The sequence below is a fragment of the Rattus rattus genome, chromosome 9, assembly GCF_011064425.1.
Source record: "Rattus rattus isolate New Zealand chromosome 9, Rrattus_CSIRO_v1, whole genome shotgun sequence".
NCBI lineage: Eukaryota > Metazoa > Chordata > Mammalia > Rodentia > Muridae > Rattus > Rattus rattus.
This window is the reverse complement of record NC_046162.1, coordinates 95459615-95603793: the sequence shown is the minus strand read 5'-3', so window position 1 is coordinate 95603793 and position 144179 is coordinate 95459615. Positions and strand designations below refer to the sequence as shown.

Genomic DNA, 144179 nt, shown 5'->3' with positions numbered 1-144179 from the left:
GGTGGTATCATGAGTGCCTAGCAACTGTGGGGCTCCGGGTTCAACCCCTATTGTGAGAAGTAGAACTATGTTTTACTTCACTTTCTCAATGAAGAAGTCACATTCTACGTGCTCAGTATCCACATGTGGTTGGAGGCTGGGCTACTGTGTTGGGCTGCTATGTAACAGAAGACGTTCATCACCACAGTAAGTTCTATTGGACAGAGGGTCCCAGGAAAAGTCGCTGCTCCGGGAGTCATGGTTAAGACTATGTCAGCATTGCTAGTAATTGCACAGAATCTCAAAAAAAAAAAAAAAAAAATCCACTCGCTCACTCAGATGCACACTGGTGATGACACTGTGGTGGATGTTTGCCTGATGTGATGTTGGGTGTGAAGGAAGAACTTTGAAGTCAGGCTGCAAACTCTGGAGGAAGCTTTCTGAAGAGATGAAGGATAACTAAGTTTTGTCCAATTGGGAATTTGTCAAGCGACAGTGTCTAGGGGAAAGGCGCTCTAGCTGGGGTATTCTGGTTTGCGCTCTGCTGTTCTGATAAAAACACCTACCAAAAGCAACTCCAGAAAGAAAGGGTTTACGATAACATGTCCCAATTGCAGCCCATCATTGATGGAAGTCAGCTCGGAAAATGGAACAGGAGCAGAGGCAGGAACCATAGAGGAAACTGCTCACACACTCACTCTCCATGGCTTACTCTTTCTTGATTTATTTATTTTTTTATGTGTAGGGGTTTTGCCCACGTTTGTCTATGTAGACATACATGCAGTACCTGTGGAGGCCAGAAGAGGGCCTCAGATTTCCTGGAACTGGCGTTACAACAGACGATTGTGAGGTGCTGGGAATTGAACCCAAGTCCTTTGAAAGAGCAGCCAGCACTCTTAATAACTGAGCTATCTCTCCAGCCCTCAGCTTACTTTCTTACACAACCCAGAACCACCCACCCAACACTACCACATCAACCATTAATGGAGAAAATACCCCGGAGACCAGCCAATATGTCGATCTATTGGAGGCGATTTCTCCGGTGAGGTTCCCCCTCTTCTCTGATGCCTCCAGTTTGTGTCACAAGAATTAACCAACACGTGGAGGTAATAACTTATGCAGAGTGTCTTAAGGTAGTGGGTCTCTTGTTTAGAAACTGAAGACTGAGTATAGCTAGAACTAAAGAGAGAGGAGACTACGGAGAGCTGAGGAATCGAAACACAAAACCTGAAAGATTCAGGAACTGCCTTCATTTCACGGAATAGAGGAAGTTCCGTGTGAGAAACAGAAGAATGGGCCAAGAGGCTAGCTCAGTCAGTGAAGCACTTGCCAGCGTGGGACTTGAGTTGAACCCCCAGCACCCATGTTAAAAGCTACTAGGTGTGGCACTGGCCACACTTGTAATCCCAGAGGTGGAGACAGGCAGATGCCTTGGTTTGCTGGCTAACCAGCCTAGCCTACTCTGCCAGTCCTATGCCCCAGTGAGAGGTCCTATCTCAAAAACCAGGGTAGATGGCTCCTGAGGAACACTACCACATGAGAGGCTGTCTTCTGCCTCCACACGAGTGTACACAGGTGCCCACACCTATGTGTTCACACCCACCCAACACACCCACCCCAAAAGAAAAGAAAAACAGGATAAAGCACGTCAGTATTATTGTGTTGATCAGGTATAAAGGGGGTCCTGACTGGGCTCTGAAAAATCCTTCATGTGTGAAGCTCTGAGAGGGTAAGGTTAGAAGTGGGGTAGGGTGGGAGGCACCTAATATCTTCAATTAAATAAGCAACTCCCACTCTTACAAAATACTCACCTACGATCATGGAGAGAGAAATGTTATCGAAGTGTAGAAAAGTTGGACTGAAGACAAAAAGAAAAGAAGGGCACATATCAGGAGGTATGAATTATCTGGAGCGATTGGATCTTCAGGGAAAACAATAATTAGATTCCATTGGAGACCACAGGTCTTTGTTTCCCTTCAGGAATGCTGTTGGACTGGCTTTGCTTGGCTGCTAGCGCCAGGGTTTTAATTCATCTCTTGTCCGAGGAGTGGATTCTATCTGGAGCAAACGATCCAGAGCAATAATCTGATGTTGCTGGGACAAAAAATGAAACTGTCACTAAATACATCGCACAGGGGAGGGTGGCTCCGCCCCACCCTTCCCAGAGCTCGGCCTTGGGCTGTTTTCCCATTCAATTCCTAGTTTTCACTCCTACCTTGTTTTTCTTATTTTTCTCTCTTCTTTGTCCCAAGAAAGAATAATTCATCATATAGAAATGAAACTGAGGGTGTTCACAACTTAAATCAGAGAGAGTTGGGGAGAGGGAGAGGGGGAAAAGGAGGGGGAGGAGGAAGGAGAGAAAGAGGGAAAGGGAGGAGGGGAGGAGGAAGGAGAGGGAGAGGGGGAGGAGAAGGGAGAGGGGGAAGAGGAAAGGGAGAGGAGGAGGGGAAGGGAGAGGGGAGAGAGGGGGGAGAGAGAGAGAGAGAGAGAGAGAGGAGTTGGCATGCATCTCAGTTTGAAAGGGAAGGAAAAAAATAAGTTTCTCTTTTTAGGACAAAAATGTCTTTAGTAAAACCCTTTAATAAAAAATATCTTGGGGCTGGAGAGACGGCTCAGCAGTTAAGAGCACTGGCTGCTCTTCCGGAAGTCCTGAGTTCAAGTCTCAGCAACCACATGGTGGCTCCCAACCATCTGTAATGGGGTCCAATGCCTGAAGACAGCTACTGTGTACTTGCATACACAAAATAAATAAATCTCAAAAGAAAAATCTTGGAGATGTGGCTCAGTAGTTACTGACTGCCCATCAAGGGGGAGTCCCTGAGTTGGAGGCGAGGTGGGAGGAGACCTGATTTCTTCAGTTTAATAAGAAATACAGCATCTAGGGAGCTGACCTGACCATGGCTCACGTCTGTAATTCCACCACTCACGAACTGAAGTGGGAGAATTCCAGGTGTGAGGTCAGTCAGTCAGGGTTACAGAGAAAAGGTCTGTTTCACAAAACAATATCAAAAGAAAATAAGCATAGGGATCGAGAAAGAAGCCAATATTTGAAATCATCTCAACTTGGCTCTGCCATTTAGAGGCGTGTACAGTTACTTAATCAATGAGCAGGTTTCTTCTAAAAAGGGATGTTCCTATTTAAATGCAAGATATCATGAGTGAAATGATTCCAGTGCCAACTTTGTCACGGGCCTTGCTCAGTCTTTGGTCATTTAATCCCCATTAACAACCCTAAGTTCCCCGTTTCACAGCCGAGAAAATATAAGCAGAGAGGACGATGACGTTCAGATCATCACACAGCGTTGGGGGAGAAAATGGCTGACTTCAGAGACTAAGAACTCAAACCCTCCAACCTGAAGATCAAAAGACAGTGTAAGTGGACAAACCTGGAGAAAAAAGGTTCCTTAGGCTGGCTGATTCAAATAATGAGCCCAGAGGTTTGCAAAGTCCTGAGTGTTGCATGCCCTTTCTCAGCCTGCCACAAAGCAAGTGTCTGAATGGCTTGGGTTTTCTGATGCTCTGACAGACGAACGGCAGTCACATCCTTATCATGAAGGTTTTCTCGTGCATGTTGGTAGTTAAGTTCTCCTGTTCATCCAATGTAGGTGGAAAACAATGGAGGTGACACAACATTCAAGCAAGGGACACACGGCAGAAGCATCAGTATGTTGATTAACCTCTGTGGGATCAAAAGGCACCATCCCCACCTTCTGAGTGATCAAGAGAAACTGTAAATCTAGCAGAAATCCAAAGTTGGCAATAAACCAGTAAATATTTTCTTAAATACAACTTACGTCTCCAATCGGAACAAAGTCCTTCAGACAGATGATGTCCGTGTGAGCCAAGTTTTGTTATCAAACCATTTTATGAAGTCTCATAACTATAAAATCATTGCAAGAACTCAAGGTTATGGTGCCTCAGCACCGACAAAGTTTATGTCCTCTTTGATGGAATTGTTTAATGATATCCTTCAGCTGCGTGTCAGATCACAAGTAACAGCTGGAGAGAAATGTCCTGTTTGGGATTAAAAAAACTTGCTTCGAAAGGAACAGTTTGCAGAAATGACATACAAGGTGGCAAAGCATCCAAGAGTCATTATTGTTAAATAGAAGCTTTTTAAATCGTGCAATGTGAGGGCTCATGGGATTGTACCGAGAATACGCCTAAACGATTCCTCCATTTTGAATCTATGCGAGACGACTGATTTCATGTGGTCAAGCCAGAATGAGCATCCGGTTTTTCATAGCAGCTGCTCATATACGTCAAGGATGTCTGTCTGGCAGTCACAGCTTTCCCACGAGTGGTGTTGGCTGTGTGTGGCAGTGCGGCGGAGTCTGGCTACTTGCTTCAGCACCCAACCTAACCAAAGTTCCGAGAGAAGCTGTGCCTTCCCCAAAGACAAGATTCCAAAGTCAATGGGCAGAAGCCAGTTTTCCATCACTGTGACTGAATAGGTGAGACGTCAACTCAGTAAGAGAAAGGTTTCATTTCCCCTCACAGTTCAGGGCTTTCGGTTTATGGCTGTTGCGTCCGGTTGCATTAGTTCTGGGGTCGCACCACCAGGAACTTGTAGTGGAGCCAAGGCTCTCTACCACAATGGCTAAAAAGCCAGAGTCCCATAATTCCCTTTGAGGACACACCCTCCCTAAACTAAGACCGCCCACTAGAGGCCACAACTTAAAGGTCCCACCACCTCACAGTAGCCTGAGAGGATGGATCAAACTCCGGTGCTAGGCAAAGACTCCCGAGAACTACACTCCCTTTACATCCCCTATACAGCAGTCCTCAAACCGAAGATTCATTCTCAGTTCTTGAGCTACTTATACTTTGAGAGACATGAAGGGAGTCAGAATCTTCCAGGGGCATGGTCCCCGCCTGGCTCACTTCAGGCTCCCAATTTTCAGAGTGAGTAGACCAAGCCTGGTCACTGGAGCTTTAAATCATTCTGTCTCCTCGCTTCTCTCCCCGCCCCCTCCCACGGCCCCCTCCATCTAATCTCCATCTGTCTGCATCTGTTTTCTATTTGATGTTAAACGCATGTGTGTATGTTCTGTGACACAGGAAGTACCTTACAGATGTTCATTCTTGGTGTAAGAGGCAGATGTGAACTGAAGTTTCTGAAGAAGCTTCCTCTAAATTAAAACAAACAAACAAAAACCCTGCAGTCTGGCTTAGAACAGATGAAATGCTGTAGATTGGGATCCAAAATTCTGTTGATCCTATTATAGACCTTGTAACAACCTAACAAGACCGAATGGAAATAACCTGTGTCTGAAGTCAATTTTTTTTTTTTAACCTCCCGTCTCCATTCTTCCTGTCAAATTGCCAACGAGCTGAGTGTCCTGTAAAACCAAGAATAATTGTGGTCCTTATTTATGGCCCAAAGGCAGAGTGACGGAAAGGAGTGGCTCTCTTTCCTGGCTGTGTGGCCTTGGACAGATCACTTCACCTTTCTGAACTTTAGTATCTCCAATCATAAATCACAAACAATGGCATCATTACTACCCGAGTGGCTACATGAGTCAAAGAGACGGGTGTAAAATATTTTATAAATCACAAGGTACATGAAAATGTAAGAGAATGTCTTTCCTAATATACTAAAACAGTCTAACATTTGCCGAGAGCATCAGAAGAAATAAAGGCATAAATAAATAAATGAAGTCCTAAGTTTCCACAGCAACACTTTAGGAATCTGTTGGCAGTGGCTCAGAGCCCCACTCCCATCTCAGCCGTAAACACATATGTAGAAAGGGCTCTGAGAGCAACATGTTTCACAGCACCATGGAGGTGCAAACAACCCAGGCTGCAAGTTATTTGTTGTGCGCCCACCTTGATGCTGCCGAGATAATTCTCCCATGAAGATTACCTAAGTCCTGGGACATCTGTGATTAATGGAGAATGTGCGTTCTCTGTAGTCCCTGGCACGAACTTGAGTAGAATTTGAATTTTCCTTTCTCGTGAAGACAAATGGCTTGATTTTATTTGGCCCACACTATGGCTGCCCCATTCCCTCTAAGATGCGTTCCTAATGGATATAAGTCTAGTCACAGGGATAAGCACGATTTTGTGGCAGACTGGCCAGCATTTTCTGTGACTCAGAGTCCATAGACGGGGGAAGGAATAGGGATTAATAAAACTGTCCTTGGGTTGGCAAGATGGCTCAAAGGGTCAGGAACCATGCCACCACGCCAAATGACTTTTGTTTGATCCCTGGGACCGGCATGGAGGAAGGGGAGGATTCCTGACACAAACAGGCCACTCCCAACACAAATAAATAACCATCCGTACACAAATACATAAATAAATAAATCTAAAAATTAAAGAGAAACGTGCCTTAAAGTTAAACATCATTTTATTAAAGCATTATTTTATAAACTGTTTTGATAAGCATCATTGCTGGGTTCGGGTTCTCACACATACCAGGTAAGTGCTCTACCGTGGAGCTACCCAAATGCTCTTGAGTTCTTGTTGTGATAAAAATACCTGCATTAGTCAGAAGTTAAATCAGGTAGCAATAACAACAGCAAGAGCAAAATTCATTCTAACCTGATGGCTTAACACATAGCTCTATCTCTCATTTACTCGTGAATAGGAAGCTCTGGTCCACGGGGTTATTCCAACACCAACATGGCAGGTGTCCTCACATCTCTTCCCAGCTACCATGTCTGGGAACAACAAAAAAAGAAACCCTTTCTGCTTTGCTTTGTCCGGAAGTGACACTACTCACTCATTCTATCTATCTATCTATCTATCTATCTATCTATCTATCTATCTATCTATCTATCTATTATCTATCTATCTATCTATCTATTATCTATCTATCTATCTATCTATCTATCGTGTGTGTGTGTGTGTGTGTGTGTGTGTGTGTGTGTGTGTGTACTGAGATTGAATCAGGGCCTCTTCACATTGGGCCAGTCATGACTACTTCACAAGGTTGTCTATAAGATCAGAAAATAATTCAGATCAAGTCCCCAGCTCAGTATAGTGTAACTATCAGTCCTTGATACACTTTAGTGTGGTGAATTCCTGTACTTGGTGTGGGAGCTTTGCCACAGAATCTCACTTGAATCCAGGAAAGCCCAAGTCAACGCCAGGTTAGGACCTATCTGTCAGAAATGGCCTTTGTTGGCATGAGAGGACTCATCTACTCCCACGCTGCTAAGGATCAAAGCAAACAAATAAACAACAGCAAAAAAAAGTAAACTAGGAGACTTTTAGACATACAAATACAAATTTCAGATTTTTTTTTTTTTTTTTTTTTTCCGAGCTGGGACCGAACCCAGGGCCTTGCGCTTGCTAGGGCAAGCGCCTACCACTGAGCTAAATCCCCAACCCCAAATTTCAGATTTCTTCTGAAGAATTAATTCTGTCTCCAGTGGTCAAAATTAGCACCTTATAGACAGATGAGCTTTCAGAGGATGGCAACGACCCCTATCACTCCTCCCTGTTGTCCATCTAGCCTGCTTTACTGAGCCATCGGCTTGACCCTTGTAAGAATGCGACTGCCATTGGCACACAAAGCAGTCAGACCTAATGGGAGTGACTGAAGGGGAAAGGCTGACAGGGAGGTCAGGCCACCTTCAACTATTCAGCCAAACACCAAGGAGTATATTGAGGTTTTTTTTTTAACAGCTTCTTTTATTTTAAACTTTTTTTAATTCTGTGAGAATTTCAACTTTTGTCATATTGTTTTCTATCACCCAATACTGTTCCTTTTGGGTTTCCGTTGTTATTTGACACAGGCCCACATGTAGCCCAGGTTTATTTACTATGTAGCAGGAGTTGACCTTGAACTCCTAATCCTCCTGCCTTCATCTCCTAAGGTCTGGATTATAGGCATTGGCTACCACACCTGTTTATATTGTTAGTCTCTAAAAGCTTGCACAGGTTAAATAAAGTATCATTTTCTTGGCTTTTAGGTGGAACTATATTGACTGGGTAACTGAATTATCCGAATGCAAATTCAGACTAGCAAGTGTTATTGATAAATCTTTCTAAAATTAAGGAGATAGATTATGGGGACTGGAGAGATGGCTCAGGGGTTAAGAGCACTGACTGCTCTTCCAGAGGTCCTGAGTTCAAATTCCCAGCAACCACATGGTGGCTCACAACCATGTGTAATGAGATCTGATGGCCTCTTCTGGTGTGTCTGAAGATAGCTACAGTGTGTGTATATAAATAAAGTAAATTTTAAAAATCTTTAAAAAGAAAAGAAGATATATTGCTATAATAAGTGTGGCTCACAACTCCAGCTCCAAGGGAATGCAGTGCCTTCATCTGACCTCCCCGGGCACTGCACACACGCACACACACGCGCACACACACACACACACACACAATTAAAAATTTTAAAAAACTTAAAAGAATGAAGTTCAGAAAGAATAAAAATAAGAATACAATTAATGGCAAGGCTGGGAAAGGAGTGACCATCACTGCCCTTTTTCACTGGAACTTGATCTCAAGTCAAAACTTGATGTGCGCGAGTTAGGAGCTCAGTTACCTCTGAGTAGGGAGGAAACATGCTGGGGGAGAGGCATTGAATGGAGTCTGCTTCGAGGCTCGCATCGATGGTAATAGGAGAGAGACCTCGTATTACTACGTATTCTCTTCAGCGAAAGGCAATGTCTCTGAATGCAACGTCCGTTTATGATACTGCTGCTCATGTGAACTCCGTGCGTGGTCTTTGTGCCAGCGTACAAGGCCACTGAATTATACATGGGTGAAGAAACTCTCTCCTGATGACCTGCAATTCTCAAGGATCGTTATATATTCTAGAACATAGTATGATTCATAATTTTGCTAGGTGGGGCAAAGGCATTGCCTTTCAGTCCTTGTCAGCTCTTTCCTACATTCACGGGAAGAATGTGGGGATCAGAATTAGCAAAATAATGTAAACCCCAGCCTCCTTGTTTTCCAAATGTCCAGAGGGAGGGGAAAGGGCTGCCCCAGACAGTGCAGCCAAGACCAGAACCAGGTTCCCTGATGCTACCTCCATTCCCATAAATACATTTTCTGCTCTTTTTTTTTTTTTTTTCCTTTTAAATCAAACTACCTCAACCCACTGTTGCCCGGGACCTGTTTTGTCTTCATACGTTCTAGGCTTCTACCTAGTGGTCTAAGCATCCGATTTATCCACACTCCTACTTTGTCCTTATAGTGTGTTACCAGGGCTTCCAGATTCTGCTTGGAGAAATCCTACACGAAGCCCGATCATCTTTCCACCCACCTATCCCCTCTCCCCCACTCCACTTTCTAGCATTCGGAAGAGGGGAGAGGCTGAGTCCTCTTGTCTAGGATGTAAATAGCACCAGATTTAACTCTAAGTGCTTAAAAACACCACGAAAAAGCCAGAAAAGAAATCTCTTTCAAGTTAGAGGTGGATTGTCGTGGAGATCCTAAAGATGTTTTTGGGCAGTGCTGTCTCTTGCTCGATTTATCTCAGTTGTAGGAGAGAGAGAAGCATACATTCTTATGACGGAAAAAAACAAATCAGGAAGAGAAACCTAGAAGTGGAGGGAGTCAACGCTGAACAGTAAGGGCGCTGCAATTAGAGGTTGCTCCGTGCGGCGTGAGTACGTGCTGACTCATCAGGAATACAGCTAGAGCTATGCAAAGGTCTCCGGGAAGACGCAAAGAATACCAGTAGGAGACACCATCCAGCTACCCAGTCCCAGTCTGTGCCCTTTGCCCTGTCCGCACCACACATCGGCTTTATGACACCGTCAGCTGTGTGGAGATAAGAAAAATAAGGACATACGCTAAAATCTTCATGATACAAAATTTATTCCACCTGGAGGACTGTCTTACACTCTGAGATTAGGTCTTCCCTCCTTTAGTCCCAAAACATTGATGGGATGACATCGAATGCAGGGGACAGTTTATATCTCTACGTGCTCCCTGGCAACTTAGGACTGTCATCGTTCTATGTTGGTCACTGCTTCCATTCTTAGCTACTGCACTGATTTAGAACATCCAAATATCAGTTAATCTCCTGTGTAGAAAACTATGAGTCGAATAGTGGGTGGTTACCGTTCTATTAGGAATGAATTGAAATTAATCAACATACTTCAGGAGAGGGCTTCCTGAAATCTTTCTATTTTGAACCCGTGCCCCTATCATAGTTCAATAAGTAGATCAAATTAGTCATAACAACTGCCTAGTAATTAACTAAATACTCCTTCGTAACCTCTGACAATTTAACAGGAGTGAATTTAAAAATAGCAATAGATACAGATGGCATTGTACAAATCGAGAAGGTCCTGATGCGAAACTCTTCACGTTAGGTGGCAGCTCGGCTTTTATTTTATTTTTTATTTATCTGAAACGAATTAAGAAATTAATTCAAATAATGATTGTGGCAATAAGAAGTTCCAAACAAACCCATCCTCTCCAGCAAACAGGCCTCTGTCTGCTCTACACGACCCACTTGCCATGCGCAGGCTAAAGGGATGCAGGTAGAGGATGAGGAGCGGAGGGAGACAGCGTAGCAGTGCCGTCGACCAGGACAAGCTCTTTTAGTTGCTTGTGTGGCAATGCAGTTGCCTAAGCCCTGGCTAAACCTGCTCAGAGAATAGGCAGAAAGTCCCAAGGTGTTCCCTGCCCTGAGCAACCTTCCCAACTCTCCCTCTAATGTGGAGACAGGTTTTTCTCCATTCTGCGTTCTCTGATCCCATCGCTTCCGCCTCCCATCGCTGAAGAAGAATGCCTGGGACGGCACTCGGGCACCCGCTGTGGCTCATGGCTTACAAAACTGCTCTATCATCCCCCACTCCCAGCCCCTACCACTGTCTCTGCCAGAGCACTTACAGAGCTGTTTCTGAATTCCGGCCACTCTCTTTCACGCAGAGCTGAAAGGCAAACACGAAGTACATGTGAGTTTGTCTCCTTTTCTAAGATCAGGAATGAGCATTTTGAATGCATCTATGTGGCATTGGGTGCTGTGGAACGACAATGCAGCCTCTGTGTGGGCTCAGCTCTCTTTTCTTTTGATCATGTGGATGGATTTTTTTTTTAAGATTTTTTTTTTTATATGAGTACACTGTTGGTATCTTCAAACACATCAGAAGAGAGCATCGGATCCCATTACAGATGGTTGTGAGCCACCATGTGGTTGCTGGGAATTGAACTCAGGACCTCTGGAAGAGCAGCCAGTGCTCTTAACCACTGAGCCACCTCTCCAGCTCATGTGAATAGATCTTTATTGAACTCCGGGAAGATATAATTCTTGATCAGAATGTTTCTAGGACTCACAGGTGTGTGTGTGTGTGTGTGTGTGTGTGTGTGTGTGTGTGTGTGTGTGGTGGTGGTGGAGTGTCATGCCTTAGTACATGTGTGGAGGACAGACAACAACTTGCAGGTGTCCATTTTTTCCTTATATGGGCTCCAGGAATTGAACTCAGGCCAGCAGACTTGGCCACAGGTGCCCTTACCTACTAAACAATCTTCTCTGTCCAGTGTGTTCTTTTCTTCCTCTCTCTCTCTCTCTCTCTCTGTCTCTCTCTCTCTTCCCCTCTCTCTCCCTCTCTCTCTCTCTCTTCCCCCCTCTCCCTCCCTCCTTTCCCTTTCTCTCTCCTTTCTCCTTCCTCTCCTTCCATTCTTTCTTTCTTTGGGAAAAGGGTTTGGACTGCAATAGAGGGTGGGGTGAGATTCTTCTTGGGAAGCACTGTCGCCCCAAATCAGATCTAGTTACTATTGCGTGGAGAATGCAGCTCTCTGGCTGATGAGTTCAGCCTAGAGCACTCTGGCTCTCTTTAGAGGTTTTCTGCCATATGTGCCCTCTTTGGCCCCAGTGATCTCACAGAGCCGAATGTGGGCCATTAGCCTAAGCATACACATGTTCTGAAACACAGTAAACAATGATGTCAACCATTGGACAAGTCCAACTCCAGCCCACAGCAGTAGAGCATGTGACTGTATCCAAGAGCAGGGCAGGCAGACGTCTGTTCCTCCCTGTGTTTATTTATTGCACCGAGGGTGCCATAGCAACAATAAAAGGGAAAGTTATTGATGGGGTTTTTTGTTTTTCAAACAAGATTTGACTATGCAGCCCTGATTGGACTTAAACTTAAGATCTTCCTGCTTCTATCTCCCCAGCACTGGGAAGACAAGTGGGCACTGCCTTACCTGGCAGGAGAGATTTACAAGGAAGAAAAACCAACTCTAAAGCTCCCATATTTCCACTCAAGCTTTGTCCATTTGTACCTCTCCTCTTTGTAAAGCTACACACAGAGTGAATGCTAGAGCCTTGTACGCACAAGGCATGCACTGAGCACAGCGCCGATCTCTTACATGACTTTTACCCCAATAGCTCAGAATATCTAGGTACCTTCATTATTCTTTTCCTCCTAGAAAGCAGTGCAAAAGCCAGCGTCAGGAAGACCACAACACAAGCAGCAATGATGGGCTCTATCGGTATGACAGGAACTTTGTCTGTAGAGGACGGCAAACACAGGGAGAGCAGCCAACTTCTAGTTGCTGTGTTTCTAATATGAACCATGCACATGCACTTTGCATATCTCACCCTTTTAATTGAATCCTCCAAACAACCCTAAAAGATGAGGCATAATGGAGGTCTGTGACAGATTAGGCTACTTATCCAAAATAAAATCACAGAATTAATAATGGCAGATACTGACTTTGAACCCATCCCTTTGTGAAAGGAGTTTCTGAAATTTGAATACCTCAGCCAGAGTGACTGCTCAGGCCATTTTATGCTTTCTTTATTATATATTCCCCACCCCTCCACCTCCAGACAGGGTTTCTCTGTGTAGCCCTTGCTGTCCTAGAACTCACTCTGTAGATCAGGCTGGCCCCAAACTCACAGACTATCTAAAGGCATGCGCCAGCACTGCCCAGAACTAGCTGGCTTGTTTGCCATTCTCTCCTCACCCAACCCCCCTTTCTTGCCACACAGAAAGCAACAGCAAATTGAAGTCAATGCCTTCTCAAAAGCACAAAGGTTTTCAGGAGGAATCTCAGAAGTAGGAAGAGAGGGAAGGGGGCTGGGAGAGCGTGAAGACAAAGGTGGAGAGGACTCCCCAAACTAAGAGAGACCAGAGACATGGGTGGGCCCAAGGAGCAGCACTGTACTATGTTAATGCCTCAGCCAGGTAAGACACTTAGAGCCTTAGCTCTCAACCTTCCAATGCTGTGACCCTTTAATACAGTTCCTCATGTTGTGGTGACCCCCAACCATAAAGTTATTTTGTTGTGCTTTGTAACTGTAATTGTATTACCATTATGAATCTTAATATAACTATGTGATGGGGTCGTGACCCACAGGTAGAAGCACTGCTTTACAGAGTGACTGCAGTGTCTGTAAGGAAGTAGGACTCCAGTCTTCCTGTCTTTGGCAAAGAGTTCCACCAGGACAGCGAGGGGAACTGCAACAACTGTGATGGCTTGGACATGAAGCCCACTCGCCTACATCCTGGAGCCCACGACACGAAGTTTATTTGTTTGCCCTCTATGTCTTTATTTGTGTGTCGGTGTGTGTGGTGGTCAGGTGCCACAGGACACATGAGGAAGTCAGAGGACAGCTGTGGGAGTTGGTTCTCTCCTACCACGTGGGAACCAAGGACAGAACTTAGATTGTCTGTCTGGCTTGGCAACAAATAACCACTGAGCTATCTTGCTGGCCCAACCAATTGTCTTTTAAAAATCTTTTCTTCCAATCATTTCTTTTGGCTCCAGCTCGGGACAATTGGGGTGGGTGGGGTAAGTAAATACATTAAACAGGCTCTTGCTTTTTTGTGTGTGGGGGGTGCTAGGGATAGAACCCAGGGCCTAGACACCAAGCAGAAATTCTACCACTGAGTTACACCCTGGCTCCAAAGCATCCTTCGCTTCTGCCCACTCTTAGGGGTTCCCCATCCAAATTATTCTCATGAAGGTGTGAGTGGTGACAACCATTCCATAGAGGTATGACTGAGGAGCCTTCTTAGAAAGTTCTGGCTTTGTATTAATTAACTCCACGATCTACTGAGGTCAGTACCTTCCTGGAGACCTCTCTACTTAAACACCAAGGAAATTTATCAGAACCGAGAGGAAGCAAAGGCCAGATGATTAGGAGGAGAAATCAGATTGCAGTCACAGATTGGAATATCTTTGATTGCAGTCACAGATTGGAATATCTTTTAGTGAGCGGAAAGCCAGGAAGACACACGTGACAGCTTACCTTCTACAAATCAAGCTAAAATACACTTACTGACCTACTGGCTTACTTTGCATTCCACGCTCCTGTTGGGAGACTCGTATAACCTCCTGCATGCTTTCCCTCGGTGTTCCTATCTGTGACCAGACTCGATGTCCCCTTCCCCAGGCCATTATAATAAAATAATTTCTAACATGTGGGCTGAATCTTAAGCTGGCCAAGCGCTTCCTGTCGTTTCCAGCTTTTCAAAGCCTTTCAGAAACTACCCCCACGGAGCTGTGAAGCTGGGGGAGCCTGTGGAAAATTTGGCATCAGGTGCCACTGAGCGCCAGCAGCAGGCCCCGTGTGCTGTAAAGGCAAGCTGACGGCTTGGGAAGTAACAGCAAAAAAGAAAGAAGAAAACAGCCTGGCTTGGCGGATCTCCACCCAAAACAACTTTCTGCCCACCTAAAAGGCAGTTTGCTGACTGCCACACAAGCTGTGTGATTTTTAGAAAATGTGCTTAGAGAGCTATTATGCTTTTTCCCCCCTAACCAAGAGAAATGCTATACGCACCCAGTCCCCAAGTATGGCCTCATTGCTAATTAAGATGGCACTCCATGAGGTTTACCCCACCAGTTTTTTTTTTTATAAAGGCTGTGGGGAAGGTTTTAAAAAGCCATAAACTTCGAGGTAGTGTTCCTTTCATTGCGTCTGCCCTTTGGACACAGGGTTTTTATGTTTTTTGGGTTTTTTTTTAGGTTTTTGTTTTTGCTTTTTCAAGCCCTGAGGCATACTGGTTTTGCTCCATAGGACAAATTAATGGACAGCTCAGTCACCACAGTGACAGGGCAGTCAACCAAGAGCCACCTTCCCTCTCCACCGGGCGCTGAGTTTGTATCCCAGGCTCCCGAGTGTGGAGGGGAAGTAAGGCCATGCTCTGGTGACAGCAGTGCCGACAAGCAGGCAGGAGGTTGGTTCGGTTCCTGGGAATGGCAAGAGTGGCAGTGAGTGAGCTTAGTGAGTAATGTTCCACGGGATGCGGGAGCCTCAGCTTGTCTGGCTGCTCCTGACGGAAGGTGTATGAAGGAGAGGTGTGCCTCTGCTCTGCCGCTTCAAGCGTTCCCATTTCCTCTTTGTCTGAGCAAAGACTCCAAGGAGACGCACGCATAGGGTGCACATACAGACATTTAGGCAAACCCTCATCCACATAAAGCAAAATGAAGAAATCTTTAGAAAGGAAAAGAAATCTAAGGAGAACACTCCACACCTCCCTGGTTCTCCACTATCACAGAATGAAAAGCTTGAGTGGAGAGCATAGAATGTCAAGGGAGAAGTGTCTTTTCCACACCCTCTGCTGATCGGACAACAGGGTTCAAGAGTTAGGAGTGATTGCAGAGTGTTTTTTTTAAATCTAAATGTTTTTCTCTTGTACGTTTCTGAATTCTCTTCTGTGGTAGGCTGTGAACTCACGGCTAGTTCCTGCGTACATCAGTGCTGGTGGAAATCTGTAGAAGCCTCTTCCCCCCCAAAAAACTAAACCAGAATTGCTTCTGTATTGGTGCAAGATCTTTGCTCAAAGCCAGTGGTCTATATGGAGTAGCCATGATTCTTCTAACCTCTTTCTCTCTCTCTCTTTCTGAAGACAGGGTCTCACTGTGTTACCCTGGCTAGTCTAGAACTTGCTTTATAGACCAGGCTAGTCTTGAACTCACAGAGATCAGCCTGCCTCTACCTCTCAAGTACTGTGATTAAAAGTGTAGGTCTACCATGCCTGGGTTAGAAAAATAATTTTTTTTCCTTTTAAAAGCAGACACTCTACCACTGAGATATCCCAGCCCTTTGCAGTGCCCAGGATCAAACACAAGACCCCCTGCATACAAGGAAAGCATCCTCTGTGTAGAGCCCTAGCCCCAGCCTCCAGCTCTTCCTAATGCTTGTTTGTTTGTTTTCTAAGACATGGTCTCACTAAGTTACCCAGGCAGGACTTGAACTCCCAATCTTCCTACGCTAGCCTTCTGTATTGCTGAGATTAAAGGCCTGCAGCACCAAGTCTGACTCAGATAGAATGCCTAAAGAAAACACTCTTAGATGGGGATAATTTCCCAACGGAAATCTTGGCTCTAAATCATTATAGTCCTCATCGTTGGTTGTCACCGATGACTTTTATGGAGCCTGTCTACTGACTACTGCATCACGCTAAGCAATTACTTGAAAAGAGTTACCTTTAACAACCAGGTGGAAGTCCATGGTCTCTGTTTTCAGAGATGAGCTAGCAATACAGTTGTAGGTCCCGTTGTCAGACTTCTTGACTCTGGTGATTGACAACTGAAAAGACTCCCTTGTCTGTTGGATTTGGTGACGGTCTTTCTCTAAAACCAAGGCGCTGTTGTTTCTGTACCACAGCATTTGCGCTTGGGGGTTGGACTTCACGTTGCAAACCAACCTTACATCGCTGCCTTCCTCCACGGTTTGGAAGCCATTTCCACTTAAAAGAGGAGGAACTGTAAGACTCAAGCATTCAAGATTCGTTAGAAACACGCAGTAGTTAGTCCATTGTCAGCAATTCAAGCTCTTCCTTCCATCTCTCTTAGATAAAAAAAGTTCTACTGTTTGCTATGTACATAGCTAGAAACTGCTCTCCTAGAGATCCTGAGTTCAATTCCCATTCCCCCCACGGCATCTCACAATTGTCTCTAACTCTAGTTACAAGGAGTGTGATGTCTTCTCCTGGCTTCTGTGGGTACCTGGCACACACGTAGTGTACAAATATGCATGTGGCTAAAACACACACACACACACACACATACACATATAATAAAATAACTTAAATTAAAATGCTTTTCCTTAAAAAAGATATACTCGAAGCTGTATATGACGAGGAACATGATATAGATATAATAATAGTTGGGGTGGTGACACACTCCTTTCATCCAAGCCCTTAGGAGGTAGAGGCAGGTGGATCTCTATGAGTTTTAGACCAGCCTGGTCTACACAGTAGGACTGTTTCAAAAACAGTTCTTGTTTTCTGAGCCATGTAATAATTTAGTTTGTACAAGGGTTGACTAAAACAGCACAGTGCTAAAGATATGCGTGAGAGTAAGTTAGCACTAACTCCTTATCTGTCATCTACTGTGACTCTTAAACAGCTACTAACCTGTTGAAGTTTCCGGTTCCTCATCTAAACGAACAAACAAAAACTTGGATAATAAGACTTTTCTGTGAAAATTAAGATAATCTGTGTAAAGAAGTGAATCTGCTGTGATGCTAAACACCATTACAAACATCGTGCCAACTAACTACCATTACAACTGTCCTGCTAACTAGCATTACAACTGTCCTGCTAACTAATCACCATTACAACTGTCCTGCTAACTAACTAGCATTACAACTGTCCTGCTAACTACCATTACAAGTGTCCTGCTAACTAACTAGCATTACAAATGCCGTGCTACTAACTAGCATTACAAGTGTCCTGCTGACTAACCACCATTACAACTGTCCTGCTAACTAGCATTACAACTGTCCTGCTAACTAACCACCATTACAACTGTCCTGCTAACTAACTACCATTACAACTGGTCTGCTAACTACCATTACAACTGTCCTGCTAACTAACTACCATTACAACTGTCCTGCTAACTACCATTACAACTGTCCTGCTAACTAACTACCATTACAACTGTCCTGCTAACTAACCACCATTACAACTGTCCTGCTAACTAGCACTACAACTGTCCTGCTAACTAACTACCATTACAAGTGTCCTGCTAACTAACTACCATTACAAATGCCCTGCTAACTAACCACTATTACAAACATCGTGCCAACTAACTACCATTACAAGTGTCCTGCTAACTAACTACCATTACAAGTGTCCTGCTAACTAACTACCATTACAACTGTCCTGCTAACTACCATTAGAAATGTGGTGGTGATTTGGAAAGCTATGCACACCCTCAAGCTTGGCTTTTTGTCTGGCTGCATTTGCCAAGGCGACATATTTACATTGGCTCAGTGGCCCTCTTACAAAGAATGCTGTGCTTCAGGAAGCCATCCAACTGTGGTAACCCTTGCCTCTATTGGAGGCCTAATGTGTCCTCATGCCTCTAATACAGGGAGAGCAGCTGGAGCTCATGGGTAGTCAGACACATACAGCCTCACCAAACGATTCCAACCCTCACGTCTGTCCATCAAGCCCTTCTCACATCTAGAAGGAGAAATGACCAAGCCAGTTTTCTGTTCTTGTCTATGCCCCTTGTATTTACTGGCAGAGGCACAGGAAATTAATAAAATGGTTAAAGTGTGGGCAGTAAGGAAGGAGGTAGACCTGAAGAAGGAAGGAAAAGAGGCTTATATCATCTGTATATGAAATAATTAGCCCCTGAGTAGGCTGTGTTATTTATATCTTTCTCAGAAGAATGACATTTTGTCGCTTTTGGCTTTAAATTCTGTATCCACATCCAACAAGAATGCTATGTAGTATTCAAGATACACAGGAAGCAGCTGGAACAGAAAACAGAATTGCCAAGTACAACAGTTCCATTTGTGAACTGTCCCTTTTAACCAGTTAATGTTAATGATTGTTTAAGCAAGTCCTCTATGCAGGAGCATTGTCCCTTTAAGAAAGTCAGTACATCTCAAGTAAAGCTAAAACATCCTTTTTGACGTCCAGCATAGTCACTTCTGTAATCCCTGCCGTTTTGTTAGTGTTGCTGCCTTTGAGATAAAGTCTTGCTGTGTAGCCCAGGCTGGCCTGTAACTGACAATCCTGCCTCAGGCTCCACATCAGTGCTAGAATTATATAGCCTTGTACACCCAGGCCTTGCTGCTGATATGAATTAATGAGGAAATAGAAACATAGTTAAAAGGCAAGTATTTCACAGAGAAGTATTAAAAATCCTCTTTTTTTTTTAGTTCAAGAAATGAATAGGCTAGACACAGTGACTGCCCTTGACAGACTGAATCAGAACAATCACTGGAGCCCATAAGTATGAAACTAGCCTGGGCAATATTGTGAACCCATAAGTAATGAAGCTAGCCTGGGCAATATTGTGAACCCATAAGTAATGAAGCTAGCCTGGGCAATATTGTGAACCCATAAGTAATGAAGCTAGCCTGGGCAATATTGTGAGCCCATAAGTAATGAAGCTAGCCTGGGCAATATTGTGAACCCATAAGTAATGAAGCTAGCCTGGGCAACATTGTGAGCCCATAAGTAATGAAGCTAGCCTGGGCAATATTGAGAGCCCATATGTGGGAGGGTGGGCATAGAGTTTCAAATGCAGACATCCAAGATTGATTGTCAATTTCCCCTTCACTCACAAGTAACATTGAGCACCACTGTAATGGACACCGTCTGATCACGCTGTAGCTTGCAGGTAAAGCTGACTCCATTGTCGCTTTCGTTGATGGGAGAGACACAGACAGAACTGGTGTTGATTTTGTTTCCATTTTTCAAATCTACTCTTCCAGCTTCTCTGTACCAGAGAAGTTCTTCATCTCTGGTGTGGTTTTGAACAGCACATTCCAGAGATGCTTGGATACCATAGTAAGTGTCCAGGATATAGTTCTCAGTTCTACCATTCACAGTCAAAACAGAACCTGAGGATATAGGAAAAAACTATTAAGATGGGCAGATACCTAACCAAGATGTCCATCAACAGGGGATTGGTTAAATGAATTATGGTACATCAAGGCAACAGTATACACTCTCAACAATTAAAAGCAATTTTAATCAATCTGTATGGTTTTACAAGGAGACAGATACACAATGTATTTTGTTTATTTGTTTGGTGACTTGTTCTCAAACTGAAGATACTCCTGCCTCAGTTTGCCAAGTGCTGGGATGAGAGCTCTCAGGTATGACACAATGTATTATTAGCTAAATACTAAAAATTGTGGTCGCCAAATTTTGCTCCATGTTGAAATCACCCGGAGATCTTTTACATCTTGGTGTGAGACTCATTCCCAGACCATGTGTTTGATTGACAGGAAGGTAACCTAGGCATTGGGGCATTTGAACCCTAGGTGGTTCAAGTGTTCATTAAAGTTTGACCACCGAGTTAGAAACTGAGTGTAAAATGATCTCAGAGTAATCTGATGGAAAAATATATGGGATGTCCAAGAAGAAAAGTCTTGGGAAAATATCAAATATTTAATGTATAGAGTAGAACTGGTAGATATAGATCAAAAGTGGAGAGATACCAAACTTGATATTGATATGCTTGCTTTGAGGGAGATGAGTAGAGAAGTAAAGCAAAGACTTGAAAAAGACTAGCAAAATGGAAAAATATTTAAAACATAAGTCCAAAGGTAGAATATAAATTCCATCTCTATTAATTATCACAAGCATCAAAATTGAATATGTATATGGGCAAAAACTGACTTAAAATACCTTTCTTGCTAGATAATAGGTATATGGACACATTTGTTTTTGCGTTTCATTAAAAATGGACAGTATAGTGGAATTTAAAAATGTTTAAATAGGGCTGGAGAGATGGCTCAGTTGTTAAGAGCACTGTCTGCTCTTCCAGAGGTCCTGAGTTCAAATCCCAGTAACCACATAGTGGCTCACAACCATCTGTAATGAGATCTGATGCCTGCCCTCTTCTGGTGTGGTGGTGGTGAAGAAAGCAACATACATAAATAAATGAATAAATGAATGAATAAATCTTTAAAAAAATTTTAAAAAATGTTTAAATGGCTATGATCCATGAGGTAGACAAGGTTTTGTGGGATGTGTAATTAGGATGCTGTTTGTTTTTTGAGGCAGGGTCTCACTATATAGCCCTAGTTGTCCTGGAGTTAGACCAAGCTGGCCTCTAAGTCACTGAGATGCTCTTGCCTTTGCCTCCTGAGTGCTGGGATTGGAGACATTCACCACCATGTTTTGCATGTTTTTGTTTTTGTGTTTTACTCCTATTTTTAGAGGGTCTTTTTTTCACTGCATAATAATAAATGTCTGAATTCCAGCTTTTATTTTCCTGGTTCAGAAGCAGGTAACAAAAGTCAGAGGTGCAGCTGCAGCCAGGCCATCCTCCAAAAGATGCATTAATATGGCCTTTCATATGACTTCAGTGTGACAGTGCCTGAAACTGTACACACTCGTGTGAGAGCCAGAGGAGGGCTTCAGGTGTCTTCCTCTGTTCTTTGTGCATTGTGGACTTGAGGCAAAGTCTCACATCGTACCAGAAGCTATCTGTCTTAGCTCTGCTGGCCTGTAAGCTCTCAGGCCCCATTGGTCTCCACTCCCCAGCGCTGGGGCCACAAGCACACATAGCCATGCCCAGCTTTTACAATGCACACTGAAAGTGTAAATTCTCCTTCTTGCAGAGCAAGCATCCTTTCAGCTCAGTCCCCTTGCTTTGTTTCCTGGTGTTTCCGATTGATCATGGAGCCTTTGAGCTAATTAAGCATTCGCTCTCCTGTCAAGCCACACCTCTAGCCTTTTGCTTAATTTGTTTTTATCATGAGTAAGTATTTTAAAACCTGAGAGAGGAGAGAAGCTACTTCGAGGTAGGGATACAGATAAAAATGTGGACAATATTTTCCTGTAAGTGACATGTTCAAATAAACAGAAGATTATCTCATTTGAAAGTGGTACTGAAATACATTTAAAAGTGTGAAAATTCTGGCTACAGTTCTAGAAGAATAGCATACTCCATCCTGTCTTATACAATCTGAGCCATAAAAAGGATCCCCCCCACCACTTTTAAAAATGTTCTCTCATTCTTATAACTTGAACCATTGTACTGGGTAGACATTCCAAATTACAACTTAAGGTTGTTCCAACATCCATAGGTCGTTATTTTACTTTACTTAATTTTTAATCTAAAAGGTCATAGAGAATATTAACTTACTTGTCCTTCCCTGTGGCAAAGATAAAACCAGTAAGAGAAGCTGGCTTGCTGTCAGGGACCGGATGATCTTCCACACCATGTTTAATGAATGCAGGTTGGATCTTCTGGAGGCAAAGAATGCAGTTGGTTCTGTACTTTGCTCTACGATGGGTTTATGGACTTTCTTCCTATTAGACTTGTAAAATAAAGTCCCAAGGGAGTCACCCCAGCTGTAACGGTACACTCCTAGTTTTTAATTAAACAAATCTGAATAAATTCTTTTAGTTTTTAACTTTTTCTTATGGTGATGAAAAAAACTATAATAATACAGACATAGATGTCAGGTGACTACAGAGAGGGAAAAAAAATCTTCCCTAGGGGGAAAGATATGTAAACTGTTACTTTAACAGAAAGATAAATCAATTCTCCATTTTCAGGTGGTCCTAACTGAGCGAAGTCATTCTTTCTAAGAGTCTCACTTGGGTCATATTTGGAAAGTTGTTTTCCAATCAGAGAATTCTTTTAAAATGTTGATCTTATGAGCTTGAGCGTCTCACCAGCTCGTATGTCTGTGTACCACTTGTGAGCCTGGAACCCAAGGAGGCAGAGCAAAGTATTGGATCTCCTGGGAACTAGAGTTACATATGGTTGTTAGCTGCAGTGTAGGAGATGAGGATTGAACTCAGGTCCTCTGCAATAGCAGCACGTGCTTTTGAACACTAAGACATCTGTCCAGCCCGTCATGGATGGTTCTTGAGATTACTACAGATTCAAAGGTGTCCACTTGCTGCAAACATGGCCTCTTGTCTTAATATTCCCTCCCCTTGGTCACATGTAGACTATCAAGAATAAATAAACAAGGCCTCTCTTTTTCCTTCTGCACACTTCTGCTTCATCCTCTTGAGATATCCCAGGTATGTCTGGGGAAAGCATGCACACATTATTTCCCTTACAGATAACTCTATTGTGCCTCAAGTGTGCAAAGTCCCAGGTTTGATGATCAGAACTACAGACAGACAGACAGACAGACAGGTGTAGAGTACTACTACTGTTACTGCTGCTGCTGCTGCTGCTGCTACTACTACTACTACTACTACTACTACTACTACTACTACTACTACATATATGGCAGAAACATCTATGGAATAACTTCTAGACACTTTATAAACTTCACATATATTTAATCAACCACAACTAAGTCTGACGATCATTTCTGTTTTCTTTGAGACAGTCTTTCTGGATAGCCCTAGTGGGGGCTACACAGGAATTTATGACTCTCCTAGCTCAGGTCCTAAGTGCTGGGATGACTGAATATGTTCTACCATGCTTTATCACAGTCAACCTCTGGACACAAGACTGCAATTTTTCCCAGCACATTTGCACAAACCCAGCAAACACTAGGGTCAGTATTCCAACCCAAGACTGCCAAGACCACACTCACAACTATCCTTCTGCCTAAATTAATATCCATTCCATTCAAAAGATGCTTCTATTCTTTTCTAGCCCCTGACCCCTCCATTTGCCCTAGCAACTTGGTATTTTGTCCCTTACCAGGAATAGTAGCTGTTAAAAGAGGAAACATACATCTGACTAATTTGGGGCTCCTCTACTCCTCCCTCACCCTAGGCTTGTCCTGACAGGACCAAATGTGCTTCCTACCAGGAAGGCCTCTACCAATCTTTTAATAAGATGCAATTGTTATTAGCGTGAACATTTTGCAATTGAAATATTCTTGTCCAAAATATTGCTATGACTCTATTGTAAGAGTGAGGACCTCAGGACCAGTGAGATGGCTCAGAAGTAAAAGTGCTTGCTATTGTAAGCCTAACATCCTGAGTTCAATCCCCAGATCCCATGTAAGAGAGAACATTAATCTTAAAGTTGTCCTCTGACCTCCACGTGTGTGTGGTGGCTTGTGTACGCTCACTAACCCACACACTAATTAATAAATGTGATGATTTCAGAACCGATCATTCATGGATTTTCTTAGTAGGTAGGGGAGAGGGCACCGCTGTAGCATGCAGGAGGTCCTGGGTTCAATTCCGAATGCTACAAGGATACAAGGAGGGTTAGAAAGGATAGCCCTCCAAGAACGGTAAAACAGTAACTTTCCACAAGCACAGTTTAACACAGGTCCTGAATAAAACTCAAGAAAGACTGGGCTGTGGTGGTGCACACCTTTGATCCCAGCCCTCAGGAGACAGAGGCAGGTGGATCTATGTAAATTTGACGCCAACCTGGTCTACAGAGTGAGTTCTAGGATAACCAGGAGCTTCGGAGCTACACAGAGAAACCCTGTTTCAAACAAAACAAAACAAAACAAAACAAGCAAACAAACAAACAAAAAAACCCAAACAAAACAAAAAACTGGAGAGTGTGAGGCTACACGCTGCCCTGCAGAGGGAAGAACCAACGGTCTTTTGCTTTCCAAGACACCAGAGTTCCCAAATAAAGTCCCCTCTCTAGCCACTTACCTGCTGAGCTCTGAGCAGGTGACTTCCTCAGCTAGCTCTCCCTCTGCCCCGGAACCCTGAATTATGTCCCAGTTACAATCCTTTATAATGCTTGAATTTGAACACTTTATGACGATAGGGTCAAGTAACTGAGATAAATTGGGTTCAAAGTCTGTCTCCCTTTCTGGATTCTTAGAGAAGACAGTAATTGGGAAGGACATCTTCAGACGATCTAAGCCTTCTGTGTACCTAGGTTACTAGGCGGGGCCGGATATTACTAACTCGGGTGTATCGTTCCAGGGAAACCTGAGCTCGTGCAAAAATCCACAGCACATCTCAGCCAACACTGTCCCTCTTGACCGAGATGACAGCCCAACAGCTCCCCGTGACAGGACAAGTCCGGGGAGAGGCTTGAGTTCACAATCCGTGACATCTGAAGATTTCTCATAACTTAATTATTGAAAAATTTTACCACCAGTAGCCTGAGCCCAGTGCTGAAGCCACGGCAAGCAACACGAGGTAGTTTTAGCTCCTTGAGGTTCTCGTTCATTGGGAAACCAGAGCAGGATACTTCCACAAACTTATTTTATTGATAAAAACACAAGTTACTCAACGGGTAAAGCATTCGCTAGCGAGATCTGCGTTGAGATCTCCAGGCCCCACATAAAACCCTGATGAGGCAACTGAAATCCCAGCAGTCCTACAGTGAGAGGGGAGGCTGAGATGGGGAAGGGGAGGAAAGAATCCCCAGAAGGCCACTTGCCAGCTAACTTGATGTACAAGAGACTTTGCGTCAATCAGGGTAGGAGATGAGGACCAACACACACGGTTATCTATCCTCTGACTTCCACATAAGCGTGGGTGAGCGCGTGTGCAGTATACACACTCTTGCATGCACACGCCACCCAACACATTTTCTAGTATTGTTACTAATGGACATTTTATGCGCCAAGAGCTATTGTTTCCGTTCATTAAAAAGTAGAAGAATATTTATGACTATCTATACTTTACCCCCCCCAACACACACACTTTTTTTCTGTTGCTAGAGATCAAACCCAGAGTCTTTTTTTTTTTTTTTTCCGGAGCTGGGGACTGAACCCAGGGCCTTGCGCTTGCTAGGCGAGCGCTCTACCACTGAGCTAAATCCCCAACCCCCCAAACCCAGAGTCTTATGCATGCCAAGAAAGCACTGTACCACTGAGGGACACTCCTACATGTCTCCATTTTTGTTTTGTGTTTTTATTATTTTATTTTTAGGCAAGGGCTCATATAGCCTAAGCTGGCTTTGAACTCACTGTGTAGCCAAGGCCAGTTATTACTCCTGCTCCTCCTGCCTTCACTCCCAAGGGTTAGGACTACAAGTATGTGCCACCGCACTTGGCACTGTTCATATATTTTCACACATTGGGTAACCTTAGCAGAGATCTATTTCTTTCTGTCTATGTGACTTTAAAAAGTTGTCTAACCCCTAGGAACCTTTGGTTCTTCAGGAACAATAGAAATAATCATAGTGCCCTCCCTACAGAGTCATGGTGAGGATTAAGTGAAATGGAGCATGTTAAGCTGCTATACAGTAGGCTTTTCATAAGCCATAATTATTACTGTTATGAAGATAGGCTGGTCTAGCATTGTTCAAGTGAGGATCATCATTAAGAACAAATGGCTCCTGTTGGCCAACAGGTGCAATGCTCCCACCCCAAGCAGCCTTGGGGTTTCCTTCTCAGTGGGTACCAGAGCCCCATGTCTTCCATTATTTGAAAATGAATTTAGCAGGGCTGGAGAGACGGCTCATCGGTTAAGAGTGCTTGCTGCTCCTGCAGAGGATCAGGGATTGGTTCCCAGCATCCAGGTCAGGCAGCTCACAGCCTATACCACCAGCTGCAAGGGATCTGATGCCCTCTCCTGGCCTCCACGGGTACCTGCACACACCCACCTAGAGACGCGATTTACTTTTAAGAACGAATTTTGAAAAGGACTGATGCCTTGGGCCTGGGTCCCTCCAAAGTAGATCTTAAGATGCAAACAGTTCACCTAACAACCATCTCAGGAAGCTTCGGGAGTAAGAAGAGGTCAAGGAAGAACACTACCAAAGGGCATGCTATCTGAGCAAGTGACTACTACTGTGGCTCCTGGGATGAGTTCTTTGCAATACTCAGTCAGTTCGTGCATGGCAAGAAGCTTGAGCGATTAGCCAACAGTCCGGTGTCTTTCCACCTTTGGCTGAGCGCCAATGACTCCCCAACACTTCCGGTAGAGACACACAGGACGTTGCTTGCTCTCTGGAAACTGTAGGTAATTCCTATGTAGGCCACGAGGATATGGGTAGGGCACTGACTGCAATTTCTACACCTAGGTATTAGATGATATTAGGAAACAATGTGGAAGACTGCCCCAATTCTCAAGAGATAACTTCAAACTAAATATAGGGGTTAAGTGTCATGATGATTACAACTTTCAAATGAGTCAGCGAAACAGGGCTGGGGACCTGGCTCAGTGGGAGAGTTTGCATTTGCCGTGTTCGGGGCTTTGGGTGCAATCTCCAGTCACACAAAAGACAAATCAACGGACAGAACAACATAGCAAATGTTAGCTGATGTTTACTGCATTCAGCTAAGGGCTTTAATGATCTTCACTGGGCTATTCTTTCTGTGTATGTTTGAATACTGAGATGTTGACACACATATTAAGCAAGTATTTGTTGAATACCTATTGTGTACTAAGTATTGAGAACACTCGTTCCATCCAAACCAATTATGATGGCTCTGTCCTGAATTAGGGAAAGATGCCTTCTGAGTCACTATGGAAAACTCTGTGGAAAAAGTAACTCAACAAACCCCAGGCCTCACAACATTAAGCGGGTACCCTGAGGGGGATGCTCAGAGGAGCAAGACAGCTCCCAAGGTAGGAGTTAAAAGTAAGGACTCTTACTTTTAACTTTAACCCAACTGCAAGGTGGAAATGACTCTAGTCATTCTAGAAAAACTAATAAGGAAGCCTATGAGCCCCATGGAGGGACTTTGGGCAATGAGAAAAGATTTCTAACAAGAATGTGCTTGCATGGTAGTCCCCCATTTAGAAGCGATGGGATTGCCCCAAATCATATAAATTACTGAAACAGTCCCCTCTCTTGGAACTGAGGGATATGGAAAATCATCTTCCCATTAGCAGTTAAATCCAGCAGTTGACCTAAGACTTAGGAGTATGGCTGGCTGGATATTAGTAGAGTTTGGGACTTGGGTAGCAGAATACTCTTTTTGCATGCACAGGACCCTGGATTTCATCACAAGTGTGTGTGTGTGCGCACACACACACACACACACACACACACACACACACACACACAATTTGTTACTCCACAACTTTCACACATAGCTTGGGCCCAGAGGAGGAGCAGCCTTAGTCTGTAAGTTCTCAGAATAGTGACCCATCTGCTCCACATTCCCAAGACCCAAGCCTTTCTGGAAAGGTTCCAGAGAAGGAGAGTAAAGGACCAGGAAGTTGTGGCTTTCTGATTAAGACAAGCATGAGAATTATGGGGTTGGAGTGGGCAGAAGTACGGCTTATCGGTATTAAAGTGTGCACTTAGCACATACGCACACATCACCCACCCATCACACACACGCACACACACACACGCACACACACACACACACTCACACACACACATCACCCGCCCCTCACACACACACACACACACACACACACACACACACACACACACACACACACACACACACACACACACACACACACACACACACACACACACACACACACACACACACACACACACACACACACACACACACACACACACACACACTCACACACACACACTCACACACACACACTCACACACACACACTCACACACACACACACACTCACACTCAGGAACATATCTAGGCACCATTCCTTCACCAGCGCTGAAGAGACGCAGGAGTCTTTCTTTTAAGGAGCCTCTCAGGTGGCTGAGATCCAGCCGCTTAGTGGCTTTCGAATCTGGAGAGCCATGGACTATGGAACTAGGGCTGGACCACGGAGATGAAGTAAAAACTCTTATCAGAGGGAAGGCTCTGGCATTGCACATCCGCCACTCAAGAGGCACGCGCTGGAGGAGGGAAGGAAGAGACAGCAGGATATCCATTTCCTCACACGTTAGGGGTGCCTGTTAGGTGCCCGGCCCATGAAGAGACAATGTACCTTGGGCTGCACTGTATGTACTCTATGTTGCAACACAGCCACAGGCCAGGAGGGCTGCCCAGACATGTCACTGGGAATGCCACCGAAGACTGTAGAGTAACAGAAAAGTGAGGACTCTGGCTGTCACACCCTAGTGATTTTGGAGCAGCATTTGGACCACTGCAGGCACCCAATGTGTTGCTTCTTCCTCCCAGAATCCACCAGTACCCGCTAAACTGCTTTAAGTGATTCACAGGAATGATGTAGACCTATAATCCCTGCTGCTTGAGGCTGAGGCAGGAGAATTGCAAGTTTAAGGCTGGCATGGTGGGTTCAAGGCCATCCTTGAGTGCTTAGGCAACTTAGCAAATCTCTGTCTGAAAACAAAAGTAAGGGCTGACTGAGATGCAAGTCAACAGGAGAGGGTTTGCCTGGCACGAGGCCCTGGTTCAACCCCTGTTTAAAAAGAAAAGTCATGGGGCCTCTGGAATTTCCAGCTTAAGCAACTTCCCATTCCCTGTTATTAGAATTGCTCATCACCAAAAACGTTAGCCCTGGAATCAAGACCTGAACTGCCACAGAGCTGCAGCCCAGCGGTGTTAGAGAATATGCTTAGCCTCTGGGAGGCCCTTGGTTCGTGCCCTAGGACCAATAACAAACAACAGCAAAATCATAAGGCAGAGACTTGAGGCTAGAGGGATGCTCAGCTTTTAAGAGCATTTGTCGCTCTTTTAGAAGACTGGGGTTCAGTGCATAGCACCCACGTAGTGGCTTATAATTGTCTGTAATTTCAGTTCTAATGAACCCAGTGCCATCTTTTGGCGTCTCTGAGGACCAGGCATGTACATGATGCACATACATACGTGAAAGCAAAACACTCATACACATAAAATAAAAGTAAATAAATCTTTAAGACCCGCCCCCTCAATCCCTGTCTCAGGTTTCCAGATTTAGCAAGTAAAAATATAAAACACCCCACCCAACTGAATTTAAATTTTAGGTAACTAATATTTTATAAATGTAGATATGCCCAGTACAATGATTAATGGGGTAGTTCATGAGAAAGTCAACACTAGGTATATATAAACCAATACTTAAAAAAAAAAGAAATATTCAAGTTAATAAAAAAAAAAAATCATTGTTTCTCCAAAATGCAAAATGTAGCTAGGCTTCTTTTTTTTTTTTTTTGTTCTTTTTTTTGGTGCTGGGGACCGAACCCAGGGCCTAGCGCTTCCTAGGCAAGCGCTCTACCACTGAACTAAATCCCCAACCCCGTAGCTAGGCTTTTTTTTTTTTTTTTTTTTTTTCCCGGAGCTGGGGGCCGAACCCAGGGCCTTGCGGTTGCTAGGCAAGCGCTCTAACACTGAGCTAAATCCCCAACCCGTAGCTAGGCTTCTTAATGTGACTTCTTGAGCCCAGAGCTCTTTTGCTGCCAAATCTGTATGGTGTGTGTGTGTGTGTGTGTGTGTGTGTGTGTGTGTGTATGTGTGTGTGTCTTCCGCTTTCTGTGGGTATGTGTGTTGGGGGTTGGCCTGGTTCTGCTATGTATTCAGATGCTAAATACTGGTGTGTGTGTGTGTGTGTGTGTGTGTGTGTGTGTGTGTGTGTGTGTGTGTTACACTGTGGTGTGATGTGGTGTGTACATTTTCCTAGGGAGATGGTTTTTTATCCTGGGATGAACAGACTTAGATGTCATCTAACCTTCCAGTCTACCAATACCATAACCAAAATCAGTTCTGCCGCCCATCTGTCCTATCGCTTTCTTCCTTTTTCCTTCTGTACATTTGAATCTGAAGTGCGGCTGAGAACTGACTTTAACTGGGTACCTATCGCTTGCTGACCCTTTCCTTCCACACGCTCTTTCATTCAGTCTTTGCCTCCATTTAAAAGGCAACCATGGTAGTTAACCATTTCACAAGTGAGGCTACTAGGCTTAACGGGCGGTGGGTTGAAGATGACAAAGCTAAGAAAGGGTGTGGCTCGGTGGCAGATCGATCACTCCCATAGCGTGCATAAAGTCCTGGGTTTTATCTCCAGTGTAAGAACAAACACAAAGCAAGACCAAACCAGGAAACAAAATCACTGGTAACCAGGAACACAATGTAAATGTTCCCGAGATGCATGTGCCCTGGCCCAAAAGTCTCCTTCCAGGGCATAGCACAGGAGTAAGGGTGCCAGCCTGGTTTTATCTTTTTCCTCTGCATGTGTGTCTGTGATATATGCTTGTGTGCATGCACATGTATGTACATGTGTGGAGACTGTATATCAATATCTGGTATCTTCCTCTGTCATGAGTCACTTGTCATTTTGTTTTGTTTTTAAGATAAGTTCTCCCTATGTAGCCTAGAACTCACTGTGCAGACTAGGCTGACCTCTAACTCATAAAGACCCACATGTGTCTTTTCCCCAGGACTAGGGAGACCAAGCTTTACCCTGGTTGTTTTTTTTTTTTGTTTGTTTGTTTTGTTTTTGTTTTTGTTTTTTGTTGTTGTTTTTTTGTTTTGTTTTGATTCTGTTTGTTTGTTTGGAGTTACCATTTCTCACTGAATCTGAAGCTCACAATTTTGACTAAATTAGCTGGTCAAAGAGCCCCCAGATATACCTATCTCCCCACCCCACCCACCCCTTGGGTAACAGGTGCTCTCTGACACATCTGGGTTTGACATGGGCACTGGAATCTCTACTTAGGTCCTCACAGTTGTGTATGAAGCACTTCACCCACTGATGCATCTCCCTGGCCCCTTTATCTTATCGTTTTCACAGGATCTCATTATGTCACTCAGACTGGCCTCAAACTCCAAACCTGCTCTGGCCTCCACACTCTTCCTTCATTTGAGGAAGCAGTTAAGAGCCAAAGTAGGTGACCTTTGCGAATGACCACTAGAGGTCACTTCGCACCCACAGTGGTTCTGGAGCTAGGGTTGAGCTCCTCCCAGGCCTGTTACTGTTCTGATCAATCTGGGAAGGGATGAGTGGGGAAGGAGATGGGGAAGGGAAGCTGGGGGAACGGGGATTGGGGTGGGGTGGGGGCTTGGATACAGAAAGAGCAATGCAGAATGAAGTGAGTCCCTTAGGAGAGGACAACACTGTCTATTACCAGTATGGATGACTAAAATGGGAAGAGAGTTCTAAGACTTCCTCATCCAAAAGGGGAGAGGAGGTGGTGGTGGCACCCCCAAAGAAGACGGTCCACCAACTGCCTCACCTGAAAAATTCACTTGCCTTCTCAGGGGTCTGCCTAGTGGAAGCCAATAGAGCTTCAGCTCCAGGCACCGTCATGTGCACAGGCCTCTTCCAAAGGTCATTAATCACTAAATGTGTGGAATCTGGTACTCTTCCTTAAAAGGGCCTCTCCATATAAGCATCAAGCCCTTTGGGTCCTGACTTTAGCCCCCACTGGCTCCAGTACAGAAGGTTTAAAGGAAGAGGAAAAGGAGGTCAGGGGTTCCAAAGGAAAGTACCCGCCCCCAGATTACGAGGGAGGGGCTTCCTGTAAGAGTGGGAGGGTTCATTCAAGGGCCAAAGACCCCAGAAGCTACTTAAATCCCAAAAGGAGGAGGGGTGAGCTATGGGGCCATTAGAGGTGAGGGAGTCCTCCTCCTGCTGGTCTGAAGGTTCCTGTGGCTGGCAGAAGTTTGCCTCAATCTTTACAGAGAGGCCTGCCGCATCCTGTTAGCTGCTTTCTGAATAAACAAAAGTCTTGCCAACCATTGTGCTGAGTTGGAAAGAAGGAGAAAAAAAAAACCTCCAGAAGGAAAGTTATAGAATCCCTGAGCTGTGAACTTTGCAAAGGGATAAATGATAAAGGTACCAGGAAGCCACCTGCTCGCAGTTCTGGAATACCTGCTGTATCTAGCAGTCCTGGGTTAGCCTCCACTCACCTTTCCCAACACCTGCGGTCACAAACAGCCCCAAATCCCATCCCATGGGATTTGAGATCTGAATTCAAGAGCTTGGCTGCCTTGCCAATAATTTCCTTTTAGAGTGTGGTATACTGTGTAGTGGGCAAAGTGGACCTGGTTTGGTGAGGAGTTTACGGGGAGAGGAGAAGCGACAGCATTCCCACACGACAGCTCAAATACCCTGCAGCTGAGACACCGCCTCACTTGATCCGGGGTCTCCCTGAACCAAGGAGAGAGTGAAAGAGAAAAGGGGAGCTCCAAAGAGGAGAGGGTAAGGGGTTTATAAAAGCTAGCCCAGAGTCCACTAACTGGTCAGCCAGCTTTGGAGACTCCATCCATCCTGACAGGATGCTACTGCTTCCCTAAACACGTCTCACCTCTCCTGCATCTCTACTTCCTTTGTCCCTGGGCCTTCGTCACTTTGTTCACCTCTGGAGAGACCTAGGAGACCTGGCAAGCCAGCCATGGCCATCCGTACAGTTCCATAACAAGATACACAGCTCTGTTTGGGAGATGTAATGGTTTTGGGATCAAAGCTCAAGCAATACGCACAAGGCTAGGTGCAGATGACTTGAGGAACCTAGGGGTTCTCTGGCTTTTAAATGAACCACAGTACTGGAACCCAACTGGTCCCAGCAGTTGACAGGCACTGCTGAGAACCGCCTGCTTCTCTCACAGCCCCACACCCGGTGACTTCAATCTGGTACTTGAAATTGGCCAAAGCGAAAGGATTTTTATAATTGAAACTGGCAACTGCTGCAAATCCAGGCCCTCCTCTCCAGAACTGTTAGACATTTACCAGAGGATCATTGTGCCACCCCTAGCACACATACCACCCAAACTGCCAGCAGTCTCCGTATTTGTCTATTCATGGGCACACAAGAGCGCCTGCATGTGTTCTCCATTACAGGCAGCAATCTTCCTTCTTCCGTTATGCAGGCATTGGAAGTATTTTCCTAGTTACTACATCCCGACCCCAGACAGTTTTCTAATTTCTTTCTTTTATAGTCCATAATTGCTCTTGTATCTTCCTTTTGGAGGCCCTCCTTGCCCTGGGGACGATGTGCCCTACGTGTGAAATCTGCTGTGGCAATAATCCAGTCAGGAGAGCAAATTACCTCGTCTTTCCATAAGTGAGTGATATAGAGACCAACAGCCCAATATCGTTCAAATGAAAGCCGGGTCATGATTTGCTGTCTGGGCTCCTTTGCCATGGTAGAGACTGTGCCATTGGCTTCATCCCTGATTGGCATATCATCTACCAAGCTCCACCCCCGTGCCCTGACCAGTATTCTTCCAAAGAGCTCGAAGTCCTTGCAGCGTACCCACAATGAACATCCTGTTCCTCTAGGACACGGAGGAATTTTTTGCATGAGCGTCTTTGTGTCAGATGGAGAGAAACAAAGAGAAGTCACTTGATCTGCTCAGGCCAGCCCCAGTGATGGATATCCCAGCATGAAGACCATTAGCTGCAAGATATAGCCTGGGAAAATACAGGAGGAAATGGCTACCCACATGCCCACTTCCTGCCAAGTACTCTTATAATACACAATTTGAGGTATTCATGGTAGAGTACTTGACTAGCATGTGCAAATCCCTAAGCTCAGTCACCAGGGGGATGGGGTGGCAGTGCTGGCTGTATTTGGAGGTTTAGACAAGAGCACCTATGTTCAAGGCCAGCCTGAGTAACATAGTGACGCCCTGTCTCAGTAAACTAGAAAAAAAAAAATCCCACCATACAGCTCAAAAAAACAGTCAATGATTTAACATTTTAAAACTTAGTCAAGTTGCACAGCAGGACTTCTCAGGAAAAACAACCCCTGCCACGCTTCTGACCAAGGCTCCCTCTTCTAAACCCGTCCCCCAAAGCATCTCTTTGTAAGACTCCTCACTTTGCTCTGGCTGTCACTATCTTCGAAGTGGAGTACTAGTGAGTATGGTCGCTTCGCTTGGTTTCTGTGGTGTACTTATGTCTAGAACAGTGGTTGGCACATGGTAAATATCTGTGGAAACCACACTCTCCCCTCCCTTCTGTGCTGGGGTTTGAACCCAGCGCTCTAAGTTATGCTTCCAACCCTAATTGCTTTTAGATTCACTCATTGGCCTCCTGTTATGTGAGATCCCATAGAGAAACCACATTCCCTTCTTAGGTCCCCAACTGCTTCAAGGTTCTGCCAAGGCGTATTCGTTCTCTGTGATGCTGTTTATACCTTTGTTTCTTCTTCCACAACTACAGATGATATCTCTGGAGTCTTACATTAAGATTTTTTATTTCTGAGCCAATCCGCCTGATAGGAGGGCCCACACTCTTCCACTCTGCACTGAACATCCCACAGGGATCACCTCTGGGCCAGAGTTCCTCTGCATAGTTAGAGGAGACATTTTACAGCAACGGCCAGTAGGAGTGGATTGTGGACTAGAGCCATTCTTGGGCTGACACCTCTCAAGAAAGAGCAGATGGAAGACAATGGACAGAGCCCTTGACAGTTTATTAAATTAAGGTCGAGTGTTAGTGTTGGCACTGTAGTTCGGTGGTAGACCATTTCCCTAGCATCATGGGGTCCTAGGTTCAGTTCTCAGCACTGCATTAAGCTCAGAGGCATCTGGAAAGTGTATATACCCTCAGCCCAGGGCCTGGATACGCAGCTTAGCAGTAGAGCATTGGCCTAGCATGTAGGTCATTGGTTTGTTTGTTTGAAAGGGTCAAGAAGATAGATCAGAGATACCTGCCACCAAGCCTGATGACCTGAGTTTGGTGTCCGGGATCTACACAGTAGAAGTTAAGAACAAACTTCTCTGACCCCTATTTCCCCACACGACACATGCTTTTAAAAGCTCAGACTTTTGCTAACAGTCTCCTCTTACCCAAAGTGATTTCCTACCTTTTTCACAAACCAGAACTTGCACCTTAAAATGAAAATTCTTTGGACCTAAGAGACTGGTCGGCACCTCGTGTTTATCTCTGCTATTGTTAAACCCTGCAAATGCCATCTACGTGTGTCCTTGGCATGCCATGAAAAGGAGGGTGGAAGGCCAACATAACCCTGGCATAAGCCGAATGTGGGTTACACCAGAGTCCTGTCTCGGTGGATCAGAGGAGAAAAGAAATCAGGCAGGGCCTTTGTTTTCCAAGAGCCTCTGGCCAGCACTGCATGCACAAAACAAACACTGTGCCTTAATACAGACTTCTTGTTTGTATTCTTTCTCCACCTACTTCCAGAAGTAGAAAAGCATCCCTTGTGTTTTATCTGTATTTCCTCATCCCTGGCCCCTCCCGCTCTTTATTCTTAAAGGTACACACTCTGTGGATCTCAGGCCTTTGGCCTTAGGCAGTACTCAGGAGAGAAACAGCCTCCTAAGGGGCTCCATACACCAAAACTCTGAGAACTAGCCCTTGCCCTGCATTTGACCCAACCTCATCCAAGGGCTCTCTAATGGGCCCAAACTTCATAAAAACCGTGCTGGAAGGTATTAACTCCTCTCCCCCCCCACACACATACACACACTTACTAAACCTCTAGATTACATTCCTAACACTAGCTCCCAAGGTCTGTTCCCCTAGTGGGGAATTTCCTTGTGTCTGACTAAAACTCCAAGGTCCAGTAATCAAAATTCATACTTTGGCTCCACTGGCTAACAGGTCCAATCAGGACTTACCAACTCATCCTAACACAGACTTCCCCCTTTTTCCTCCTTAAAAACCCACTCCTGCAGAAACACCTCCTGCTGTCTTTGTCAGATCCAGAGGCAGACACCCACCCCACCTGCCCACCTAGGATAATAAATATCCTTTGTGCTGAGAATTTCAATGGGTTTTTATTCATTGCCAGTGGGACCCTGTCGACGTTTGCTGTGCCTTTTGTGCAGCATGTGGGGACAATACAGCCACTAGAAGAACACTGTAGGAAGCAGTAGGGCTGCTCAGGCTATGACCTTGCTAGATGTGAAGTGAATACATTTAGCATTTGGAGTGAAACAAAGAAAGCCAGACCATTAATTACTATTATATTTCACTGGGTTATAATACAAAAAAAAATCTAGAAGTGGTTTTAGAGACGCAACTTCATTTTCTATTGCATACTTAACAAGTCTAAAGAAGATAGTCCAGGGCTGACATGGCAACTTGGTCCCTGGCGTGGGAAGGAGGAACAGTAGGGTAAGATCTGACCCACTAATGAGTCACACCACACGACTAGTTTCCGTCTGTGTCTGTGCTACAGCACTACTTGGGGGAGGGGAGGATTTATTTGACTTTCTTTGCTGGATCACAGTCTGTCACTGAGGGAGAGCAGGGCAGGAACTTGAAGCAGAAACAATAGACGGGTGCTGCTTACTGGCTAGCTCTCACAGATTGTGCTTAACTAGCTTTCTGGGGATGGTGCTGCCCACAGTGGGCTAAACCCTCCTGCATCAACTAATAACTAAGACAAGCCCTACAGATGTGCCCACAGGTCTGTCTGATCCAGACAATTGCTCAGTTGAGACTGTCAGGACGCTAGGCTGCGTCAAGCTGACCAAATAAACCAGGTCATGTTGTGTTTGACACTTTCAGTATCAGATATATTTTTTAAATGATAGATTTATGGGGTTGGGGATTTAGCTCAGCGGTAGAGCACTTGCCTAGCAAGCGCAAGGCCCTGGGTTCAGTCCCCAGCTCCGAAAAAAAAAAAAAGATAGATTTATTTATTTATTTATTTATTTATTTATTTATTTATTTATATGAGTACACTGTTGCCATCTTCAGACACACCAGAAGAGGGCACCAGATTCCTGTTGCACATGGTTGTGAGCCACCATGTGGTTGCTAGGAATTGAACTCAGGACCTCTGGAAGAGCAGTGAGTGCTCTTAACCACTGAGCCATCTCTCTAGCCCCAGGTATATTTTTATGCACTTACTCATTTGTGGGACCAGGGGAGCCATGGAGCTGTGGGAAGCAGGCTGCGAGCAAGAGTAGGATTGAGGTGTGTCCAAATCCCAGAAATCTTGTCCTGAGATCAGCAGGAATAGCATCATCTGCATGTCCCACATACATACATCCATGCCCCCACCATTGACCCATCAGAGGAGGTCATGTAGCCTGGTCACCAAGTTCAACTCCCTTCCCCCTTATAGAGTCAAGTCTAGCAGCACTTGGGATTCCTCCTTATGCATCCCTAACACCCTGGCCTGGACCAATGATATACACTCACCACCCAAAGGTTAAATTAAAGTCCAATTAAAGGAGCTACTCAGTGAAGCCTGTCTCCTGAGACGTCTGCTTCACATCGAGCTCACTCGCTGCCTGTGGTCTCCATCACACCTGCCCCTCACCCTTGGCCAAATAAGTTTTGCTATAACCTATTTGTAATTGTTTTTGTCTATTCTTGTCATCTCGTAAGGTTTGTTTACTCATCAGGCCTAAAATAACAGGTTCCGGTCGTGCCAGATGTGAAGAAGGCAAAGCTTGAAAATACCCACCCAGAGTAGAGAAATACAAATTGTTACTAAGAGTATCAGTGATGGCCCTCGAGAGATGGCTCATTGGCTAAGAGCAATGACTGCTCCCTCAGAGAACTTGGGTTCCATTCCCAGCACCCTCATGGCAGCTGAAAACCATCGTAAGGCCAGTCCCAGGGAGGCTAATGCCCTCTTCTGGCCTCCACAGGCACTGCACACACATGGTGCACAGACGTGCAGGTGAGTAAAACACTCATGCATAAAAATTTAAAGGGAACGCCAATGATTGTTGTGTGTAGTAGTGCATATTTTTAGTCCTAGCACTCAGGAAACAAGGGCAGGTGGATCTCTGTGAGTTCAAGGCCCAACTGGTCAACGTAGTTAGTTCAAGGACAGCCAAGGCTTCAAAATGAGATCCCATCTCAAACAAAAGGCAAACCAAAAACAGATGAAAACAAGTGAAGTAGAGGCATGGAACCCATCGGGTCTAGAGGATCCCGGTCCAGCAGGGAGTGAATGCAGAGGCAGTGGGGGGAGGGGGGAGGCCTCCAGGGATCCTAGTGTGGCAACTCTTTTAGACAAAAGCCTTCTCTGATGATCTTCAATGAAACAGCTCTGTGAGATGATCTCAGCTTGTGCACATACCTTTATTCGGGGTGAATCGGGGAGGCTATATGAACTCTGGAGAGTGGGAAGAGGTTCTTCTTAGGGTGAAGCTTCATTGGCTGAGGGTTAAGGTTCTGGGGATACCTCATTTGCATGCAGAGGCATCCAGGAAGTTGAACCTGGAATCTCACCAAGGATTACAGGACATTCCTCAGGGAGAAGATTAGGGTAGGGCTCTCCAAAGCAGGCAGAGAAAAGGAAGACCTCCTCGCTATGAAAATGGAGTCCTCCATTTTGTGCCTTGCTCAGGAAAGCTGTCCTGACACGGTAGACCTTAGCAATGAGCTGCAACATGCCTCCATAAACACCCAGACAAGGTGTGGAAAACTTCCGAGTGGCTGACCAACATGGAGATTCTGAGGGTGGAGAGGGTATGGAGGCTCTGCCTCCCGTCCTCTGTGTTTACCCCCATTTAATGTGATGGTATTTAGCAGGAGCCCTTGGTTTCTTCATTTTTGTGTTGTTTTGTGTGCTGGGGATTGACCTCAGGCCTTTGTCATGCTAGGCCAGCACTGTACCACTGAGTGATCCCAGCAGCCTCGCTAACATTCTTCACGGGTGCCCTATTATTTACTTATGTGCACACACATGTTTGTCAGGTGCCCTATTATTTACTTATGTGCACATGCATGTTTGTCAGGTACCCTATTATTTACTTATGTGCACACACATGTTTGTGTGTGTGCCCGAATGGTCAGAGAGGACAACTGGCTGGAGTTAGTTCTGTCCTTCTACTACGTGAGTCCTTAGGATTGAACTCGGCCTGTGTGTCTGGGCAGAAAGTGCCTTACCTCACTGACCCACCTCAACGACCCCTTCATTTTTATTTGTATGCATTTTTTGCTTTAAATGTTTATTTTTATTAGCTTTAAATTATGTGGACATGTGTGCATGTGTGTATGGGTATGCGCGTGCGAGTACAGGGACACTTGGAGGCCAGGGTTCCCTGGAGCTAGAGTTACAGGTGGTTGCAAGCTGCCTCGTGGGTGCTGAGAATCAAACCCTAGTCCTCTGCAAGAGCAGCGAGTGCTTTTAACCACCGAGGCATCGCCCCACCTCTATTCATTTGTTCTTGAGGCAGACTCTCATTCTGTAACCCAGACTGGCATGGACCTTATGTAGTCCAAGTCAACTTCCAGCTCATGGCAGTGTGCCTACCTCCCAAGCGCTGGGATCCTGAATGTTTGCCAATATATCAAGGTGTCTGATAGGTACTTTTGCAATGAACCAGTGATCCTAAATGTTCCCCTGAGTTCTATGAGCCGCTCCAGCAGACTAGCAGAAGCTGAGAGCAGGGTTGTAGGAACCCTGGTTTAAAGCCTGTAAGTCAGAAGGTCTAAGGAAACAGCCTGGGGCACAGCTAGGTGCTGAACTGTGGGGAGGATGGGAGGCCATTGACTGACTGTGGGGTTGGACCGGAGTCAGGACACGACAGAACCAGAGGATAACTGTTGCAGGCAGGATTGCTTGCTTAGAGTCTGTGGGAGAAAACCCCAACATTTGGTCACAAAAGTCTCTCTTCCGGTGGTTGTTGTGTAAGAGCAGAGGAACTGGGCTTGTTTACTCTTGTACGTTGTTCCATGCCTTCACACTGTGTGCTGTTAAACTTATGCAACCGCTTAGCCCATCACAAAAGACTTCTGTTTGCTCTCTCGTCACCCGTTAACCTGTCAGCTATGTAGACAGACACATGCCGTTCTAACAGTGGGCTGATTTGCAGTCTTGTCTGAGTGATGTTCTGACGGTTTCTGTGTCTACTGAGTCCATTAGATAGAAAAACTCGGGGTTGGGGATTTAGCGCAGGGGTGGAGCGCTTGCCTAGGAAGCGCAAGGCCCGGGGTTCGGTCCCCAGCTAAAAAAAAAAAAAAAGAAAAAGGAAAAACTCATCAATTTGGAAAGCAAGATCTTGTTCTAGGAGGAAAAAAAGCATTGCAACACTAGACTAGTCCCTGTGATTTGTTTGAAAATGACAGTAAAACAAAAGTAAAATGAACCAAAAGAAACTAAAACAATAAAAGCCGTGAGTGGCATCTGGGGGTATAGCTCAGTAGAAAAACAAGTGCTTAAGATCATGTGGGACCCGAGTTCTATCCCCAGCACAAAGAAAAATAAATAAGAAACAGGGGAAAAGAAAGAGATGGGTAGCTTTATGTTTGTATATAAATTAAGACTTATTTATTATTATATTTATATGAGTACATTGTCACTGTCTTCAGACACACCAGAAGAGGGCATCAGATCCCATTACAGATGGTTGTGAGCCACCATGTGGTTGCTGGGAATTGAACGCAGGACCTCTGGAAGAGCAGTCAGTGCTCTTAACCTCTGAGCCATCTCTCCAACCCATGTTCATATATAAATGAAAAATCTAACAATACAGCCAGGAATAGGAATGAGTAAATTTTGAACACAATGTGTCTGTCAGTATTCTCCAGAAAAATAGAATGAATATAGAACCAATACACTTGATCTACGTACCTGTCTGTCCATCATGAGACTTCTAGGGCTTGGCCTCAAAAGGCCAAGGAGTCCCCACCATCTGCCACCTGCAAGCTGAAGCCCAGGAAAACCAGGGCTGTCACTCGCTCTGAGTCCAAAGGCCGGAAAAACAGAGGAGTTTGGGTACAGACAAGGAGAAGGCAGATGTTACAGCTCAAACAGAAAACGTGCTCTCTCAGGGCTGTCTTGTTCCCGCAGTGGGTTGGATAATAGTCACCTGAGCTTCCAGGGACAGGCTGTTAGTAGCTCTTCTTAGCTTGGTCTACTGATTGAAGCTGGCTGACCAACTCGTGGTTGGATGCGGTTTGTCAAGAGATGTGCAAAGAGATAAGAAGAAGAACTTAGATATCTGGACATTGAAGATTAAACTTGTCCCCAGGGAAGTCGATGCCCCTAATCAGCAGGGGGTAGTCTGAGGAAATTGTCCCCTCTGTCCTTTTTTCTCTCCCACCTAATGGTTAGGGGGTTAGAAGAATGGGAGAAGAGGGGTGGAGAAAGGTGGAAGAAAAAGGAACCCACAAGGTAGCCAAGTGGCTAAGAGACTCACCTGCCTGGCTTCTGGGACTAAGGGCATGTGCCACACAGCCCAGCTGACAGGATTTTAAGGGAAGAGGCGCGGGCAAGGTGCTAGAACAGAACTTGGGTCCTCTGGAAGCCATATGTACTCAACCATTGAGCTCTCCACAGCCCCTATTATCGTCTGCCCTTCCAACCCCCCAACACTAGGTAGGAGAAAAAGGTTAGAGGGGAAAGGGGGTAGTCTTTAGACTACTTCCTACTGATTAGGGGGATCGGGTTCCTTGGGGCAAGTCCAATCTCTTGTCAGAGTATCTCCAATCAGCAATCTGGCAACCGGAAAAGCAGCAACAGGAACCAGCAAATGCTCGCAACAGTGGGGAGAACAACATGTGAAGCAGCGGCTGCCCCCAGTCCTCTCATAGCTCTCAAATTTCTACCTCTCAAAGGTCTCCAGAATTCCAAATATAAACGATTGGCAACTGGCAAAAATCACGCCCTTCCTAGAGCACAAGACGGTCATAGTTAGCGGCTTTGGGCAATCTGAAGCAGTCCAATATCCCAGACCTGGGATTAAAACAAAAACATATTCACATATTATAACTGGGTTTTTAAAGAAACCAAAATTCTCACTACAGAGACGTAAAAAGCTGCTGGTGTCATTTTGATAGGAATTGCACTGGCTAGATAGAAATCTGGGGTTGTGACATCCTAACACTATGTAGTCATCTGATCCATGAGCTCAGGAAGCCTTTCTGTTTATTTGGTTGCCAGTTCAACGAAGTCTCATAGCTTTTCAACATAAACATCTTGTACTGCTTTTATTAAATGTATTCCTAAACATCTTATTTGTTTTGATGTCATTGTGAATGGCATGTTTTATTTCATTTTCCAATTATACGCGACGAGAGCACAGAAATACATTGAAGCCAAGTGTGGTGGCAAAGGCCCATAATCCTGTGGGGCACGTAGACAGTGTCACCAGATGGGCATAAGAACTGGTGAGGTGGAGTGTGCCCAAACTCCAGGAATCTCAGAGATCTGAGATGGCAGGAGTGGGGCTGCTCCCTCCCTGCCTCTGATGCCTGCAACCAAGATCCCCAACTGAGGTGACCACAGGCTCAGTCCCAGTGGCACAGCCGCTGGAATGCATCTCCATGCTAATGAGGCATCTCAATAGCCTTAGCCTTCAGTCAACGGCCTTCCCTTCCTGGTTATTCTCAAGCCCTTCCCCAAAATTATACAATCCCTGGTTCACCCCGAATAAAGCATATACATCCAATTCCACCTCCACCCCCAAATAAGGCAACATGAAAAAGCAAAGATCATCTCAGGGAGCTGCTTCATTAGAGATCACCCCAGGGAAAGCCTTCACCTAAAAAGAGCCACAACACTAAGACTCCTGAAGAAGACCTCTCTTCTCCCGCCCTCTTGCACTTGGCTCCCAACCTAACCAGAATCCTGCCCATCCTGGACTCTGCTTTCCCCTTTCTGGCCTGGCGAGCGGTGGCTCTGAGAGAGACTTATTCTATGAGTTCTGTTACTCTAAGAACCCTGACTGTATACCTGGACATGTTCTTTCCCGTTATTGTACTATTTTGGTTTTTTTTTTTTTTATCAAAGATTAACAATTAAAAAAAGAAAATCTTTCCAATCCACTCCAGTTTGGATCAGAGGTTGGAACCGTTACAGATACAAAATGAATTGATCGTACTACCACGGATTGAAAACTCAGCCCACGGAACCATTATTCTGACACAATGTATCTTTCTCTTCCTAGAAGCTGCTCTCATTAAGTATAGAAGAAAAGCCCGTGAAAACGTCCCACATTCAGCTACGGGAAGACTGAAAACCAGTGAGGCCTCCCTTCCAGAAGAGAAATAGGTCATTCTACTTGCCTAATGCATTTAGTAAGTGCACTTCTGGCTGTCCTGTATCTAGATTCTAATGTGCGTGCCTTTAATTTGGCACTAGCTTCCCCAGCAATAGCTCTTGCAACTGGGGCTTCTCAGAAGACAGGAAATGAAGCAACCTGAGCTTGAGGCAGCCTGAAGGCTCATCTGTGGCAGGCTGGTGGCAAGGTAGCTTGAAAGGTTGATGAGGGGGCTGGGGATGTGGCTTAGCGGGTAGAGTGCTTGTCTAGCATGTACAGGCCTTGGGTTTGATGCCTTGCACCACAAAAAAGACGATGAAAACAAGTGTGAAATCAAATGAATTTAAAAGTTGGTTCCAACATTCAACCATGAAACTCCGAACATCCGCACGGTGACTAAACTTTGCGTGCTTCCAAGTAGCAGCAAGGACAAGGTGACTTGACGTGACAAGCTGAGGTGGTCTAGGAGGTCTCAGGTTCTATATGTACAATCAATCTTCTATATCCTGGAAGTTGTTTTGAAATGCTTTCTGAAATTATAACAAATCTCCATGCTGGCACACCTAAAATTAGGCATAAGGAAAGCAAGACAATTAATGTGATATACCTTGCATTTCTATATATGTGTATCAGAGGACCTTAGATATATTTAACGTCGTTTCCCTCCACCCCCCGGTAGTTATCTGTAATATCAAGGAGAAAAAAGTATCTGGTGGGTTAAAACATTTTTTTTTTAACTTAGAAAGAATCTCATTTATCTCTGGCTGGACTCGAACTCACTGTGAAGTAGAGGATGATCTTGAACTTTGGATCCTCCTGCCTTAGCCTCTGGTGCTGGGGTTAGAGGTCCGTGCCACCACACACCTGCTTCATGCAGGAAAGCAGTCTACTGAGTTTCCTTTTCAGACCAAAGCGTACTTTTAAAATTGGTCACATAGTTTAAGAAAAACAGATAATAAACAGCAGAAACTTACAAAAAAAAAATGCAGTGATAGAGATTGGATCCAGGGCCTCATACAGTTCGTAATAACAAAACAAACCTCTTTTTATGTTGCTTTTCAAGACTTCCTCTCCACCGTGCTCCAACTGTCTTGCTCCAGCCCAGGATATGTTCCCATGGGATTCCATCCTGCCCAGGCTCTGACGACACCACCTTCATGTATGGACACTCTCCTGTCCGACCACGAAGACTCTGGCACTCCCCTGGGCCACGGTCACTGCTTCACGCCTCCTCCCCCTTTCCTCCCCGTCGCACCCCTCCAATGCACGGGTGGGGACGGGCTCTGGAACCTCCCAGGCTGAGCCATTCCACTGAATGACTGTCTCCTTTCTCTCCTTAGGTTCTAAGGCTCCATTCTGAGCCACATCACCTCACAGAAATCCACCTCAGTTTGCTCAGCAGATCATCTTTCTTGTGTGACTATATGGGGCCCAATTCGTGTTATAACAAACTATAGTTGTTTTGTCTTATTTCTAGGCTTACATGGTTTGAGATTTCATGATGGGCTATATTTTCTGTATCCTTTAGTTTCATCCTGGGATTGCTTCCTTAGCTAGACTTCAAAAAGTGTTTCAGTATAAACTTATACATGTTTGAAAGTGATTTTTTTTTAAATGGGGTTAGAAAGATGGCTCAGTGGTTAAAAGCACTGACTGCTCTTCCAGAGGTCCTGAGTTCAATTCCCAGCAACCATATGGTGGCTCAGAACCATCTGTAATGGAATCCGATGCCCTTTTCTGGTGTGTCTGAAAACAGCTATAGTGTGATCATTAAATAAATAAATAAATAAATAAATAAATATATTTTTTTAAAAAGTGTGTGTGTGTGTGTGTGTGTGTGTGTGTGTGTGTGTGTGTGTGTGTGTACAGATTCACATGTACCCCTAGAGGTCGATGCTAGATGTCTTCATTTTACTTCTTGATCTCATTGAAGTGTATATCCCTGATTTGGCTAGATTGGATCTTCCTGTCTCTGCCTCCACAGTGCTGGAATCATAGGCACGTGTTGTGTCTGACTTTTTACCGTGTTTTGTTTGCCTTTATGCATGAGTAGAAATTTAGCTGGTATAGACTGTTGGATCATACTAATTTCTCTTTTAAATAGTAAACATCACTCTGTTGTGCTCTGGCGTGGACCTAGACTGTGATTTAGGTTGGAGCCCGGCTTCATAGGAGCAGTTGTTCCTATTACAAGTGACCGATCTTTTCTGCCTATAGCCCTCTAGGATTAGTTACTTAGCTGTGTGATTCAGTCACCTCCTATCTGTGACTGTCAAATTCTAGTAGCTATAAGGATAATTATTAGCACAGGAATGGTCCGGGAGTGAATGTATTTTATCCCCTTTGTTAGTTCAGGTCTTGGGTAATAAAAACCTTGTGGATGATTTTTATTTCGTAAGTATGTGCGAGTGTGTGTAAAACATGATGAAGCAGGCTGAGATGAAGATGGCCGTCGTACAGTATCAGCCCCCGAGTCAAACTGCTCCTGTTTGGGAGTTTCAGTTGGGTCTTCTCTCAAAACACCACCTTAGCTGAGCTTGTTGACTCTTTACCTTCCCCCATAAGAGAGGTCAGTTTGGGTCATGAAACCCTCACCAGAGTATCCAGCTGCCCCCTTAACCAGCTGTATGCAATTCTGCCCCAGTTCTGTACGCAGAATGTGGTGTTGGGGGACAGGTTAGAGGACACAGGAGGACCGGACTGGGGGAGGTGGCTCCATCTAGGCACCTATGGGAATGCCATTTTTCCCGCCAGTTAGAGACTTTCTATTGTGGCCTTTTGGGGGTGGAGCACCCACCGTAACTTCTCACTCATTGTTCTGTAAGTAAGCCCAATAATTACTCCTTGGTTCCACACAGTGAACTTCGGGTTTGTCAGTAGAACCTTAGGCAGAGGGCTGGATGCTTCTTCTGTCTCCCTGTGGGAAGGAATTTGAGCAACACTTGGCATGTAGCTGGCAGGATCCAACAAAACTGAAGATGAGTTTGGGGAGGACATCAGTGTCCCTGATGTGGGAAATGAGACAAACAACTAAAGTGATACTGTGTGAAGAGGCGTGGTAATGTTGAGGACATTTTGACATGGTAGGTAGTCTATCCCTATAGGGCTTGTAGGAGTAGTGGCAGGGGTCTAAAAAGTGCAGGGGACAGTGAGGCATTAAGTAAGGGACGATATAGGGGCATAGGGCTGATGTCCTCAGTTTTGGCCTCAGACTTAGCAGGTAATTGGAGAAAAGGTAGGGAGAAATGAAGGCATTGGTCTGCTATTTTTCATGCTAAGGGGGCCAATAAGGGAAGGACCCCAAAGGAGTCTGTTCTGGGACCACAAAGCATGGAATCCTCGGGAAAAGTCAGATAGCAATGAAAAAGGGAGAATAACCCACAGTGACAGAGACGTGCCTCAGGCCTGACCTTTAACACAGAGAAAAGCATCTCTGGGGCTCTTACCAATAGTCAGGTGAGGATCCTGGAACCAGAGCTGCTGGAGCAAAGGAAAGGCACCTCCTTGGGCACCAGGAATGCATGTGGCGAACAGATATATACACTGACCAAAACGCTCATATACATAAAATAGTTTTTAAAAAATCTAAAAAGAAAAGTTTAGCTGGGTGGTGGTGGAACACACCTTTAATCCCAGCACTCGGGAGGCAGAGGCAGGCAGATTTCTGAGTTCAAGGCCAGTCTGGTCTACAGAGCAAGTTTCAGGAGAGCCAGGGCTACACAAAGAAATCCTGTCTCTACAAAAGCTATGTTAGATCTCGCTGATGTTTGACTTCTGTATCTTTTTAGTTTCAAATTCTGTGATCACTTGACACTGGCTTGGAACAGATGACAAAGGACTTTCAGAGTGTTAGGTTATCTTCATAACCCATTGATCTGCCCGTCCTCTGTACAGAGGTTTTGCTACAGAGATAGCCTGCTGCTAACCTTTCAGGGCGCCTAATGACTGTTGACCTTCCCTTGTGGGAGGAGGAATGGGGTCAAATGTCATGGGACCCTCAGCTGAGAAACAGTGAAATAGAAGCCCATTCCTTAGCTTGATGTGTGGCCAGTTGTCAACGCTTTTTCCTCTTTTTACTACAACCCATGGGACTTGTTTGTTCTCTGGCATTACCCTAATCCAGCCTCTTCTTGCTGTGGACATGGAACGCTGCTGCTCATGTAGTGTCTGGTCCCCATCCTCCTGTCCTCATCCTTCTACCTTCTCTGTTCTCTCATATATATAGACCCAGAGCTGTTCTGTGGCTGGAGTCTTCAAACCCTCCCGGAAGCACACTGTGTCCATATAACTGCTTGAGCATAAGTCTCTAGCATATTTATATACTTCGTAGTCATGTGCCTGGATGACTAAACATATATATTATAAAAATAGGGGCTGGAGAGATGGCTCAGTGGTTAAGAGCACTGACTGCTCTTCCAGAGGTCCTGAGTTCAATCCCCAGCAACCACATGGTGGCTCACAACCATCTGTAATGGGATCTTATGCCGTTTTCTGGTGTGTCTGAAGACAATGAGAGTGTACTCATGTATATAAAATAAATAAATCTTTAAAAAAATAGATACAAATATATAAATATGAAATTAAAAGGAAATAAAAAGTGAACTCCCCTCCCCACCCCTAGTACTGGGAAGTAAACCCAAGGCCTCTAATAATCTAAGCTAGCATTCTACAACTAAGCTATATACCCACCTTGGTTTTTTATTTAACATTTTGCACTTTTAGAGATCAAAAATTGTTCTCCCTATAACAGAAAAGCATCTGCTACTTTCAAAACATAGTGGCTTACCAATTTGTGAGGCAGCAATTCACACACACACTTCTAATTTCAGGCTATTTTTAAAAATAGATTCTAACTGCCATCACAGCCGAAAAGGATGTTCTTAGTTACGATTGCCAAATGTACCCAGAGTGCATTACCACTAAATCCCCACCTTGAATTCCACACAGTGGTTACACAAGGTCTTACTGTACTCAGCCAACAGCGAGCCCAGCATGGACACCTGTAATTCCAGAACAGGGGGCTGTTGTTCTGTCGCTTTGATTGGCAGTGCTGAATTGGAGCCTCGGCAAGCATTTGTCCACTGAGCTACACCCTGAGCCCTTCCAGGAGGACTAATTATGGTGTCACTGGCAACCGTGATGACAGAAACATCATTCCCAGAGGCAACTACAGTTTCTGCAGTGCAATACCCCCAGTAACATGGGCACCGCTCTTCTAAGCAATAGAGATCACAGAACTTTCTGGTTGGTTCGGGTTTAAGACATCACGTAGATAGCGATCCTCCTTGCTGCAAGGGTCCTCTTGTTCTGCCCATTCTCAGAGCCTCCTGCTCCACCTTCCTCAGTAAGTTCCCTTTAGCAAATTCTGCCTGTCCTCAAATTAGCTTGACTTAGTTTCTGGTCCTTGTGGCTAAGCAAGGATTAACTTTGTATTTCCGTTGTGACTGACACAGTAACATAGTGTTAGTGTGCATAAAACTAACAACAATAACAAAAGAACCCTTAAAAGAATTCATACCTATATAGTGGTTTATTAAAACACCACTCTATGAATATTGTACTTAATGGTGGAAGTCTGCAGCCCTTTTATTAGAAGAAGGAACAAGGGGTCGCTTTGGCAGCGCATAAACTAAAGTTGGAACCAGACAGAGAAGATTATCATGGCTTCTGTCCAAGGATGACGTGCAAGTTTGCGAAGCGTTTCGTATTTTAAAGCTAGGTGTGGTGGCATACCCATCACTCAGGGTAACTAAATGTAGGAAAAGAAACGAATACAAGCCAACCAAATAAGGAGAAGAGCTATGACTCCCTATATTTGTAGATGACATGGTCTAATCTTTAAATAGACAAACCCAAGGTGTCCACTAAAAATCGAGAATAAGTTCATCAAAGCTACACAAAACAAGAGATTCATCTGTTGTACTTTTTAAAAGTTTCTGGTTTTTGAGCCAGGGTCTTGTTATATGGCTCAGGCTAGCCTTGAACTCTCAATTCCCCTGCTTTGGCATGTTTCTCCTCTGGTGGGATGCCTGGTCAATGCTGTTACACCGGCTAGGAGAACGCAGGGAGGATGGGGAACCCACAGTTTGAGTTTCCCCTCATACATATATGATATAATGTATATATTATTTTATAAGATATTTATACATAGTTTCTATCATATTCTATATTATTTATATATGCTACATATTGATATATAGTTTATTTAGATACAAATTCCATGTGTGTATATATATATGTTTTTATTTATATATAGAGAGAGAAATAGATGATAGATAGATAGATAGATAGATAGATAGATAGATACATTGATACATGGAATTTAGTAGAATTATTTACAGATTGTGGTCCAGCTAAATTATAATAAAAATATATCTAAATTATCCCAGGAAGCTCACTGTGTCTCTTTTCAGTCAATATCCCCTTCCAAAAACCACTGTTCGGACTTTATAAAAATAAAATTTATTTATATGTTGAGTATTATGTCACTGTCTTCAGACACACCAGAATAGGGCATCAGATCCCATTACAGATGGTTGTGAGCCACCATGTGGTTGCTGGGAATTGAACTTAGGACCCCTGGAAGAGCAGTCAGTGCTCTCAACCGCTGAGCCATCTCTCCAGCCCAGTCACTGTTCTGACTTTTATATCTTGGATTAGTTACCTTGTTAACTTGATACGAATGGAGTTACAGCAGCATGTGCGTACTTGTATCCGGCTTCTCAGACTCAATTGAATGTTTCTTAGATTCAGCTTCACGGTTCTAACTCACTCCTCTCTGTTGTACGACATTTTTAAAACTCAGTCTCAATTGTGTTGGTTTTTAGGTGAAGACTATTACAAATAAACTTAAATGCCTGCTCTACCCCTGAGCTACATCCTCAAATATTCTTTTTTTTTTTTTTTTTGTTGTTCTTTTTTTCGGAGCTGGGGACCGAACCCAGGGCCTTGTGCTTCCTAGGCAAGCTAAATCCCCAACCCCTCAACATTCTTGTAGGTCTTTTTAGGCATACTTGTTTTATTTTTTATGTATGTGCATTGTGTGTGTGTGCCTGGTGGCAGGGGAGGTCAGAAGAGGGGCTAAAAGAGTTTGAAAATATTTATTATTTTTAAAATTATGCATGTGCATATATATGTATATGCTCCCAGAAGTCAAAGGCATTGGAGTCCCTGGAGTTGGAGGTAGTAGGAGTTACAGGTAGTTGTAAACCACATGATATGGTTGCCGAGAACTGCATTTGGGACTCCAAATAGCAGTTCTAAGTTGCACATACTACAACTCTGAAGCCTTCTCTCCAGGCATCCCCTTTTTGTGAACGAGAGAGAGGGTCTTAGAGAGCCACTTTGTAGTACGGATGATCTTGAACATCTGATCCTCGTGCTTCTATACTCCAAGTTCCAGGATTACCACCAGTCACCACCATGCCTGGATGTATGCAGTGTTGGGGCTCAAACCCAGGGTTTCATGTATGCTACACAAGCCCTCTACCAATTGAATTACATTTCGTGATTCAACCTATGTTCTTCTGACCTCTGACCATTTAATGCTTCAAACCTTTTCCATTCTCGAAACAACCACCAGACATCTTGGAGCATTCTGATAAGGTAGTCTGGTGATTTTTTTGTTAGCAAGTAAACCAGCCTCTTTTCAGAAAAAGTAATTTCATTCTCTATTGCTACCTCTACTTATCGACAACCGTGGTGGCTACCAGGAATTGAGAAAGAGAAGAATAGCATTTGTGATTAGAAAGCAGAGTCACCCAAATTTATCACTTAAAACAGGGTCATGTTAAATTGTGTAGGCTGGCCTTGAACTCCCAATCCTTCTGTCTCAGCCTGCTGAGTGCCAGGTTTACAGATGTGCACCATCACCCTCAGCTCCAGGAACTTTTTTAAAGGAGGGAAAAATGTCTGCACCTGGTTATCCCTTAAGAGAGAAACACAAGAGTGACAGAAATGTTCATCTTTAATTAGTAAAATTTCAATTTCATAGTGTAAAAGGAAGTTATTTTAATCTTAGCATATAAGTTCATGTCATCCTCGAAATAACATTTCATCTAGATTTTTTTTTTTCTGGCAAGAGATACCTTCATCTTTCTTTATGGTGTTTGTGGTGGACTGAATAGGCATGGCTCCCATAAATTCATGCGTTTAAATGCTTGGCCAGGGTTGGGGATTTGGCTCAGTGGAAGAGCGCTTGCCTAGTAAGCGCAAGGCCCTGGGTTTGGTCCCCAGCTCCGAAAAAAAGAAAAGAAAAAAAAAAAAAAAAAAGAAATGTTAAATGCTTGGCCAACAGGAAAGGGCAATATTAGGAGGTGTTGGAGAAATGGTGTCACTGCTGGGGAGGACTTTGACGTTTCCTATGCTCAAGCTCTCTCCATTGTAGGGGATGACATCAGCTTTGATCGGCAATTTGCTTGTGACCACTGAAGATCCTGTTCTCCAATTGGTTCTTGATCGATCAATAACGATGCCCGCAGCTAAGGGCTGGGAGGAAGTGGTGCGACTTTCAGGTTCCCTCAGGCAGGCTAGGAGAAGTAGGGGGAGGAGAGGGAATTCTCCATGCTTTGGAGGAAGAGAGAGTCAGCAGCCATGTGAGATCTTGGGCGGAGTGTCCATTGGCTGCTTCCCCAGGCGGGAGATTAGAGACATGACTAAGCTAAGGGCAGATGTAGGGTATTGAGCAAGAAGGTAATTGGACAACTAAGCTAAAGACAGAGAGTGTTGAGCAAGGTGTAAAGGAAAAGGCACGATAGCCACAGGCGGCTTAGTAAAACCCAGCCCCTGAACCACAGTAGCCGAGGGAGGCTTAGAAGAGCCCAGCCTCTAAGCCATAAAGGCAGGTTAAAATTGAGCTCTGCATGTGTGTGCGTGTGCGTGTGTGTGTGCGTGTGCGTGTGTGTTTCATCCGAAGATCCAAGGGAACCAGGGTGGTGCTGGTAACATGGTCCGCCCAGAGCTTAAAGCAGGTTAACAGAAACCACACGCTCTAGCTCTGCCCAGCGAGGAATCCAGTCTCCTCCTGGCTGCCTTCAGACCAAGATAAAGATTTCATGGCTCCTCCAGCACCAAGTCTGCCTGCACGATGCCATGCGATCCACCATGATGATAATGGACTGAACCTCTGAAACTCTAAGCCCGCCCCAATGACTTGTTCTCCTAAGAGCAGCCTTGGTCACGGTGTCTCTTCCCAGCAATGGAGTTCTAAGACACTGTCGAAAGCCTCTGAGGTTCTAATTAATCTGGCCTGTGTACCCTTCATTTCCATGTGTCCACATAGAGGCCATGCTTGACCAACATCTGCTGGGTTAGCTTCCCTGTGGAGGGGAGACCTTGCAGGGTACAGCTAAGGACCAAGAAAATGATAAGGACAAGGGGGAGGGAGCATCGTGGGAAACAACATTGGAGCCTTGGCTTTCGGTATCTCAGGGGCCTCCGGAAATTTGCCGCAATCTCTGCCAATCCTGTCTTATCTTTGGTTGCACCAGTTTCTCTAATTTTTAATCTGGATTCATCATCTGTTCTTTCCTCTCTTTGAGGATTCCCCATGTGTAATGAGCAATGAGGTAGAAATTACTTCCTACAAGGTACATGTGCAAGCCTACTGCCCCGCTCTGGCTCTCATGCAAACTTGCAGAAGCTGGGTGGCTGCTTTCTCCCGGTTTCTGAGCATCACTTTTCCCCCAGACCTGTGACAGAGAGGTGGCTGCAGATTGTTCCCATAAATAGCATCAATTTCTTCACCTTCTGGTGCTTCAGCTTGTCCTCTTGAGACAGTCCAGCTGGCTAGGCATGAATGTGCTTGTGCCAGGTGGGTGTCAGCAAGCATTTTCATCAACGTTGGAGGCTGATATTATTGGCTGTGGGAAGGAATAGCGTTAGTAACTGAACTTTTTAATTAATTTGTTTTTATATCTTGGTGTGTGTGGTTAAGGGACTGTGAGTTTTTCTCTGGGCTGTATATGCAACAGAACACAGTTCTGATTTCTTGTCACCTTTTTAATTGGAAAATGTCTTTGATCCTGGGTATGCTTTGTTATATCTGGGCAAGAAAGAAAAACCCACTTGGTACCATTTGAATTTGTTGCTAGAATCTAGGGGCAGCCTCTGGTGAACCTATAAAATAAATGTAAGATACTACCGAAGCTCTAACCTAGTTGCACTGAGTCCTAACAGCAAAGTCACATATAAGAGGAATCCGCATCCACGCCCACAGAAGCTGTAGAACTAAGTGTGGTGAATAGTCACCGTAGTCACATCAGGAAGGCCGCTCTGGGGCCAGTGAGATGGCTCAGTGGGAGAAGCCACCATGCCCTGCGAGGTCAACCATTCTAAAGCACGGGCTCAAATAGCATTTAATTCACTCACCCCCTAGCTCCACAGAGCTCTAGAAAGTTTTAGCATCCTGAAAGGAAAGCCCACTTGGTAGTTATTTTCAGTAGTTTCAGTTACCATAGTGAACTGCTGAGGATTGGTCTGGTGTTGCTATGTATTTAAATGTTCTAAATTCTGTACCCCAAGATCTGGTTGCCCCAAGAGGAGCAAATTCCCATGCACACCAGGTTTTGTTGTGTAAATCTTGCTCCCCGATTTAAAACTGCTAGGTAAATAAAACCCAGCAACAGCCAATTACTGGGAGGGTAGGAGGAGGCAGGCTTGGGTGACCAGGCTGGGGCCACAGGTAGGGCCATGTGAGGAAGAGAGAAGAAAGGAGAGAGGAGGAAGAAGATGGAGGGAACAGGAGGTCCCCATTAGACGTGACAGACCAGCAGCATGTGCCAGAGTGAAATGGACTCTGACCACAGGCTGGTGGAGCAGAATAATCTGGGGAGACTCAAACGGCAAGTATTCGGGGAGCACAGCTGGGGAAGTAGCCAGTCTAGCCATTAGAAAATTAGATTAGTGGTAGCCCCCCAGTAATCGCACAAAAGCTAAATAAATAAATGCATATCATAATCCAAGTCTCGTTCATTTGAAGCTAGACAGGGATAGGAATAATTAAATTAACTGGCAATGAACCAAGATATAAAAATATGAGACGGAAAATTCTAGAAATAAGCAATTCAAATGTTTTAAACCACATGCCATTCTGAGAAATATAATGGAATCCTACACTGTCTTGCTCCAACCAGCTTAGAACAAGACTTATCCTTTGTCCAGTTTTCACATTGCCTATGCTGCCTACCTGTGAGTCAGTTGATGGCTGTCTGGGTTATCAGATCTGCTGTTACAGTATCGCAGCGTTGGGTTCAAGTAACTTTTATTTATTAATAGCAGTCTCAGAGCGTGAGAGTAGGAACACTAGGAAAATACTTCAGTGGGGGAAGGAAAACAAAAAATAATAATAATAAAAAAATCCAAATGCTAGGCTGGGGAGATGGCTCGGTGGACAAAGTGCTTGTCGTGCAAACCTGAGAACTTGAGTTCAGATTGAAATACCCATGCAAGAGTGAATATCTACAACTCTAGTGTTGGAAGAAGCTGAGGCAGGGGGATCCTAGATCTTATTTATGGCTTTAGGCACCTACCAGGATCTATCTCTCGAGAATAAGGAGGACACTGGGCCATTGAGCTGTCCATCTCCGTGTGCCCCTGGACCTGGTTTGGTTTGTAATTACATTGGTTAATTCTAGTGTATAACCCGGATGAGCACCATCCGGATCCTAGTCTTCCCTAGGCTTTCCTACGTAGAGCTCCACCCCTTTTCTAGATGGCAGGCAGCCAAGACAATGATCCCCTTTAGAAACATCAGCCGAGTTCTGCTTTTCTTGCCCCAGCCACGCCAGTAGTCCACAGCAACCATGCCCCTTCCCTTTAGTATCCATCTTGTTTTGTGCTCCCTCCCTGAAGTCAGCTTCCAGGGCTATGGCTCCTAAGCAGACTATTAAATCCTCTCTTGGGTCAAAGAACTGTAAGGAATGCTGTCCTCACAGCAGAACAGGCAGTATTTCTTCATCAGAAGCAGCTGGGCATACTTGCAAGCGCCCCTCAAAAGCCAGCCTGGCTTGGGAGGAAGGCAGGAAGCTCCTGAGACCCTCACCTGAGATTCTCAACTCCCTGCTGCCTCTCCTGCTCGGGTGTAAGTAATTCTGCCGCAGCCACTGTGGTCTCGAGGTCTCAAAGGTGCTCGTGTATTTTAAGTATGGAAGATCGCCTGTAAGAGGGACTCCTTCTATGCTGCTTTGGGGAAGTCATTAACCATGCAGGGCGAGACTTTGGCGGTGTTGCTATTTTAAGGTCACCCCAGATACTGTCAGGAACTCCTCACCCACGCTTTGTAAGCAAACCCGATAAACCTGCAGTTTTACCCCGATAGACTCAGGGGGCATCTTCATCCCCGTCTGTGGGTGGTGCCCTATGGGGAATAAGAAGCTGTTGGTTACATTTCCCCGTGGAACAGTCACCCAACTCCGCCCTATCCCTAAACATCAGCTGTCACGTTCTCAAGCCTCCTGGAGTATTTGCTTTTTAAAGACTTTTTGAAGATTTATTTATTTTATTTAATGTACGTGCATGTTCCACGCCCGTGTATGTGTGTGCGTCATGTGCTGTCTTGTTGCCCTTAGAGGCCGAGAGAGGATGTCAAATCCCTTGGAGCAGGAATTAGAGGCAGGTGTGAGCTGCCATCCAGGTGCAGGGAATTGAACCTCAAGAGTAGCAAAAGTCTAACCGCTGAGCTATCTGTCCAACTCACTTGCTTTTTGTTTGTTTTGATTTTCAAGACAGCCCTGGCTGTCCTGGAACTCACTTTGTACACCAGGCTGACCTTGAACTCAGAGAAATCTGTCCGCTGCAGTGCTAGGATAAAAGATGTACGCTATGGAGCCCAAGCCTGCCTTTCATTTGCACTTTCCTTAAATGAAGGGAGAGGGATTAGAATGCTGGGGCCTTTTTTCTAATTGGGGGAGGAAAGAGTGACTTTTGGAAGCGAAGGATCCTGTCCTAGTAACTTGAGTAATACAGATGCAGAAGAAGAAGAAGAAGAAGAAGAAGAAGAAGAAGAAGAAGAAGAAGAAGAAGAAGAAGAAGAAGAAGAAGAAGAAGAAGAAGAAGAAGAAGAAGAAGAAGAAGTAGTGTTGAAGTTTCCAGAGGAGGTGACAGACATGATGCTTTTAGAACCTGGACTCTCGCCTGAAAAATGAGAATAATTCAGCCCTCCAGGGGTTGTGTTTCAATACGTTGAAGCCGGAAGAAAGAAGTTTCTGGTTGAACACACACTCATTACAGATAAAGGCTAGCTGAGGTGTGGTGATGATAGGGCAATTGCCTGGTATGCACAGATTTGGCACTGCCCAAAAGAAAAATAAAAAGTAAAATTCATTTCTCTGTAAGTGGCCCGAGAACACCTGTGAAGAATCGTTCACTATTTACTTGGCCTGGAAAATACCCCCAAACCATACATATCTAGAGGTCCAAATTGTCCCTGAAGAGAAGGCTTCACGGAGAAAGAAAAAAAATCCCAGAAGAAAGAAAACTTTATGGCGTCTGCTAATTAACTTTCCATTGCCGTGACGAACAGCTGAGGTTAAACCGGGAGGAGGAATGTTCCCTTTATTTTGACTCACGGTTTCAGTCTCTCGTCACTGGCCTCTTGCTCTGGGCCAGCGACGGTGCAGTATGGAATGATGGGAGCATGCGGCAAAGGTCTTCTGTTCAGCTCCTGACTGCTAGGAAATGAGAGGAAGAGGCCAGTGTCTCCATATCCCCCTTCAAGGGCAAGGCCCCGGTGGCCTAACTTTCTTCCACTACGTCCCTCCTTCTAAAGCTCCTGTCAGCTCCCAGCAGAGCTTCAGCCTGGTGACCGAGCCTTAGCACATGGGATACTATTTATGACCTACACGGTGACAGCACATGAGTACATTCAGCTAAAAATAAACACAAAAAGGAGTAAAAAGACACTGACTCATTCATAGATTTGCCAGAATGCGGGCCAATCAACGGATTCTACACAGATAAGAAGCACCGAGTGGCGGAACTTAAGTCACTATCGTCACCGGGTGCCATCTGCTGCGGCTTGTCCTGCCATCACCTCTGGCTCTGGAAGCCAAATGTCCTGTTTTCTGCGTTGCCTCAGAAACAGTGTGTGCCCTCTCCATTCCGCCCCAGCTAGAATTAGCCACGGTCCCTGCTTCTCTGTGTCACCAGCTCCCAGTATTAAACCTGTAAACTCGGGATTGGGGATTTAGTTCAGCGGTAGAGCACTTGCCTAGCAAGCGCAAGGCCCTGGGTTTGGTCCCCAGCTCCGAAAAAAAAGAAAAGAAAAAAAAAAAAACCTGTAAACTCCAGGTTCATCTGCTTGGTAAAGCATAGGTTAGTAGGCAGAGCAAACCTGGCCTTTTCAGTATGAGGAGTAGCAGAAGGTTCTGCCTCAGACTCCGAAGGGGGAGTGTTGCCCCAGTGTGGGAGGGGCTCAGACACTGAACTATCAAGAACAGGACATGTTTCCTTTCAAGCTGCAAGATAAACAGTATGAAATACATTGTAAACTAAATTGCTGGGCGGGCCCTGGCTATTAACACTGCGTTGGTGCTGTTGCTTACTTCCCTGCGTGGCTCTGCTTCTGTCATGTATTCAGTCGAATGACCTCCGATCCTTGCAAGGCACCTGGTAGACAGTCCATGAGTAAGATGCTCTGAAGGTCGGTATTTATGGGTGGTTTCCTCAAATTCTGTTCCCAACTCTTTCCTTGCCAACCATTGATTTCCAATGTGGAAATGGCTTATGGGAATCAGACACCATCCCTGACCCCAGCAAAGACCTTAAGTCCTAAGCCTACGTCTTCTCCCTGGCCACAGTAATTGGTTCATGAAGGCTTCTCCAACCTTCGTGAAATCAGATATTTGACTACCCCAAGGGCATAATATGTTTTTCTTGCCAAGTGTGAATCAGAAAACACCAGTGGCTCTGGGAGCTGCCAGCACCCTTCTTGGAATCACATGAGGAGCGAGACTTAGATAAACATTGCAGAAGGCAAGGCCAAGGGGCAAAAATAAACTAGGCACTTGGATAAAGCAAAGCCTGAAACCATATTTCTCCTTTGGACTTCTCAGTTATATGGGCCAATAAATCCCATTTAATTATTTAAGCATGACTGAGTCAGGTTTTCTAATATGTACAAGTGAAAGTATCTGGTACCTGCTTCCTTCCCTGCCTGTCTCACGGGGGCAGAAGTGTCCCTCTGCTATTGGCTTATAGCCTTTCAGAAATATAGATTAAAATCACTATCCTGGTTTCATGATTCAGTAGCAGTGACCTGGAAACTAGTTCTGACTGACATTTAAAATAGGGATAGGAGGGGTTGGGGATTTAGCTCAGTGGTAGAGCGCTTGCCTAGCGAGTGCAAGGCCCTGGGTTCGGTCCCCAGCTCCAAAAAAAAGAAGAAAAAAAAAAAATAGGGATAGGAGTGTAGCTCACTGGCAGAGCATTTGTCTAGCCTTGGCTTCGATCTCCAACATTGAAGAGAAAAGGCACCTTTTAAACAGAATAGTCCTACACATGGGCTACATAGTGGGTTCATGGCCAATCTGGGCTACAGTGGGAGACCTCATCCCAAAGCAAAACAAATGAGGAAATAGAATAGGTCTACATAACCACAACCAAACCTGAAATGCCAATAAACATATTTCATTTCCTTTAGCTTAGAAAGAGGAAGACACACAGGAATTAAGAAACTGTCAAACAAGCCAGGCATGGGGGCATGCACTTTTAATCCCGGTACCCCGGGAGGCAGAGGCGGGCACTGCCTCTGTGAGTTTGAGACCCAGCCTAGTCTACAAAGCAAGTCCTAGGATAGCCCCAGATGTTACACAGAGAAATCCTCTCTCAAGAACAAACAAAAAACAAAAACAAAATAAACAAAAAATAATTCTGTCAAACAAAAAAAGCAAACAATAACATCAATGAAATATCAAACAAACAGAGCAAAACACATTCCAGTTTTTAACTTTGTAAATGCGTGAATGTTCAGAAGAGGGTGTTGGATGGAGTTACAGGCCATTGTGAGCAGCCACGTGGGTGATAAGAACCAACGTCAGGTCCTCTGCGAGAACAGCCAGCGCGGTAAACCTCAGAGCCAGATCCTCCGCCCCACACCCGCCTATCTAAATGTAGGTCCCTTAAGAGCCTATCTTAGATCTTAGATCGGAATGTCTGTAGGCGTGATTCACTGGGGGAGTGTCTTGAGGAGAAACCTATGGAGGCTTAAAGGGAGGGAAAAAAAGGAAGAAGAAGCTAAGCAGAGATAAACACATTCTAGCTGCAATCTGATTCCACAAGAAAGCATTGCCCCCATCCGGAAACATGGAGGTGAACTGTAACCTGCAGGCGAAAGCAGCTCTTGTCAGATCAAGGTGGGTAAATGACAACAGCTGCGGGAGAAGGGAGAACTGATGGGCCAAAGTCCGTCTTGAGTTGTCCCTTCATTAACCCTTTCCTTTCAGAAATAAAAGTACTCCATTTTCCTCCTGGTAACACAGCAGGGAGTGTATGAAAATTCTGGCTGGGCCTCATGGTCTCCTCATCTCTTTGGTCTGCTCCTCTAGTTCTCTAAGCCAATGGGTGTCTGCAGTCCTGAGTTAAGCCTTCAGACTTCTTCCCCCACAGACACTAGCCACACGCAAGTTCACCTGCATATTGCATCTTACTTCTTCGTTAATGATCAGTGAACCTTAAAACTATTCATGGATTCTTTCTGTAGTTCTCACTGATGTGTGCCTCTCTTCCAGGCTTGCCCGTGACTGCCCTTCGCTTTTCCCCACTGTGGATCATGTATGGGTATAACGTGTGTACACTTCGTGCGGAGCAAAGTGCAATGAACTCCATGTTATGACCGGAGTGTCGGAGAGGGGTCCACAGGTGGGGCCGATGGCTGCAACTCTGCTGTGTGTCTTGCTGTATTCTTACCCGAGCCCGCTAGTGGCAACTTAAAATGAGGACCCTTTCAGGGTTCCCTGCCAGCGTGCAGTGTTGTTATGAGCATTGCTTGGGATAATGTACACACAGGCACACATAAATAAATATAAGGTAATGTTATTACACAGACTATGAGTGACACGATGTTTTTTCTTTCTTTTTTTTTTTTTTTTTTTTATGTTTTTTCTTTCTTACCCCAAATTTGCTCTCAGACAGAAGGATCAGGAGTTTGTTGTTACTCTGGACTATTTACTGAGTTTGAGGCCAGCCTGGGCTACATGAGACCCTGCCTTGCAAAACAAAACAAAGACAAAAGAAAACTCACTAGTAACTTCTGTACTGCTAAGTTCAATAGTTTAGTCCTAGTCGCACTTGCCCTCTGAGTAACATTTAATACAATCCCTTCTTTCACCTTCAGATACATTGTTCTCTCATTCCCTCCCTCTGTTGCCATAAAAAAATAAAGTGGCGGGACTGGTACCCCGCCGTGGGGCCATAGGAACCAGCGCTAATTTATCTCAGCGGCTCCACAATGGCCCCGTGGTGCTCTCTAACCTGGGTGGTCCGAGAGCCGTTCCAGCGTGGCACCTTGCCACGCTGCTTTGCTTTGACTCACAGTTCCCTTGGCGGGTTGTTACCACACCAGGCATACATGTCCTTGGTGCTCCTGCCACCAAACCTTCTCTTGAACTCAATTAAGTCACCACATGAAAGAACACACAATAACCTCTGGTCCAATTGATAAGATATAATTTGCCCATCTAGACAGCACAAAATCCTGTACACACCCATCCCTTAGAAATACTCATAGCAACCTGTATCTATGCTCAGAGAAGAATCTCAACATCTGCCACCATGTTCTCCCAGCTCCATCTCTCCTGCTTCTCCCTCTATTCCTTCTAAAACTTTTCTCCTGCCCATCCTTCCTTCTCGTCCAATGACAGGTCTTGTTGTATCCTGTACCTGCCTTCCTGCATAAAGACATCAACCTACATCCCTCCCTCTTTCCCTCACTTCTTTCCTTCCTTCCTCTCTCACTCCATCCCTCCTGCCTCCCTCCCTCCCTCCCTCCTTTTCCTTTCACGTTCTTTTCTAAGACTGGCATGCTGACCTTGAACTCTTATATATCCCAGAGTTATATAATCTCTCTGTCCTCTTCCCTTACTTCCCACGTGCTGGAATTATAGCATCTACAACCATATCTGATAATGAAACACAGTCCCCACGTGGCTTCCAAGAACTCCTGCTCTCATGACCTTTCTCCCACTTACTGGCCACTTGGAAGATTTTCTTTTTTCATTCTTCTGTTTCTCATCTGCACACATCATCCCACCTGGGCACATCATCCCACCTGGGCACATCATCCCACCTGGGCACATCATCCCACCTGGGCACATCATCCCACCTGTACACATCATCCCACCTGGGCACATCATCCCACCTGAGCACACCATCCCACCTGAGCACACCATCACCTGGGCACCATCCCACCTGGGCACATCATCCCACCTGGGCACACATCATCCCACCTGGGCACATCATCCCACCTGGGCACATCATCCCACCTGGGCACATCATCCCACCTGTACACATCATCCCACCTGGGCACATCATCCCACCTGAGCACACCATCCCACCTGAGCACACCATCCCACCTGGGCACATCATCCCACCTGTACACATCATCCCACCTGGGCACATCATCCCACCTGGGCACATCATCCCACCTGCACACATCATCCCACCTGTACACATCATCCCACCTGCACACGTCATCCCACTTGCACACATCAAAGGGCCCCAAGAGGACAGAGTCCAGGGTTCACATCAATGTTTCCAGCTCTCTTCCTTCTCTCTCACTCCTGTCTTCTGCCTTACAGGTTAAATGTCTCCAGACTCCCTTGGATTCAGGCTGAGAGGTTCAGCTAGGATCTCATATTTATACATCCACTTGCCTATTTCACTCCTTACATGTCTAATAGGCACGCCTACAAATGCAGCTTCAGCTGCTTCCCCACAAACCTGCCCTGCCTCAATTTTCCTTCCCCAGTAAATAGAAGTTCTCTCTTTATCATTAGCTGATTAGCTTACACCCTGGAGTTATCATTAATTCTTCTAGTTGTGTTACACTAACCCCTCCACACATTTTATCATTCTACCTCCAGGATATATTTAGAATACAACTACTTCTCAACACTTGTGCTTCCACCATGACCTGTTCCAAGCCATCCATCACCCATAGGCAGGGACCCTGCACTAAATTAAAGAAAAGCAAGGGTGGAGGGGGGTGAACTGAGCACTGGCATTCATCTCTGCTGTGTGACTGCAACACAACGTGACCACTTCACTCACACTTGTCGCATGCTGTCCTAACCATGACGGACTGAATCTCCCTTATACTATCAGCTCAAATAATCCATTTTTCCCCTTCAGATGCTTCTGTCAAATATGTCACAGCAGGGAGAATAACTAAGACACTGTCGAAAACCCATTTATTTTGAATATTCACTTTCCATCTGTTCATATTCATGCTTTGCATGTTATATAATTTCTCTTAGAGGAAGGATTCCTTTTGTGGTGATGGTGATTCAGGGCCTCATGTATGCATGCTAAGTAAGCACACTGTCAATCAACTACAACCCAGTCCACATGCTTTTCTCTACTTTGTTTATTGCTGTCAATTATGCCTTGTATAGATAATACATACATAATAAATATTTGTTGAGTAAATGAATGTGGTGTGCCCACGTTAGACTGGGAATTCTTGGCGTTGCAACTTTGATCTGTGAAGAGAGCTGCTGGCATTGAGATGGGTCTCAATGCTTCTCTTCAGTACCTTAGCCACATCCAGCCTGCTCAACTCACTTGAAGACAGGCTTGGAGGACACTGCTTCAGAAATTGTTCCCACTTCTTCCTAACACACACACACACACACACACACACACACACACACACACCCCTAGAACTCAGATTCAGAAGTTAGAGGCAAGAAGAATAGGAGTTCAAGACCCCACTCAGCACATAGTGAATTGGAGACCAACCTAGGTTATAGGAGGCTCTGTCTCAAAAGAAAAAGCAAATAAATGAACAAGCACGCCCACTCTGGATTTCACACAGGCACCTCCAATTTGAAAAGTCTCAAGCCCAATCCTCAATTCCTTTCCCAACCCCCAAGCTCCTCCCATGCAGCTTTCTTTTCTTCTAAAGTCTTTCTTTCTGGTACTGGCAAAACCACCTTCCTTGTCATCCTCACTGGTTTGCCATCTCCATGTTTTCTTCCTTCCTTTGTTCGTATCCGGCAATTCTACCTAAATATCCCTCAAATACTTTCCTTCTTAAGATTTATTGCTTTTCCGAGCAGCCTACAAGATGGCCGAAGCGGAGCAGAAGAAGAAGCGAACCTTCCGCAAGTTCACCTACCGTGGCATGGACCTCGACCAACTGCGGGACATATCCTTTGAGCAGCTGATGCAGGTGTACAGCGCCCGGCAGAGATGGCGCCGGAGTCGTGGCCTGTGGCAGAAGCAGGACTCGCTGCTCAAGTGCTTGAGGAAGGCCAAGAAGGAGGCGCCACCCATGGAGAATCCCGAGGTGGTGAAGACCCACCTGAGGGACATGATCATCTGCCTGAGATGATCAGCAGCATGGTGGGTATGTACAACGGCGAGACCTTCAACCAGGTGGAGATCAAACTGGAGATGATCGGCCACTATCTGAGTGAGTTCTCCATCACCTACAAGCCTGTGAAGCGACCCGACATTGGCTCCACCCACTCCTCCTGATTCATCCTTCTCAAGTAGTGGGGGCAATAAAGACTTGTTTTCAGCCCTGAAAAAAAAAGATTTATTTATTTTATGTGTATGAGCGTTTTGCCTGCATGTATGAATAAGGACCACTTGTGTCAGTCGAGGGCATAGAATCTCTGGAACTGAAGTTGTTTGAGAATCACCTTGTAGGTACTGGGCACAAACTTGGGTCTTCTACAAGAACAGCAAGTGCTCTCAATTGCTAAGCCATCCCTCCAGGCCACTCTTATGTGCATGGGTGTTTTGCCCGATGTATTTATTTATGTACACCATATGCATGCAACATACAACACCATTGGAGGCCAGAAGAGGGAGTCTGATCCCCCCTGGAACTGGAGTCACAGACAGTTGTGAACCACCTTGTCCATGAATTGAACCTGGTCCTCCGGAGGAACAACCATCTCTCCAGCCCCAACTCCTTTTGCCTTTTTGAACTTAGCAAATCGGTTCTTTTCTAAAGGGACCTTCTTAAGCCTACTCCAGGCACTTGGTGCGTTCTTGCTAAAGCATTGTCTAAAGCATCCACATAACTTTTCTATTTGATGTGGAATAATACAACCCCCGCCTTTCACACGGCATTTTTTATGTAGTTTTTTTTTTTTTTTTTTAGATTTATTTACTTTATTTATATGAGTACACTGTAGCTATCTTCAGACACACCAGAAGAGGGCATCAGATTCCATTACAGATGGTTGTGAGCCACCATGTGGTTGCTGGGATTTGAACTCAGGACCTCTGGAAGAGCAATCAGTGCTCTTAACCGCTGAGCCATCTCTCCAGCCCCGGCATGGCAGTTTAAGTCGCTCCTTATTTGGCTATACTGCCTTTATGGCTTTGCCTGCTTGTCTCAATGAGTTTTTGGTTCTAACCATTGCTCTATGCATACTTTCTGGTCCCTCTCCCTGGAGTGCTTTGCTCCATCTTTTTCTCCCCTGTTTGGGAACTTTTTAAAAGAATACTATTAAGAACAAAGCCAAGGCTTGGGTATAGTTTAATGATGCAGCATCTGCCTAGTAAGCACAATGCTGTGGTTTCAACTCCCAGAGCATACGTGCACACACGCACACAGACACAGCGATGCTTTCTTATGTATTAAACATGTAAATCATCTCGTTTGATTTTCATAAAAATAAAAGAACTTGCTCAAGGACACAGGTTCTCAACCTTCCTAATGCTGTGACCCTTTAATGCAGTTCCTCACGTTGTGGTGACCTCCCCCCCCCAAAAATTATTTTTGTTGCAACTTAACTGTACTTTTGCTACTGTTACGAATCTTAGTGTACCTGTGTTTTCTGCTGGTCTTAGGTGACCCCTGTGAAAGGGTCATTCGACCCCCATGGGGGTTGCAACCCACTGGTTGAGAACTACTGCTTAAGGTGCAGCATTTAGAAAATGATCTATGGGAACTCGGTCAGTACTGACATCAAAGCAAATGAGCTAGCCTGAGGAAGGTTTTCTCTGGCTCAACATAAATGCTTTTTCTTTTGTATTTCAAAGGCAGGTGTTTGTCTTTAAGTTCATGACATAGAAACAATGTTTGTAACAGAGATCAAACGCCCAGATTTTCACAGCCCAGTTTCTAGAGCTTGCCTGGGGTGACATTGTGCCTCAATGTCTTCAGTTTTGAAATGGAAACAGTAGAACCTACCTCTTCCGACTGTAAGTCCAAAGTGTTGCAAAAGTGCCTGCTATAGCCTTACCCGGAGGACGAGGGTGACATGTCCTTGTAATTTGTTATGTCTATGTTTCCTGGTCCCTCAATAGATTTTTGCCTCTGAGAGAAAAGAGATCTTCTCCATTCATCTTCCAATTCTCTTGAACTCACAAAGTAGCAATTTCAATAGCGTGTCTGCTGCATAAGTGACAGTCATATTAAGTCTATAAGTGTGTAGGTGTTATGCCAGACAATCAGGCATTTACAAGTGCATGATCATGCTGTTTTAATTATGTACAAATCTTTTGAAGAAAGTAGTTATGGAACAGGATGGCTATTCACTAGCTTCTACCCTGGTTTTTTTTTTTTTTTTTTTTAAATCCAGACTTTTGCCACTCAGTTACTTTTTTTAAAAAAGCTTTCTCCAAGTTTGTTATTTGTGAGCCGATGCTTTTGTGGGAGGCGGAGTGGGAAAGGGACACCTGTCACACGCTCTCAGGCTTCTGGAACAGAGGGTAGTATTCAGCTGTGGGTAACTACAAAGCCAGCCCTCCTCCCCTCTGTGCCCTTTCACTAAGCAGTGACCTGCTCTGTAGCTTTGGGTTTCGTGACAGGGCCAAGTTGTACTTGGAGGGAAGAAGGTTCCAGTCCTTTCAGAGCCCAGGTCTGCACTGTGGGAGGCCTAAGGATGCCAGGGAGGGCACTGACTCAAGTAACATACTATTATTCCACTGACGCTTGTTTCTTTGTGTTTCAGTCACCCTTCTTAGGTGAAGCGGTCCTTCTAAGGTCATCCAAAGGAGAGAGAAAATGATAGGAATATTTGATTAGAAGTTAATGTGTCCCCTGGGCTCTTTCGATTTGGGTGATTGCAAAAATGCACGGTGTAATGATTAAGCACTCCCAGAGGAGAAGGGGGTCTCTCTGCATGGAGCTGGGGCTTTATTTCAGATGAGTTACAGCCCTTGTGCGTGATACAGCCTGGAGTAATGGGACACCAAGAAGAAGTAATCTCAAAGCCAGAGTGGCAGTGTGTTGTTGTGTAGCAATTTCCTCCAAGATTAAAAACTTCTATCTTGAAGGAATGCTTACTAAGATGCAGAATGTTAAAGGTGGAGGAGAAACTTTGTATCTTGCTGGGAAGCTTCATTAGCTCCAGAAGCAAACATCTCAGCCATTTCAGGAAGTCCCTGAAACTGACCAGATTCACTAGACTACTCCCTCTCTAAGCATATAAGCTGTAAAGACTGCTAAGACACACCCTCAGACCTGCTGAGCTACCTAGAAGAGGCTCTGGGAGGATGCAGACACCAGCTGTCTAGAGGATGCTTAAGCCAACTGAATTGACTGGAAGAGGCACCATCAACATGTTGTACTGCCTACAAGTTGTATAGTGCCCTCCAGTTTTCTAGTTTATGAACCATCACTGGGGTGGGCTTTTGGCGATCCAGCTGTTGTCTTTGAGTAATTTCTGCTCCTGTAAGTAACCCCTGACTCATATTCCTGTAAATAACCTCAATAAAATTCATTGATTCACCAAGTTGGATTTTAGTAGTATCCTTGCTTTGGTCTGTCATTGGTTCCTTATCTGGGGTGAAAAGACATTTGTTCATGTCTTTGTAGGAATAGTTTCACACAGCACTGCTTGTTACCATGACAATGTTCAATTTGGAGTCAGCCTGCCATCCTCTCTTTGGGTCAGCAGGAACTGTCCCATTTCACTCCTCAAGTTATCCGGCTTTTTTTTTTTTTTCCACTTTCACCAGCTCCACCCTTGTTCTAGGACTCAGTGCCTTCTTGGATTATGGGTTTCTTGTAGGTCTCTTGGCCTCATGTTTAAAGTAGCCTATTCCATTCTTCAAGTTACTGTCAGAGGGGGAATTTTCTAAATTAGTTTCATCCCATCCTTAGCTCTCTATTGATACACCCCTTCACCAGTAACCTGGACCTACGACAACTCTAGAAAACCTAGTCTATGCTCATAAACTTTGCAACCTCCTGTTCATGTTCCTACTTCTACCCAGAATTCTTCCCTTCTCTCTTGGTTTCTTCCCTGTCTTCTTGGTTTCCTCCTCCTCAGATTGAATGAGGATTTCCTCAGGAATGCTCCCACAGATGTATCGCATCGTTCATTCCTGAATTGGACCTCTAACTATGCAAACAATGCATTGCTTCCCAGCATCCAGCTTTGACATACACCAGTTACTCAATAAATACTCAGTAATCAGTGAATTCCACTGGCCCTATAAAGATTCAATTAGAGTTCAGAAAAGAGACCTCAAACTACCCAGCACTGAATGGAGGAAATAATAATGGTTATCACAGTTACGTTGTTAGATGGGTTAGAACTTCACGCTTGATAAAAGGATTGCCAAACTTCAAATTTCTTCAAGCTAAAGTGATTAAACCCTACTTGGAAGGTTAGGTTTTCTGGACTTATCCAAATACCTTGGGGGAATTACACTTGCCAAGCAGGTATTTCTAGACATGCCAAATCTATCTCTTAAAGACAGCATTCCAAAACTATAGTTATGGCTGTACAGAGGTAATCTAGACGCTCCTACTCAAAAGAAGTGTGAGAGGAGGGTAAGATTACTAAAAATGGTATCTCCCCACTGAGAGCTGAGATCAGCACACATAGAAGATAGTTACGGTCCAACATTCTTGCATGTCCAATGAAACAGACCACATTAACACAGGGGCAGCCTACTATGGCAGTTTCCACTTTATAAAGGAGACATCTAGTCACGTAACAAATCAAAAATAGAATTGATTGCTTTATGAGGTGTCTCATTCTCTTCAAGTGCATGCAGGCAGAGATGGGCTCAAGCCCAGGCAGAACCCATGGGGGCGGGGGGGTTGCAAAAGAGATGGGACTAAGGAGGTCTTTGATTCTTCAAGGAGGTCAAGATTCTTTCTAACTTCCTGATTTTCTCAGGAGTCCTTGAATCTTTGGAACCTTTTGATTCTTTTGATTATTGACTCTAAAGCATTAAAGCATAGCTAAGAATTGCTGCAACAAAGAAGGGGGCTAATAAAAGCTCTCAGGGAATTTCAGAGAAGCCATAAAGAAGAGACTGAGTGGAAAAAACGGGAGAAGTAGAAGAGGAAATGGGGAGGCGGGAAGACCTTAGTGAAGGAAAGGAAAGTGACTAAAGTCCCTAGGGACTGGAGTGGAGAAGACACGCCCAGAGGGAAAAATCGTCCGCTTTAAGGAAAGCCCCGCCCCTTAGAGTGACGCCCAACCACTCAGGGCTACGATTGGATGAGGCTGGAGGGCGGGATGGGGTTGCTAGGCGCAGAGGGGATCCGGCGGGCCGCCGCCGCCCGGAGTGCGGAGCCGCTGGAGCGGAGCGGTGTTAGCCGCGTTGCTGGAAGATGGCGAGCGGCTGGGATGAGCGGCCGCCCTGGCGGCTGGAACGCCTGCGGCTGCTACCGCCGCCACCGCTGCTGCTGCTGCTGCTGCTATTGAGGAGCTCGGCCCAGGCGGCGCACATCAAGAAGGCTGAGGCGACCACGACGACCGTCGGCGGCTCCGAGGCGGCCGAGGGCCAGTTTGACCACTACTACCACGAAGCGGCGCTGGGCGAGGCACTGGAGGCGGCAGCGGCCGCGGGGCCGCCTGGCCTGGCCCGTCTCTTCAGCATCGGCAATTCGGTGGAGGGCCGACCGCTGTGGGTGCTGCGCCTCACGGCTGGCCTGGGGCCGCCGCCCACCCCCGCCGCCGTGGGGCTGGACGCCGCGGGGCCGCTGCTGCCCGGCCGACCGCAGGTGAAGCTGGTGGGTAACATGCACGGCGACGAGACGGTGTCACGCCAGGTGTTGGTCTACCTGGCCCGTGAGCTGGCGTCGGGCTACCGCCGCGGGGACCCGCGCCTGGTCCGCCTGCTCAACACCACCGACGTATATTTGCTGCCCAGCCTGAATCCGGATGGCTTCGAACGCGCTCGCGAGGGTGACTGCGGCCTCGGCGACAGCGGCCCGCCTGGGACCAGCGGCCGTGACAACAGCCGAGGCCGCGACCTCAACCGCAGCTTCCCTGACCAGTTCAGCACCGGGGAGCCACCTTCCCTGGATGAGGTGCCAGAGGTGCGCGCCCTCATCGACTGGATCCGCAGGAACAAGTGAGTGTTACCTGACTCTGCTCTCCACGTGAGCCTTCGAGACCAGGAGGCTTATTCTGACAGCCAGTAGGCATCCAAACAATGCTCGCCAGCCTAAGGGGTCGGGGGCAGTTGAGGTGAAGAGTGACACCCTGTAACTGGAATGGAGGCCCGACTGCAGTACCTCCTAGTCTTGCTAATTGTAAAGAAGCTTACCTGTGGCTGTCATTTGTGCAGCGCATAGCCTGAGGGGAGACTTTTTTTCCCCTGCCATTTTATCCCTAATTTTGAAGGACCATCGTATATGAGCAATGTGTAAGGGTTTAAGGATTCCCAAGTTAGCACCTTCATTATGTAGCTAAGCTGTCAGTGTCCTCACTAGAAGCACTAAGGCAAGCACTTTCTGTGACTGCATTATATCACTGGATGTTGACCACAATCGGGCGACCTAGACACCACTCATATCCTCCAGACACCACTCAGACTCTTGTTTTGCATACGGGGAAGTTGAGGGGCAGACTCAGGGAATCTAAGGCTGGTTACTCAGGGCTCCACTGCTAGGGAGACAGAATGGAGCTCAGAAATAGCAAAAGACACCCCCAATCACTTCCTCAGATATTGGACAGAAACCGACTCTCCTGCCTTTACTTCTGATTCTGCTTAGTATGGAATAGGGGGAAACTCCCACAGGTTAGAACTGCTTCGTTTCTGATGCCAGTTGTGCACCTTCTTATTGGGGTAGCACAGCCAATCATTTACATCGGTAACATTTAAGCACCGCGTGGGGTTTTAAAGGGTAAAACGTAGAAGTATGAGGCCCTTCAGAAACTAGTATGTAACAAGAGCGTGTTATAAATATATATGAGAGGTTTACTTTGTTAAAACTTGACAGAAACTGTTCCCCATGAGCCGCAATTTAAGGCTCCCTATCTCTCGGAGAGGCAGGCTATGGTCTGACTCCTCAGAGATGAGTAGTAAGAGGAAGGAGGAGTGAAGGAAGATGCTACTTACTCCAGATGGAATCGTGTCCGGAGTAAACCTGCACCTCTTTCCTTTCTCGAGCACCAGCTTTGCGCGAATATTCCCGATATGTGTCTTTGTAAGGCTTTCGAGGGCATCTTGAGTTGAAGGTTTTTTGATTGGCAGATGAGCCAAAGATAAAGCATCCTTGCAGATGCTTAATCTGTTTAAGTGTTCAAGGACGATTTCCTCTTCTTGATCACGTCAGACTTCTGGACATCTGCATAAATTTGATTTCGATATGACACTTGAACTGTCAGGTACTGTGGCAAGCAGAACTTTGCATTTTATTTTTTGTTGTTGTTTTGAGACAGGGTCTCACTGTGGAGTCTTAGCTGGCCTGAAATTCACCATGTAGACCAGGTTGGCTTCAAACTCACAGAGATGCTCCTGCCTCTGCTGGAATTAAAGGTGCTTGTCACTGCCAGCTAGGGAATGTGTCAGCTGCACTGTTTTCATTGCTTGCGTGTTTAAAATGTCCCATTACAACTGTTTCAGGGAGTTTTGTCTTTGGTTGTTCTGTTGTGGTCAAGAGAAGAATTTTCTCGTGGCGATACTGACAGTCTCAAGGCACGAATTCACTCTCTGCTTAACTCTTCCAAATTAGTATCATTTAGTGACTGTGACTCCCCCGTGTCAGGGTCTTGTTGGCTTGTGAGGTTTTTAAAAGCTCAGGGCTCCATTTCAGACTCTACCTGTACTGTGGCAGATTACTTTGATTAATTATCAATCCCAAATTTTTGTGAGTTTTTTCAGACGTAATTTTAGTAAAAAAAGGAAAATTTGTGCATAGTTTCAGTCTTAAAAAATTAACTCAAAATACATATTCTTTAATGATTAATTAATAACAGAGGATGTTGATATGTAAATAAAATTTAAAATGCAAACACAATTAGAGATTGGTGGATGGAGGGAATGTTAAAAAGAAAAACACACATTAGTCTATGTGATAAAACTATACTTTTTAATGTGTTTTGTGGAGTAAGTTGTTTCACTGACTTTCCTGGTATTCTTTTCATCCAGTTCTATCCTTCCTTCCTCCCTCCCCTCCCTTCCTCTCCTCCCTTCCCCTCTTTCTCTCTCTCTCTCTCTCTTTTTTCTTTCTTTCTTTCTTTCTTTCTTTCTTTCTTTCTTTCTTTCTTTCTTTCTTTCTTTCTTTCTTTCTTTCTTTCTTTCTTCTAGGCAGGGTTTCTCTGCATGACCCTGGCTAGCAAATCTTGTGCTCAGAGATCCACCTGCCTCTCAAGGGCTGGAGTTAAAGGTGTCCACCACCACCTCCCAGTGTATATTAAATTTTTTAATGCTGGCATTTATAGTTCAGTAGTGGAGTGCCTTCCTCATCTATGTGGGGCCCTAAGCTGAAAGGTGAGGGAGAAAAGGAAGAAAATTTTGTTGTTGTTTTTGAATATGTAAAACTCTTATTTCTCTGGTTTATGAGGGTTGACCCTTGGAGCCTGGAAAGTATTCTACCACTGAGCTACATCCCAACCTTTGGTACACTTATAAAGAATGTCATCATCATGTCGATGTGGATACAGATTATATTTGAGGAATATTGTAATCGATGTCTAGTTTTTTGGGTCTTTATTGTTAGTCAAATACTAAATCCCCCCCCCCCCCGGAGCTGGGGACTGAACCCAGGGCCTTGCGCTTGCTAGGCAAGCGTTCTACCATTGAACTAAATCCCTAACCCCTAAATTCTCCATTTTTAAAGAGGTTGTTTATAGGGCTATAGGGAGAATGTAATGAAGTTAATTAGAGGTTAATTTTTAAATTGATAAACATTCTTATTTTTAATATGGTATATTTAGCAACTTCTTTAAATCATGTGATACTGAAGTCAAACCCTTGAGGATTTGAATGGAAATTTTTTTTTTTTTTTTTGGTTCTTTTTTTTCGGAGCTGGGGATCGAACCCAGGGCCTTGCGCTTCCTAGGCAAGCGCTCTACCACTGAGCTAAATCCCCAACCCCAAATGGAAATTTTAAAACATCTTTTAAATAAGATTGGAAATGATAATACGCGTAGCTGCTTTGACAAAGATAGGAAAGGGTAGTCCTGCAGCTACTGTGACAGGTATTGCTTTGTTTTGAAACTGTCCCCAGAAGGATGACATTGTGTCTTAAAACTATGTAATTAGAATACAGAGAATCACATTTAATCACTATCATAGCTTACTAAGGACTTTTCTGTTGTTGCTTGTATGTAGTCTTAATGCCTGCAATAGTATTCAGCTCATAGTTAATGCTTTAAAAATGCTTGTTGCTAAGTGAAGTACCTGACCTGGAAGAGCCTTTTTATAAGTTTCCCAAAGTAAATGGAGGGGAAAAAAAAAAATCCTTGAGTTGTTTTAGAAATACAACCAGAAAGTAAGTGGTTAATACATTAGCTAGGTGGAATTAGAAAGCTAGAGTGTGACAACCTTTGTTGTTCCCTTGTTGTTCTGTCGCTCAAGGAGTGGCAATTAGAAGCAGAATGAAACTCTGATCAGGATGCTAGAGAGCTCCCAGGAAATGAACATTTGTTGAGAAGCTCGTGTGTAGTTGCGCTTGGTGTCTGCTGTGTTGTTTTTAGTAATTGTGACAATTCTGAGAGGTGGGTTGAATATTCACATTTTATGGATGAGCTAGAAACGGGGATTTAGAGGAAGTGACTTCTGATCACAGTGCTGCTGAATTGCAGCTCTGGGGGACACTTGACCAGTCCCAGCGCTTGTGCCAATGCAAGACCCTGAAGGTCGTTCTCTCGTGTCTGCACAGGCACTAATGAGAATGCATTCATTTTAAACTAACCTCCTTTATCATAAATTGTCTTTATCACTACCGACTAAGTTCTTCCTTCTGTTATAAGCAACATTCATTGTTTGTCCGCCTCAGAGGTGGTACTCGTCATGCCTAAGGTAGCCTTTCAGATTACACATATGATAATTTTAGTTTTCTTTCAAACATATAGAGAGACATGTTTAGACTCTGAAAAGGTCAGTTTATTGCAACTACAAGTAACCAGGGCCAGGAAAATTCTAGTCAGAGTGCAAAGAGAAAGTATTCAATCTCTATTTGTAGTAATGCTTTGAACAGTTACATAAGGGAAGGAGTGCAGAGAGAACACATGCCTTTACTTTAGTTTTCTCCTTGGAGGGAGCACTTGTGATCTTCTGTAGCTATAAATTGGACCACGCTAGTGGTTCACTTAGAAGTAGGAGTGAGGCTGGGGCTGTAGCTCAGTGTTAGGGTGTGTGGCTAATATGAGCATGGCTTGTTTGATCCCCAAAACCCACCCCCCACCCCAAGCAGATTTTTTTAAAATAGAAACCCCCTTGTCTGTGTTCATTTGTTTTCCGGTGGCCCAGGCAGAAACCTCGGAGTAACAGAGGATGGCTCTGTATTGTTTTTCTCTGAAAGAAGATCACTATATCCAGTGGGCTTTTTTTCCTGAATCTTTCCAACTTTGTATCTTTCTTTTTTTTTTTTAAAGATTTATTTATTTACTTTATGTATGTGAGTACACCGTAGCTGTCTTCAGACACATCAGAAGACGGCATTGGATTCCATGACAGATGGTTGTGAGCCACCATGTGGGTGCTGGGAATCGAACTCAGGACCTCTGGAAGAGCAGTCAGTGCTCTTAACCGCTGAGCCATCTCTCCAGCCCACTTTGTATCTTTCTTGAAAATATAATTTTGTATAAGGACTTTGTGAAACTGGAATCAGATAAGATATATTGCGTTTTAAATTAGATGCCTTCTCCTAAAAATTATCTTTGGGCAGTAAGTATACAGAGCATAATGTTACTAACTTACCTCTTGTATTCAGTAAGTATTTATTATATTAGCCACTTTTCCCATGAAATGGACACATTATGGAACGTAAGTTCCAGGTTACACTATATGAAATTTTCACTTTCGTAGATAAGAAAAGTAAGATTGAATTCTGGCAAGTTCCTGTAGGTCAATCTAATTAATGAATTTAAAATTCCTTATGTAAGACACTTTTTTAAAACATTAGTTAATGCTGTATTATTCAGCAACATGTTCAATGACGGAAACCTCTAAGTACCTGTGGTTAACTTGAAATGTAAAAGCAGCCTAATTGGTTGATTGATTGATTAATTGATTGCTTATGCATACTAGGCAAGTACTCAGCCACTAAGCCATATCTTTAGTTGTGAAATTTTAATTAGTTTTTTATATTTATCTATATGTGTAGGAGAGCACACATGCCAAATGTGCATGTAGGTCAGAAAACAACTTATGGGACTCAGTTCTCCCTTCTACTATTGTGGGTCCTAAGGATTAAATCACAGGCACTAGACTTAGTGGCAGGTATCCACTGAGCCATCTTGCTAACCCCAAGATAGGTATTTGATTTGTGGAGCTGGAGAATAAGAGTCAGTGTCTAGCATGTGCCTAGGCCCTGGGTTCATCCTCAGGACTGAATGAATGAATGAATGTAAAAAGAATAAAGGAAGAAAAACCCAAGTTTACTTAGGAAAGATCCTGTGGGTGTTTTAAATGCTTGGTATTTTCTCTGTCTTTAAAGGTGATATGTAATTTGATTGTGTTTTCAAAGGTTTGTGCTTTCTGGAAATCTTCATGGTGGCTCAGTGGTAGCAAGCTATCCTTTTGATGATTCTCCCGAGCATAAGACCACTGGAATCTATAGCAAAACCTCCGATGATGAAGTCTTTCGATACTTGGCGAAAGCTTATGCTTCTAACCACCCTATAATGAGAACCGGTGAACCCCATTGTCCAGGAGATGAAGAGGAGACTTTCAAAGACGGGATCACGAACGGTGCGCACTGGTATGACGTGGAAGGTACGCAAAGCACTGGCCCGCTTGTATTTCCCTCGCTGGTTTAGCTTTCTTATGTGTGTTCTGAATGCAAGAGGAGATGTGGAACTTCAGTTCTTAAACAGGTTATTTCTTTGTATGTCTGGGCCAAAACTGCAGCGACATTTTAAGACAACCACAGCAATGTGTGCTCTCTCCATTTGAATTCACCTGCTGTTCCCTCACCCCATCTGCTCTCCCACCTACACGTGCTCCCACACACATTCTTTCCCCAGACCATTCACAAGTGTGTTAGTGACAGATCTCTCAAGTTCCTCAGTGCTTGTGCTTCCAAGCAGAGACTTTTTCTGCCGTGCACCATTCCTGTTCCTGAGAGATCAACTGTCAGTCAGTGCTGCCATTCACATGCACTGCAGTTGGTTTCCCTTCTTGTCACCAAGGAATTGTAGTTCCTTTTTCTCCAAATCCAGGATCTGGTCAAGGCTCAACCATTGTATTTGATCCTGTAAGAATCCAGGCAGGAGCCAGCAACATGGCCCGGGGATAAAGGCACCTGCCACCAAGCCTAACACCCTGAGTTAACGGTCCTTAGGACCCACATGATGGAAGGAGAGAAGTAACTCCTGAAAGTCGCCGCCTGATCTCCACATATGCACTGTTGCATGCACGTACCTCCCTCCCTCCCTACACACACAAATGTAATTGTAATGAAAAGAAAAAACAGTCCAAGTTATTGTCTTATAGAGCATTCCGATTTTTAGGTTTGTTGCTTTCTACATTATAATTCAACTTCAGCTTCCAGTAAGACCATTATATAGACCACATCACATGTTAGGAGACACAGAAAGTTAAGTTATAGGTCTTAAATTATTGGGCTAGAAACAGTGACCACCAATCTTGTCTTTTACATAAGACATATTTGCTGTTGTATTTTAATCTGTGGACTGATCATGGAATTCTGGCTTCCTTTTTAATGTAGATATATTATCTATAAATATTAAAAAATACTCCATAAATATGCTATATAATATATAGTATATTAAACTATATTTAAATATATTTCATGTAACATATAATATGTAATATAACATACTATATATTGTATATTTAATATATAAATATATAATGTAAACATTCTATATTACATATTTAATATACAAATATATTAAATTACAAGATTATATATTATATTTAAATATATTATATATTTATAGATTATAATCTTGTATAAATATATTTTAATATATAATATAATTTATATAAAATTATCTATTTTATATAAATGTATAAATTTATTACAATTTATATAATATGATATACTTAAATAAAATGTTTATAGGTATATAAATATAATATATAAATATATTTACATATATAATATAGTTATATATATAATATATTTAGCAGACAATTTGCCATTTTGGTTTCTTTACTTGCTCATACATGTGGATACCTGTTGTTGTGAAAATGTTTGTGGTGTTGAGGACTCAGACTCCAGGGGCCCGGTCAACCTAGGCAAGTCCTGAGACTCCAGGGGCCCAGTCAACCTAGGCAAGTCCTGAATCACATGAGCCCAGCCATTCCAGCCTGAACTCTGTATCATGTATCTGCCTCCCTCTCTATCTTCCTGCAGTGTTCTGAGTACCGAGATTACAGGGTTATACCACAATGCTTGGCCAATTTTCTAGGCATAAGGCTGCAGTGATAGTAAGAACATCCACAGTGCTATACATCCATCTGTCTACTTTCAGAGCATTTATGTCACCTTAGATACTCTGTAGTGATCAGGTAGTATTTCCTATTATTTCCCTTCCCCTAAATACAGGAAACCATTAATCTATTTTCTACCTCTGTGAGTTTGCCTATTCTAGATATTTCATGTAATTGAAGTCATAAAATATTTGTACTTTTGCGTCTAGTGTGTTTCACTTACCATTGTGTTCTCAGGGTTCATCCATTCTGTGTCATATATAAGAGCATCATTCCTTTGTGCAGTTAAATAATATTCTCTCTATATAAAATACATATCATGTATGCACGAATGTATAATAGAGTTTGTCTATTCACTCTCCGTTGATGGCACCGAGTCATTTCTATTTCACCGTTGAGTAATGCCACAGTGAACACTGTTGCACGAGTAAGTGTCTGAGTCCTCATTCTCAGTTCTTGGTATATATGGCTGGGAGAGTCATGATTAGTTTTGTATTAGTTTTGTGTTTAGCTTTTAAGGGGACATCAAACTCTTTTCCATAATGGTCATAACACTTATTTTCCTAGCAGAAATATATAAGGGTTCCAAGTTTTCATAGGATACTATTTTAACATATTATTAAGGTCTGGGTAGATGGATAAGTAGATAAAATGCTTGTGGAACAAATCTCAAAACCCCACAAAACCCTACAGAAGGGTCTGTGGCCCATCTGTATTCCCAGAGTTCCAGACACAGCGATGGGGATCCCCTGGGCTAGCTGGGCTAGCTGGATTGAGTTCTGCAGGAGGCCTTGCCTGGTAAATAAACCTGCCAGTGAAGGAAGACACCTGATGTCACCTGGTCTCCACACATTTGCATGCACACCCACAGTCAAGTGTAGCTGTATGCATGGCCGCCTCCAAACGCATGTGCCTACATGGATGTACACCATACACTCTCTCTCTGAAAGTTACTAAAACAAGCCTGAACTGTTTGCCTTCCTTTTAAAAGTCATGAAAGTGGGGCTGGAGAAATGGCTCATCAGGTAAGAGCACTTGCTGCTCTCCCAGAGGTTCGATTCTTTGTCTCCACACGACAGCTCACATCTGTCCACAGCTGCCTGAACTGATTGTAACTCCAGTTCCAGGGGTTCTGTAGCCCTCTTCTGGCCTACAAGTACAACAGGTACTCATGGTGTACAGATATCCATGCAGGCAAAATACCTGCACTTATGAAAGGTAAATAATAAAGTAAAAATCATGAAAGTACCTACCATTTTAAATTTCCAGAATAATAAAGCACAGTGCAGAAATGGGTCTAGGAAGATGGCTCAGTAAGTAAGAGCACTGGTTTTGAAAGCAAGAAGACATGAGTTCAAATCCCCAGCACCTACGTAATAGCCCTGTGTAGCATGTGTGCCTGTGACCCTAGCCTTGTCAGATGGAAGATCCTGGAAATTTAACTGAAAAGGTAATCGCCAGGTTCAGTGAGAAACCCACTGTGGAGCCTGAGAGAGGAAGATATGTGACATCTTCCCCTGGCCTCCTCATGCACGTACCTGGGTGTGTATACCCTCTCTTCACACATATAGGGGCATACATCACCCACACACAAACAATATGCAGAAAGAAGCTAGCATGGTGGCACACATGTAACCCCAGCACTCAGAATACCAAGGTAGCAGGATCTCAAGTTTAAGGCCAGCCTGAGCTACACAGCTAGCCCACCTTAAAAAAATCCTCAAAACGTAAGCAGAAGGAGCACTTGAATTTAAAGGAATGTCATTGGAGCCCATGATGAGATGCTGGGGTGTTCTTTACTTTCCTGCTGGCAATCTCGTTATAGAACATCTTGTAACGTATCTGTTGATTCACCTTTATGCCTTTGAGCTTTTTTTTTGTTGTTGTGTGTATGTTTGTTTTTTAAGGCAGGGTCTCACCATGTAACTCTGTGTGGACTAGGCTGACCTCAAACCCAGATTCTCCTGACTCTGCCTCCCAAGTGCTGGGATCAAAGGCAGGTGCTATCATGCCTGGCTGATCACTTTTTGATGTTTTTATGTCTAGCTGCATATACTGAAAATGAGTCCCAAGTTAGAGGACTGAACACCTTCTAGAATTTCCTGACGCCCTGTAGTTTCTATCCATAGTTTGTGTTACAAACATCTACAAGGCTGAAATATTTAGCAGCTAGCCTCTTCCCTCGTTAAAGTTAGATGTGGTTTGAAAAGCACCAATAAGGGACGTACTTCCCTGTGTAATTCTTACGTTTCAATCTTCGGAAGTAAATTGAGTAATGTCTAGCTTTGTGAGCCAGTAGTTTTGTGAGTTAGTCAAGTTATTATATGAACTAGAGATATTATATAAGCCAATGGAATGAATGACAATTTACCTTATCTTTTTAGTTTTAAAAAAACCTTAAAAGGTTAAAAAATAATTCCTAATTGACAATTTGAAGCATGTGTTAAAACACAGTTTGAAAAATAACCATGCAGTTTTCAGAGAAAAGAAGTGTACTTTGCTACATAGTCACAGATTATTCCCTTAAGCCAGATATGAAGTGTTTCTGTTTTTCCCCACCTCTGAGAAAGCCAAGCTTTGTGGCTGCCATTGTTCATTGTTTGGGGGAGCATCAACATCCCTCTTGTTGGAGCTGACCAGTCAGATGCACTGTGTTGTCTCTACAGTAGCTTCTCTTCCTGCCACAGCAACTGCTTCCTAAAGAGAAAGCCGTGCTGGCTCCAGTAGCTTGAACAGGATAAAATCGTCTTGTTTTTCTCATGCAGGACCAAAGGGAGATGTTGTAAAACCTGTGACTGGGCATATTTTCAAGGCCGGATGTCCTGGAATGCCTTTACTCATACTATGCAATGTATTTATGAATTCCTGCTGAAAGATGTGTGGCTGTCTTAGAGCTGAAAATGAATATATTGATCTAGTTTGGTCCTTTTTGCTTTATGAAAAATTCAAGGACTAAGAGATGAATTCACTTACACAATGTAGCCATTCACTTAATAAGTGTTCCTGACCGACTGCCACGTCCCGTATTCTGCTTTAGGCAGTCGGGCCACAGTAAGAGCAGAGCAGAATCAGTTGCTACTTGAAAGGATCCGATAGCAGGTCAGTGGTGTGGGAGTGGGGTGAGGTGGCTGTTGCTGCCTTCACCTTGCTTGCCAAGGCTGAGTCCTCTGCTATTGGCGTACCTTTCCCCCACTCTTTCTTGTGTTCTTGTTGTTTGACTGTATTGTTTTTTGAGACAGTACGAGAGACTGAGCCCAGGATTTTGTGCATGCTAGCAGCATTCTGCCATTGAGCGATACTTCCTCCCCAGCCCTCTTTAATGACTAAATTTCTTTTAAGATTTATTTTTATTTGATGTGTGTGAAAGCTTAGACATATGTGTGTATACCACATGCATGCCTGGTGCCTGAGGAGGCCAGGAATGAGTCGGATCCCCTGGAGCTGGACTTAGTTGTAAGCTACTGTGTAGGTGCTAGGAATTCAACCTGTGTCCTTTGCAAGAGCAGCAAATGCTAACCAGAGAGCCACTTCTCTAGCCTCTAAATTCTACTTTGAGACAGGGTCTCACTAAGTTGCCCAGGCTTGAATTGAGCTTGATCTTCCTGTCTCAGCCACCCGAGTAGCCATCTTGACAGGTTTTAAGACGTGAAAATTGGCTGATGGTTTAACATGTCTATTCCCAACCATATTGAATGAAACTGGGCTGTAGTTTGGGTCACCTTTAAAGAGTTTCCGTCTTTAAGGACTGCAGAGATAGCACAAGCACCTGAGTTTATGTAAAAATGCCAGGTGTAGTGGTGTGTGTCTCACCAACCGGACACTCGGAGGGCAGAGGAGGAAGAGGGTCCTTGGGGCTTGCTGGCCAACCATTCTAGGATAATTGGTGAGCACTAGACCAGTGAGAGACCTTTCTGGAAAGTGGACTATATTCTTGAGGATGAACTTGAGACTGTTCCCTACCCCACCCGCCCCACATGAACAGTTACATAAATGCATATACACACACAAGAAAGAAAATCTCTCTCTCTCTCTCTCTCTTATATATATATAAGATATATATATATATATATATAGATAGATAGATAGATAGATAAGATATATATATCTCCAAGACTGTAATTGAAATGGTTTTACCCAAGTCACCAGTCACCATTCAGTGTAAATGCTAGAAACCATCTAGGACAGGGCATGGGTATATTTCACCTTCCCTCAGCCACAGGCATAGAGGCTAAGAGCAGAGCCTTGGCATCTGACAGTTTAGGTGTGAGTTTCAATTCTGTGTGTCTATAGATATGGCGATTAGTTGATCTTCAACATGCGAATGAATTCTTCTACTCTCGACCCCTATACATAAAATAAAACAGTATGATCTGCTTCATAGGACTCTGAGGCTCGGCCGAGAACTATTTTAAGCGCTTACTTCGCATCAGGCACTGTGACTACTCATCTCTGCAAAGCTCCCACTTCCCTAGGGCAGGGTTTCGATTTTATTTGGTATTCTCTTTCCTTGACTTTAATCATGCCTTGTATATAGGAGGCAAACAGCGCATCTTTTGCGAATACTTGAATAAACAAATTCTTGTTATTCTTGTAGAATGGTTTACATAGTTTACAATATTAGACACCTGAACGTTGTACTCAAAATTCCTAAAAATATTCTTCCTACATTTGCTCCTACTGTAATAAAATAAGTTTGCCTTATGGTAGGTCGTAGTGTTTTTGTTTTTGTTTTAAATTTCTCTAATATCCTATAATGATAAATACCTTTACATTTTTAAAATTATGTGTATATACATATGTGCCTGTGCACATGAGTGCCGCTGTCTGTGGAGGCCGGGAGAGAGTGTCTGATGCCCTTTGCTGGAGCTCCTGGTTGTGAGCTGCCTGGCATGGGTGCTGGCCACCAAACGGACTCCTCTACAAAGGCTGACATGCACTGCTTGCCACTGAGTGTCATCTCACCAGTCCCTTTACATTTCATCAGTGTGTATATATGTTAAAAACTTTTTTAAAACTTCATGAGACTAGGGATCTGGCTCAGTGGCAGGCACTTACTGAGCACAGGGCTGGCCCTTGACTCTATCCCCATCACTGCGAACATCTGATAACGAACTTGCCATCTTTTTTTTTTTTTTTAGGCAAGGTAGGCTTTTATTACATTGGCTAATACTCATGTCCAAGTGAGGCTCTGGTTCAGTCTGGGCTGCCACCCACCATGCCTAGCTGACGCTGATGTGGGACAGCCAGTACCCACGGCTTGCATCCTCTCACACTCAGATAGCTGGCAACAAGGCAGTAAAAAGCTGTCCAACTTGTCAGTTTGAGTAGCAGCTAAGCCCTTCCCAGCACAGAGGACAAAGGGCTTATTAGACAATGAGATGATCATTCGACATTCTGGTCACTTGTAGGAACTCCACCTTAGTCTGGGTCCTAGGTTAGTTCACATCTAGGTGAGGGGATGGGGCCCCTGGGCAGCCTTCAGACCTCACCCTCCCTTCGAGCATAGGCAGCCAGCGAGTGTCCGCAAAGCCCATTCATTGTGCTCCTGGGTCCCGCAGGCGAAGGTCAGGGCCTGGAAGAGATCACTGAGTGAGGACACATCCAAGAGATTGGGTCCAGCAGCCCCCATCATTTATTTTTAAAGTGTGTCTAAACCCACTAACGTCTCTTACAACGCAGTAATGGGCAGTGGCCTCCAGCTTGGAACACCCCTATTCTTGATCACTGCTGCCATCAAACTGAATTCCTTCGATTTTTCTCTAGTAGGCACAAACACCCCTTACAATTTGCACATGACAACTCTTTGCTCTTTTGTCTTGGCTTGCTTATATACCTCAGTCATTTATGGGGAGGACTGAGCTACAACTTACCTTGGGTTGTTTCTCTTATAAACTTGAATGGTTATTGAGACAGGAAATTACTCAGATATACTGTCACAGCCTCATGTGCTGCTCACATGTCTGCACACTGTTGCTGGTTGGGACAGCTGCTGTATTGCTGTAATGCTTTATTTTTATGGGGCCTCCCTCTGTTTTTTAAGTCTTTGCTAACATGGGCCTTTTCAAACTGGCAGTTATGATTTTTCCCCTTCCTTCGGAAGAAGGAAACATTGTGTTGATTTATTGAGCCTTCTTCCCTCTCTTTTTATACTTCATCAGTTAGGAAATGTGAGCAGAGATAACACATCACATTCCCAGAGCATGAACTCCTTTGATCACGTGGCCATTCTTCTCCAAGTGGCCATTACCCTGAGCAGCACTCAAGTGCACTAAATACTGAAGAGCACTGGCTTGAAGTCTTCTATGTCATTAAATTGGACATACACAAGAACACTGGAATCTAAAACAAAGAAATAAATATGCAGTGTGTAATTGGAAAATAAACCACAGTATTTTCTATTAATAAAAGATGGGTCCTTAAGGTTCATAAGGAGTTTAGTTTCTCTCAGTAACCGTTCAGTCATGCAGACTAGTGGATCTGAACAGCAGAAACAAACCAGTCTGACCTGAAGAACGTGTGCAGAGCACTGCTTCGTGGCTTGTTTCCTGAGTCTGTTTACTACTCTGTCAGGCTTAGGAAGGATGCCGCTGGGCCTTACAAGTGTGAATTTGTATTTAAAGCTGTGCAGAAAAACAAAGCACATGGAGGAAATCTGAAAGGTTCTTCTATGCCTGCTGTGCCTGCTGATTTCACAGTTCATAGGATCAGGTCTGAACTGCAACAGAGTGTGATCCAACCTCTGAGCCTCACTCTGCCTCTCCTGTGCGCTGGACTGTCCTTTGCTGGCAAATATGGACCTTTACAGGTCACTGTGCCTCTAGGAAGCCTCCTAGTAAGTCACTCTCCTGCCTTCACCCAGAGCATCCTCTTCTTGGAAATCATGAATCCACTCGTGTTGGACTGGGCGGCACTGCTCATTTCAGATTACCTTTAGCCTAGGGAGAGTGTTCATCGTTATCTGGAATGTGATCTCTTGATGATCAAGGCTTTCTCCACAGGAATACATGGGAATGAAAGGGAAGATGAGAAGTATAAGAAATTGTGTCAGGACTGGAGAAGTGGCTCAGAGGTTAAGAGCTCTGACTGCTCTTCCATAGGACTTGAGTTCAATTCCCAGCAACCACATGGTGGCTCACAGCCATCTGTAATGGGATCTGATGTCCTCTTCTGGTGTGTGTGAAGACAGCGACAGTGTACTTATATACATTAAATAATAAATAAATCTTTAAAAAAATTATTTCCGAGTGAAGTTAGAAAATATTTGGGGTTGGGGATTTAGCTCAGCGGTAGAGCGCTAAGGCCCTGGGTTGTCCCCAGCTCCAAAAAAAAAAAAAAGAAAGAAAAAAGAAAGAAAGAAAAAAGAAAGAAAGAAATTGTGCCAGAAAGTCAGGGAGCCTGCATGAGTCTGAGCTAGGTCATCTGCATGTGTGTTATAGCGTGTGGCTTGGTCTTCCTGTGACACTCCACAGTGGGAGCAGGGCTGTCTTTGACTCTTTTGCCTGCTTTGGGATCCTTTTCCTCCTACTGGCTGCCTCCCTCCGCTAGCCCTAATGTGTGTAGTCTTACTGCAGCTCGATATGCCATGTTTGGTTGCCATCCCAGAGGCCTGCCCTTTTCTGAAGGGACACAGGAGAGGTGTGGATTGGGGGAGGGGTTGAAGGGGGTGGAAAAGCTGTGAAGACCTGTAGTAGTATGTAATATATAAGAGAAGAATAACTAAAAAATAAAAACAAAAATTGTGCAAGATGAATCCCAGGACTAGTACTGGTGAAGTGTCAAGGAGAACCGACAGGAGATCCATCCAGGCCCGACCTCGCTGTGGGAGAGGAGTGACAGCCGAGCAGTACTTAATCTTCCTGTCACAAGTACCAAGGAGCTGTTAAGAAACAGCTTCCAGAGCCTCAGCGGAGGGAAATGAAGAGAGGCCAAGGGTTGTAAGACATGTGATGGGCATATGTCTGTCCACAGCTCTGAAAACTGAATCGATATGGTTTTCTGGCATAATTTAATTGCTTAGAGTCGAAATCCAGCTAGAACATAGTTGGACAGATGGGTGATTTTTTTCACCTCCAAAGCAAAAATGTTTGTAGTGTTTTGCACCAGGGTTTCATGAAGGAATGCTGACAATTCAAGCACCAAGCATCAGCCTGTTCACATTTCACAAGTATGACTGAGAGTGAAATTGGTGTTAGAAATTGCCTTTGGTCTTACCTCATCCTGTACATTAAAGACCTGGTTGAAGCTCTCTTCCTCTTTCTTTCTCCTCTTAAATCTGAGCGCTATCTAATGTAAAAGGGGAAAAAAAGATTTAAAATCCTATTCAAACAGAACACTTGCTTCTTCTTGAGTCACGAGTTTGCTTCTGTGAGCCATGATCCACCCTAGTACAGAGCTGACCTTCAGGACCAGCACACTTGTGTACTTTGTAAGGTGATGATGGGCTCAGGAGACCTTCCGCCTGCACCAGGAGAGCGCCACGTATGCTGGCGAGGAGTCATCCCTCAGGCTTTCAGAGCCTGTGTTTACGAATTAGATGTTTTCAGTCCATGACCCTTTTCTCTGTAATTCAGATGATCAGGAACACTTTTATGAGGAAAAATACAATTCAGAGATGGGAGAGAGTGTTGACCAAGTGGGAACCGAGACCGGGCAGGACTGTGTAATCAGTTTAGTTCTGTAGAATCATATCATTAGCAAATATATATCTAATGGGAGTGGTGAAGGAAGTGGATGCTCACAGAAGTTACCCAAGTGCAAATACCAAGTTCAGATAGGAATTAAACAACTTGAATTTAAAGATTTAAAGTTGGAGCACTTTTTAAAAGCACACTTGGAGAGTCAGGCAAGTCTCTTAAGTTCAAGGCCAGCCTAGTCTACAAAGCGACTACTTCCAGGGCAGCCAGGACTACAAAGAGAAACCCTGCCCACCTTTCACTTATTTGGTTCAGTGTTTCTCCTTAAACTTTTAATGGACGTTGTATTTACTAACTTTTAAAAGTATCTTGAAATGCAGAGTTATCATTTATCGTACATACAGAAATTGAAATTGTGAAAATTTCTTACTACCTTTTGAAAGTCAGAGAAGTCTGCCCTTATCTGAAGTTAGGCTTTCTTAAGCTTCAGTTACCAGCCATCAGTCATAGTCTGAAAGTCTTAAATGGAAAATTCCAGCCATAAGTGATTGATAAGCCTTAAATTATGCACTGATCTGAGCAGCACAATGGAATCTTACATCAGTCTGCTTGTATCTTGCCTGGGACATGACTCATTCCTTTGATGAGAATATCCACACTGTGTATGCTCCCTGCCCAATAGTCTCTGGTTTCCACTTGGTTTTTCAAATATTATGTGTTCCAGTTCAAGCAATGCTCACCTCACCTCCACGCAAGAGAAATTAATATATTCCCGTGAGACAGTAGCACATTCACATGACTTTCACTATAGTACATTGTTATGCTTGCTTTATTTTATCAGTTGCTGTTACTCTTACAGCACGTAACTTAACTGTCATGTGACAGGTACTGTCAGAGAGTAACAAGAGCACTAATGAAACAAGTATAGTTTCTGGGGCGTTACCTGAGCATCAAAAGAGGGGGAAAGTTGCTGGGGTTTTTAGTTGCCGTTGGGTTTGGTTTTTGTTTGTTTGGCTGGTTGGCTGGCTGACTGACTGGTTGGCTGGCTGGTCAGAGTTTCTGTTTGTAGTCTTGGCTGTCCGGGAAGTCACTTTGTAGACTAGGCTGGTGTTGAACTTAGAGACTTGCCTGCCTCTTCAAGTGGCCTGCTTGATAGTTGCTGTTTTAACATGGAAGCTTCTGTTTAAGAGAGAAGAGTAAAGGGCTAGTATTTTTCAATGAAAAATTGAGTGTTTTAAAGTCTCTCTCCTCTTTAAAGCCAGATCTCTGCTAAAACCATCAACAGGGACTTGCTCTGTTATAGAGGTGAATTGAGTATTAAAGCAAGTGAAGATGAGTTGTAAGACAGAGTATGAGTAGACCATTTGATCAGAGAACCATTAGCTACCTATAGCAATTAATGCTGGCATTGATTACAATTTGTTATAGCACTGGACAGGTTCTAATAGTTACTTTGGAGGCTGGAGAGATGGCTCAGAGGTTAAGAGCACTGGCTTCTCTTCCTGAGGACCTGGGTTTGATTCCCTTTGGTGGCTCACAACCATCTGTAACTCTAGTTCCAGAAGCTCTCTTCTCTATATGGGCACAGTACACACAGGGTACATAGACATACATGAAGGCAAAAATATCCAGGCACATAAGCTTTTAAAGTGAAAGAAAATAAGATTCTAAAAATCAAATTTCTAGGCCATTTTCATTTATTTGAATATGTTTAAAGTAATGTTGAAGTTTTATTTAAATTTTTGTTATGCAGGATATTATTTTGCTTACATCTACTCAAATGTAAAACATTTGGATACCAACTTAACATTTGTGAGGGAAGTCGGGAGGACTGCTGGGCAGCACAGTGCGTGCCTAGTATCTTTAAGGCCCTGGGGTTGATCCTTAGCACCACAGAAATCAATAATTTATGCATTGCTGCACACTTTTCCAGTTTAATGTGAATAAGTTGAAGATCATTGGCTGGGATAGCCCTCTAGGAGATTAAGCATTCATAGAGGCTTATTATAATTATATATAAGACAAATAGGAGATCCTTTTAACTATTAAGATGTTTTTATTGGGGTTGGGGATTTAGCTCAGTGGTAGAGCACTTGCCTAGCAAGCACAAGGCCCTGGGTTCGGTCCCCAGCTCCGAAAAAAAGAAAAAAAAAAAAGATGTTTTTATTGCCTTGAGGTATGCCGATAGCTGAATATTTTACTCCCCAAAATTAAAATTTTCTTTGCCCTTATGCAGTTGTTATTGTGAAGTCTGACATTCCTTTTTTATGTTGAGTCAAAGTATATACTAGCCTTAAAAAAAAATAGGTAAATGTCTTGACTAAATTTGGCAGTGGCTGCTGGCGATGTATCAGATCTGTTCACGGGTCAGTGACTGCTCCCTGTTACAGTGAAGGTTAGCTTTGTGCAGAGAGGTCCTGTGTTGTTGGAAAAAAATCAAAACAACAGAGCCAAGCCAACTGCTTATGTTTCTTATACTTAAGAGGTCTTTGACATACAGTGTCAGAAAAACATGCTAAATTTAACACAAATGTCAACTGATGTGCATTTGTGGCATCTCACAAAACATTCTTAAATTATTTGTAAGTCAGACAGTATCTCTACTTGTTTTCAGGTTTTAGGTAATTTTAGAAGAAATTTCTAAATTATGAATTGAAGCTGGTGACTAAAGACTTTTTGATTTTCTAAAGGTAGAATAGCGCTTTTTTGTTGTTTGACCCTGTGGAGTAAGTTTGTTTTCTGTTCTAAGAAAAATGTAGATTAAGGGAAGTAATGCAGTACGGGAATTACCTTCTGAAGGTAGTTCTGAAGAAAATGTACGTTTCCTCTTATGAGGTTTTATCAAGAAAAAAATACCTTGTTAGATCACTTCCCCCAGGGCCAGGGAGCAAACGGGGCAGGATTTCCCTCCTTTAAACCTGTTTGTTTCATGACCAGGATGTGGTGTGTCTGGTGAATGTTTGTGTGTGCTTGGAGAGCATGTGTACTCTGCTGCTGATGGGTGGGGACACAGCCCTTACACCTAGTCAGTTGTGGCACTATGGATTCCCTATCCTCTGCTGACCCTGACCCCTTGCTCCATGATTACTGAAGAATGTTGAAATGGGTTTAGGGATTTGTCTCCTTAGTGTTACCAGTTCTTGTCTCCTGTATTTGAAGTCCTGTTTTCGATACTCACATACTTAGGGTAGATTGTCTTGGTGGAGTGACCCTTTCTCATCCCTTTATTCCTCTGGCGAGTGCTATATCTGACTTCATGACTTTTCTTTTTTTTTTTTTTTTTTGGTTCTTTTTTTGAGCTGGGGGATCCAGACAGGGCCTTGCGCTTCCCAGGCAAGCTCTCCACTGAGCTAAATCCCAACCCCATGACTTTTTCTTAATGTGTTCTTTCTCCTGTCTTCCTCCCCTCCTTCCTCCCCCCACCTCTTCTCTCTCCTTGTGTTCATCCTTGTGGAGCTAGGAATTCACCAGCAGACCTTACTAGGCAAGCACTCTACAGTGACCTAACATTCCAAGCCCTTCATCCCTCTTTAAATGTGTTCATGTAGCATCTGTTTTTCCAACTTTTTTGGTTTTGTTCTTACTTTTAACTTATCTGCCACTAAATGATATGACCTGATCTCTAGCACTGCATGTTAATTCCTTTGGACAATTTCTTTCTTTTTTTTTCCCCCAGAGCTGGGGACTGAACCCAGGGCCTTGCGCTTGCTAGGCAAGTGCTCTACCACTGAGCTAAATCCCCAACCCTGACAATTTCTTTTAGTTGATCTACTCCATAACCAACAGCTGTCACTGTTGTTTTGTTGTGTTTTGCTTGTAACATTTTCACTGAATATATATAGTCGTTAGTGGGTCTGGATTTTAAAACAATTTTAATTAGTTCTCCTGTTATACCCCTGATTTTAGGAGCTTGGGGGTAAAGTTATATTTTGAGGTAAGATGTTTTATGTAACACAGGCTGGCTTTAAGTTTATGATCCTCCTGTCTCGGCTTTCTGATTGGTGAGAAAGTAAACTAGTTTCTTTGTGTGTGTATATGTCTGCTGGGGACTGAACTCAGGGCCTCGTGTGACCTGGGCAAGTGTTCTACTACAGAACGACTGTCCTTGCCCTTGGTTTTTATTGACAGCGTCTTACTCTATGGTCCCAGCCAGCTTCAAATTCGAGACCCTTCTGCCTCTGCCCTCTGAGTGCTTGGATTACAGATAGCATGTGCCACTCAGCAGGCTAAAAGTAGTTTTATACAGTTCCCAGATAGTTACATCTGCTGCTTTTCATTTGTTCTTTATATCTGGGCGTTATTTCTCTTTTACCTGAGGAAATTTCTGTGTTAATATATTAAGTTCAGTCTGTTTGCAGTAGATTCTCTGGTTCTCTCTTATTGGATGCCTGTTTTGTCTTACATCCTGCAGGATATTTTTTATTGGTTGTAAAACCCCGGGTTATAGGTTGTGAGGTGGTGTTGGTGTTCCCAGGTTATGGGCTGTGAGGTGGTGTTGGTGCTCCCAGGCTATGGGCTGTGAGGTGGCGGTGGTGCTCCCAGGCTATGGGCTGTGAGGTGGCGGTGGTGCTTTATTCCATCATGTTTAGCTCTTTAAAACACTTGCGTGAGCCTCCCGACAGCCTGTTTCTGCTGAGAGGCTGTAGTAGGCATTTAAAAGGTCCCCCCTGCACACTCCAGAGCTCTCCCTGCATTGTTGCTCTCTGTCTGCTTTCAGGATGTTTTTAATTTGGTTTTTGTCTTTAGAAATTTAGGACTAGATTTTATTTTTTGACCATTGCCAAATTTGTGAAGTATTTGCCACAGCATGGTAGTTTCTCTCACCTGATGCTCCTGCAGCAACACTGTTTAATTAAGCCTCTTCATACTGTCCATAAAACTCCCTCCCTCCCTCCTTCCTTCTCTCCTTTCTTTCCTCCTTCTCTTCCTTGTTTAAATCTTGTTTTGTTTTGTTTTTTATGATAAATTTTTTGTTTGCTTGTTCTAGCAGGAAATGACCTAGTTAGATTCAACTATAAGTTCAGACTCGCCTCAGGTGGGGTGTGATTCCTGTCAGTTCAGCTTGCAAGGTTGTATGCTGTTGAGGTCTGTCCTCTCTCTCTCTCTCTTTTTTTTTTTAGGTGTCTCTTCTTAGGAAGGGATATGCAATGTGGAGCACTAATTATATTACAAATTAAACCACAAAGAGATACCAAGGCACATCTCTTAGAATGCTAAGACATTTACAATTGGCCAGGTTCTGAAGAGCGTACCTAGGTAATGTAGAGCTATTGACTGTCCACCATTGCTGGAAAGATTGTGAAAATGGTACAGCCACTTTAGAAATCGGACTTTTTACAACGTTAAATGTAAAATTACTTTATGAAGTGTTCATGCCATTTGAAGATATTTACCTAGAAGGCATAATATAAGATGTATGTATAACTTTTAAAAAATAATTGCATATATACAAAAAACCAAAATTGGAATATCTATCACATGGAGATTGGATAGGCACACTATACTATATCTATACAATTATAATTTTTATGCTGGTATTTTTAAAGATATTTTATAGGTTTTAGGAAGGTAAATCTATTAAATCTATTGTTCTCTAATGATTTCACATTTTGATAACAAAATAAGAAAGATGTTCTGAGAACATAGACTTATTCATACTGGCTTCTAGTTTTGTTTATGATTTAATTTTTACATTAAATTCTATATAGATTAAAGAATTTATTTGATATGCTATACGGTAAAGCTTTTATGCCTTCTGGGTAAATACCTTCAGAAGAACACGAGACTTATTTCTTCCTGAGCTTGTGTGATCTCACTTAACATATTTAATATTTATAAATTAAATTGGAAAAATGCTGTATCTGTTTCCCACAGGGAGTTTTATGATGATGGTATGTGTCATACATTTTATCATATTTAATCCTACAACTTTTATTGTTAATCTTTTTGTGTCACAATTTCTGATTATGGTAAAGATGCTTTTATTTATGTTTTCTGGTGTGATGTTGGTGTCTGAACCCAGTGCTGCATGTGCTTCTACACTGAGGTCTTCACTAACCCCCGAGGAGTACTGCTGTTTGCTTTATTAAGATAGGGTCTCACCTGTAGACCAGGCTGGCCTGGAATCCAGAGATTCACCTGCCTTTCTGCCTCCTGAGGGCTGGGATTAAAGGTTGTGCCACTCCACTCAGCCCCAAAACACTATTTTAAAGTTGTCTTTTTTTTTTTTTAATTTCCAATGTCATTATATATGGTTTTGTGTTTAACTTAAATATAGATTGTCAAAGGAAACTTGAGACATACATGTCACGATTTTGACAGTCTGCATTTCACTAGTTTCTGCACTCTGAAGCTAACACTAGTGTTATGTTTAGATTTTCTGTTCACTGAAGTATCGCCTCGGGTCTAAAGGGCCTAGAGAGAAGCTCATCTCCAAGAATCTGACGTTTTGATTGTTTTGCACTGTTCATATAGCTATTTGTTAAATAATCAATATTTGTGTGTGATCTATGGGACTAGAGACTAATAAGATGTACTTTGAAACCTTTTTTAAAATAGGATTTTCTTTATCTTTATTTTATGTGTGTGCGTGTTTTACCACCGTGGATGTACGTCCCGGTTTGTGAAGTGCCTGTGGAGGCCAGAACGGGGTGTCAGATTCTCTGGAACTGGAGTTATAACTCAGTGAGCTGGGAACTGAACCTAGGACCACTGAAGAGCAATGTGTGCTCCCCTTAACCACTGAGCGATCTCTGTAGCCCCCAGATCTTATTGTTAAAAGACTCCTGCGCTCTCCTGCTAACTACCATGAGGATATACTTGTGCCATTGCTTAGAGCTGGCTACTTATAGACCTATAAAAGTTACATCTGAAAACCAGATTAGGTAACTCTCTATGATGTTACATAAACTTGATCCTTTTGCTTTCTTTAGTTAACTTTTCCTAAATTGCTACTGACATAAAAATAAACAAATAAAGAATGCTAGAGCCCAAGTTCGGTTATTTTTACAGTGCTGTTATTATATTGTTAGTCTGTTTCACTGCTCTTTGGCATGCATGATTGAAGTGTGGATTGGCCATATTTATAATAAAATTGTGCAAAAAAGATGAATTCATAGTAATATTGCTGTCTTTTTTGTGTATTTTCTGTTTTGCTGCTTCAACAAGGCTAAACTTTGGCTAGTCATATTTTTTAATTTCTATTTTTATAATAATTGTAGTTTAATCTCTGATACACAGTGGCCATTGTATTGTTATCAGTAATGCTAAATGAAAGAAGCCAGTCATAAAGAAGTAGAATTCATGAGGAAGCTGAAATCGAAGAGAAGGAAAAAGAGAACTGTTCACTGGGCATAGGGTTTCAGTTTTACAAGATGAAGAAATTCTAGAGCTCTGTCACACAACACCATGAATGGAGTTGTTGTTATCCTGTGATGGACGGCTATTACACGATGCTCAAAGCTTAACACGGGGAAGTGACCTATTTACCTCATGGTTTTGGAGACTCCAATGGATAATCTCAATTATAACCTGCTTAGATTGAGAAATACCTAGGAGACTTGGAAAGCATTCTTTTGGGTGTGTCTGGAAGGCATTTCCAGGAATGATTAGATTAGGAGAGCTCCAGCCTAATGAATAGAGCTATAATTTGATGACATCATCACCATCACCATCACCACCACCATCATCATCATCATCATCATCATCAACAACAACAATAACATTATTGGATGTAAAAGTAACTTGTTTTATTTTTACACTCCAGATTTTATTCCCCTCCCAGTCCACCCCACCCCCCGAGGGTTCCACATCCCATACTTCCTCTCTGACACCCCTCACTTTTCCCCCTCCCCCCATCTCCACAAGGATGACCCCACCCCACCCACCCCACTCACCCAACTCACCCCACCAGACCTCTAAACTCCCTGTGGCCTCCAGTCTCTTGAGGGTTAGGTGCATCATCTCTGGCCTGAACCCAGAGCTGGGAGTCCTCTGCTGTGTATGTGTTGAAGGCCTCATCTCAGCTGGTGGATGCTGCCTGGTTGGTGATCCAGTGTCTGAGAGATCTCAGGGGTCCAGGTTAATTGAGACTGCTGGCCCTCCTACAGGGTTGCCTTCCTCCTTAGCTTCCTCCAGCTTTTCCCTAATTTAACCAAAGAGGTCAGCAGCTTCTGTTCGTTGGTTGGCTGCACATTATTAGAAGGTGGTAAGAAATTGGAGGTAAGTCACTGAGGTAATGCCTTTCAGGACTGTATCTTACCTGAGCACCCTCTTATATTCCCTATCAATACTTTCTGATGACCACAAGGCAAAGAACCTCCTGAACTGCCATTCCCACCACCCTGATGTTCTGTCCAAACACCCGAGTCCACGTGGCCCTGAACTGAGTGAACTTGAAATTATGAGGCCAAATAAATGGTCTCTAGACTGTTCTCTCAGACTTTGTGGTCACAGTTTTGAAGATGTAACTAACTGGCAGAAAGTTCCAGTTGGGCAGGTCTATCAGTAGCCTCTGGTGAGAACCCTTTAGACTAATAGTGATAAGACAGAAAAATAAAGAGAATCAACCACATGCAAGGTGATGGTGGTCTGCTCGGTAAACTCTTCCTGAGAGCTAACTGGGATTCCATCAGAACTGTTTTAATCCCTCCCAAGGGCAGCACCCCAGGGACCTTATTACTTTTTGTTTGATTTTACCTCTTGAAGCTCAGCCACCTGTAATTTCACCACACTGTGGACTGAGCTTCCAGAACATGAGCCTTGTAGGACAAACCACATCCAAACTATGGCAGCAGGTAACATTATTATAATATATGCTTAAATGTGATTATGGAACTAACTTTTATCTTACAAATATAATATCTAACAGAGTAAGTCCAAAATGATAACTCTTCAGTAGTCTCATTTGTTCTTAGAACAGGGCGACCCTACATTGCTGAGATCACTCAACCTCATTTTGAACCATTTCTCTGAACCACAGTAGCCATCTGTCCATTTCCCTAACTTGACAAGTCTTGTCCTCTACCCAGAATGCTCTTCCCTGTGGCATTTACCCAGCTGTTTCTGTCTTGGTTTTCATATTTTGGCTCAGTAGTATGTATTAGTTTTCTTGTTGATGTGACGAAGGACCCAACAGAAGCGATTTGAAGGAAGAAGGATTGCCTTTGATCTCCAAGGGGCTGTAGTCCATGGTGGTAGTGAAGGCATGGCGTGGGAGGTGAGGTATAGTCACACTGTCTGCACTTAGGAAACAGAAGGGGGACACGGTCCTGCTCACACTCTGCACAGCCTTCTCTCTTCAGTTAGCCTCCCCAGAAAGCCCCTCACAAACCTGCCCAAGGGATGACTACCGCATGCTTCTAAACAGAGTCTACTTAACAAGGGAGGCTAGCTGTCATGAAGCCCCTCGTCACAGAGCTGTCCGGTCACCCAGCATCCACTGTTACCAGCCTCTAGCTGTCACATGGCTCTGTGCAGTCCTGCTCACTAGCTGATACTTTCTGGATTTGCCCAAGAATGTGTGTGATCTTGGTGTAGACTTTGTCTCTTTATAACTTTATCCCCTGCACCTAGAACAGTGCCTGCTGTGATGAATTAACCTCCTAGTCTTAAATGACCCCATTCCGAATTATTTAAATTTGAATTGTAAGATGTCTCCTTAGATAGTTCTATCTAACTGTAGTGCAGATACCTCAGACTCAGACTTAGCCTGCTCTGAACGGAGGCTGTCACACCCCTCTGCCCACTGTGCCAAGCATCTCCTGTCTGTAGTTGAGCTGTCGGACCTGAGGTCCTTTCTGATTCTCTTTCCTCTCCCTGACCTCTCAGCAGACCCTGTCAGGATTTCCCTCTCCTCCTCCCTTCCCATCTCATCACCACCACCTTTAGGTCAAAGTACATTTACTTGACCCATTGTTAAAGGTGCCAAACGAGCCTGTGTACCTTCCCCACTCTCCTCTCTTGCTGCTTCTCCTGTTCTCACTTCCATTTCTCTTTTCTGGACCATAAGACCTTCCATTCATGGGGTTGGGGATTTAGCTCAGTGGTAGAGCGCTTGCCTAGCAAGCACAAGGCCCTGGGTTCGGTCCTCAGCTCTGGAAAAAAAAAAAAAGACCTTCCATTCCTGATGCCACTGTCCTGTTCAGAACAGCAAAATACAGTCTTTTAATGCAGCCTCCTATTCCCCAGCCCAGCTCCCTCACCAGGCTGACTTGGTGGATTCCCATGTGTTCATCGTGTAGCTTACATCACTAATCACTGCTCAACCAACATATGCCAAACCCTGCCCAGCACTTTTATAATTCCATTTCCACTGATTTTTTCTGATTCCTCAAAACCCTTTTTCCATCAATTTATTTTATTTTTAAATTATGTTGAAGTACCAGGAGACAAGCCTGGGACCTCCATGTACAGACAAGTACACTACTGCCCAGTTGCATCCCTCAGAGTTACCCGTCTTTCCTTAAGACCTTACTGGAAAAGCTGCAGCAATAAAACACCTCCCCAGAAACCTTTCTAGGTCTCCCCTCAATCCTAAAATTGAAACTACTAGCATAGGCCTGTATTATCTCTATTGCTTGTTTTTAAAAATTATGGCAAAGGATGTATAATATACAAATAATCGTTTTAATAGTGGTAGGTTTCCAGCTCATTGGCATTCATGTATTCACGTCGCGTATAGCCATCATGTCACCTGCATAACCATGCTTGTATTTCTTTTTTAAAACTTACTTATTTTTATTTCATGTGTATTGCATGTATGTCTGTGTGAGGGTGTTACATTAAAGACAGCTGTGAGCTGCTATGTGGGTGCTGGGAATTGAACCTGGGTCCTCTCAAAGAGCAGCCGGTGCTCTTAACCTCAGCGTCCTCTCTCCAGCCCTTCTTCTTCTTATTGCTATGGTTGTTGCCTTCAGATTGTAAACAAAGGGATGTAACTGGGCAGCAGTGTACTTGTCTGTACATGGAGGTCCCAGGCCCATCTCCCAGTACTTCAACATAATTTAAAAATAAAATAAATATGAAACTCAGTGCTCGTATGTTAACCTTAAAATTAAATTTAAAAACGTGTCCTAGTTTGCAAGCATTTGGTTAGTCAGCATGGATGGGCGTGAGTTTATCACACTTGGTTACTGTGCTGTCAGCGTGCCTCTTGTGCCGTGTTACCTGCCTTTCTACACCATTGGGGAAGCTCTGTCCTTTGATGAGTTATGAACTGAGCTGTGCTTTGGATGTGACACTGACTTCTCTGTAGACAGATCTCCCAATGTTTCTCTCTCCCAAATGTTCTCTTCTTGCCTTTCTTGTATAGTCAAACTACCATGCATTTCTTGAACACTATAGCTTCTGAAGGTTCCAAGTTCTTTGTGACCCTAGCGCTCACATTTTGCAAATAAAGAAATAAAGACCATGTTAATAATACCTAAAATTTAAAAAATACTATGCCCGAGATTCTCAGCCTGTAAAGGGCAGAAGGGCTGTCACTCAGGGTACCTTTATTGCTAAGTCTATAAAGGCAATAGGTCTTGTTCTTCTGAGCACTGAAGGATCTTGCATTTATCATCTTAGATGTACCAAGAGCTGGATAAAGATAACCCTTAAAATGCACATTTGTATTTTGTGTTTCCAGGGGTGGAGCCAAAAGTCTCTGAGGACCTGTTTGGCCAGGTCTGAGGACGGTTGAGAGAGGATTCCTGTTCAGCCAGGGACAGGGCCCATAGGAGGATCTCGATGCGTATAAAAAAATAAAACAAAACCAAAACCTCAGCAAACCTGAGTTTTTGGGGTGTCTTTCAGGAATTATGGAAATGACTAAGGTCAGGGCCTGTTTCACATGTAGAAAACAGTGGGAAGCTTCAGGTTCTGTGCGGTTTGCCTACCCACATTCTAGGAGCAAGGTAAACTCATAAAGAAGTTCTGCCTCTCTCCTCTCTTTATTTTCATCCTCCTAAAACAAGATGGGAGAAAATCAGGTGGCAGGAATGACAAGGTAAAACCCTCGTGTGGATGAATGTATGGGCTTATGGGAGTGATGTGGGAGCGATGGTCGACTGTGAGTGCTAACCTTCCGGTTCTCTCCCCATTACACACGTCTCTAAAGAGCCCATCCTCTCACCATTTCCCGAGTTGTGTAGCTGCACTACCCTAGATGGAGTCTTTGTCTCTCACCACCTTCCTGATAACACACACTGCTCAGTGCCAAAGCCTTGTGTGGTCCTGCAGGACTCACAGCACTCACATCACTCAACCTCCTTTTTCCATTGCGCGTCCGTCAGTTGTATAAAGCCACAGTTGACAGCTCCTCGTTTCCCTGACTATAGCTAGAATAGTGTGTGCTCAGGAATATCTTTGTGCCTGACTTCTCATGTATGTAAAATGGGCAATAGAGTAATAACTACCTCATACAACTTCTGGTAATACTGTAAATATATACAATTGTTAGAACTGGTCTGAAATTGTAAGCAACTAAAACTGTTATTAGTTGATTTAATCATACTTTTCCTAGCTGCTTATCCTACCAGTTAAGGATATATACATATATATTCTTTCATACACGCACACACACACACATACACACACACACACACACACACACACACACACACACACACACACACTTTCTTCCCAGTGTGTATAAACCTTCCATTTTAGTTTTATATAATTGAAGAGCCATGGACACAAAATATGTACATGGAAAAAGCTGGATGATTTAATTTCTTTGGTCTTTGGGGGAGTGAAATTCTTTCCTTCTGCAAATAAACTCTTTTCCCCATCACATTGCAGGTGGTATGCAAGATTACAACTATGTGTGGGCCAACTGTTTTGAGATCACATTAGAATTATCTTGCTGCAAATACCCACCTGCTTCTCAGCTTCGACAAGAATGGGAGAACAATCGTGAGTCTTTGATCACATTGATTGAAAAGGTAAAAATTGCTGGCTGGAAGTTTGGAATTTTGAAATAATGAGTTAAACAAGGGAGAAATCTGGATACACATGAAGATCAATCCAAATAGCATGTTCTTTATCTCATGCATTTTAAGATTGTACATTCTCTCTAGGAATTGTTAGTTTATGATCTACTAGAGTACATCAAGCTCCTCCTTTTCTACTCTGACCCCCAGTCCTAGCTCCTTGCTCCATAGAGGCTTCCATTGACAGTCTTAGAACACTTTTACAAATGGAAATAACGGGCCAAATCGTTAGTGGGGGGGGCTCAGTAGTAGAAGGAGTGTTTGGCATGAATGAAGCCCTGAGTTCAATTCCTGGCACCAAGAAAACCCTACAGTTTTGTCCTGTCAGGTTAACAGTGCCATGTGTTCATATTGCTAAAGACCCTTTCCCATTGTGAACGTGCTTATCAGTTTAGTGTAAACATGAGAAATGTTCCTGCAGCTGTTGACTGTGCCAGAAATTATAGTTTGAAGAGGAAATTTGACTTCAAAGAGAGGGAATTTCAAACACACACACACACACACACACACACACACACACACACACACACTAAATTTAGGAGTTTAGTGCTGAGGCTAGAGAGATGGCGCAATGGTTAAGAGCAGGCTGTTCTTGCAGAGGACCTGGGTTTGGTTCCAACCACCAACACAGCAGCTCACGACCTACTGTAATTCCAGTGCCAGGTGTTCCAACACTGTCCTGGCCTCCACGGAGCACCAGACAGACATGTACTACACATCTATCCATCCATCCAATACATACATGCATGCATGCATGAGTACATACATACATACATGCATGCATGCATGCATGCATGCATACATACATACATACAGGCAAACATACACGAAATAAAAATAAATCTTAAAAAAGAATTTAGTCCTTTACTTTATTTCAACTTCAAGGGATTAAAAAACACTTTGCATGCTGGGCATGGTGGTGCACTCCTTTAATCCCAGCTCTCCAAAGTCAGAGGCAGGGGATCTCTGTGAGTTGGAGGCCAGCCTGAGCTCCATAAAGAGCTCCAGGACAGGCACAACTACATAACGAGAGCCTGTCACAGAAGGAAAGGACAAATTGAAAATGTCATGGCAGTCTGACTGTCTAGAAGCTCTAACACCGAACTGATTGCCTCTGAGTTTTGATTTTTGTCTTTTAGGTCCACATTGGAATTAAAGGATTTGTTAAAGACTCGGTCACAGGCTCTGGGTTGGAGAATGCAACCATCTCAGTGGCTGGTATTAATCATAATATCACAACTGGGAGATTCGGTGATTTCCACAGACTGCTCGTTCCTGGAAGTTACAATCTTACAGCGGTTTCACCTGGGTAAAAGTTTTAAACTAGATTCTTAATTACAGTGCCAAGCCTCTCTTTAGACATAGGGTTGTCTAAATACTTCTCACTGAATGTGGCTTCTGTTTTTTCTGATTTTCTCATTTCCCCTTTAATAATGAGAAGAAAGTGCTATCACTGGAGCGTTCTGTCCTATAGTGCAACGGTGGGAGGCATAACTGGAGGACTGGGAGGAAGGAAGAGAGAAAAGCTTTACAAAAGGCTCCACTGTCAGGAGCATTGCCACAGCTAGTTGAATCGGGTAGAAGCAGCCGGGGCTCCAGAGATGGGGTTTGAAGACCTATTTCCCAGCTTCCCGATACAGTAAAGCAGTGGGATTTCACCTGTGCGAGCCTTTCTGCACACTCACTTGATGAGGATTTTATTGATAATCTTTCATTCTGAGCTTTGTAGGGAAGAAAGGGAGAGTCTGATAAGGCGAGGCAAAGGTGGATAGTACATGCCTTGAGCATCACAGCAGCAGTTAGCTTGTCTGCCCCTTCAAACAGCACAGCAACATTTTTGGCAAAATTTTAATGTGAGATACACAGGAAGCTTTTTTTTTTTTTGGTTCTTTTTTTTGGAGCTGGGGACCGAACCCAGGGCCTTGCGCTTCCTAGGTAAGCGCTCTACCACTGAGCTAAATCCCCAGCCCCCACAGGAAGCTTTGTGTGAGAAATAACTCTTTCAAGACTTAATCCAAGACTTTCTGTGAAATAACTTTCTAAGATGGCTAAATTTATACAGTTGACTTAGTTATGTTTTGAGTTTTGATAGATCACTAAGTGAAGGAGTATGAGAAAAGATCATAGTGTTTCTATAATGCTAACTCACCATGAGTCTTAATTCCAAGCCACCTCCCTTTCCAATTTTTAAGGTATATGCCGTTGACTATTAATAATATAGTGGTGAAAGAAGGACCAGCCACAGAGATGGATTTCTCCCTTCGACCAACTGTGATGTCAGTAGTGCCTGACTCGACTGAGGCTGTGACAACTCCCGGCACAGTTGCCGTTCCTAATATTCCTCCTGGAACACCATCGTCCCATCAGCCAATTCAGCCTAAAGACTTTCACCACCACCATTTTCCTGACATGGAAATCTTCTTGAGAAGATTTGCCAATGAATATCCTAACATCACTCGCCTTTATTCTCTGGGAAAGTCCGTAGAGTCGAGAGAACTGTATGTGATGGAGATATCTGACAACCCAGGCGTCCATGAACCAGGTAATGGCATGGCCTTTTACATGCTCTCAGCAGTGCCTCTCAAAGCCTGGATCCCTGTGCTTTGTCTGGAAATGTTAATTACGAATACCCAGTCAGAAAAGAGCCAGTCTGTCTCCAGAAGAGAAAAATCCATCTGGAAATCCACATTTGTATGGTGTTTAGTATGTTCATAAACTAGATTCATTTAGCTGAGTTCAGTTTGGCATGTGGATATACATATATGAGCATTACACGTCTATGTATCTATAAGATATGCAGACATATATGCTTCGAGCCTGCACAGATATATATTCTGTAAAGAAGCTATAATATGTTTATAAAGTTTTTTTGATGTTGGCAAATACATGTTTACTTAATATTTTGGTTTGGAATTTTTATATAAATATTAGGGGGAAAACAGAGTCCATTTTAACTGAAGAGGAAAAAAGTCTTCTGTGTAATTATTTTGTTTCAGGTGAACCAGAATTTAAGTATATTGGAAATATGCATGGAAATGAAGTGGTTGGAAGAGAACTGCTACTGAATCTCATCGAATACCTCTGCAAGAACTTTGGAACAGACCCTGAAGTAACAGATTTGGTTCGCAACACTAGAATTCACCTCATGCCATCCATGAATCCTGATGGGTATGAGAAGTCCCAGGAAGGTAAAGAAGAGCTGACTACTAAAGCCTAATCTGTGGTTATTCAGAGTGGAAACGATGTTAAACTTTTTACTCTGGTGATTTATGAGTGATTTTAGCTTTTGTGTACTTAGAAAATAGGGCAGACTTTTCAATATGTGATGAAGCATATGTATAGTGTGTGTGTGTGTGTGTGTGTGTGTGCACGCTCGTGTTATATGCACACATGTACATGTGTGGAAGGCAGAAGTTGATATTGAGTTCCTATTCGTTGCTCTCCACTTTATTTGTGGGAACCTGGAATCTGATTCAGCTCGGCTTGCTGGTCAGTAATCTCCAGGGATCTGCCTAACTCTGCCCCCTAGCGCTGGAGTTGCAGACACATTACAGTGCCCAGCTTTTTATGTCCGAGCAGGTACCTGTGCTTGCATAGCAGACACTTTTCCAACTGGGCCATCTCTCCAGGCCTTCATCAAGACGTGGGCTCCTTGTTTGGTTTTTGCATTTCTGTAGTGGTTGTCTGTCTTCTTCAGTGTTCTCTAGAGGAACAGAACTGATAGAGATAGAGAATGGATTATGTGAAACCATAAAAAGGGGTTTGTTAGATTGACCTCTACGATTAGAAGGTAGGTAGTGCAATAACGATACCATATGTTGGAACCAGAGAACGTGGTAACTGTTCAGAACAAGAAACAGGAAGCCGGGAGACAAGGATCCAGCAGTGCTGTCCAAGGCTGAAACCCTGGCATCTACCTGAGGTCACTGATGCCTGTCCCCATTTAGAGGCTTGAAGATGCGGGAGCCTGATGTCTGTGGGTGGCAGCAGCAGTGGTTGCACTTGCCTAGGAAGAACAGAGCTATCAGGCGCTAGCTGACTTCCTCCTTCATGTATTTTGTTCTGTCATATTCAGAGCCAGTCTTCCCCCTCCACCTCCCTTCCCCTCCCCCCCGCCTCTTTCTTTTGTTTTCTGTTTTGTTTTCGAGACATGGTTTCTCTATGTAGTTCTGGCTGTCCTGGAACTCACTCTGTAGACCAGGCTGGCCTCGAACTCAGAGATCTGCTTGCTCTGCCTCCTAAGTGCTGGAATTAAAGGTGTGCTCTAAGAGAGATAGATGTCTCATCTCCGCTCTTCTGGAGGACCCAGGTTCAATTCCTAGTACTCACATGGCAGCTCACAACTGTCTGTAACTCCAGTTCCAGGAGATCCAACACCCTCACACAGACATACATGCAGGCAAAACACCAATGCACTTAAAAATAAGTAAATCTCTTTTAAAAAAATGATCAATGTTTTTCCGTCATACCATTCTATATGTAAAATACCTTGAAGCCATACCCCATAGTGTGATTTGCTAATCTTGTGGTGTCTCTATCCAGTCAAGTTGACAAGTAAGACTAACCATGAACTTATTAAAAATAATGGAAGATTTTTCACAAATTGTTTCATTTTAACAGTAGTTTTTATTAAACTATTATATTTGCAACAGTTCTTATCACTGGAAAATCAAACCAGATAATATTTGAAGCCAGTGGCTTCTGTACTTATCCATATTCCATACCTGCTAAGTTATTGCTTTTTCTTTTTCCTGCCTCCCCTAGGCAAGCCCATCTTTCCCAAGGCAATGCTGAAAGGGCTGGGAGGACAGGTTTACACAGGCCACCTTCTACAGAACTCTAGGAGAGTAAGAATCCATCTTTTCCCAACTTACGATTCCATAGGGAACTTTTAAATATTTTTCCCTCTAAAGGTTTGATGATTTTCATCTATATTAAACTTATAATGGGTAGATTAGCAAGGAAAATTAAGTTAATTTATATTCAGAAATATGAGACTCAGACAGGTATAAGTCTCAAAGGAGAACTAGTTGAACTTTATATATACCTAAGCTAGGGGTTTGGGTCTGGGTCGATGGGAGGTGGTTATGGGCATGGAAGGTTGAGGGGAGAAGGGTCACAGCCAGCACAGGTTGTTTTGTCATGCAGATAAAGTCGGCAAGGTGACAGCTGTCTGTGATCATCTCTGGCCAGGTGTCAGACCCCCACTCTCTATTTAAGGGGTGCCTTTCCTAGGTAGGCTGTCAGCGGAAAAGCTTTCTCTGTATACAAGGACAGCTTTGCAGAGCTATTCCCATCTCTGCAGTTAACTGTAGCCAACTGAAATATGTCCACGCAGGCTGTTTACGCTCCCTCAGCTGCTCCTAGAGTGATCCCTGTGAGTGGAACAGGCACCACCACACAATGTGTGCATCCAGACACAGGATGGGGAGCTCACACTGAGCTGACCCTGGGCTGTCCTTCCGACAGACTGGGGTGGACCCTTACTGCATGCAGGTTCTTGCTCCTCCCTCTTGTCAGCATCACAGATCCCTCCTGACGCCTCCAACCCTTCTGTAAGGGGGAGCCCTCCATGGGCCCTTCCCTCACTTGGAGTTCTTCTCTCTAAAATGACGGTAATTACGCTCTCGCTCATATCAGAGTCTACACAGTTAAGCTTGAGTTGAACTTTTTTCCTCTATTGGATTAAGTGCCCACAGTGTTCTCTCCTAACTTTACCTTCCTGTAACCGTTATAATGTCAGCACACCAGTTTTCTTTTTGTTGGTCTCTTTTCTCATGATGAAGCCCACCAACTTAAGGGCTGCTTATGCCGTCATGTGTGTATTATAACACTTGAACAATGCTTTAGTATAATTTATGTAATTGGATTTTTTTCCTCTCAAAGGATAAGCAGAAGACAGACACTAGAGAGTAATGGTTTTACCACTTTGCTTTAAAGATCTGTAGGAGATGGTTGCTTTTTTTTAAATACATAATGTACCCCCCCAAAGGCCGTAATTCACTCAGTGGGATTGGAGCCTGAGATGCTTGCGTGTTAGGGTGGCTGACGTTGTGTGTGATATTAAAACACAGTGAAACCTGCCTTAAACTTTAATCTTTTATCCTGCAGGAGATTCCATAAGTGTAGTTGGCAGAAACAACAGCAACAACTTTGACCTAAACCGAAATTTCCCAGACCAGTTTGTTCCGATCACAGATCCTACCCAACCCGAAACTATCGCTGTGATGAGCTGGGTGAAGGCCTATCCGTTTGTGCTGTCAGCCAATCTGCATGGAGGTACGGCAGCTCCTATGCCGCTAAGTTCATCTTGTTGAGAGCATTTGAAACCCTGCTGCAATTCTGTCTGCTCGTATAGTCCTAGGCTTTCTTCAAGTGAGTACTCTGTCACTGCTTCTGTGACAGAGAACAGTTAAAGCCTTTCTCCTTTCTCCTACTCTTGTAGGCCAATCTCATGGCTCTCCCACTCTGTTCCCCACTCATCTTCCTTCCTTCTTTTCTTTCTTTCTTGACTTTTTTTTTTTTTTTTTTTGGTTGGTTGTTGTTCGTTTAGACATGTCCTCACCATGTACCTAGGCAGGCCTGATGCTCACTGTGCAGGCCACACTGGCCTTGCCTTGCAGCGATCCTCCTCCTGCCTCTGCCTCCGTGGTGCTGGGATTACAGGTGAGCATTAGCAGGCCCAGCTTGCTCTCATCTTTTGTCACACAGTTTTTCCTTCCATGCCCTTTCTCCTCCTTTCTTTTTCTTTCCTTTAAGTTTTAATGTTATTTATTATTACATATGTACTGTGTGTGTGTGTGTGTGTGTGTGTGTGTGTGTGTGTGTGTGTGTGTACACATGCTATGGCATGTGTGTGGAGGACACCTTTCAGAAGTCAGTTCTCTTTTTCCACTGGATTTGAGGATCTAATTCAGGTTGTGGATTTACCCACAGTGCTTTTCTCCCACTAAACCATCTCTCCCTCCCTTTCTCCTCTTCTTCCCACTTCTTCTTCGCTTTTTTGTTTTTCATATCACTATAATAGTTCTTTAAGGGTTGATTTGTTACACTGTTAAATGGTCACTTTGCTATCAAAAAGTCAAACACATTCTCTTCTACTTGTGCCCTCCCCCCTGTGTAACACACACACACACACACACACACACACACACACACAGAGTAACTTAACTGCAACAAAGTGACTTCATTCTCATTGGGGATTTGGAAATATAGTTGTCAAGATGACTCATCAGGAATGAGTCATTTGAACAAAATGAAAGGTCAATATTAAGAGAAACGTCATAGGTATATATCTGAGCCAGTAGGGTCCCTACCTAACATGCATGAAGCCCTGGAGTCTGTGACCCGCATGTACCTCTTAAGCCTGGCATGGTGGCATGTGCCTGTAATCCCAGCACTCAGGAAAGAGGAGCGGGAGGATCCGGAGTTTAAGGTCATCCTTATCTACATAGTAGTTCAAGGCAGCCTGGGGTACATGAGCACCTGTCTCAAAACAGTCATGTGAATAAGAGCGGAAGTACCAGTCTGGAGAGATGGGCCAGCAGATAAGGACCTGTGCCAGGGTCCATCCTCTGAACCCACAGAGTGGAAGGCAAAAATCTACTCCAGCAAATGGCCCTCTGACGTCCACACATGCATTTTGATGCAGTAGACGGCATTATAAGCAGACAGTCAGACATGTGAAAACAGTTTGACAATCAGGAAAATAAAGGATGTGGTTCTTTGACAATCATAGCTCAGAGCTTCTTCCTGAGACCCACCATTGTTACTCTCCTCTTGTGCAAAACATGAGGTGGGGGATGGCCTTTTTGCAGTTGAAAGCATCCCTTTCTTCCTTGAATCCTTCATTGTTGGTACAACCCCAACTGAGTCACTAGACCATTTTTCTGTGTGGACCAGGCTGGTGGCTCTGCCACCCCTAAGTTGCCTAACCTCCTGTTTTAGAGAACGCATCATTGGCCTTGCTTGACAAATCTCATGGCTCTCCCTCTGCCTCACCTTCCCTGTTGCTGTGATAACACACCTGACACGCACTACCTAAGGGAGAGGAGGTTTATCTCTCCCACAGCCCTGGGGTGCAGCTCATCCTGGCAGGGAAGTCTTGGCAGCAGAAGCTTGAGGCAGCCTCTTAGAACGCAGAGCTTCCTGGCAGTGGAGCCCAGGGAGCGGTGCTGCCCCTGTTACAATGAATGTAATCAAGATAATCCTTAAAGGATGCATAGAGTCTAACTGATTAAATAATCCCTCAAGGGTCCAAAGGAGGGCTTGTCTGCTGGGTGGTTCCAGGGCCTGTGGAGGTCATGAACTGGACCTTCCTTCTCTGACTGTACTGTGAAAGCTTGTTTTCCACAACTGATCCATTTTGAAACAGTGCCTTTTCCTGTTTCCCTTGTAGGTTCCTTGGTGGTTAACTACCCTTATGATGATAATGAACAAGGAGTTGCCACGTACAGCAAATCACCAGATGACGCCGTGTTTCAACAAATAGCACTTTCTTATTCCAAGGTACACTGGAAAATTAATTAAGTAAAAACAACCTTAAAGCACTCAGGTAGATGCTCTCACTGCTAAGATACCCAGGGCTCCTTTCATTTTTTTTTTTTTCCTTTTTCTTGTTTCTTGTCTCACTTCTGAACATTACATCTCTTTTTCCACCAGCTTTTAAACTCAGTTATGTGTTTTATCTGTGGTTTTTAACTCAGCACCTGGAACAGAAATGATGTCAGCTCATTTTATTTAGTACATATTTAGTTTATAAGTCCAATAAAGTTGCTAAAGCAGAATTGATAAGTTAATTTTTTTTTTTTTTTGCCATACAACCACAACCATGCTTTACAAATAGTCTGTGTAGCCAGTCTTGGCTACTTTGTGGGTTTTCTTCCACCCTTCTTCACCCCTTTTCTTCTACCCTTTTAACCCCACAACACTAGGTAGGAGACAAAAAAGGATGGAGAGCGAAGGGGCGATGTTCTCCCTGGACTTCCTGCTGATTAGGAGTGTGACAGGTTTGATGTTTGTTGTTAGGAGATCTGATTTCTTCTGGTCGTTTCATCTTTGCGCACAAGAACCTAACAAACCTCCACCAACAACCCACCCACCCGCCTCTCAGGGCCCTAGCAGTTATATGCGCTCTGAAAAGTCCCCAGGATTTCAAACATCATACAACAGCAGACACTGCTGGCTGCTGGCAACATCATGCCCCTGGCCAAAGCATGAGGCAAATCCTAGTCGGCTGCTGTGGACAACCTGAAGCAGCCATACATCTCATACCTGGGATTAAAATGAAAATACATTCTTATAATATTTCTGGATTTTTTAAAGAAACCAAAATTCCAAAATTGTCACTACACGTCTTGGTTGTATTCTCTTAGAGCATTTGAACATAGGTCAGTCTGATTACCATACCAACAAAGAAGACAACCATCTCAGTAGAGGAAAGGCAGTTGAATGATTGTGACAGAGATCCTTAGGTCTGTTAAAGCTAAGTTTTACTGTCTGGCTCCCTGTGTAAAATGTTGCCAATTGGTCATAGTGCTTGAATCCCTGTCCTTAGGAGGTGAATGGTGAGGCAGAGGAGCATGGATTAGGGGACACCCTAGTTAAACAACAAGCTCCAAATCAGGGTGGGCTATGAGAACGTGGCTCAAAAGACAAAACAAAAATCACTAGTAATTCATTAAGATATTTGAAGTTTTACCTTAATGTAAAAAAGGGCAAACAAGATTCTGTGTTTTCTAAACTTCCTATATAATGAGCACAGTTTCTTTTCCAAATCAAAATATCAAGATAATGACTGGGGAAGTTGCACAGTTAACAACATGCATGATGACCTGAGTTCAGATCCCTGGTATTCACACAGAAGTCTGGGCACAGAGGCACATCCATAACCCAGCCCTGGGAAGGCAGAGGGGAAGACTCCTGGAGCTCCCTGGCCAGCCTTGATGAATCTACGAGATCCAAGGTCAAAAATGATTCAGAGAGGACACACTTCAATCTCTGTCTTCCACATACATTAGTATGATGAATTACACTGACTTATTTTTAACCATATACCCTCCTAGCACATACACAAAGAAGTGTCAAGATGTGTGTGTGTGTGTGTGTGTGTGTGTGTGTGTGTGTGTGTGTAGTGCACACAAAATGTAAATAGTTGTGAGAAAAAAAGTCATGCTTGGCTTCAGGACTGGGTGTGATAGTTTCCCATGTTGATCTACTGATTGGGTGTGTAGTTTTATTGGTTATGGATCATAAAAGTTATTACTGCAACTCTGCTCTCTAATACAACCTTTTGTCACTTCATCTTCATACCCCCTCTGCAAATGGACCTTGTGAGATTCATTTTCAGAGTTGCTAATAAAAGAATGCACCTTTTTATTTTTCTTAAAAAATTGTTACCTTCTATTTGAGTATGACATATCTGGAGAGACATGCATTCAGTAAGAAGAATTTATTATACCATCTGTCAAAATCAAAGTTAATCGATCAGATCACACTCTGCACTCACTCACTGTGACTTCACAATTCTTTACCTTCATTTATTTCCTTAGACTATTAACCTTTTTACATTTGTCTTTCTCCCTAGCCTCGACCTTATCTTTCAGTGATATTCCTAAGTCTCTTGCACACACCCTTTGACGTACATACCAAGTATCCCAAAATCCAGTCCTCAGGAGGACTGTAGCTATGTAAAGACTGACCAAAAGCAACTTTGGAGGGAAAGGTTGATTTGGCTTTCGTATCCCGGTCACAGTCTATTGAGGGAAGCCAAGACAGGAACTCAGCAGGAGCTGATACGGGAGCCCTGGGACCTGCTGTTCACTGGCTCGAGCTTCATGCTTGCTCAGCCTGCTTTCTTACACAGACCCGGTCACCTGCCTAAGGGACGGCACCACGCATGGTGGCCTGGACCCTCCCACCTCAGTTATTAACCAAAACATGTCCTATAGATTTGCTTAAGGCAGTCTGACCAAGGCGTGTTCTCAGCTGATATGTCCTGGTGTATGTGGATGGACAAACCAACCACTGAACTACCACCTCTCTTCTCCATCTCGTCATTGCAGATATAACCCAGAATAGTCACACACCTGCCACACTCAGCTTTTCCTCACTGACCGTAGCTGAGCCCCGTCCAGGGGACCAGTGAATCACATTTTGCTGCTTGCTCCCCCCACCAACCCCCGACTTATTTCCCGCTGTGGTGATTGTAATTCCTCTAATTCCTCTGACTCTCAATAGAACTGCAGAAACTGGTGTGCTCATTGACTGTGTCCTACCTGGTCTCTCTTCCTTTTTAATCCCACTGTATCCTGCCTTCTCTGGAGTCTCGTGTCTGTCTTCTACTGCCCCTGGGAAAGCTGATTACTAAGTCTTCTGTCTTCGTTCACAGTCTTCTTTTTCTTGGCCAGGAAGCAACTTACTAAAAGTAAAGGTTAACATAAGCCTTAATAAACACCCAGAGTAAGTCTTTGTTCAGAGCTTGTTATTTTAAAGTTAAATGCCTCATTCTCAAGGCGATAAGAAAATTTGATATTTTTCTTTTCATGCTTTTTGTCCTTATTTTCTGTTACTAAGGGGGGAGATGAAGCTTTGGCTATCGTTCAGAGTTTAAAATCTTCCAGAAACTTCTTCCCCAGTCAAAAGTCATCGTCTCTCCTCTGGGTTCTTAGTGTTTATTTGTGCCCTCTGGGAGCTGTAAGTGTGCTCATGTACTTTGTGCCAGACGCCAGGCTGCAGACTGAAGACGCCAAGACCCAGGGTGTTTCCACGAGTCTTGTCCTAAAAAAAGAAAACAGCTGGAAAAATGGCAACAAATAAATAAAAATAAGGAAAACATGCCAGTGTGCCCAGTCTGTACCATGATGTTGCTTGCTGTTATGCAGACAACCATGGTGGCTGTCACATCCAGCTCTTAATTTTAATTTTTCTTATAACTGTGTGTGAATGTGTATGACTGTATGATGAGAACTGTCGGCCCCATTCTCTGATCAGTGCTGGGAAGCTTGAGACAGCCAAGGGACAGTGTCATCTCAGAAACACACAGCACAACCCCAGCTCCTCCGGACTGTATGTGAATGTATATGTGACTCTGTGGAGTCAGTGTGGGTTCCAGGGACCAAAACTCAGGTCTTCACATGGTCAAAATCCAACAGACACAGAAAACCATACGTTGAAAGCCTCACGACTTCTCCCACTTGAAACCCTCTTATACACCCTCTAGTAACCTTTGTAAACCTGTTCCTGAACCACATAAAACACTTGTTTAAAAAAGTTTAAAAGTAGAGGCAAGCAAATACCAGTAAAGACTCTTTTCTCTCTTTCAGGAAAACTCGCAGATGTTCCAAGGTAGACCTTGCAAAGACATGTACCTTAATGAGTATTTTCCTCATGGCATAACGAATGGAGCAAGTTGGTATAATGTCCCAGGTAAATAAGGACCAAGGCTTTACAATGTGGGCTTCCCACTCTCCTAGACGGTGCTGCTTCCTAATGATCCTTTTCAATTTTGAGGAAGAACTATTTTTTTCCTAATGCTCAGTGATTTAAGGTATTACAGTAACCTTCTACCTGTTTTGCATTTGGTGCTGTTTGAATTCTGCATAGACATTGCACTACAGTCTGACTGACTGGTGTATGGCCTTTTACCTCCCAATCGTTATAAGTCTTTCATGTGCTACTGGGAAGACTGTGAGCGCTTATGGAGTGCAGATCAAAGGGCCCTCTCGGGAGTTATTACTGTTGGTCAATAACTGCAGAGCCAAGAGGAGTTGTTGTTGTTGGTGGTGGTGGTGGTGTTAACTAGGAATAATCCTCACCTGTAGAGTCTAAACTACTAAAATGTATTCAAAGTGACGGTTTTAAGCTTTTGCCTTTAGGTGGTATGCAGGACTGGAACTATTTACAGACGAATTGCTTTGAAGTAACCATCGAACTAGGTTGTGTGAAATATCCATTCGAGAAGGAACTGCCGAAGTACTGGGAGCAAAACCGGAGATCTCTAATCCAGTTTATGAAACAGGTAACTACTCAGAGTCCAGGCGAGCTTTGTGAGCGGGTAGTTATTATATAGTGAAGGGAGAGTGTCTTTAAAATACTCTCCTGTGTATGAGTGTTTTCCTGCATATGTGTATGTGTGTCCATGTGTGCAGAGTCCACAGAGGCCCTGTGGGTCCTGGGCCGCAAACCAGGGTCCTCTGCAAGAGGCAAGTGCCCTTTAGCCACTGAGCCATCTTTCCACCCCCAGAAAATACCTTCCGAATTCTAATTTGTTTTAGTTATTTGCTCTATTTCTGTATTCCAGTTTCTTTTATTTACATAGAAAATTCATGGGTATAGATGAGTTTATTTGTCTAAATGAAGAAAACAGTGAGTGAAGAAAGTAGCATCTGCTGTGATGGCTAGTGGTCAGTCTGTCCTGGCTTTGTAAAAGCTGACATAGATTAGCTCATTAGAAGCATTTGCCAGGTGATGGGTATGAAGGATGTTCTTTTGTTGTCGTTGTGTGCACATGAGGGTGTAAAATGGTTTCCTTTTATTTGGATGTGCACAGTGGCTAACAGGTAAAGATGCTTCAGAGTGGTTAGCTATCACAGTTTTATCATTTTCTAAAGTTTGATGCTAATATTAAAAATACTTTGTGGTATGTATATGTGGTATTCATAGAGAAGGCATAAGACTGATACAGTAAACACTCCTACACCACACCTAGGTTTAACAAGTCTAACATTTTGCTGGCTTTGGTTTACTTATATGAAAAATTCACAGATGCATGTTTTTTGTTTGTTTGTTTGTTTGTTTGTTTTGGTTCATATGCTTGTTTTTGGCTGAACCATTTCGGTAGAAATTGGAGCTATTGGGGCATTTTGCCTTTAAATGCCTAGACATCTATTTACTTGTATTTATTTATTTTAATTTTATGTGTATGCTGTTTTGCTTATATATGTCTGGTGGTTGTGGAAGCCAGAAGAGGCTATCAGGTCCTCTGGAACTAGAATTACAGACAGTTGTTAGCTGCCATGTGGTACTGGGACATGAACCCAGGTCCTCTGGAAGAATAATTAGTGTTTTTAAATGCTGAGATATCTCTCTAGCTTCTGAGCATCTATTTTCTAAAAATAAAAATATTCTTCTATATCTCATCTCTAGATACCCAGAAAATTATACCAGTTCCCTAATATTACTTAATTCCTAAGTCTATATTCAAATTTCTATGTGCCCTACATGTAATTGTATAGATGTATATATATATATATACAAGCAGGATATAGTATATTTGATTTTTATATCTCCTTGCCCTTTTTAATATAGAATATTTTCCTTTTAAAAATAATCCATTCAAAACAGTTCTAGCATGTTTTCTTTTATAGCATCCTATACTGGAAGTAGTCCCAGTGTCCTAAAATCTGAAGTTGTCTTATGTTCCTCCATGGCCTCTGCTTTCACAGGCATTTAGAAGCAAATACATGTTTTAATGAGCATTTAAATTCAGCTCTACTGGGAACATTGAAGTTCTGGTAGCTCCTTTGTTTACATTATTAGTAATCTGTTAGTTTGGATATGAGTTCCCAAAGTAATTAGATGGGTTTTTTCCCTTAAAATCTGGTATTCTTGTTCTTTATATAGGTTCATCAGGGTGTCAAAGGATTTGTTCTTGATGCCACAGATGGTAGGGGCATATTAAATGCCACCCTCAGTGTTGCTGAAATTAATCACCCAGTGACGACTTACAAAGCTGGAGATTACTGGCGCCTCTTGGTCCCAGGGACATATAAAATCACAGCATCTGCTCGAGGGTAAGTGATGAATCCTTTCAAATTGAAAGCTTGGGAATAAGACAAACATGGGCTTCCCTCTGCAAAGTTATTTCCACAAAGTCCCTCAGAGCCGGCTAAGCAGTGCAGGGAGGGTTGGAGCTCGTTCCCCAGTGAGCACCTGCTGCCTAGGCTCTGAAGTCCTATTTCTTTGCCTTCCTCCACTCTGATCATCTGCCCTCTTCTTGTGACTTCCCTCACTGTTAGTAGTAATTCTGGGAGATGCTTTCTGGAAGAAGGAAGGGGGGAAAAGATAAATACTTATGTTCCACTGAGTAAGGTCATGCAGTATGGTCCCTCCCGCAAGAACACCATTCTATATTTTATAGCTTCGCCAAGCTCTCATGTGCACTCATTTTCTGATACATTCACATCATTGCTTTCATGAAAATTTCTGCTGATTGCAGTAAGGCCATCTTCCTCTTTATATCTGTCTGTCTGAGAGACAGGGTCTCTCATGTAGCCCAGGCTGACCCCAAAACTCTTGGTCCTCTCAAGTGCATGCTGAATTAGATTTATTTATTAAAAAGAAGAAAGTGAACCTGTGGCTTTTCTTTTTCTTTTGTTTTTAGAAAACTAAAACAACCTGGTTGTCTTTACAGTCCTTTACAACTGGTAATGAATTGGAAACACCTAATTAACCTGAAACGTCTCTTTTGTTGTTGGTTTTGTTTGTTTGGTTGCTGTTGTGAGGCAGGAGCTGGTGAGGTCCAGGTGTCTTGACTTAGTGTGTAGCTGAGGTTGACTTGAGTTTCTGATCCTCCTGCCTCAACCTCTGGAGTGCTAAGGTTACAGACATCACCACACTCAGCTGGTTTTCTTGGTGCATGATTTAGCAAGAGTAGGCACTACCACAGACTTCTCTCCTCTCCTTCAGAGACAGGCAGAGCTGTTAGTGCCTTTCTTTGCACCAAGAACAGAAAAGAGCCGGCGCTCAGAAGCCCACACCCCTGCCCTGCAGGTCGTTGTTTTCCTCTACTTTGGCAGACTAATTAGAGAAGCTAGAGCCCCAGGGTGTCTGAGAAGCAGGCAAAAGTCCTGTCTCTGGTAGAGAATGTCCTAAGTTGCTACCTCAGGCTCTCCCACCCACATACCATAAATGCTGACAAATGGATTCAGACTCCAGGAACCACTGGTAGCTGCAATAAGTTCAAATTTGCATTTGAAATTATATTTTATTTTTATTATTTTAAGTGTATGAATATTTTGCCTACATATATGTCCATGCATGCCTGTTACCCACAGCACCCAGAAGAGAATATTGGATCCCTAGATCTGGAGTTACTAATAGTTGTGAGCCACTGTGTGGGTCTTGAGATTTGAACCCAGATCCTCTGGAAGAGCAGGCAGTGAGTGCTCTTAACTACTGAACTCTCCAGCCCCTGAAATTCTGTTCGTTTGTTTTGAGACTGGGTCTCTCTACATAGTCCCAGCTGTCCTGGAACTCACTATGGCAACCAGGCTGGTCTCAAACACAGAGAACTGCCTGCTTCTGCTGGGATTAAAGCTGTGCTGTGTACCACCATGCCCAGCATGAAATCCTAATTTGAATCTTAGAAACTTATTCATATTATACATTACCTATGTTTGTTTTTGTTTTTTTTTTTTAAATAATAAATTGATTCTGGGTTGAAACTTGCTCCTTTTGGAAATGACATGTTTATTTCTGGAATTCATTCATTCCCTTCACACCTCTATTTCCTGGTGCTTGAATACTGCGAAAGTGTGCATCTGACCTGTCTGCTCTGTTACAGGTATAACCCCGTCACCAAGAACGTGACCGTCAGGAGTGAAGGTGCTATTCAGGTCAACTTCACACTTGTTCGATCTTCAACAGATGCAAACAATGAGTCAAAGAAAGGAAAGGGGCATAGCACCAGCACTGATGACGCCAGCGACCCAACCTCTAAGGAGTTTGAAGCACTGATCAAACACCTTTCTGCTGAGAATGGCTTGGAAGGCTTCATGTTAAGCTCGTCCTCAGACCTGGCTCTGTATCGATACCATTCCTACAAAGACTTATCCGAGTTCCTGAGAGGACTCGTAATGAACTACCCACACATTACAAACCTTACCACGTAAGATCTCCCTGCTTTTCTTCCTTCGTTTAAGCGGGTCTGTTCATGCTTTGCCCCATCAGAACAGGCATTATGCTTGCTCAGAGGGTTACCTGGGGGAGCTGATGGACGAGAGGTGGAGTCTTGTCTCACAAGGATGTTTTTCTGGCAGTGAGTCTTGTGCATCGGTGGAAACTTCTTGTTAGATTAATGGTGTGGATGGAGCCTTCGGAGAGTCAGAGTTTCTCTTTCTGTCACTTTCTCCTTTGACTGTCACGTGTCTGCGAGTTCCGGCTGCAGATTTGTCTCCTCACTAAATGCTGTCTAGCTTATTTCATTTTGCTGAGGGCAGTGGACACACTTTGGAAGGCTGAGCTCAGGTCAGGGATGTTTATGCCAGGCACGTGTAAGCTGCACACCTACTGAGTGTATGCCACGAGTGCATAAGCTGTCTTCTGCTCACCTACTGAGTATCATTTAGCCTTTTATTCTTTTACTCAGTTCGTTTCATTGATTCTAAAATTTTGCCAGAAACTTTAGCTTTTTAAATTCTGATTTACAGTGTTTACAGATGCAGAACAATATTTAATTTGGAAGAGCCAGCTAACTTCCTTTCTTCCATAGACTTTAGCATTTCTGCCTTGTTTGGGCTTTAAAGTCATCTGCCATAGCCATACTACTGCCCACTGCTCATGGCCCCTACTTAAATAAAGCCCAAATCAGGCAGTATCCTGCTAGCTAAGTTTTTTAAAAAGCTCATTAAGTATTTTAGCCATTCCAATTCAAGATGTGCTTTTGAAAATTAAATAATTCCTTAAAATACAACATATCTGCCTTTGGTAGTCACGGGCCTTTTAAGTGGTATATCAACAGGCACCAAGTTCCATTGACTGGCGTTGTGACAAAGCAATCACTTTTGTCCTATTAATGTTTTTCAATTTAATGCCAACTCTTTACTCCTATCTAGGTCTGGTAAATATTCTGTCATGGTAAAGGAAGCCAGCCATGAGCTGGAAACTCTTATGAAAGTAAATTTAATAATTGATTTTGTTTTTATTGACTTAACTTTTACTGTCAAGCTGATGTTGCATTTATTGTAAGGTATAAACCGTTATTCATACAGATTAATTTAGATTTTAAAAAGAAAGACTCCCACATTTAGTATATTTAAATATTTACATGATAAGGATTGGAGCGACTCAGTGTTGCGATGTGTGAGGACTGAGTCTGCAGGCTGTGGAACAATCCTGCCTCTGAGTCTGGCAGTTCTCAAGGAAAAGCATTCCTCTAAGGTTCTCTGATAGTGTCTCAGGCTTTAAAGACTGTAAGGCCGCTGTGCTCCATGTCTTCATCTCCATCTCTGTTTAAAGCCTGTAAGTTGAGTTTAACGTAACACTGGATTACTTGCTGACTTTTTTTTCTGGTTTCTGAAAGTTTGGGACAGAGTGTTGAATATCGTCACATTTGGTCCCTTGAAATCTCCAATAAGCCCAACATATCAGAACCTGAAGAACCGAAGATTCGTTTTGTTGCTGGTATCCATGGAAACGCTCCAGTTGGCACTGAACTGCTTTTGGCTCTGGCAGAATTTCTTTGCCTGAATTACAAAAAGAATCCAGTTGTTACCCAAGTAAGAGAATAGTTTGTTTTGCCATACTTCAAAGACGAAGGCTCTGGGATCATTGATGTCAGAGCGCCATTTAAAACTTTTTAATTTCTTAGTAGAATTTACACAGAAGTATTTTAGTACATTGTGGTTCTATAAGAAAGAAAAAGAACCATCTTTGTATATACTCACCGTTCATAGTGTCTTTCTAGTATATTTCTTTGTTTATGTTGAAAAGCAAAGAACAAAAATTACTGAAAGTTTACGTTCAGTCCAGTACTCCTGTAAGCTGAGGCTCCTTTTATCCTTACCCACAATTCTGTGCTTTCTAACTTCAGGATCTGCCATTCTCAATTACTTATAGACAAGTCACTTTACTATTGAAAAATACAGTGAAAGACATAATTCTTTTTTCCTTTTTGGGTAATAGATAAAACCATTGGGGATCTCGGCTGCAAGCAATTGCATACAGACTGATATAGCGTTATCTAATTCAGCCATCTGTGGCCGTAGAAAAGAGGTCTGTCCTAGAGGCTTAGTTGTATATGATTAAGAAGCCTTGATCTGTGCTGACGTAGGGCAAGGAGGATAAGAAAATGCATCCATTAACTGTGCTTACACTGAACTCAGGAGAGGTGGGAAGGGCGAGCACTTGTGGGGTACACGACTGTGCCAAGCACTACCGCTCAGTACTGTCTGCACAGTGTTGCTCAGCTCTCAGCGCTGTAACACAAGTAGAAGCTGGGTAGAGGCGTCGGTTAATTCACTAAACATCTGAAAGCCAGCAATTAGTAAAGCAAATCTAAACCAACATACAGTCTACTTTTTGTTTTCTTTTCCTTGTAATTAAAAACAAATAGCAGTGTATCCTGTGCTGAAGCCCACGCAGTGTTGCTGTAGTGCACCACCTTCCCCCAAAGGGACTGGGAGAGAACTGGCATCTTGACGAGGATCACCTATGTACCTAGGTGAAATTGGACTTGATCACAGATTATTTTGTTATCTCCTGCAAAGTCGATTCCATTGACAGTGTCTTACAGGTTGCAAAAGTGTCTCCCAGACACTTTTTGTTTGTTTTCTCTTAAAATGAGACACGTCTAATGTTGTAGTAAAATTAAAAAAAAAAAATTAAAAAAAGTAGGGTTGTCTTTTACCCCGCTAGGTCCAGCACCTTAGTGCCCCAAGGTATCTGCTGGATATCTTAATTCTCAGTCAGCAAAGCGTCTCACCCGCTCTGCTCCATCCCATATCACACTGCCAAAGGCCTCTCTCTGAGCCTGGCAGCAATTTCTCTACCTTTCTAGTTCCCAAGACAGGTTTCCATGCCAGAAACACACATCCCAACTCTGCGGTGGCCCAAATCAGCTGTCCCACACTCCATTACACTTAAATCTATACATAAAAGAACACACAACACAATAATCTTTGGCCCAATTGGTAAGATATAATTGCCCACCTAAACATACAAAGCCCAGTACCATCCATCCCTTAAGAACATTAATAACAACCTGTAAATGCACAGAGCAGAATCTTAACATCACCTGCCATGGCTTCTCACCCTCTCCCTCCTTTCCTCCTTTCCATTTCTGTCCCCTCTTCCTTCAAACTCTTCTCCCGCCCATCCTTCTTTCTCATCCAATGACAGGCCTCCTTCTATCCTGTTCCTGCCACTCACTTATACTTTACAATTACAATGGGGAGGTAGTTCTGGTGAAGTAACCTGAGTTCTGAACACAGGACTATGCAGCTGACCTTGGGACAGTGGAATTAGCATCAAAATACAGATAACTCCGGGGCAAACTACAACAGTCTATGATAGTGAAATTTCCCAGCAGTATATTAGAAATATCTTAGAACCTTTAAAAACACCAGTGCCTGGGCTTCATCCCTAGGGGGCATCAATGTTTCTTTTTTAACTCCTCAGGCTTTCCTCCCCTCAAGGAATAAACTGCTACAGCTTCAGCTTTGTTTGTTTGTTTGTTTGTTTGTTTGTTTGTTTGTTTGTTTGATTGATTGAGACAAAGTCTCACTATGTAGCCGAGGTTGGCCTTGAACTTGCTTTATGGCCCAAGTTGGCTTCAAACTCCCAACACTCCCACCTCCACCTCTGAAACTATGGGGTTATAGGCGTGTACATCACACACTACAGACCACAGTCCGGGATTGTATATGTTAGACGCATGCTCTACCACTGAGGTAAACCCCAGCCCAGGCTGTTCTCATAAATAGCCAGACTTGTACCTACTGCTCTTACGGTAATAAGAGACCATATCGTAGCTAAAATACTTTAGCAGGAATCTCAGAGCTTCTGAAGCCAGCCTAGGACATGGTGGAACCCGATAAAAGAGAAAGGCGGCGAAGGGATGCAGAGATCCTGTTGAGTAGGTCTGTGTCGAAGTGGAAATTTAAGAGCCAATGAGTTAAAGGTCTCGTGTGTTTTCAGAAAGAAAGGGTTCATTGTGCCTCTCGCTTTGAGGGATGAGAGCCCATCGTGATGGTGAAGGCCTATAGTGGTCCAGAGTAGGAAGTGCCAGTCACATTTAGTCCAAATTCAGGAAGCACAGAGATGGAGCCATCTACTGCTTGCTTCCTCCCTTTCCCCCTTTTACATTGTCTGAGACCCCTGTCCATGGGATGGTGCCACTGACACTGAGCGTGGGTCCACAGTTAAACGTCTCTGAAACACCCCCACAGGCATGTCCAGAGGTATTTCTGAGGCGAGTCTAAGTCCATTCAAAATGACAGTGAAAATTAAGTGTTCCACTATAAGAAGTATGAAGCACTTCAGGAATTATTTCATGTCCCATGTGTAGGCATCAATGACTGTGGACACAGTTGTCAGCTCTCCTTGTCTGAAAAGGCATTGCTCTGTCCAGATTTTATCTTCCCTCCTGTAATCCAGAAAATGGTCCCACCATTACTACTACGGCAGTGATGACAAACACATTCTGTAAGGACCAGACAGTATATAGTTAGGCTTTGCAGCGACAGACATTGTGCGGCTGCTCAATCTCACCGCTGTAATTCACAAAAGTAATCAAACATAAAGGAATGGGCTTGATTTACACAGAAAATCAGCCAGCAAACTGGGTTTTATATGTCAGGAATGCTTCTGTGACCACCATTCTTTGTCACCAAGAGGCCATGAGGACTATTAGTTATACAGAGTTGTCTCCTTTATTTTAAATTTTGTTTGAAGCAAATAAAAGTTGTATTTTGCACTTCAGTTTCTTTTAGTGTTTTGCCTTTTAAAATAACTATTTAAGGGGGGTGGATGGGGAGGGGAGCACCCATATAGAATGGGAGAGGGAGGGGTTAGGGAGCTGATGGACAGGAAACTGGGAAAGGGAATGACATTTGAAATGTGAATAAGAAATACCCAATTTAATAAAAATGGAAGAAAAAATACAAAAAAAAACTATTTAAAATGAACAATAAAGACTTTGTGTTTGGAGGAGGTAACTATCAGTTCCACATAGAGTTAATGAGGTCTTGATTTCTTTTTTGTTTTAGTTGGTTGACAGGACTAGAATTGTGATTGTCCCCTCTCTGAATCCAGATGGGAGAGAGCGAGCACAGGAGAAAGACTGTACCTCGAAGACTGGGCACACAAATGCCCGTGGCAGAGACCTGGACACAGACTTCACAAGTAGGTCTAAGCTTTAGACCATTTCATGCTTTTGAAATAAGTCTTTCTGTGTAGGAGATTGGTCAGCCCCATTTCATGGATGAGGAATGGGTGGTACTTGTCTAGGCTGTGAGTGTGAAGTATAAATCAATATAGACATTCAGAAAACATTTTAAACATTTTTTCTTTCACTTTGCAAAAGTGATTGAAGTTTTGTGTTTGTGTATGTTTTTTTTTTTAAAGAAACTTAGTTGAGATTGTTGGGGTGTCCCAATGCCTATAGTAACAAAGGCCCTCTTTTTCTCTACCCTTCTGCATATGTATACACACACAGCACATGTGCATGCCGTTATATGTAATGTACTAACGTGCACACGTTACCTCAAACGATGCACAGCTTGGTGAAACCTCCCTCTGAGGATATGGATATGTCTTTCTTGCTTGAGGCAGCATGTGGTGAGACAGTTGCCCTCAAATTTATAGTTGTTGTTCCAGATAGGGTTTCTCCGTGTGGCCCTGGCTGCCCTGGGACTCACTCTGTAGACCAGGCCAGTCTGGAACTCAAGGGATCTACTTGCCTCTGCCTCCCGAGGGCTGGGACTAAGCACACACCACCACTGCCTAGCTCCCTACAAGTTTTGTAAGCCAGCATTGTGATGGAATTCAAATAGAGTATTTCTTTATACTTTAACAAAAATTTAAAACTTGATATTTTATCTTTAACTTTTCTGTTTTTAGGTAATGCTTCCCAACCTGAGACCAAAGCCATCATTGAAAACTTGATTCAAAAACAGGATTTCAGCCTTTCCATTGCTTTAGATGGTGGTTCTGTGCTGGTCACATATCCGTACGACAAGCCAGTACAGACAGGTATGCTGAGTATCAGTTCTCACATGCAGTATCTTATCCTGGTGGACATTCCACGTCACTAAGTAATGCTCCTTCTAGAAGTTTTTCAGTAATGAGCATTTGCTTTGCTATAAGCTAAAATAATCAGCCTTGGAAAGTTGCCCATACTGTACTTAAAGAATTCAGGCAGGTTGGAGAGGAAGGCCTGATGGAGGCCAGACTCTACTGGCATCTAGTCGTATCTGTCCAGTGAGCTCTGCTGCCAGGTTTTGAGGAGTTACTGTTGTAGAGTTTGAGAATACAAGCGTGCTCATAGTAACAGTCTGACCACCCCCTCCCACGCTTGACACCTTGCCTAGGGGCTGTGCTCTGTAGTTAGCTAAACAGTTGAATCTCCTCAGGCCATGGAAAATGCAGACAGTTTGGGTTGTTTTCATTGTAGCTCACAAGGAATATGGTTACTCGGCCCCAGCTGTCCGTAATTAAGGTACAGTAAAACCAAAAGAAGATCGTATCTTAGTATAGTGGCCTGTGGTATAAATTCACCATTAGTATTTTTAATGTAAAGAAGATGTTTGCTCCTAAGTATGATTGTCTTAGACTAAACAAAATGATGTTGTTATTTATGGTAACTCCTCAGTAAACTTCAGTGAGGTGCAGAACTTACTGGAAGGAGAGAAGAGGACTTGAATTCATACTGAACTTGAGCAAAAATCTTTTCAAATTTTTCCACTGACTTTCACATTTTTCTTCTTGGTAGTGGAAAACAAAGAAACGTTAAAGCATCTGGCGTCTCTTTATGCAAATAACCACCCATCGATGCACATGGGTCAGCCCAGTTGCCCAAATAATTCAGGTAGGCACTCCCCCACCCTGGGTTACTTGTGTTGGTTGATTGTTTTGGGGAGAGGAGAGTTTGGTCTTGTTGATCCTGTATCTCACAATGACTTTTATAGATGAGAACATACCAGGAGGAGTGATGCGGGGAGCAGAGTGGCACAGTCACCTGGGCAGCATGAAGGTACGTATGCTTTGGAGAACACGGTTAGATGGGCTAAGAATGCTGGTCATTGAGCAAAAAGCAGCTGCCTTCTCTCAGATAGAAAAGTGACTGGCATCTGGTATCTATGCCTTGTGACTTCCTCAACATGCTTAGGCCTTAATTAACCTGACAGTAATGTTCTATTTTAAATATTCTTAATTGTATAGTTTAGTAACACTAACTGTATTTACAACCAAGTCTACTTCTGTTTGTTTCATTACTTCAGACTGCACCTATACCAGTTAAGCAGTGAGGGGCTCCCTGTTCTCTCTTCCCACAGCTCCTGGTAATTGCTACTCTGTCTTTAGGGATTTTCCCATTCTAAATATCTCCTAAGTTAGCTTACATATTAATCCATTTGTATCTAACTTCTTATATTAGCATAAATTTTTGAAGTCTATCCATTTTATAGCACATATCACATACCTTTAGAACAAAATATTATTCCACTATACACAGCACCTTTTGTTTATCAGCTTATATGTTGATAGACATGGGCTTGTGGTATCTTTAAGCCTGAGTTTTCACTTTGTTTAGGGAGAGACCTAGGAGTGGCATCACTAGACATTGTCTCAGTTCCATGTTTAACGATCTGAGGAACCAAGCTTTTCCGTAGCATCTCTACCACCTCACACCCATCGGCTGCACCCAAGGAGCCCATCTTTCCTGTATCCTCAGAAATACCTGTGGTTTACATTTACGTGTTCTAATAGACATAACATCATCTCACCGTGGTTTTCATTTCCATTTCTCTGATGGCTGATGATATTGGAGTTACTTTTTATGTGCTTCTTCGGAGAAGTTATCTATCCAGATCTTCTGTGCACTTCACAGTCAGGTTTGGGCCAGCAGGCTGCCTCAGAGGATACAGGCGCTTTCTGCCAAGCCTGTGACCTGAGTTTAGTCCCCATGACACACATAGTGGAAAGAAAGAACCAACTCCTACAAATTCTTTTACCCTCACATGTGTACCATGACATGGATGCACACACAATATTAATTTTAATTTTTTAATTGGGGTGCTAGAGAGATGTTTAAGAGCACTGGTCACTCTTCCAAAGGACCCAGGTTCAATTCCTGGTACTCACATGATTGCTAATAACCAACTGTCTGTAACTCCAATCCTAAGAGGTCCAGTGCCCTCTTCTGGCCTCATCATTTACTGCACATACATAAACATGCAGGCAAAACAGCATCCATACTCATAAAGTAAGAATAAAGTTAAAAATGTTAAGTAATTGGATTGTTAGTTTTCTACATAGTCCACATATTAAATCCTTCTCGTGTACATGACTTCCAAATAGTTTACCATCCTATAGGCTGCTGTTTTAGCGTTAAATAATTACATTTATTTGGGGGTAGAAGTGAGCATGTGCCACTTGTGGGAGCAAGAGAGCAGCCTGTGGGTCAGTTCTCTCCTTCCACCACGTAGGACCTGGGATGGAATTCAGGTTGCTTCCTCGTGATTTGTTGGCGTACTAAGATTCTGTTTTTCTTGTAAGAGTTTTATGACTTTAGCCCTCGATATGGTTTAAGTACATTTTGTATACGGTGTGAGACAGGAGCTTAGTTTCATGAGAGGGCAGGGATCTAGATTTTATTTTATTTTATTTTATTTGTCAAAAATGTGAGTCTCTCCTCATTGGATGGTCTCAGTGTCCTTTCAGAAAGCCTCTAAACACAGAGGTATGGCTTTATGTCCAGACTTGTATCTCGCGGGTCTGCAGCTGTTCTTTTGTTGTTGCACTGTTTTTGGTATAACCGTGGTTTGTAAGTCTTGACCATGTTCTTCTTAAGGATTGTTTGGGTTATTTAAAAGTCCTGGCAATCCCAGCTGGACTTAAAGTTGGTTTTTCATACTCTGCATAAAAGGCCGTTTGGATTTACTTAGGGGCTGTGTAGAATCTATAGCTCTTCTTTCTGACCCCGTTAGTAAGTGCAGTCATAGTTACACAGTGAGTGGCTAACTGATCATTTGTCCTTGTAAGTATCAGGAAATTGACTGAATTTCCATTTGTTTATTTTTTAAGAGTTTACTATGTGGGGGCCTACAGACCTAGTTCAGCAGTTAAGAACACTGGCTGCTCTTCCAGAGGTTTCAGGGTCAGTTCCCAGCTCCAACAGTTAATTAAAAACGTAATTAACTATTTGGGCTGGTGAAGTCACATATCTTGGAGAAGAATCTACAACCACCAACTTTACTAAATCAAAATGAACACTAACTACATTCTAAGTATTTATTCTTATAACACAGATAAATGTAGTCCTCACCCTTCATCAACAGAGAGACACCATTACAGAACACTACAACCAATCAGAATGCAGAGTTGCAGAGCCCAGTCCCAAGAGATAAATCTAGAAGACAACTCTAGCACTTACAGGTTCTGAGAACATTGCAGAAGAGAGGGCAAGATTGTAAGAGTCAGAGAGGATCAAGGAGTTTGATGTGAGATTGTGTCTCCTAGTAATGCAGAAGCTAAACCGTAAAAATCTCATCAACAAAACCACCTAAAACTGAGCTGAGCAAGGACAACCACAATGGACAAAGTGGGTAGGGGGGAAACACAGGGCCTCACCCCTATGTAAGGAACTGCAGGCGACTTAAAAATGCCGAGAGTCGGGTTGGGGATTTAGCTCAGTGGTAGAGCGCTTGCCTAGGAAGCCCAAGGCCCTGGGTTCGGTCCCCAGCTCCGAAAAAAAAAAAAAAAAATGCCGAGAGTCAGAGAAATAGTATTCCCCAAGGAACAGCATACCAACTGGTTATAGCTGTCCCTTGAAACATGCATATTAGTTATATGATATAGACTGAGCAATCTATATGCATATACATATGTGTGTACATAATATAGGTAACAACAATCAACGACAAAAAGAGGCCATGAATTTGAAAGAGAGCAAGGAAGGGTGTGTGGGAGGGTTTGGAGGGATAAAAGAGAAGGAAGAGATTATATAATTATGTTATAATCTCAAAAATAAGAAAAAAAAGGTGGGGCTGGAGGGATAGCTCAGCGGTTAAGAGCACTGTTCTTCCAGAGGTCCTGAGTTCAATTCCCAGCAACCACATGGTGGCTCACAACCATCTGTAATGGGATCTGATGCCCTTTTCTGGTGTGTCTGAAGAGCCACAGTGTATTCACATACATAAAATAAATAAATAATTCTTTTTAAAAAAAAAAAAAGAAAAGAAAAGGGTATAACAACAAAAAAAAAGATGAAATTTCTTGACACTGTGAGGATGTTACTATCATTAGGTAAATGAGAGAGTTGAGGGAAGGCGGCAGGTAGTTTGGAATCTGTCTGCACTTGACCAAGTGCTCCACTATGGCAGTGGCCATTGCCACAGCAGGCCCAGACTGAGAGGATCAGGACAAGTGCTCATCCTCTGCCTCCAGTGCCAGGGGAGCAGCAGGGGGGTTCGAGAGCTGAAGGGCAAGCTGGCCCTCCCTGCAAACCCCAGTAAACTCTCCATCCCTGCAGGCATGGTGGGTGGGAAGCACTCCCACATCAGAATGGACGGGACGTAGTCACTGTCCTCACGGGACGTTCCTGAGGAGCTGTCCTGCTTGTGACCTTTTTTATACATGCTGACTTATTTACAGTTGTTGTAAGACGTATCACAAATGCTGCTCACATCACACACTTTCTTTTTAGTTCATTTGTTTTACAAAGTTAATTTTCGCGTGTACTAATTTGATGCTGGACTTTATATTTCAGGATTATAGTGTCACCTATGGCCATTGCCCAGAAATCACAGTATACACAAGCTGCTGCTACTTCCCAAGTGCAGCTCAACTCCCTGCCCTATGGGCAGAGAACAAGAAGTCTCTCCTCAGCATGCTGGTGGAGGTGAGCTTCTTTCCAGTTGTTTCCCTCTGACACTGAGATCAAACCCAGAGCCCCAAGCTAGGCGTCATCATAGGGGTGTATCCAATGGAAACCTTTAGTAAAACATTGTTTTTTAAATGTATATAGAAAGAAGAATTTTGTTCTTTTGTGTGTAAAGGGGAGGGGAGAGCAGAGAGAGATGCTATTCATACATGAGCCATCACATGTATACATGTCAAAGGTTGAGATCACTTTCCACTATACATACTAAGACACATGTCTCGATGTACCCAGACCTCACTGGTCTGGCTAACCAACAGGGTTCCCTATCTCTGCCTCCTGAGCACTGGATCGCAGGTGGGCTGACATGCTCACCTAGCCTTTTACATGGGTTATCGGGATCTAAGCTCCAGTCCTCACGCCGGGGTGGAAAGCACTCTCTCCTCTGAGCCATCTCCTGAGCCTGAGGTTTATTCATCTTTTGCTTGCCAAAATGGATGCCATAGATGCCATACAGTCACAGACCTTGAATCTGCTGTAATTGGGGGCTTCTTGTTCTTCAAGCTCAGAATCACACAGTCACACTCAGCATTGCCATGGAAGGAAATCATTCAAGGCATTTGAAGACTTTAGGCTTTCATTGTTTCAGAGTTCTTATCACTGGCTCTGACTTGGGAGCACTGACTGATTAGCAGATAGTCAGAGTCACTTGGGACAAAGGTTAGCTAGGCTGACAGGGTCAGGTCGATTTGGACCCAACCCTGAGCTATAATATACTCATCAAACCCTTAACTTTTTTTTTTTTTGAGACAGGGTTTGTTAATTTGATGATGGTAGCCTCAAATGTGTATGTGTGCACACACATGTTTGATTGATTTTGATCAAGTCTCAAGCTATTGCCTGTAAAATATCTGCTGACATCGTGAAAATTTTGTTTGTTTGTTTGTTTGTTTGTTTGTTTGTTTTTTCAGGTCCACAAAGGAGTCCATGGGTTAGTAAAAGACAAGACTGGTAAACCAATCTCTAAAGCAGTAATTGTACTCAATGAAGGAATAAGAGTACACACAAAAGAGGGGGGTTATTTCCATGTGCTTTTAGCTCCTGGGGTCCATAACATCAATGCCATCGCTGATGGATACCAGCAACAGCATTCACAGGTAAGAAACTCAACTTGGATTTGATAAGTGCTTATTGTTTTTAACACTTGCGCCTTATTTTAAAACTCTTATTAGGAAACAAGAAGTAAAAATATGCCCACCTCTCAATTACAGAATCTATTATCCTTTTGTTGCCAAAAGGTATTGTTCTCTTCCTCAGCAACAAAAGAATAACTTGCATAGCATTTATATAGTGCAGATGGTTCTTGGCTACCTTCTTGGTTTGCTTTATAGGCCCAAAGCATTTAGTGAAACAGGACTGCAGTATCTAAAAGTGGCTTTGCAAATTTAACATGGATGTGTATGGATGTCTGCCTGTGGGCTGTGCACCATTCACTTGCAATGCCAGCAGAGGCCAGCAGAGGGTGTGGATTCCTAGATTCTCTGGAGCTAGAGTTCTGGGTAGTTGTGAGCCACTGTGTGTGGTCCTCAGGAAGAGCAGCCAGTGCTCTTGAGTGCAGAGCACCTCACCATTCCCATAAGTGACTTTTCACAATTCTTAAATTTTATCGTTTTAGGTCTTTGTGCATCATGATGCAGCCAGTTCTGTGGTGATAGTCTTTGATACAGATAACCGGATATTTGGTTTGCCAAGGGAGCTTGTGGTAACTGTGTCAGGTAAAGATTTTCAGTTTTTAGAACTTGATGTTAAAACCAGTTCTGCTGTTACACTTTGAGAGTGGCTAGTCCCCACAAACACCTCTAACTGCTTTTCCCAGAGTCTATCCATCCAAACCTGATTTCCCAAGCGGCTGTTGTCCTATATGTTCCTCTGTCTTGCCCCTAAGTTTTTCAGGTCCATCCTCAAGTTAATCTCTACTGAGAGACAGCTACTATCTCAACCCTACATTTTTGCATCACCTTAGTCACTGTGGGTCTCATATGTACCTGCCCAGTGCACTGTCTACATTTAATGTCCACCACCAAAACAAAGTTCAGGCAACAGAGAGTTATCTGCATCCCCAGATCCTAGAGCCAGAGTTGGCCCCAACGAGGTCTTGTTGAGTAGTGTGGAACACGCAAGTGTCACTTTGCATCAAGATCCTACTGGTTGCTAGAATTTACTCTTTGGTTTTTCAAGGTCCAGGAAAGAGGAAATGTTCTTGCCAGGGTTAATTTGCGCCATTGTTTTAATTACTTAAAGGTTAGGGGGAAATGTGTAGAAAGAACAATGTTCCCTGTACTCCATCTGTTTGACACAATAACGTCCCATTCATTTCTCAGTGTAACTGGACTGAAAGCAAAACCCCAAGCTCCATTGCAGCGTGGGGGTCTCGGGTGAGAATGGTACCTTGGAAGCATGGTGTGAGCACAGAGCTGCTTGTGGGATGCTTACCATTCTCCTTGAGCCTGGCAAATACAAAGAACTCGGTGGTTGAAGGCACGGGAGTCAGGATTCAGCCATAGTTTAAGTCTAGCTTTGCCAGCTATTTGCTGGAGTGCACTCAGATTTTATTTCTTACCTATTACTTTTTTTTTTTTTGCTAAGGCTATTGTTTTGCTAATCTTGTATACAAATTTAAAATAAAAAACCACTGCAAGTTAGAGGCCAGTCAGGACTATACTAGTCTCAGCTAGCCTGAGGTACAGTGAGACCCAGGATGGATCGACAGATAGGACGGGTGAGTGGATGCTGACAAGATGGCTTAGCAGGTAGCAGCATCTTGCTGCACAAGCCTGATGACCTGAGTTCAACCCTGAAGCCCACAGTAGAAAGAAAACCAATGTATACAAATGGTCCTCTGACCTCCACATGTAACTTAAACATCTTTAAGTAAAAATTAAAAAAAGAAAGAAGAAGAAAGAAATAACAGTCTGCTGGAAGTGCTGTCCAGTGATAGAGCTTGCCCTAGGATCAATTCCTAGCACAGGAAAAAGACAAGGGAAAGAAGGAAGGAAAGAGAAATAAAGATAGATAGATAGATAGATAGATAGATAGATAGATAGATAGATAGATAGATAGATAGATAGGAAGGAGAGAAATAAAGATAGATAGATAGATAGATAGATAGATAGATAGATAGATAGATAGATAGATCAATCTTGGAAAATAACCCTAAAGCAGTTAAAAATTCCTGGGTCCTGAGTTTTGCTGGTTTGCTTATTGATCTCTCCCATCATGCTACAGTAAGGGCGATGCTTCTAGAATGACAGAGTGGGTTTGTTGAGATGCTAGAGATTGGGCCCCCGGCTTCTTGCCTGCCAGGTCTACCACAGAGGATCATCTTCAGACAATCAAATTGCTCTTAATTGCATGAAATTAAAGCAAATGACATATTATTAAAAGTGCCATCAGAGGTAGTTGCTTGTTGACACTCACATGTGGTTTTGTCGGACAGGTGCCACCATGTCAGCGCTGATCCTCACGGCTTGCATCATTTGGTGCATCTGTTCCATCAAGTCTAACAGACACAAAGATGGCTTCCACCGGCTGCGGCAGCATCATGATGAATATGAAGATGAAATTCGCATGATGTCAACTGGCTCTAAGAAGTCCCTTTTAAGCCATGAGTTCCAGGATGAAACGGACACAGAGGAAGAGACATTATATTCTAGCAAACATTGAGAAGCACGGTTTGCATATCTCCCTGCATAAGTACCAGGCAAATGACAGCTCCTCTTGGGAGACACTGCAGTAAGAAGAGAGATTCCTTCCTCCTTCAAAGAGCTTTGGGAAGTTAGCCTGCTAAATTCATACTCTCTGAATGTCACAGGCAGTTTTGAACTTCCCTTCCTTAAAAGTACTCTTAACCTTTTCTTAAAAAAAAATCTGATTTCTATTTATGCAGCAGAAGATGGGACAGCCACTTTGTTTCCCTTTTTAATTTAAGATGAGCTGTTCAAAGATCCTACAGAAACAGCATACAACCATCTAGTAGATGTGTTTTGCACATCAGGCATTTACTAGTGGCTTTAGTTTTGTTCTCTTTAATTTAAAGGCCAAAAGAATCCAGAAACATTAAGGCAGGGACACCAGTCAGACTCTGACATAAAGCTTTAAAAACTCGAGATTTTTCTCCATCTACTGAGGAGTTCTCTTCTCCAGTTAGCAAATGGCTGGGCTTTCTCTTCTTCAGGTTTACTGGAGGCTGGATGATTTTTAAACATGACATCAGGAAATGGAATAAACGGGCTTCCGTCTTCGTCTTTCTACCTGTTTCCAAGCTGGGTCAGAACTGGTGGGCTGTGCTTTTAGCAGGATTTTACTACCTCTCTTGTAAGGTTTAGCAAAGTTCTAAATATCCTCATCTTAAAAGAGAACTCACAGCTTTGCTGTGGAGGCACCAGATGCCCTGTGAGTAGAGGGGAGAGGGGGTTGGAGCAGAAGCAAGGACATTGTCTGTCTTATCTTGGTAAAACCCATAGGTGCTGCTGCTTTAACTGTGAAGCACTTGTCCCCCAGGAATGCCTGTCCCTTAGTGTCTCCTACATCTCAGCCTCTTTTGTGTGTACACCTGTGGTTTCCTATGGTCCCACACCTAAAGGTTCTGAGTTCTACTGCTGAAACTATCTAAAAGTGGACGAAACCTACTTGCACATTCTTATTACACTTGGATCCAAATGTCTGCACTTGATGCTCCAGCCCAAGCCTTCGCCCCGAGATGGCAGATTGTCATGGAAATAGTATGGCCTCTGCACATAGGCCTCTGCAAGCAATTTGGTTCTTTGTCCTAATGATTCCTTTGACAGTCTTCTTTTGATCAAGCAATTATGTTAAAATTTTTCAGTTCTAAGCTTTGAAATATGGCTCTTTCCAAGTGAAAGGACCAGCTGAAAGACTGCCATGTGATAGGACATTGGTGGGAAGGTGTCCTCTTCAGTGCCAGTCAGGCAGAGACCTACAGGACTGGCACCTTACTGTGTCTGTCTGTCTGCTCTTCAGTGGAATGATGCTTTCTGTGAGTGCGAGTCTTACCAATGACGTAACAGTTTAATATCTTTGAATGTTTTTAATGGCCAAGTTGCTGCTGAACTTGTACTAAATCAGGGGATCACAAAACTAGCTCCTCCCTTTCCAAACCGTATTCATACCATTGATGTATCAGTTACCCCAAAGGCTCAGCTCACCAGGTCACTCGGCTACACTTGGTGAGGATGCACCCAGGTGGCTGTAAAAAGTTGGCATCTTGGTTAACGACTAATGAGGGACTAAGGAGATCGTGGTATCTGTTAGCCACAGTCACTTAGGTGGCTTAGGTCCTGGCATCAGCGTGTAGGAGTCCCTGTCTCGCCGCAGGAGCAGAACAGTTGGAGGCAGGCGATGCTAATGAGGAGCACGTGACTCCATTCTTCCAGTGACACTTCCGCTTTCCTAAATGATGTGTATTGTTCTTTTCCAGCTTTATTTTTAAAAGTGCCAAGTCAGAAAACCAACAAGTGGCCTGTGGCTGGGCCCTGCTTGGGACAACTAGAAACCAAGTTCATGTGACGTTCTTCACTTTACTAGAGTTCACTAATGGACACTTTCCACTGTTCTCTGGAATTCAGTGTGTCTTTAACAGAACATCTCAGCGGTCACAGGCCACGCCTTGGTCACAGGCCATGCCTTCTTAAGTATGTATGAAGCTTTGTTAGAGATGAATATATAGAATAGTTCTCTTCGTCATCTTTTCCTGAAATGAAACACAAATTTCTGCTCTAAGTTTTAATGAACTTCTGATGTACTGAGGTGGAAAATCAGGCCTCCCCAGCCTCTGTCACCTATGAACATGAATGTACCAGACCCATGACTACTCTGTTCTTAGCCCAGCCTTCTTTTGGTTGTGAAACCAATCTAATCTCACACTACTTCAGCAGCCAAGGGCACTGAAGCCATACGGGGAGGGCAGTGCACGCCTCCAGTGTTTCTCTGAAGACCTTCCATTTCTTCAGAGTCCTGGACGCGAGTGTCACAGTATTAGGAAGTCTGCCCCAGTCTGAGATGTGCCTTTCCTTTGCTCACAAGACATTGCTTTGTCCTGGTGATGAGTTTATAAGCCTTCCCTCCCTGCTCCTTAACAAAAGCAACGTGATGGATAGGTGATGTTCACAGTGTCTGCCCATGTGGATGCACTTGTGCTGGTAGAGTCTGGTGAGATGATCTCAAGTAACTATACCAGCTTTGGTGTAGCAATGAACTCTGGGTGGTGCGGCATCTGCTGGGTGTTCCCGTGAAGAACACGTGCCATTCTTGCTGAGAAGAATTGGCTTTGGGACTCTGTTAGCTTCGAGGAAGGAAACATTGTATGCTTGGCTCAGTGTGCTTGGCTGGTTAATCTTTGATAATTTCATCTGAATGAGATTTGCTGAATTGGTGAATATTGAATTTAAAACTAATTATGAGTGAAAAATAAAAGGGTAGTGCTTATGTCTGAACTTGATGCTTTTTGAGCTAGCACCAGCTTCCTGGGAACCGCAGTTTATCTCCACCCGTTCCTGGCATTGAAGAGGTTTATCGTCTTGCCAGACCCTCACTGTGTCAGGTTTTGTCTCTGCTCTCTCATTGGCTATGAACATGTCATGGTGTCCTGCAGTATGGGTCTCCGGTGGATTGTTCTATGGTGGCACCCAAGTATTTTCCCCAAATTTTTCCTTTATTGTTATTACTAAAATTCCACTAATGGTTAAATATTCAATGATCTTTCAGTCTAGCAACTTGTTGATAACTTTAGGTTTCTGATTTGTTTTTATTATAGCAGTTTGGGGGGGTGAATAGGGTCTTTGATTAATGTCAATTGAATTTGGGTTTCTAGTTTTTTGAAGAAAACCCTCCCAAATACACTTTTCCTTTATATTTGGAAAAACTTCACTGATGGTTCCACTTAACTCTCAGAGTATGGTCCTAGTTGATTTTGAAATATGAAAGTAGGTTACCATTTTGAGGCAATTGGATAAAAATTATGTAAATACAGACAATTGCAATGTTTATAGCCGGCATAGCATGAATGTACCAGCTACATTCTGCACTGCAGATTTCTTGGAGGTGTGACGTGGTATTTTTTTTATGTTCCTTTTACCTCTCTTGTTTTCGGAATACTTCCCCAGATCCAAAACTCTTCACAGTTATTTATGTGACACGACACCCATTCATTCGTCTTAAGTGCTTCAGTCTTCTGTTTTATTTCATGCACTGTGCCTTCAAGATGAAAATTTAAAAGGGACTTTAAAAGAATTGAATAGTAGTTTTAAAAAAGTTAATCTGTGTAATTTATGTGAACTCTAACTGTAATGAGGTCCTTTGTTTTTTATATGTAAACAGATCTACTAATCCTGTATAAAAGTTATTTTATGATGTTTGTCTTTCTTTGTGTGTTGTCTCATAAGCTTTATTCAAAAACAGTAGACCAAAGAAGGTTACTGCTCTAATCCTGAAAGTTTTAAGCTTAGTTTTTCTACCTAACTTGAAGAGAAAACAGTACCAGAGGCAGGATACAGGGAGCCATCCGTAAAGTGTTCCCGCCTTCATGAATTGACGAGCAGAAGGTTTCGTTTCAGAAGCGACTGTTTGCATAGCAGCCACGCTCGGTAGCGCCTCCGGAACGGTGGGCTCAGAAGCACCACACACAGTAGCAACACAGGCTTTACCATCACCGCCCCTTCCCGGGTATCCTAGACCCATGTTACATTTGTCCATTAAAATTATGGTCCTTGTTCCAGGCGAAGCACAGTTCGAATAACCTGAGCTGGCATGGCAGTGATGGATTCAGTGTCCCCTTGTTATTTAGCAAGTGTCCTCAGTATTGCTGCTCTGATGAGTTGGGAATGTAGAGCTATATAAGAAACATGGGCTGTAGGGGATTGGGATTTAGCTCAGTGGTAGAGCGCTTGCCTAGCAAGCACAAGGCCCTGGGTTCAGTCCCCAGCTCGAAAAAAAAAAAAAAAAAAAAAGAAACATGGGCTGTGCTGACAGGGGCTCAGAGTGCAGACTAGAGGAGTAGAAATAGCGATAGACTCTGCCTCAGGGGCATTTAGCCTCTCTCAGAAGTCTCCTGAGGAAGTTCTGAGAGGTTTGAGTCTGGCCCAGCTTGTGATAGATGTCATTTGCAATCTGACCTTGAATTGCAAGAATCTCGGAACAGTTTCCTGTCTGTTAAAGAACCGACTTGAATAGAATGATAGGTGGGCTGAATGAGATGGAGTCCGCATGGTATTTGGCTCCAAGCTGAGTACCTGGAGTAGCCAGTGTCATTTCCTGGTCTGTTTGATGGTACAGTGTCAGCCGTCTGAACACAGATCTCTTAGAGGTCATCTTTTCAGTTTAGAAGATATTTAGATAAGAAAACTTCCTGGAACTTTCTTCCACTTGGGGTTCAGTAGGTTGTCTGAAGTATGACAGAAGTTTTAATTTTCCAGATGCTTCCTTCTTGTCTTTAGGTGCGATTAGACTGTGTCCGTGTTACTTTTGTAGAAGCTTTGTTTAACCGTTGAAAATCCCATCCTGAGTTTGACCACTTTTTTCATGCCTGAATCCAGATGTCTTTACGTTGTTTTTATAAACATAATCTGCTAACTGTGCTCAGTTTTTCAGATGTTTAGGAATTGTTACCAGCAATGTAAATACCGTGGCCACTGCTCACATGCATCTCAGTTAGGAATAAATGCCAGCATGCAGATCGCATGCCTTACTGTCACTGGCAGGCAGATGCCAGCTCTAGTACTGATTCTCTGTTACTTACTATAAATGTGAAATAACTTTGCACAGTGGCCCAGAACTTAAAAACTTACAACGGAATCTGATAAAGTATTAGCCAGTAATGGGTTAAAGCAAGCATGCGACCTGGTAAGCACTTTTGTCTAGGGTCAAAGGGGATGTTTCCCTGTTAGAGTGTAACAAAAGTGGGTGAGATGAGCACAGTGAATGGTCTCAGCCAGTAGGGTGGAATTAAGAGAGGTTAAGAGTGCAGTGCATTTTCAAGTCCATGCTGGAAGACTGAAGACAAACGGGGGTTTGATAATTAGATGGAAGGCAGCACTGTAACTACAAATGATGGCATAGCTGGGCATGGCTCACGCCTTTAACCCCAGCACTCAGGAGGCAAAGGCAGGCAGAGCTCTGTGAGTTCGAGACCAACCTGGTTTACATAGTAAGATCCCTTATCTCCAAAGGTGGGGACAGGGTTAGTATGGAAACCTGGACTTTAGCAAAAGCTACGTACTCAAACAGAAGAGTGTGAAGAGAGCAACGTGAAGTCAGGGCTGCAGTGGAAATGCGAGCTAGAATGGCAGGCAGTTTTAAGGTGGAACGTTTAGAATGGCAGGCAGTTTTAAGGTGGAATGTTTAGAATAAACTACAGAATAAACGCCTTGTTGATAATGTGATTGTAGTCTGAGGTTGCCATTGTGGTTGAGCCAAAGTGAAAGAGCTATAAGGAAAGTTTAGGCTGCTAGATCTAATGCCAGGGGAATTATCCAGTGGTAATCACTGCCTACCATGCCTGGAACCCCGGGGTCATGGTTCAGACCTGAGCACCACCTGTTAGAATTCCAAGTACTTCCCGCGACTATGGCGTCTGTACACACTGTCATCTGTGATGGTCATGTCGTTTCTGAAAGAGCCCAGCACCAACTGGGCTTTTGATTTAGGATCTGAAAAGACATAAGGGACCTAAAGTTGATCTTAAAGAGAGTGTGTGGAATGAGTGTGTGGGCAGGTTGTGCAGATGGCTGAATCGAGGACTGCTGGATATTCGGAAAATAACTTTGGGAGAGTTTCAGATATATGAAGTTACAAAGAGAATGCAGAATTGGCTGCTGAGTTTAATGTGGAAGATGTGGCTGTTGGAATACAAGAAAGGGCTGTATACATTTTCTATTTGACAGCACTTGGATGGGGTGATTTTGAGAAAGAACCGGACACAGGACGTAGGATGCCTAGAACCTGGCCAGCTCTGCGGAACTCAGTTTCTGTGGAAGGTGTCCATAGAGGCAGAGGGAACCTCACAACTTTTTCACCACCATAAAGACAATAGGAAAGCGTCTGTTAATTTCAGGTGTTGGCATTATCAAATGCTGTAAATCAAAAAACAGAGAACAGTCTGTGGAGACGGAAGATTCAACAGTAAAATTAGAGTTGTTTTGGCCAGAAGACAGACATGTAGGCATTCTTAGAAGTCTAATTCGACTCATTATATATGCTGGAAGTCTAATACCTAAGTGATTCCAACATAGAGCATGTAACACATTCTTGTAGGATGAAGAGGAACTTGCAGGTAGCTGGAAACACCATTAGCAGCCTAGCTGCTCTCCCAGCATTTCATTACAGAATAATACAAAACGGAAAAGGGTAGGTGCAGTGGCACACATCTTAGATGTGCACTCAGCCATCTAAGGCACAGATACGGAAGGACCACTAAGTTTGAGGCCAGCCTGGACTACAGAGCAAGAACCTATCTCAAAGAAAAAGAAAAGCATATGTAGAAAACATACCCTTTTGATATTATTTGAGAGTAGAGAATGTTAGAATCAAATTTAATAGAGAAAATCAGCATCACAGCACGTACTCTACTTCCTAACACCCCTACCTCCCACCCCAGTCCCACCACCAGACTCAAAAGCAGACTGCAGGGACGATGGGCAGTGTCAGCAAACGGACGGGACACTCCAGTGCTTATCTAGAACTCCCGCCAGAGAGACAAGCCTGCTGCCACCTGAAGGCTCTAATGGGGCGTTGGCAATGTCTACTTGCAGCCCCTTTGCTCATGGAACTTTACACAATCCTGGGTGTATATAAATAATGAGTAGGGGGCGGGAGAGATGGCTTAGTGGTTAAGAGCACTGACTGCTCTTCCTGAGGTCCTGAGTTCAATTCCCAGCAACCACATGGTGGCTCACAACCATCTGATGCCCTCTTCTGTGTGTCTAAAGACAGTGTACTCATCTGAGAGAATCCCAGATAAGGACATGTCTGCAAAATAAATATATTAAATAAATAAATCTTTAAAAAAAATAATGAGTAGGTACACAAATCAAACATCCAGTGCTAGTCTATCGTAAAGAACTTATATTTTTGGTTGTGAGCCCAGCCTTTAACAGCTGAGCCATCTCTCCAACCCAAGAATTTATTTTAAAACAGGTTTTTTGGTACATATAATTTCACCATTAGAGATGCAAACATTTATATGCTAATTGAGCTAAATATATGCTTGATAATTTTACCGGAATCATGGCTGAATATGTGCTACTCAGACACACTTCCATCGTCCGTCAGAACTGCCTGGTTTTACGGTCACCAGCACTGAGACTACCGCTCTGAGCCATTTCAGAAGCTGAGAGGAAGCCAAGAGCCACTGAGCAAATTTTTATGAAACCCATCAGCTACTCAAACAGCAGCTTTTAAAATCAAACATTCTAACACACCACGCCCCAAGTAATTGGATACTTACATGCTGAGGAATGACAATAGGAAAAAAATCAAGTCTTTCTTTTCCATAATTAAGCCATTTTTAAGAAGGACAGGAAACTTTGTACAGTAAAACACCACACCTCCTAATATGAAGTCTCAAACCTGAGCTGGGTGTTGCTGGCCACATTTGTTGCCCTTATGTCATGTGTTGTCATGCACAGTGCGAAGCGTGGGTCGGTCGTATGCTCAGAACCAAACTGGAGTGAAGTTTTCTGAGAAAACGCGGGCAGGTGCAGCCCAGATAACCTTGGAAGCTGCACATTTGATTTTGAATTAATTCCTGGTGATGGCGTAACATAAAATGTCCAAAAACATTTTTCCACTGCCAAGTTTATGAAGCTCATGTTGGCTACTGGATCCCATGTAGAATCACCACAAACCGGAGGGTGGGGCGTCAAGCACGTGTGATCTGAGTTGTGTAGGTGTGACCTGAAGAGGCCATCTTCGCAGCACAGCTTCTAATGAAACACAGAACACAGAGGAGAGGCATCCCTTCACCAACTAGGAATGGAAGAAAAGCAAAAGCCGTGGTTTGGTTTTGAATCCTGTCCGATGAGAACTGCAGAGTCGGGCGCTTTGATCCCTGTCACCAAAAACATCCACTAAAGTAACTGAACGTCTTTCTGTTGACAAGAAATCCCAGCTGGGAAAATAAGATATGAATACCAGGGGTGGAGGCTTGGCTCCTCGGTTTCGAGTACCTGTTCTTCTTGGAGATGACCCAGATTCAGTTCCCAGTACCCACATGGCGGTTGACCATCCCAAACTCCAGCTTCTGGGGATCTGACACCTTCCTCCTACCTTTGGGCACCAAGTATACACACAGTGCACACACATTCGGGCAACACACTCTTACACATAAAACTAAACATTTTTAAAAATACAGATTTTTAAAATAATGGCAGACAATATGATTATATGGAAAAGTACAAAATAATTTACAGACAAATTACAAATATAATTTAGTTCTACCTGTAACTCTGGGCAGATTGAGTTGAAACAGATTTTTATTATGAGCAATTAGAACAGCTGAGCTGGAATTGGTGGCACACACCTTTAATCCCAGTACTTGGGAAACAGACAGAGCGACCTCTGTGAGTTCAAGACCAGCTTGATCTATGTGCAGAATTTTAAGACAGCCAGGGCTGGGACAGGGAAAATAAAACCCACTAAAGCATTGGGGAACTACTAAGAAGAGCTTAGTATCCTAAGCTTTTGATGTTTCCTCACTGGAAGTAGGAGAGAAAGTGACATCTAACAGCAGACAAACCAAGCAAGTGCAGAGGATACCAGGCAGGTTTAGACCTAGTCACTGGTTGAGTGGCCACAGTCCAACATACCACACAGTATACACAAGTATACGTACTTCTTGTTGGAAAATGAATGGCTGCCCAGTAAAAGTGAGGGCTAACCCAAGCCAGATCAACTTCAACAGAGAACCCAGCCGGGCATCAGTTCCACCCACAGTGGACTGAGCTGATCTGCCCCTACCCTGACTGCAAGATGTCCTAGGTCAGAGAAATGGCTCCATAGGTAAAGCATGGGCCACTAGGCCTGAATCCTGAGCTCCGTCTCCAGAGCCCATGTTGTTCTTCTGACCTCTACACTGTGCATACTGTGGCACTCGTGTCCCCCCAAACCCATGGTGATAATAATAAACACAAATTTTCAAAATAATTCTATTCAGTGGATGATAAGAATCATCCAGCTATCCAGAGCTTCACTTTCTTAAAAACCGTATTTATAAGACAGCATTCTACCAAGTTACCTATCCAAAGAAACATCAAAGGATGGCTGTATCAGGTTAAGACCTGTAATTCTCACAAGTTAGAAAACTGAGGCAGGAGGATCACTGAAAATTTGAGGCCAGCCCAGGCTGCGTGCCTCAAGGCCCCCTAACTACAGATTAGAACATGCATCTCAAAATTTAAACAAAACAAAACAAAACGGGAGGATGGGAGTAAGGAATGCCAAAGAGTGAGGGGGGGTTGCCATGGTTACCTGAATTTGTGAAGCCAGAGAAACCTATGTGAGCAGAGCAGACATCAAAGCTGTGTCAGTGAAGCAGGAAACAGTAGAGGCATCTTCCGCAGGTACTCTGAGCACTCCTCCAGACCTAGCCAGACTGCAGGCCAATAACCAGCTACTTGGGGAGCTAAAAGTTCAAAATGTGTGGGATACAGAGTAAGTTCAAGACCAGACCAAGCAATTTAGTGAGACTCTTATCTCAAAATTAAAGATTAAAAAAGGGCTGGTGGGGGATGGGGAAGTGATCCTATCCGATGCCATGGCCAGTTTCCTAATTCGCTTTCAGTAAAGAGCAAGCGCGAGGACTCGAGTTTGGTTCCCCAGCACCCACATAAAAATGCTGGATGATGGGGGCTGGAGAGATGGCTCAGTGGTTAAAAGCACTGGCTGCTCTTCCAGAGGTCCTGAGTTCAATTCCCAGCAACCACATGGTGGCTCACAACCATCTGTAATGGGATCTGATGCCCTCTTCTGGTGTGTCTGAAGACAGCGACAGTGTACTTACTTAAATGTGATAAATAAATCTTTTTTAAAAAAAAATGCTGAATGATGATGCATGTACCCCTCAGTGCTGGAGGGCAGAGACAAGAAGATTCCTTGGCTGCTCAACCAATCTAGACAAATCAGTTCAAGGAGAGCTCCTGTCTCCAAAATTAAGGCAGAGGACTATTGAGGAAGACACCAACTTCAACCTCTGGCCTACACACACACACACACACACACACACACACACACACACACACACACACACACACACAGGCATACAAAGAAGGGCTGGGACTGCCGCTTAGTGGTAGAGCATTTGCCTAGATGTGGAAACCCTAGATTCAATGCCCAGAATTATAGGGGAAAAAAAACCACCATTCTGAGATCTGAACCCATGTGGCTACCTGTTCCAAACACCAGAATTACATTTACATCATCGAAGGTGCAAAAGACGTTACTTTTCTGCCAAGCCAAGGAATGTCCCACACTATCATACCTTGCCCTATGCTCCTGAAAACTTTGATCAGGAAGGACTCATGGAACACTGCCGATTATCCCACAGCACGGCTTCTTCCTCTGTGGGTTTGTCCCACATGGACCACAATGCTGGGCTGAGAACTCAACGGTCCCTGTGACAGCTTCATGGAACACACCCAGCACTAACGCCAGCTTCCTCCACTCCTTTGTGGATCGCAATATTGAAGACCTGCTGAGTCAGGCCTTAGAGTATGTCATCATCGGTCAGGAAGCAGGGTCTTTGCTGTTTGTCTCATATGACAGGGCTTTACCTACACAATGGATTAGGAAACCAGCCATGGCATGGGAGAGGGCCACTTCTATAGGAGAAATGGGTCCTCAGGCCAGAACCCCCTTTTACTTTAGGCTCTTGCCTGTAGGATATTCCCCACTATTAACCTTGTTTGTCATATGGTCTAGCCTTTGGTTTTCAGCTAATGCCTGGAGCATTTGCCTCCTAGTCTGACAGAGAATCCAGCTTCCCACCTTTACCTGTCAGTCATTTCCTGCCAGTGTTTTTTCCTCAGGTCCTCTGAGCTAGGTAAGGCCTTTCCTGGGTCCTGATGGCCCCTGAGCTGTGAGTGTGTGTGCTGACAGCCTCCTGTAGGGGCTCCTGCACCTCTGTGCCGCAGAGCCGCCTGGTGATAGGTCTTAGGTGCATCCAGTGAAATGTGTCAAGAGTTCTCTGGGGCAAACATTCTTGAATTTTGCAATGTCCAGTGCTGGGGCTTTTGATTAGAGATATTTTTCTAAGCCTCTCACAGGGCTTTAGAATAACTGGCTGTGTCTTAAGTGCCTGCCACATAACTGTGCCACACATATTTAATGCAAATGCCTTTACATTGGAGAAGCATGTGTTGATATGTAAGTAGTGAGGAGAGTCTGATAAAGGGGGTGCTGGGGGGGGATAGCTTTTTGCTTCTCATTCTTAAATTAATGAAGTGTTTCAGACGGCTGGGTCCCAAGGAACCTCTCTACTGGAAGCCTGCTTCCATCCTGAAGCATGAAAAGGAATCTTCAAACAATTAAAGAGTGGAGACTTAGACACTTTGCCGTCCTCTGCTTGCTACAGTAGATGGACCTGAGTGTTGTTTTCTTACCAGATGTGGTGTCCATACAACCTGGCTTCTATGCCTAAATCTGTTTGTTTTTTTTTTTTTTTTCAATCCTGCTTTTCAGTTTAAACAGAAGCCATAGGAAACCCAGTGCCAATATCCTGTTGACTCCCCAAAGAAGACACTGTTGGGAAGTCATGGCTTATTTCTGAGCAGTTAAAAAAGCTATCTACTGGGAGCTGCCTTCAGGAGCACCTAAAGAAATCTTCCGTTAGCATTTCCACAGACAGCAGTACACAGGTGACTCAGATGTTAGCCTAGTCTGTAAGAGCAGATCCTCTGACTCACCACCAATACCATGGGTTTAATTCATTTGTCATTGCATGCCTATGTTTGTGCGGTATCTGTGCATGTACAGATGTGTGTTTGCATGTGTGTGAGCATACACACGTGTGTACATGTGTACACTAGAGCTTACTGTCGAGTGTCTTCCTCACTACTCTTCAGGGTCTCTCAGTTGAATACAGTTCAGTGATTGGATCGCCTAGCTAGCCAGCTCACTTCAGGCATCTCCTGCCTCTGCCTCCGGAGTGCTGGGATTACAGGCAAGCAGCCTGGTATTTATGTGGGTGCCTCGGATTCAAACTCCCATTCTTACGTTTGCACAACAAACACTTTATCTACTGAGCCATCTCCCCTAGCTCTTTGTTCACTCTTTTGTGTCATGTGTCTCTAGTCTAGATATGGAGGTCTTTTGCTGGTCTTTGGCTGAAATCTAAAGTGATAGTGGGCATTAGGCTTTTGCGCAACTACTGTGGGCCTCTTCCCACATACCGTGGGAGAGCAAGCCCAGAGGCTTAGCAACCAGTGAACAGGGAACTCATTTAGAGAAAGCTGCTTTTCTTCGAATATGTTATTACTTGGAAAGCATTCTAATGTTAAGGTCCATTTCTTACCTATAATAAGTTCCCTCAGACTTCCCTGATCATTTGAGGGACCCAAGAAGCACACGCCCACCCGGCCACACCCACCCGACCAGTGGAACTAAAGGTTTATTTTCTTGTCATAAGCACACTTTATGTACTTTTTTCATTTAATTCTTTACTTATTTACTTTACATCCTGATCACTGTCCCCATCCTGATCACCCTCTCTTACAATCTGTCCCCCATCTGTTCTTCCCTTCTCCTCTGAGCAGGTGGAGCACCCCTGGTTATCCCCCGACCCTGGCACTTCAGGTCTCTGTGAGACTAGGCGCTTCCTCTCCCCCTGAGGCCAGTCAAGGCAGCCCAGCTAGAAGAACACATCCCACAGACAGGCAACAGCTTTTGGGATAGCCCCTGCTTCAGTTGTTCAGGACTCATGAAGACCAAGCTGCACATCTGCTACATATGTGTGGGGAGGCCTAGGTCCAGCCTGTGTATGTTCTCCGCCCAGCAGCTGACTCAGACAGATGCAAACACCGACAGCCAAACAGTGGCTGGAGCTTGGGGATTCTTATGGAAGAACAGGAGGAAGGACTGTGGGCCCTGAAGGGGACAGGAACTCCACAGAAAGACCAACAGAGTCAACTACCCTGGACCCCCGGACCCTTGGGGTCTTAAAGACTGAACCACCAACTAAAGAACATACACTTCATGTACTTATTTTTTTTC

The 144179-nt window shown here is 43.7% G+C and overlaps 2 protein-coding genes, 1 non-coding gene and 1 pseudogene across 6 annotated transcripts; 3 read left to right on the top strand and 1 right to left on the bottom strand.

Moving 5' to 3' along the window:
* Nucleotides 1-9748: 9748 nt before the first annotated feature.
* On the bottom strand, nt 9749-24530 carry Tmigd1 (transmembrane and immunoglobulin domain containing 1). Of its 4 annotated transcripts, none has more exons than XM_032913461.1 (7): nt 24429-24530; nt 21976-22079; nt 19439-19717; nt 16339-16617; nt 12308-12411; nt 10789-10829; nt 9749-10300 (listed from the first exon to the last, which is right to left on the bottom strand). In XM_032913461.1, the coding sequence occupies exons 2-7, from the start codon at nt 22052-22054 to the stop codon at nt 10297-10299; spliced, it is 786 nt and encodes a 261-aa protein (XP_032769352.1). In that variant the 5' UTR covers nt 22055-22079; nt 24429-24530; the 3' UTR covers nt 9749-10296. The 4 variants fall into 4 exon arrangements, with proteins under 4 accessions (XP_032769352.1, XP_032769353.1, XP_032769354.1 ...); XM_032913462.1 differs by having other exon boundaries at nt 21976-22200; nt 24429-24524; XM_032913463.1 differs by having other exon boundaries at nt 21976-22150; nt 24429-24517.
* Nucleotides 24531-49091: 24561 nt separating this feature from the next.
* LOC116910779 lies at nt 49092-49194 on the top strand. Its single transcript, XR_004389285.1, has one exon. It is a non-coding gene; the product is annotated as a U6 spliceosomal RNA (small nuclear RNA).
* Nucleotides 49195-63745: 14551 nt separating this feature from the next.
* On the top strand, nt 63746-64194 carry LOC116910006 (annotated as a pseudogene).
* A 4968-nt stretch (nt 64195-69162) lies between these two features.
* Cpd (carboxypeptidase D) lies at nt 69163-134330 on the top strand. The gene is made up of 21 exons (XM_032914267.1): nt 69163-69978; nt 75545-75792; nt 98895-99037; nt 100225-100394; nt 101278-101627; nt 102082-102273; nt 105197-105364; nt 107484-107593; nt 111409-111511; nt 111961-112103; nt 113708-113877; nt 115650-115973; nt 117387-117582; nt 121072-121207; nt 121925-122056; nt 122796-122891; nt 122992-123056; nt 126792-126923; nt 127874-128059; nt 128578-128677; nt 130399-134330. The coding sequence occupies exons 1-21, from the start codon at nt 69233-69235 to the stop codon at nt 130623-130625; spliced, it is 4137 nt and encodes a 1378-aa protein (XP_032770158.1). The 5' UTR covers nt 69163-69232; the 3' UTR covers nt 130626-134330.
* Nucleotides 134331-144179: the final 9849 nt, after the last annotated feature.

Excerpts from the sequence above, each read along its gene's own strand:
- Tmigd1 (XM_032913461.1), bottom strand. The coding sequence starts at position 22,054 with ATGGTGTGGAAGATCATCCGGTCCCTGACAGCAAGCCAGCTTCTCTTA. Across the intron at positions 16,618-19,438 it reads AGTGGTGCTCAATGTTACTT|TTCCTCCTCTTTTAAGTGGA; the intron begins GTGAGTGAAGGG and ends TGAGTCTTACAG. Across the intron at positions 10,830-12,307 it reads GGAGGAAAAGAATAATGAAG|CTCTGCGTGAAAGAGAGTGG; the intron begins GTACCTAGATAT and ends TTTGCCTTTCAG.
- Cpd (XM_032914267.1), top strand. The coding sequence starts at position 69,233 with ATGGCGAGCGGCTGGGATGAGCGGCCGCCCTGGCGGCTGGAACGCCTG. Across the intron at positions 115,974-117,386 it reads CACATTACAAACCTTACCAC|TTTGGGACAGAGTGTTGAAT; the intron begins GTAAGATCTCCC and ends GGTTTCTGAAAG. Across the intron at positions 117,583-121,071 it reads AGAATCCAGTTGTTACCCAA|TTGGTTGACAGGACTAGAAT; the intron begins GTAAGAGAATAG and ends TTTTTGTTTTAG.